The sequence below is a fragment of the Dama dama genome, chromosome 20, assembly GCF_033118175.1.
Source record: "Dama dama isolate Ldn47 chromosome 20, ASM3311817v1, whole genome shotgun sequence".
Lineage (NCBI taxonomy): Eukaryota > Metazoa > Chordata > Mammalia > Artiodactyla > Cervidae > Dama > Dama dama.
Window position 1 is genome coordinate 32956409 of NC_083700.1, and position 144179 is coordinate 33100587.

The 144179-nt window shown below is 39.6% G+C and overlaps 3 protein-coding genes across 14 annotated transcripts; 2 read left to right on the forward strand and 1 right to left on the reverse strand.

Annotated features, from left to right (window-relative positions):
* The first annotated feature begins 5261 nt into the window (after positions 1–5261).
* Positions 5262–25621, forward strand: DENND2D (DENN domain containing 2D). 6 transcript variants are annotated; one of them, XM_061121170.1, is made up of 14 exons: positions 5286–5417; positions 6671–6821; positions 9512–9651; positions 10366–10541; positions 11880–11992; positions 12669–12738; positions 13422–13499; positions 14793–14933; positions 17047–17195; positions 20375–20552; positions 23591–23632; positions 23987–24071; positions 24398–24637; positions 25109–25621. In XM_061121170.1, exons 1-14 carry the CDS (start codon positions 5360–5362, stop codon positions 25183–25185), a joined length of 1698 nt encoding a protein of 565 aa, XP_060977153.1. In that variant the 5' UTR covers positions 5286–5359; the 3' UTR covers positions 25186–25621. The 6 variants fall into 6 exon arrangements, with proteins under 6 accessions (XP_060977158.1, XP_060977156.1, XP_060977153.1 ...); XM_061121173.1 differs by lacking the exon at positions 6671–6821 and having other exon boundaries at positions 5276–5417; XM_061121174.1 differs by lacking the exon at positions 5286–5417 and having other exon boundaries at positions 6714–6838.
* A 2567-nt stretch (positions 25622–28188) lies between these two features.
* On the reverse strand, positions 28189–65799 carry CEPT1 (choline/ethanolamine phosphotransferase 1). Of its 2 annotated transcripts, none has more exons than XM_061121177.1 (9): positions 65688–65799; positions 58757–59166; positions 53684–53831; positions 50889–51030; positions 38021–38105; positions 30953–31084; positions 30316–30474; positions 29695–29820; positions 28189–28979 (listed from the first exon to the last, which is right to left on the reverse strand). In XM_061121177.1, exons 2-9 carry the CDS (start codon positions 59093–59095, stop codon positions 28860–28862), a joined length of 1251 nt encoding a protein of 416 aa, XP_060977160.1. In that variant the 5' UTR covers positions 59096–59166; positions 65688–65799; the 3' UTR covers positions 28189–28859. The 2 variants fall into 2 exon arrangements, with proteins under 2 accessions (XP_060977160.1, XP_060977159.1); XM_061121176.1 differs by lacking the exon at positions 38021–38105 and adding an exon at positions 45731–45815.
* Positions 65800–65819: 20 nt separating this feature from the next.
* On the forward strand, positions 65820–93439 carry DRAM2 (DNA damage regulated autophagy modulator 2). Of its 6 annotated transcripts, none has more exons than XM_061121180.1 (10): positions 65835–65964; positions 66335–66391; positions 66710–66845; positions 74327–74471; positions 78730–78797; positions 80418–80557; positions 89777–89954; positions 90480–90562; positions 91874–91966; positions 92488–93439. In XM_061121180.1, exons 4-10 carry the CDS (start codon positions 74341–74343, stop codon positions 92593–92595), a joined length of 801 nt encoding a protein of 266 aa, XP_060977163.1. In that variant the 5' UTR covers positions 65835–65964; positions 66335–66391; positions 66710–66845; positions 74327–74340; the 3' UTR covers positions 92596–93439. The 6 variants fall into 6 exon arrangements, with proteins under 6 accessions (XP_060977167.1, XP_060977162.1, XP_060977163.1 ...); XM_061121181.1 differs by having other exon boundaries at positions 66799–66845; XM_061121182.1 differs by lacking the exon at positions 66710–66845.
* The last annotated feature ends 50740 nt before the right edge of the window (positions 93440–144179 follow it).

Below are 144179 nucleotides of genomic sequence, written 5' to 3' on the forward strand. Positions count from 1 at the left end.
GTGGGATACCACAGTCTGGATCCACAGTCTGAAGTTAAAATTACCAGAAAACCCCAAAATGTTTTTTTTCTATAAATATATAAATATATTTATTTTTTAATTGAAGGATAATTACTTTACAGAATTTTGTTGTTTTCTGTCAAACCTCAATATGAATCAGCCATAGGTTTACATATATCCCCTCCCTTTTGAACCTCCCTCCCCAAAATGCTTTGAACTGCAGATTATACACATTTGGGTAGTGATAACATCATTTTAGGGTGCCTTAAATAACCATATTTTTAATGCAATTATAGAATGGAAGAAAAAAGTGGAAGTACATTGCATGTAGTAGGACTGGTATTGTTTTGTGAAACTTGTGTTTTTTTGTATATTACCTGTGTGTGTAATTGTGTTGGATGCCATGTAATATACACTTAGAAAGCTCACTGCCTTAATCTGTAAGACGAGTTGTTACCACAGACAGGTACCAAGAAATACAGGTCTGAGGCCGCTCCAGGCTCCTGCCAGCCCAGCTGTACCTGGCTTCCCTCTCCAGCAGATTTCCCCTTGACTAGGATAGACCTCCTTACCTTTCATTGGACCAGAACTGAGTCACCTGCCTGCTATAAATCATTCTCAAGAAAGGAGACTGGGACTGCCATGATCAGATCAATGAGATCTGATCAAAGACTCTTCCAGAAAAAAAAAGAGAGAGAGACTGGGAGTTAGGTAATCTTAGTGTTAGCCCTGAAAGAACTTGAAAGACCAAAAATATTCCAATAAACTTTATGTCTACTTAGATGCAGACACTTTGGGCAGACTATCCACCTTGTCATTCACTCATTTATTCAATCAAGAAATGTCTACTGATTACCTAATGTGTGCCCAGCACTGTGCTAGGCACTGGGGACATGGGGATGAGCAAAAGAGACACGATCTATGTCTCCTGGGGACGACTCTATAAAGGGAGAGAATAATTGAACAACTAATCTCAAAAATACATGTATAGCTATAAATTTTTAAGTGCTTTTAAGAAAACAAAGGAAAGAGGGTGATCTGATGTTATAATAGGAAGGTCTGTCTGATTGAAATAGAGAGAAGGCATCAGGTTTGGTCAAACTTATCCAAATAGAGCAGAGACTGTAGTCCAGGAGAGAGGTTTGAGAACTTTGACTTCAGGATCTCCTTGTGGGAATGTAAAAGGTGGTCTTTGTTTCCAATATTCAGAGATCTTTTGCTAATTCTGGCTATTGTTGATTATTCTAGCAGATGTATGGGTTGTTGTTCAAGTCATTTTTTGCAGGAGATCAGAAGCCAGACTCCAAGGTGGCTTGAAGAACAGAGAAAGAGTTGAGCTTCTGTGCATCTCAAGTTATGAAGAGAAATTGTACAGGACTATGGACAGTGCTGTTCTGTACTGAAGAATCCATTCTTTGGAGATGTATTTTGCTGTGGTTTTGTTCTGATACTTTGTGCCAAAAGATAGGATCACATCCTGTCCTTTGGGGCAGGGGTCCCCTGCTGAATGTGAACACAGAGGCAGGTCTGTGATCAGGGCATTTCCTCTGCAGTCAGGTCTGCTGGTCCCTACAACATGGGGGCAGACCTAGGGGCAGGCAGAGAAGTACCAGGACAAGACCCCTCTGCAAACCCCAAGAGCAGTGATACTTAGTTTTGAAATTCTCTGTTTCGTAAAAATAAACTTTTCTTATCACAAAACCTTCAGCAAAGTCCTAACAAATCTTATTTCCTGATCTCTGTTATCACCTTACTGAATAGGAGATAGGGCCAATGTCCAAACTGGGCAAAATGACACAGGGGAGAGCAGTAGTTGTCTTGAGACAAACACGCCTAACTGAGGAAGGAGAAAGTAACAGTTTGCTTCCCTATTGCAGATTCTGATGACAAGCAACTACCAGAATTCATTTTCAGAATGTGTAAATACTTCTTAACAGTTTCCCAGAAATCCCTGGAAACAGGAGCCTGGTCATAGATGGTACTTCTGCAATTAAAAGAGAGAGTTGAGACTACATGTGCATTAAAGGGATATGTGAAGTTTCTATATTTGGATTACATATCAATTCTTTCTAGTTTTCACAAGCACCCTGCTAAGTGATTCTGTTGTTTTAGGAGAGTGAGGTATCAGTTCGGCTCAGTCTCTCAGTCGTGTCTGACTCTTTGCGACCCCATGGACTGCAGTATGCCAGGCTTCCCTGTCCATCACCAGCTCCCGGAGCTTGCTCAGACTCATTCAGTGATGCCATCTAACCATCTCATCTTGTTGTCCCCTTCTCCTCCTGCCTTCAGTCTTTCCCGGAATCAGGGTCTTTTCCAGTGTGAGTGAGGTGTAGGAAAAGCCTAACCCAAGACTGCAAGTAAGCATCAGCCTGGGGCTAAGTCCACGCACCCAAGTCATTCTGCTGTGGGTTTTCTGCACCCAAGCCACGCTGCCTTCCTGAATAACACTTACCTGTTGGCTTCCTTTCAAGACCTTCAAGAAAAGGCTGGCACATTTTCTTCCACTCCACAGCCAGTCTCTGGGACAATAGGCGGAGGGATAGAGTGGGAGGCAGCAACTACAAGAATGGAGGGGCGGGGGGAGGTGGAATTTTTTCTAGTTGAAACTGAGCCCTCCTTTTTTATCCTTTAACTTTTCACCTCCTCATCTACAAATTGATCAATATCTATGACCATTTCCCACAAATAAAGCTTTTTCCCCATTTAAAGCCAGTCTTCTGCCAAAGCCCCTTCCATCTTCTCAACCCTCTCAGACCTTGTTCCACCTACCACTTCCTTTACTCTACCTCTCCCTGCCAATCCCCGCTTCCGGCCCCTGTTCTGTAAATATGTTCTCATCTTCCCCACTTTATCCCACTTTAAACCCAAATCTCCCTCTAACTCCACTTCCTTACATCCCAATAACTTCTCAATTAATTCTCAATTTGCTTTGTTATTGTTCAGTCGGTAAGTCGTGTCCGACTCTTTGTGACCTCATGGACTGCAGCGCGCCAGGCTGCAGGGTTGTTTACCTTTAGGATTAACTGGTTTGATATTCTTGCAGGTCAAGGGTCAAGAGTACTCTCAACTTGCTTAGGCCTCCATTTATATCATCCAAACATCCTAATGTATACTTTTAAAAAACAACTTTTTAGTTTCACATGCACAGGAAGAAGTACATGTAAGTATATACTGCAAAGAATGACCATATATTGAGCACACCTATGCATCTGCCACCAGGTTAAGAAGTAAGACATTACTAGCACCGCAGAAGCCCTATGACGTTCTCAATTATTACTTCCTCCTTCCTTCCTAACATAGCATCATCCTGACTTCTCATTCCATATATTAGTTTTGCTTGTTTTTAGCTTTACATAAATGGAACTTAAAATATGTCTTCTATTGTGTCTGGCTGTTTTGCTCAACATTATATTTGTATGACGTAGCCATGCTATTGCATACAGTAGTGGTTTATTCATTCTTACTGCTATATTGTACCCCCACTGCAAGAGAATGTTGTGATTCATCCGTGTTACTAATTATGGATGTGTGATGTTATTTCTAGTTCAAGGCTATTTCAAAAAACTTTTGACATGAACATTCTTGTACATAACTTTATGGTGTACTTACACACAAATTTCTTCATCTGTTTTTAAAGGAAGGGAGTAGTTTGGGTAAGACCACCATAAAATAGATTGGGAAAATTGAGGCACAGTTATGTTCAACCAGTTGGAGAAGTTTATCATGAACAACCACTGTACTTACACAGCGAGGCCTAAGACACAAATGCAGCCAAGAGAAGGCACTTGATGAAGACATGTGTCCTTGTCTGTGGGAATTCACAGAGAATAGGGAACAGAAACAGGCTATGTAATTAAGTACAGAATTGCATAGGCCCAGAGAAGAGGCAACTTTTAGAGCCTCCAGGTTAAGGCTAGACAGTTTAATACCAGGGCTCACTCCTGCTCACCCACAGTCTGTGACTTAAAAGTCACCTGGAGGCCTCGCATGTAAGGGATAGGGGTTGTGGGTCTGGGGGTCATTGCTATAGATCCCAGACATATTTCTTGCACAGTGTCCTCTTCCCCCCATCTCCCATACCTTAAACTGGGCTAAAACCTCTGTGAATGGAGAAATTTCAGATGGACTCTGTACTTCCCTATCTTTTCCCTAAAGATCCTGGGAAGCAGAGGGGGACCAGTGCAGACCCCTCTGGGAGCAAGTGGAGCTTATCAAATGCAAATTTTCATTTCTGACAGCACAAGCTTGAAATCTGGGTGTGTATGTTGTTGCTCAGTCGCTCAGTTGTATCCAACTCCTTGCGACCCCATGGACGCCAGGCTTCCCTGTCCCTCACCATCTCCTGGAGCTTGCTCAAATTCATGTCCATTGAGTCCGTGATACTATACAACCATCTCGTCCTCTGTGGTCCCCTTCTCCTCCTGCCTTCCATCTTTCCCAGCATCAGGGGATTTTTGACACACTTTTCTAGGTGTGTATGGAAGCTAATAAAGATGAGCGGCGCGGAGGAGGAGCTGAAAGGCTGTATTGGGATGTGGGATTAGAAGGGGAGTGTGGCTAGCTGCAGCTGTCATCATCACTAGCATCATTTTATTATCACCATCTCTTAAATTTACATCACTGTAGAGTTTACGGAGAGCTTTTCTATTCTTGACTTTCACATCTCTGCCGTGGCAGGGTGGGGATTGCCTTCCTTTGACTGAACTGCCCAAGAACAGGCAGGATGGAGGGCAGAATCCAGGCCCTAAGCCTCTTCTCCAGCCCCTCCTCGGGAGCCCACATGGCTCCGGTCCTTTAATTGAAGTGGAATAGGGAAAAGAGCAACGCAGGGATACGCGCCCCGCGGAGAAGGACAAACAGCGAGAGATCTGCAACTGGACAGAGGCTAAAGCCCTTGCAGGCGGTAGAGGTGAAGGGGTTGGAGAGGTGTGCAGTCGCTGAAAACTCCTTCTGGGGTACGTGCCCCAGCCACCTGGAAGGTGCACCGACGCTCTCGGAGCGGGCACCCCCCGCGCTTGCCGCGGAGGTAGAGGGAGCCTTCGCGGAGACGCGGGGCTGGGAAAGTCACACTTTCCGGGGCGCCCCACGAAGGGTGGGAGCGAGGTGGTGCCGCCCCTCCGGGACGCGCGTCGGTGCCCTCTGTCACCGCACGCCGCCCCGCCCGGGGCCCAGGGAACAGCGGGCCCGCCCAGGTGCGCCGGGGGTTGGGCCGGAGTCCGGAAGGTGCGCCGCCCCGCCCCAGGCCGGTTCCCTCGGCCTCCCCCCGCGGGAAAGTGAAAGTGTCGCGCCGGCGGAGGTCGCGAGTTGGGGGGCGGGGCCGCCACGGACCTGGGAGCGGGCGCCCGGCACCCGAGGGGCCATGGATGGGCTCGGCCGCCGCCTCCGAGCCAGCCTGAGGCTGAAGCGCGGCCGCTGGGGTTAGTGCGGGCCGGGGCGCGTCCGGGCGAGAGCGCGGGGACGGCCGGGGGACCGCGGACCAGGACGGGAGGCGACGGGGGCGGGGGGCCAGGGCAGGGGTTGCAGAGCGTCGCGATCGATCGGGGAGCAGTCTAGGGGGCATTCCAGGGGCTTGGACAGGGGTCAGGCGAGCTAGAGAGAAAGGGCGCAGGTAGAGGTGGAAACGGGCGGATGGGGAAGGAAGGGGTAGGAGGTCAGAGGAGAAGCCACGCCAGCGGGGGTGAAGCGGAGGCTGTCAGCCAAAGGAAACCGCTGTGGGGCCCCGGGGCCACGTGTCCTTCCAGCCAGGAAGCTGGTGGGGCAACCGCAGGGTGCCTGCAGCGCCCTCACGGGAGACCCTGCCTCTGCTCCCAGCCGCCCACCGCCCCGCCCCGTCCCTCCCCACCCCTGGACTCCCCTCGTGGGAGCCGGCGATTCTGCCCCGCGCAGAGCCGCGGGCTACAAAACCGCTCTTACCGGCTACGTCACCCCCGCCCTCCCCCCCACACCCGCACCCAAAGGCGACAAGGAGGCCTGGAGAGTGTGGCCTGGGGCAGAGCCGGGGTAGAGCCGGCTGAGCTGCTTCCATAGAGCCTGGGAACCTGACAAGTTAAACCTCCCTTATCCCTGAGTCCCCTTTAGAGAAGCCAGGATTCCTCCCTTCCAGGGTTGTAGGGATTAAATTAGAAGTCAATATTCGTTTCCTTTCTTCTCAGCTGGAGCGCTGGGTTTTGGAAGGAAGGGAATTCAGAATTCATTTTCTTTTTTTATTCATTCAGCACACTTTTTTTGCTGCTTCCCACTAGCCAGTCCTATGGCTCAGCAGCCACAACTCTTACTCTGTCCAGAGGTCCCACCTTTTGAGAAGCAGGGAACCAATGGAAAAGTAGGGGTCATTCCCAAACAGCCCACCCCTTCTAACATTTGCAGTGCAAAGAGTGAGTGAGATCTCCTTCTATTCCAAGCGCCAGAGCTGGGGAGACCTGGAGGGGGAAACCAGCGCTCCTTCTGCCATTACCCCTGCCCCCACCCCAGCCCTGGCCCGTTGTCCCTGAACGCAGGTTTCCATCATCTGGTCATTCTGCCTGTGCTGAGGCAGAGAGGTCAGAGACCATAGGTGGAGACAGAGCCCTGGGTGTGAGAGGTGGCTGGAGCAGAGGCAGGGTGGGGCTGGCGGCCTCTGTTCTCTGCCGAACGCTGTCTTGGTGTCTCCTTGGTCTCGCTCAATCCTCAGAAGCCTGTGTGAATGGAAGGGCTGAGAGAGACCTGTGTGAATGGCTGCTTCTGCAACCCAGAGGAAACATTCCAGTTGTTTCCAGAACAAGGCTGATAATTGTGGCTGGAGGAGCTTCCTGGACAGTGAGGACCTGTGAGATGCACAGCCGGTATTACCTGTCCTGAGGTCTGGCACGCAGCCTGCAGGAGACTGTGCTCTTTTCATCTTCTGTACTATTCTCCACCTTCCCTGGAGCTTCCCCTCCCTCTTTTGCCCTTTTGGTTCCAAGGCAACTGTGTGGTAGGAGGATGTGCGTGTGTGTGTGTGTGTGTGTGTGTGTGTGTGCGCGTGCGTGCACAGATGCAAGTATAAATCATCCTCTGGGGAGCAGTGGCATGGTCCTGGGTTGAGAGCGGCTGAGCTAGAAGAGGAAGCTTTCAAGACCGAGGGCCCAGAAAGTCTCCTCACCTATATTCCAGCTGGTTCTGGGACTTTTCCTCAGAGGGCTGTGGGAGGGGCATCCTGGTGGAGGAACAAGTGTAACCAGACTTCTGACTTCTCTAGAAAGGGTGGCTCCCTCTTCTACTTAAAATTCAAGATAATGATTCCTTTCCAGGGCACTGGGGATTAAACGAGATTGTTGCTGTTGTTTAGTGAGAAGCCCTTAGATGAGATGACCCATTATAAACCTGTGTTTGATGGACATTTTCTCTTCTGTTGTTAACTCCCTTTGAGAGGGAGAAGGAAGCAATCTTTTTTTCTCTGGATTTTCTTGGTCTGCAGCCCAAAAGTCAGTCTTCTGCTTGAGTTTGTGAGTTTTGCTGTTCTCTTGGCTTTTCCAATAAAGCAGGAAGAAATGGGCTGAAAATGCAACCCAAACAATTTAGGGAAAGAAATCATTTCCTTAGGTTCCAGAATGATCAGTGAAAAGATTTTGCTTCCCAAGGCCTTTTGCAAACAGGAGGCATCCCACATCTGTGAGATGTTTAGTGTGTACTGCATCCAGAAGGTAGGAGCATGAACATGAAACTCTCATAAGTCCCACCCCCAAGAGATTCTGTTGTATTCCCTAAGTAGTCCCTGAATTACTCTGTGCCTCAGTTTCCCCGTCTGATCAGGAGATGCCTGTTCTTCAGATTGGTGGTGAGTATTGTGCAACCTGTCCGTGCAGATTGCAAGTAATGTGTGATGACGGATCTGAGTGTTCCGGGTCACTGTTCTCACCATTGCAGTGACTGTAACATTCTTATTTACTGTGACTGTCGTTCTCCCCAGGCGTCATGGCTGGGCCACTGAACAACGGATTTTACTAGTCCACAGAAGTCAGGTCTGGAGCTATTAAGAGCAAGCAGCTGTCTCCCTTATTTCAGCACCCCACTTTTCTCGCAGAAGGCTGTTGATTCTTTGCAGGAGTGGCAGACACTGGCATCAAACCCTTTTGCTGCCAGGCTTCTCTTAGGGACAGCATCTTGGCAAGTCCTTCTCTCTTACCATGTACATTTACACACTCAAGAGTTTATGTGAGCCCATGTAGTCCATGGGGTCACAAAGAGTCAGACACAACTGAGCGACTTCAATTTCTTTCTTTCTCTGAAGTAGGCACCATTATTATTCCCATTTTGCAGATAAGGAACAGGCACAGAAAGATTCAGTGACTTGTTCAAAATCACACATGGAAGTGGGGAAGCCAAATACAAAGCCATGCACTATGATGCTGACATACTATGGCCTGTGTAACTCTGGTAAAGTTTGTATTTAAGAATAATTTACGGCATCATTTATGAGTTAGTTGAGTTGCAGTTGACTTAATCTTTGTCAATTTCAGTTGTGGAGTTTTTGTTTTGTGTTTTGAGCCAGTCATTTAATATGAGGTCTCAAACATCATGGTAAGGTCTTTAAAAGGCCCATGAAAAAAAAAAAAAAAGAGTTTATGTGAGAATCCCAGGTGATGGATTGCTATTCCGTCTCTTTTCCCCAGCCTCCAGACACAGCATCACTGGAGCCCCAGGGACCAGCTGTTCCGCTTTTAGCTTGTGTAGAACTGTTGACCTGGACCATCTGGGAAAAAAGACTGAGCAGGAGTAGGGGTGGAGTGGACAGTACCCAGATGCTTTCCATTCCACCGAGTGCCCCTCAGGCTGCTGATGCAACCAGTCCCCTCCTGTAGGCCAGGGAGAATGTCCTAAGTCAGTGCTTTCTATCTGGGGGAGGGGTTCTCTGCTGGATCCCTGGCACACGTCCCAGCGAGACAAGTCTGCCTTAGGACATATGGCAGGGGGTGAGAGATGCACCATGGAAGATCCTGCTGCGATATCAGGAACTCTCCAGCCCAGAGATGGACTTTGTTCTCTATTTCCCCACCAGGAGAGGAGATTTTTAGGTTTGTGCTGATATCCAGGAATTGCTCTTGCTTGAACAATTTCTCCACCTAGATAATGGATGAGGTGAAGTCTATTGATGTTAATCAGGGGAGGCCGTGGCAACCTTGCTGCGAGGAGTCTTTGGTCTGTGCTCTTGCTTGCAGTCTTGAAGTCCTAGACATCCCAGAGTGCAGCAGGGGGCAGTGCAGAGGTTAAGAAGTGAAGGATCAGGGATCAGTTATGGAGATTTATGATCCTGGTCCTGGGGCTGATGAGGTCCAGTGCTCACAGTCTGATGTTATCAGGCATTCTTCCTTGTCCGGAGGTTGTACATAAATCCATTGCACAACCTTCAGCCCGGAATTAAAAGCCCTTAGCCCAGTAGCAGCTGGGCTCTGGGGGTGTTTGCCTATGACCTTTTCTCTCACCACACCCTGGGGCTCTTGGGAGGAGCTGAGGTCTGAGCTGCAGTGCCAGGATGCTGCCTCTGTCACTGCAGGCGTTCTGCTGCCTTCCTGGGTCCCGCCGCAGTCTTCTTGCTCAACCGTTGGGTGCACAGGATGGAAACAGCGCTCCCCTATTTGGAAGACAGCGTGTGGCTTGGCTGCATAGAGTCATTGCTGGAGACTGAACCGGCAGGTGGTTTCTCAAGCTTTCTCTAGCTGGTCTGTATTGGAGGAAAGGGGGCACTCCATGCCTGACAGGCCCAAGAAGATGGAAAGACAAGCGGGAGGCGGGATCCTCAGTCGCTTCCGCAAACGACTGCCTCTACACCGAGCAGGTCTGGACTAGATTACCCACTTCCTTTTTTTCCAGGATGGCCCTCTTCAGTGGGGCTGTTTCTTCCCTTGAAATACTTCTTTTTCTTCTTCCTTTTCTATCTCATCCTCCACGCGGTTCTCCCATGTGACCGAGCCGGGAGGTTTCCCCTGTTGGTTTTTAGAGCCGGTCATGCCCTCTGTGGGGGTTGGTGTGGTCACAGCCACGTGGCCCTTGGCCTGTTCTGATTTCTTGAGTCCAGGTTGACTTGGGGGGTGTATTACTTCAGGTAGGCAGGATATCTACTACATGGGACTGCGGGCCTCCCAGGTGGCCTCCCTGGTACATTTTCTTGGCTTCTGAATCAGTGGTTTCTTTCCTTCTCTTGACTCCTGGTGGTTCCAAATGTTGCAGTTGCACAGAAACTGCCCAGTTGGCTCTGAGCCCGTGCTGGGATGTGAGGCACTGGGCCAGCTCCAGGGACCTCGGCGTGGGCCTGGCCGCCTGAAGATGTGGATGTTGCCAGAATCCCACAGCCTCCACTGGGAACCCGGATCAGTGAAATACCCATGGGCCCTGCTGTCTTGATTTCAGGACCTCCCCAGGACAATGTGGGAGAAGTAGTGAAGGAACCAGAAAGAGCCTTGGAGCACTATCTACCCAACTTTGCTGGAGGCCAGCACTTCTTTGAATACCTCCTCGTGGTTTCTCTCAAAAAAAAGCACTCAGGGGAAGATTATGAGCCCACAATCATCTACCAGTTTCCCAAGGTAAGGATTGAAGGAAGGGGCACCAGGGGCCGAGGGTTCAGCTGTTTGAGGGGCAATGGGGAGGGGTGTGCCCTCTCCCTCCCCCACCCACCCTGCCCGGGCTCCGCTGGAGCTGCCCTGAACTCACTGCTCCCATTTCCTTCAGACCCAGCCCTGTTTTCCGTTATCATCCACAGAATCTAGGTCTGGCCTCTTTGTGGGGAACAGACCTAGGTTCCCTAGCCAGGAAACTAGGTTAGTTCTTCTGCCTTTGGGGGGACCTTCTAAGACTTCCCTGGTGGCTCAGACGGTAAAGCATCTGCCTACAATGTGGGAGACCCGGGTTCAATCCCTGGGTCGGGAAGATCTCCTGGAGAAGGAAATGGCAATCCACTCCAGTATTCTTGCCTGGAAAATCCCATGGACGGAGGAACCTGGTAGGCTACAGTCCATGGGGTCACAAAGAGTCAGACACGACTGAGTGGCTTCCCAATTCCATCCTCAGCCACCCTGTTGAGAAGCTTACCTTCTGCCAGAGGTCCTTGCAGGAATCCCCTCCCTGGGATGGGAAAGGGAAGGGCAGGCACACAGCTGATGGCCCCAGCCCAAGCATCAGGCTCCTTCTTGTCTGGTCCTGCTGCGGGTGAAGGGGTGGGGTCAAGGCACCCTTCTCATTAACCCTGACGGTGAGGCAACTGAGCCGGCCGCTTCTCTTCTCAGATGTGGTATCTCTCTGATGTGGTCCTTCCAGGAAGCTGGGCGGTCTCTGGGCCTTTCTGTATTCAGCGTGGTCCTGGCCCCCTTCCTGACCATGAACACCATTAGGGATACTGAAGTCCAACTCAGGTTCATGTAGACTTGGCCCAGGAGTGGCTGTTTCAGCCTTGGGATTGTTCCACCCAGACCCAGAATGCAGTCTGCATGCAGTGATGGGCACAGAGGCAAGCTTTAGGTTGCACACCAGTGGAAAAGCTTATTCTCAGACTGCTTGCTGCTGCTGCTGCTAAGTCGCTTCAGTCATGTCCGACTCTGTGCGACAACATAGATGGCAGCCCACCAGGCTCCCCCGTCCCTGGGATTCTCCAGGCAAGAACACTGGAGTGGGTTGCCATTTCCTTCTCCAATGCATGAAAGTGAGAAGTGAAAGTGAAGTCGCTCAGTCGTGTCCGACTCTTAGCGACCCCATGGACTGCAGCCTACCAGGCTCCTCCTTCCATGGGATTTTCCAGGCAAGAGTACTGGAGTGGGGTGCCATTGCCTTCGCAGACTGCTTAGGAGCCTCCAAAGAAGCTCGCCAGACCCTAAGCCCTCTCCACCTGCTCCTACCTCCACACCCACCTGTCTCTTTTCCTATCGTAGCGAGAGAACTTGCTTCGGGGTCAACAAGAGGAGGAGGAGCGGCTGCTTGGAGCCATCCCCTTGTTCTGCTTCCCAGATGGGAACGAGCGGGCCCCACTGACTGAGTGTCCCAGGTAATAGCTTGGCTCTGGGCAGGGGCCTGAGATTGGAGGAGAAGGGGACAGTGTGAACCATGTGATTCCTGTGCCCCCTCCATCTGGATTTCTCACCAGCTTCCTTCCTGTTGGGGAGGGACTGGAGTTGATTTGTTTTTGAATATCTTGCCTGGGGTCTCTCGAGGCAAGAGATGTTAACTAAACAGGTTAACCAGTCCCTTCTGTCCAGTAGAAGGGTGAGGTTCTCCTTCCTCTCCTAGAAGTGATTGTCACTGTTTTGACTGCCTCTGGCAAAAGATGGACACCAAAGAAGTCCTTTGGTCATGAATGAGATCCTTACATGGCAAAGCCCTTTACACCATGAGTCCTGGAGTGTGACTGCCTGAGCTCAAATTTTGGCTTTACCACTATGAGTTGAGTGACCTTGGATAAGAAATACTCCCTCAGAGTCTCAGTTTCTTCATCTTTAAAGTCAGGTTAGTAATTGAACCTTCCTCAAAGAGTCATTTTGAGAATTAAATGAGATGATGCATTTAGAGTAAGCACTTTACATAAACTGACCGCTGTTATGATTACTCTCAGGATCACTCAGCACCTCCCATGGCCCTCCTCTCCCCGCTCATCCCCCCTGATGTCGACCACCTTCCTGCTTTAGAGCCCAGTGCAAACCAGGCCCTTGTTTGCTCTTCCTCAGGGAGACCTTCTCGTTCGTCCTGACCAACGTGGACGGGAGCAGGAAGATTGGATACTGCAGGCGCCTCTTGGTCTGTGCTGCTCAGAATGCCCCCTCCTCTCTGCATCCTATTCTGCCCCACAGCTGGGTTTGCTCCAGCCTCAGCTGTAAAAGCCAAGGCTCCTTGGCAGAGGCGGTTGCAAAGAGAGAGCACAACCCAGCACCTGCTGCCTTGCTGGTGCCCTGGGCAACCTCACAAGAACGGAGGCACGCAGCCCTCCTCACCCACCGAGGGCACCTTTGCTGCTGGGGTTGGGTCTTTACTCTTCCCAGCTTTCAACCGTTCCCTTCTGTGGGAGGCTTCATTCTAGTCTGCTCTCCACCATCTCTATCTAGGCCTTGTTGCCTTGGCCCCTGGGCCCTCCCAGAGCCTAGCTTGAGATTGGGACCTTGAGGTTCAATCCTTGGGTCTCCCCAAGTCACTTTTATGGCACACCCTCCCTAGCTGTTTCTTGTCTCTACAACACACTTGCTCCCTCCTTGTCAACCCCTGAGGCTGTGGGTGCTAACAGAGGCAGTGCTTGCCCGTGAGCCAACCAGCCCCCTCAAGGCCACGGTCTTTTGGTTTCTGTGACTGCTCTGGCCTTCCCAGCTGCCCGTCCCAGGAGTGGGATCCCCCAGCCCCAGCCCCCAGCCCTGTGTCGCATCAGCCGCAGTCGGGCAGAGGCCCTGGAGAGGCTGCGGCACTGAAGGAGCCTGTCTGTCCCTCCGCAGCCCGCCGGCCGTGGTCCTCGCCTCCCCAGGGTGTACTGCATCATCAGCTGCATTGGCTGCTTCGGCTTGTTCTCCAAGGTAGGGGTGGACCAGGATTCCGCCAGTCCTGTCGGGCCTGTTTGGCCTCCAGCTCTGCCCTGGCTGCCTGCCCTGCCTGGACTCCAGGCGCTCCTCCCCCACAGTCAGGGTCAGGCGAGGCACTCTGGAGACACTCAGGCAGAGAGGGGCTTGGGCTTCACCTGGCTTTAGAGAAAAGTCAGAACTCAAACTAGTAGACTGTCTCCCCTGCAGAGAGTTCACTGCCCTCGAGTCTAGGCAAGGTAAGAAAGCAGCTAAAGTAGAACATGAGAAGAGCTTCAGGTTAGAAATTGGGAGTTGCAGATTCGTCATCTGTCAAATGAATGTAATGATGCCTCATCTTCCTGTCTCATGGGTTGATGTGAGGTGCAGGTTAACATGATGTATGGAGAAGACAGAATGCTAAACAAATATAAAAACAATTATACAACGGGGCTTGGGGGACTCCCTCTGATTCCCTCCAGGATAGAGGGGAAGTTGAGGTCTTCTTGTGCCAGTACACCTGAGCTGGGGTTAGAAAGGAGTCCTTCAGGATGGATGGGGCATGTCTTTTTCTTCTTCTTTGTTGTTGTTTTAGTCGCTAAGTTGTGTCCAACTCTCTTGTAACCCCATGGACTATAGCCCACCAGGCTCCTCTGTCCATGGGATTTTCCAGGCAAGAATACTGAGAGGGTTGTCATTCCTTCTTCAGGGGATCTTCCCGACCCAGAGATCGAACTTGCAGCTTCTGCACTGACAGGTGGATTCTTTACAACTGAGCGACCAGGGAAGCCCATGGGGCATGTGTTGGTGGCCAGGAAAGGGCATCAGTGTGCTCTGCCCCAGACAGACCCCTTGGGGGATGAAGGCAATAAACTCCATCAGCTTTTGCTTGGGCGGATGGTTCATCTGTGTAGGGTTCTGCAGATGGAGGCCGTTCCTGACCCTGGGGAGTCTCCAGTGGAAGTTGGAGGTCAGAGTGGCACCCAAAAGGCCCAGCTTCTAGGCCCCAGCTAGCACAAATGAACATGGTACCATCATGAATGAGGAGTTTACTCTAGGATGACTTCCTGGGGAAGGTAGTTCAGGTTGATGTTAGGAGAAGGGAGGAATATGAATTGGTAGAGAGAGGATGAAAAGAAGAAGGCTAGGAAAAACATCAGGTCGTGTGCAGGAGATAAACAGCAGACTGGTTTTTGCCAAGAGGAAAGAACCCAGTTAAGGATTGGCTGGAGCAACCTTACACATGCAATCTTGGCTGGCAGCCCGGGAGCATTCCTCGAGTCATGTCTCCTGTGGTTCTTTTCCATACAGATCCTGGATGAAGTGGAAAAGAGACATCAGATCTCCATGGCCATCATCTACCCATTCATGCAGGGCCTCCGAGAGGCAACCTTCCCCGCTCCTGGGAAGACTGTCACCCTCAAGAGCTTCATCCCTGACTCAGGCACTGAGGTGGGTGAGCAAAACGGGGGAGACCCTCCCTGGGTGGAGGGGGCGGGTTCCAGCAGCACCTCCCATCACAGTGTGCCCATTTACCAGGTTAACATTACAAGAACCTGAGCTAGACAGGGCCTGGCACTTGGCTAAAATTATTGGCAGAACTTAAAGTCAAACCCCAGTTCTCTGATTTCCTCAAGCTGATGCTCACAAAGACCTAGTTACTGCTCAAGTAACCAAGATCTTTTTTTTTAAATAATAAACTATGTAAGTGGAAGCTCCCAGTACTAGAATGGCCTTTGCCTCCAGTTCCCAAACTGCTGCTCTTCACCATTACCTCCCTTATCTCCCTGTGTCTGTCCTTTATCTCTACCTATGGCTTCCACCTGTCTTTTTTTATCACCCATCCCCACCCCTGAGTCCCCACCCATTCGATACTGGGGATGCTATTGCTTTAAGACATTAAACAGACAAAGCAGCAAATAGAAAATTATTTTAAGAATCCCAGTCTTGACCCCTGGTATTCTGGATATTCTGTGTGTCCGTCTGAACTCTGGCTTTCCCATATCAGAATAAGGGGAGGGGTTAGGCTTCTTCACTTACTCAAAAAATAAGTGTGGAAGGCTTGCTGTGCCCCAAGTTGTACTATTTTCCAGCTCGTTGTTGTTGTTCAGTCATTAAGTCATGTCCAATTCTTTGTGAGCCCATGGATTGCAGCACACCAGACTTCCCTGCCTTCACTATCTCCCTGAGTTTGCTCAAAGTCACATCCATTGAGTTGATGATGCCATCCAACCATCTCATCCTCCGTCACCCACTTCTCCTCCTGCCCTCAATCTTTCCCAGCATCAGGTTCTTTTCCAATGAGTTAGCTCTTCCCATCAGGTGGCCAGAGTGTTGGGAGTTTGAGCTTCATCAGTCCTTCCAATGGATATTCAGGACTGATTTCCTTTAGGATTGACTGGTTTGGTCTCCTTACTGTCCAAGGGATTCTCAAGAATCTTCTCTAACACCACAGTTCAAAAGCATCAATTGTTTGGTGCTCAGCCTTCTTTATGGTCTAACTCTCACATCCATACATGAATACTAGCTTTGACTATACAGACCTTTGTCAGCAAAGCGATGTCTCTGCTTTTTAATATAGTCTTGGTTTGTCATAGCTTTCCTTCCAAGGAGTAAGCGTCTTTTAATTTCATGGATGCAGTCACTGTCCACAGTGATTTTGAAGCCCAAGAAAATAAAGTCTGTCACTGTTTCCTTTTTTTTTGCCCCCTCTATGTGCCATGAAGTAATGGGACCAGATGCCATGATCTCAGTTTTTCAAAAACTGTTGAGTTTTGAGCTAGCTGATTCTGGCTACAAAATGGTAAATAAAACAAATGTGGTCCCTGACCTCATGGAGCTAAAAGTCTAGTGGGGGAGACAGACTTAAATAAATAAACACACAAATAAATAGATCATTGAAAATTATATTGACGGAAGGAAAAGAAAACAGGATGCTACACGAGAAAATGATGAGAAACGTGTGTTGCATTATGTGGCCAAGGAAGGCTTCTAAGATATAAAGGAGGATAAGAATGAAGAGAGAAAATACTGTAGGTCAACTACATTTCAATGAAAAGCTAGTTAACTAATTAAAAAAAAACAAAAGAATGAGGGACTTCCCTGGTGGTCCAGTGGCTAAAACTCCATGCTGCCAATGCAGGGGGCCCAGGTTCATTCCCTGGTCGGGGAACTGGTTTCCACATGCTGCAACTTAAACTCAGTGCAGCCAAATAAATAAATAAAACAAAATAAGTATTTTTTAAAATGAAAGGCAACCTAGGGGAGGGAAGTACCTCAGGCAGGAAAGAAGGAAGGCATGTGGAAGGAACAGAAGGGAGTTGATGTGGGGAAGCAAGGTGGTGGAGGAGGTGAGGGAGGCAGGGTGTTGCGAGCCACACAGAGGTTTACAGCAGCATTACCCTCAGAGCAGAGGGGAACCATGGATGGTTTTTTAGTAGCTGGGAGGTAGGATCAGATATACTCTTTTGGGGAGGATAGGGCAGAGGTAGGTAGAGACCCAGCTTTCTGGGGCTTGTGTGATTTTTCAGTGTGGTAACAGCCTCTCTCTTTGGTTTCCCGACAGTTCATTTCCCTGACGCGTCCCCTGGATTCCCACTTAGAGCACGTGGATTTTAGGTCTCTCATGCGTTGCCTCAGTTTTGAGCAGATCCTTCAGATCTTTGCCTCTGCAGTGCTGGAAAGAAGAATCATCTTCTTGGCAGAAGGTCTCAGGTTAGTCCAGTCACTGAGCAGGTCCCCTGAACTGACTGGCATCCCTGGGTTCCAGGGGGCAGACGGGATGGTTCTCCAAGGAACCCAGGCTCTAGGACCTGTGTGCTCACCTTTCCTCCACACTGTCTTGATCTGCACTAAAGCCTAGAAAATAGCTGCTGTAATAGCTGTTGTAATTCCCTGTTCCTGTCTCCAAACTTGATCGCTGCCTAAGCCTGAAGGAGGTTTGTGATTTAGCTTTGAGAAGGGCATGAGGCATTCTTGTGACAGCCTAGGAGAAAACCAGTTAGGGTGGATGCAGAGAGGATTCTACTCCTGAAAGGCTGAGGGAAGACAGGGCAGGAAGATGTATGTATAATGGTATGGAGGTCAAACCTATTATCCTAGTGGCAAACACACTTCATTTGTCCATTTATTTACTCATTCAACAAATACTTATTGTGTGTCAACTGTTAACCAGACGCCCAGCATCAGGGAGATACAGACAAACAAAAGATGGTCCTAGACCTAAAGGGGATATAGACTTACTCCTGATTGAAAGGAAGCTTAGGTGTTGAAATCAGCAGAACAATTCAAGTTCTTTTCTTCTACCTTTAGCAACATGGTGTTCCTTAGGTAAGTTTCTTAACTTCTTTTATTTTTTTATTTTTTGGATGCATGGGCATGTGGAATCTTTAGTTCCCCGACCAGGGATTGGACCTGTACCCTTTGCGTTGGAAGTGCAGAGTCTTAACCACTGACTCACCAGGGAAGTCCCTAGTTTCTTAACTTTTTGAAGTCATGATCTCCTTACCTGTAATTGGACAGATTGACTGTACCTACCTCATAAGGGCGTAGTAAGGATTAAATGAAGTAATGCACTTTAGGTACCTAGCACCCTGCCAGGCCCATACTGGTAAATGCCAGTTGTTTTTCTTAATAATAATTTCATAGTTGAGTATATCCCTGTATAGTGTATAGTTGAAGCAGAATACTATCATATCTTGGCCTCTGCCTCTTTGAAGCTTCAAGTCTGATTAAGACATGGGGAGATATATGACAGATGGAGACAGGAGAAAAATTTTAAGACAGTAGAAGGTTGACTCATTTATGTCTGGGGATGGAGAAAGCTGCTTATGTTGAGCTGACAATCCTGGTTTTATCTTTTAGGAAAGAAGAAGGAAAGCACTTTAGGGACACAAATGTTAGACCAGAGGGTCAGGTGAATGTCATGGGTTTTAAAGGAAAGGAAATTTGGGGAGGCAGTGGGGTCTGTGTAAAAACCCGTGATAACCAAAAAGGCACCGTGTGTGCGTGCAAAGTTGCTTCAGTCATGTCCAATTCTTTGCAACCCTGTGGACTGTAACCTGCCAGGCTCATCTGCCCGTGGGCTTCTCCAGGCAAGAATACTGGAGTGGGTTGGCAGGCCCTCCTCCGATCTTCACAACCCAGGGATAGAACCCGCATCTCTTGTCTCCTTCATTGGCAGGTGGGTTCTTTACCACTAGCGCCGCCTGGGAAGCCCCAGAAGGCACCAGTTGTGGGCTAATCCTTGTGGGAAATTGTGTAAATATCTTGCTTTAGACATAGCTCTTCCACTCTTGGCCCTGTAGGGCAGGGATCACCAACCCCCAGGCACTGGTCCATGGCCTGGTAGGAACTGGGCCACACAACAGGAGGTGAGCAGCCGAATAAAGCTTCATCTGTATTTACAGCCGCTCCCCACCAACTCCCATTACCACCTGAACTCTGCCTCCTGTCAGAGTAGTGGCGGCATTCGATTCTCATAGGAGCACAGACCCTACTGTGAACTGTGCGTGCAAGGGATCTAGGTTGCATGCTCCTCGTGAGAATTTAATGCCTGATGATCTGAGGTAGAACTGAGGTGGTAATGCTAATGCTGGGGACCTGCTGCAAATACAGATTATCATTAGCACAATAAATGTAATGTGCTTGAATCATCTTGAAACCATCCCACCCCTCCCCCGCAACCCCAGCCCTCGGTCTGTGGAAAAAATGTCTTCCATGAAACTGGTTACTGGTACTAAAAAGTTTGGGGACTGCTGCTGTAGGGAACTGAGACGTTTCTGTTGTGGCTAGAGCTGGGATTCTGGCTTTTGCCCCTTAGGGTCAAAGTGAAGGGGACTCCAGGTGTCAACTGGCCTGGAGACAGGCAAAGGTTGGCAGGACTCACCTCTCAGGCGTTAACTTTCTTCAGGGAAACCCCACCACTCCCCACTTCCTTCCTACACTGAATATTTCAGATCTCTGCTGCTCAGTCAGGAAAGGGACTTCCAGTCAGCTTAAGCCTTGACTAGACTCTCAGAGACTCTATCTTTCTAACTCAGGAAGTGCTAGCTTGATACGAAGAATTGAAACAAGGTTTCCGCATCTGTGTTTTTGTTGGCCTTGGCTTTGGGGCAGTTTGGAGAAATGAAGAGCCACTAAAGCTAGTGTGTTGGAAGGGTAAAAGGGAGGGTGGCGTGAGGGGACTTGGGTCTGAGTTGTGACTTAGGCAATAATTATACAGGGAATGCTTCCTTGGAAAGGGTGGAGGAGTCCTCTCAGGGGGACTTTCCGGGTGGGAATTGCTGGTCAGAGGTTCCTGGAATCCAGGAATTTCCCAAGCAAGCTCAGGCACCAACCTGATAAGTTTAAATAACCACGAGTGGTCAGAGGGAGCCGTGAGAGTTAAGGCCTGGGGATGAGAGATAAGGAGGAAATAGACTTGACCTCTCTGCTACACCCCAGTGTTTCCATGTTTGTCTCCTTAACTACACTGAGTGCTTTAAAAGCAGGGCCAGTCTTTTGCTTCCTGGTACCCACATCCCTAACACAGTGGTGAACATAGAAAAGGGGCTCCATCAATGATCAATGACCTCACAGAGGGAAGACATTTCTTCTTCCTCCTCCTCTCTTTAAAGACACTCCCTCCACCCCCACCCCCACCCCCAGTGGAAAAGAAGAATCACATAGAGGCCCCATACTTGACGAGGGGCGCCTCAGCCTCTTCTGGTTTCCACCCCTCCCCTCCCAGCATCGGGTAGCCACAAGCTCTGAGACCGGCATGGCTCCCAGACTCGCTGAGGCTCCGGCTCAGCCAGCACGAGCCGCTGCAGCCTTGGCGGGCGGTGGGGAGGCGGCGCGGGCCAGGGGCCTGGGGGCCCCTCTGACTCTCACTCTCTGTGCCCTGTCCCCAGCACCCTGTCTCAGTGCATCCACGCTACTGCCGCGCTGCTCTACCCCTTCAGCTGGGCCCACACCTACATCCCCGTGGTTCCCGAGAGCCTGCTGGGAACTGTCTGCTGCCCCACTCCCTTCATGGTTGGAGTCCAAATGCGCTTCCGGCAGGAGGTTTTGGACAGCCCCATGGAAGAGGTACGATGCAGCAAGAAGGGGGCCTGATTTGGAGCCAGGCAGACCTGGATCTGGATCCCACCTCTGCTGCTAATAGCTGTGTGATTTTGTGGCAAGTTGCTTAACCTCTTTAAGCCTCAGCTTCCTCATCTGTAAAACTGGAGTGGCAATGTTTAGACCCTAAGGATCCTAGGGGGAAAAATCAGCATAAAGCACCTAGCCTGGTGCCTGACATATAGCTGATACTCAGTAAGTGCTCCCTTCTCTGAATGATTTCCCTTTGGACTTAAGGGGCAACACATGGCTTATTTGGGCTTCACCCAACTGTACTAGGCCAGCTAGTCCTAGTGAGCAGGCCCTGGGTGTCCCATTTTTCTTCTGAATGGACAAGCACAGCTGGTCTGTACAACACACACCCCACTGGAATTTATTCACATTGCTTGGAAGTGAACGAACAGTCTTTCTGGAAACAATCAGTCTTGAAAATGCAGATATTTTTTTGTAGTAGGGGTCATCCTTCCAATTAGCTCAAAGCTCAGTTGGTTAATGAGGATATGGGTCCAAATCCCCTTTGATTTTGTCAGCCTCCTGTGTCTTGGCAGTGCCCCCAGATACACCAAAGAGCTCAGTGGTGAGAATGGGTGTTAATGACATAAACCTACCTCCAGTGTTGGAAGAATAACTTCTGCTTTGCTTGAGTTGTCAATAGAGACTTTCAAGAGATAGCACATTACTATAATCTCAAGCCAAAAGAGCTACTGAGGTTGGTCTGGCTAACCATCGACTCCCTCTGTGTAGACAGAAAAGGAAGTGGCAGAGCCTTGAAGTAAGCTACTGGAGGCATGCGACCAGCCCTAGTGGGAAGACTTCCTCCATTTACGTAAGAAATAACCAAGGTCCAGAGAACTCAATCCACTTATCGAGGCTGCACAGACAATCCCGGAATCTAGCAGAGATAGAAGCAAAGCACCTCTTCCACAGAGTGCTGCTGGGAAGTAAAGAAGCAGGCTGTTTCCCTTCCTTGCCTCCCCAGCCCGCCCTGCCCTCCTCAGAACTGCTGAGTACACATGCCCTTTGAGCCAACCTCTGCCTTGTGACTAACTGGGACAGAGTATCAGCCCCACGTTTAGTAATACGACTCAATAAATGTCCCAATCCCAGAAGTTATGAAACTTCCTGATGCTGCAGCGCCATCTTCTTGGACGCTGTGATTCCCCCCCCAGTGGCCTGGCGGGGAGACACCCCAAGGCTAGTCAGACTCCAGCTTGTGCTGTCCAAGAGCCCCAGCTGATGAAATGGTCAGGGGGTAGGGATGGGAGAGGGCAGGGAGATAGGTCAGGGAGAGAGATGGGGCATTCCTTGACTCCCAGGTCAGCTCTTTGGAAGGGCTCCTTGGACAGACAGTAATATACTCAAGTACTGGAAAGATTTCTGGGAACAACCTCAGAAAGAAATTCTTCATACATGCTCTTACCTCCCAGCCCACAAAGTGAACAGCCTGCCCTAAATGAAGGCATCTGAGCGTATGTATACAAGTGGTTTCACGCCTGAACTAGTTCAACTTTTCTCCCCTGATGATGGATAATTACAGTGCCTGCTCTGTCTTTTGGCACACATTCCTATTTCTCTCTTCTTTTTATTTGGGAGAGGGTGCATGGAGGGATCACTCACCCTCTTGTCGAGACCAAGGTCACAAACTGAAAAGAGGGACCCAGCAGGCATTTTAAATGGCCAACACAAGCTCTGGGGGATTATGATAAACTGCTGAGCACCTGCCTTGCCTAAAGGAGGCAGCTGTAACTCAGTTCCCTCTGAATGTGGATCAGCGTTAGAGCTCCTGACTTTTCCAGAGAACCCCTGGATCCAAATTCTGTGTGAAATTTTTTAATTTAAATATTGGAAACTAATTCAATGATTTGAAAATTCTCTGAGTCTCAAAGAAACAGGTTTGTAGGTTGGAATCTAACTGGCAGGATGCGTATTGGTCTTCTCCAGTCTAGACTGAAGGCCCCTTAGGCTGTGTTGGAGCTGATACTAGAACTCAGGTCGCCCAAGTTTCGACCCTATGCTTGTCTTACCTGCACCTTACAAACATGTGATTACTGCCTTTCCGTCCCTCCTCCTGTTGAGCCCAGGCTTATTTTCTCCTCTCACTCTTCCCTGCTGAAGGTCCAAAGCTCTTGTGGGAGTTTTAATAATTTTTATTCATATATTTTTGGCTGTGCTGGGTCTTCATTCCTGTGTGGGCTTTTCTCTTACGGTTGTACAGGGCGGGGGGCATGCAGGCTTCAGTAGTTACAACACCTGGGTTCAGTAGTTGTGGCACATGGGCTCAGTTGCTCTGTGGCATGTGGGATCTTCCCTGAATCAGGGATCGAGCCCATGTCTCCTGTGCTGGCAGGCAGATTCTTTATCACTGAGCCACCAGGGAAACCCTGTGGGAGTTTTAAAAATGGAATTCTAGGCAATTGTACATAAAGTTGTTGTAAGCATTAAAAAAAAAAAAATCAAAAGATGCCCATCCCTGTCCTAAAACTCACCAGACAGAAGGGAACTGAAGAACTGTAGGAAGAATGATGCACTACCAAGGACAACACAACCCAGGCTTGGAAACTGGTTCTACTCTTTGCTGGCAGTATCACCTCAGGCAGTTTAACTTCTTTGGGTGTTTCCTCACCTGCGTGACAGGCACAGTAGCTGCCTCTGCAGGAGCATTGGGAGGATTAAATGAGATAAGATGTGCAGAGCACAGTGTGTGCCATGCACGTATGGCTTCACACATAGAAGTTATTACTATGATCAATGCTTTTTTATTAAGGGAGTGACTGGCTTCAATTTACCCATGTTGTGTACCCCATCTTCCTTAGCTCTCTCCCCTATTTTCTGCTTCCTATACCCTCATGCCCTTTTCTCAGGAAAGAGTGGGTGGTGAGAAAGGTGTATCAGACAGGAAATGAGAACTGAAGATGCTGATTTTGTTGTTACTTGGGTTGAAAGGTACAGCCACAGGCAGAAACGGAGAAAGGGAGAGAAAACAAGCTGTCCCGTTTTTATTTCAGGTCCTGCTGGTGAATCTTTGTGAAGGAACCTTCCTAATGTCAGTAAGTGTCTGGGTTCAGATCCCTTGCAGACCCACAACCAACTCAATTACTCTTGGCTCATCAAAGTTACACTACTTTAAAAAACTTGAAGTATGCTAACAAGACTTCATCTCTTTCAAGGAGAGTGTGACTTCACGAGGCAGTCGGTGTTAGTGCTTTTAGAGCAAGAACATAGTCCGAGTACCAGAGGGACAGAGACTTTCTAGTGTTTAGAGTTGAAGCTTCTTTTGTTTCTCTTGTATGTGGCCAATTATTTGGGGGTGGAATGGGGTGTAGAATTCATGCCTCACATTCTCGTTCAACACTTCACACCTGCTCCCTGACTGCTTGACCTCTGACTCTGTCCTCTCCTAGGTTGGTGATGAAAAAGACATCCTACCACCCAAGCTTCAGGATGACATCTTAGAATCTCTTGGTCAGGGCATCAAGGAGTCACGGAGTAAGTCCCAGGTCCCTCTTATTCTGGCTTTCTCCAAAGTTTAAGGGCATGATTCCCAAAAATTCCCTTCTAGAACTAAAAGGGATTCACTCCACAGTCCTGGGCTAGTCCCAGAGGCCTTGATCCTAAAGGGCAAGTATGAGATTTTATTCTTCCTAAGCAATGGTGACCCCATCTCCAGTCTCACATTTTCATCAACCAGTAATTATGAACCCTGCCTCACCCCACCCCTTGCCCAAGAGCTTTCAGCCTGCAATGAAAGCCACTTAGAGGTAAGTTTTCATCTTTCTGCTGCCCCTGAGATGGTCTCTTTATATCCCCTGCAGCTTCTGAACAAATCAATGAGCACGTTTCAAGGCCTTTTGTGCAGTTCTTTGTCAAGACTGTGGGCCACTATGCTTCCTACATCAAGCGGGAGGCGAATGGGCAAGGCCGCTTCCAAGAACGGGCCTTCTATAAGGCTCTGACCTCTAAGGCCAACCGCCGGTTTGTGAAGAAATTTGTGAAGACCCAGCTCTTCTCCCTTTTCATCCAGGAAGCTGAAAAGAGCAAGAACCCTCCTGCAGGTACGCAGTGAGAGCTCCCTATCAGCCCAAGCCCAGATGGTCACTGCCTCCAAGTCAGGTGTGGTCCTAGGAGGGGAGGGAAGAGCACTTCTAAGAGAGGTTCACGAAAACAGCTGTGATCTTATCAAACCGGGTTGGAAAGGAAGATCCCGAAGCCTAAGAAAATGCCTCCAAGGCTGATGTTTTGTAGACGTTGCTCTGTTCATCAGCCAGTAGGAGGACCTTTGCTTTCTGTTTTAGTCTAGAGCTAATTCCTACTAATTATTCTGTTTTAGGCCCCCGTAGGAGCCTAATCGAATACCTAGATCTACAAAGGCCTAGGATGGCATGGAGATCCTGGGGGGAATGTGGGTACAGTGGGGGAGCATGGGCCGCAGACATTGAGAGTATCTCTGACCCTTGTTCTTGAGCTCATCTTAGCCTGCCTGGCCAGGTTAGCTGCCTCTAACAGCTGTATCTCTAACTCCACAGATTATTTCCAAAAGAAAATACTTGAATATGAGGAACAGAAGAAACAGAAGAGACCAAAGGAAAAGACTGTGAAGTAAGAGCCGTGTTGAACACAAGTGACTAGACCTATAGGCCAGTAGTGGACTTTGACCCCTGCCAGCATGGTAGGATGTGAAGCTCTCAGTCAGTAGAATCCACAGCCTTCTTCCGAGTCCTGGTAACCAGGTCTCGCTTCAAGTTGGTGTCTTGAGTTTGGGATTCCTGAAATCAGCTTTCTCGAGACTTTGGAAGGCTCTGACCTCTGTGCCCACAGAGCTGGGCACATAGCTGCCTTTTCTGCAGAGGTGACACAGGGCAAGAGACAGTAGTAGAGGTGGTGTAGAGCCCCAGAAGTTTCTGGAACTGCCCTCTCCCAGGAAGCACTATTACAAAATCCTCCACAGAGAAACAAGCTGTCACCCAAATGCTCAGTTTCTTCACACATAAACAGAGGTCTGTGGACATGTGAGGATAAGAATAAAGATGAAAATCTTCCTGCTGTTTACACGTGTATCTCTGGCTTCCACTATGGAGAGATAACCAGCAAAACAAGGCAAGAGATGTGAGAATAAACTGGACTAGATGTGGAGGATCTGGCAACAGTGCCCAGAACTCTGGTGCTGTGTCTGGAGTAGTAGAATGATGGGCATCAGGAGAGCCTTCTACTAGGAAAGGTGAGGGATACTGGTAAAAACAGCGGCAGTACTGAGGATACAGCAGCGGTTCTTAGTCCAAGTTAGGTGTTCTTTCCAGAACCCTGGGACGAAAGGCTGCTAGCCTTTCATGAAATATTTGAAGTTGAGAGTAACTTGACAGTAGGAATCTCAGCCGAAGAAGCCAGTGAACACTACACTGTTTCCATCAATAGGTCTGTCCGCCCATCACTTCTAGTTTGGAACTTTTTGTTTTAGAAATCCTACTTCCAACTTCATTATTGTGAGAAGCCAGTTCAACTCTTTGGCTAAGGGCAGAGGGATCTCCTCATTGACATTTTTTCTTTCGGAAGAAAAGAGAATCATCATCTTTAAAGTCCAAAGTTTAGTAGTCACCTGGTCCCTCTTCCCTCTGAATCTCTACTGACAGCTTCTGTTTAAATACTGTAAGGGATGGGAAACTTTTAGGAAGCATCCTGTTTTTCAAAAATTCCATCTTTTTAATGTGTGTATGTGCATGTGGCCCTCAGAGGCCCCTGGATTCTGTACAGAGAACACAAATGTTGTTGCAGGATGGAATAGGAGACTGGGGTTACTGAATTGAAGTTAAAGTCAATATAATTTCATTTCAGGGGCACAGACTCCTACTGCAGGTGGCACATGTCCTACTGTGCACATACCACCCCAAACTCGGCTGCTGCTCTTCACAGCTTCCAAGGGTCAGTGCACTTTTTAGGTAGTTCCTAATCCTAGCTGTACCTCAGGACTGGAATCCTGGGGAGCTTATGAAGATATGAGGCTCCATCTTTAACCTTCCAAATCATCATGAAAGATAGGACATGGGAACCCATATTTTTAAAACTTCTTCAGCTGATTCTGACACCTAACCAGGTATATAATATGCTCACAAGAATCAGGACCAACTGAGGTTTACTATAAATATAACTTGATCTCATGTTGATGGTTATCTAGAGCTGAAGGAAGCACACACCAAATACCTAGATGTCTCCCAGATTTCCATTATGCTGAAAAATATTCTAGCACCTCAGTCTATAGCTTTAGCTCACTAAAACCTAGTATAGTGTAGAAGATAATGCTGGACCAGGATTCAGAAGATATGGATTCTAGTCTCCATTTGGAAAAGGAACAACTGTTGTGCCACTGGTATGCCATTTAGCTTCTCCAAACCTCAGTTCCCACTGCAGGCAATTAACATCTGCTGTGTCTATCTCATAAGACAATGATGTAACTCTGCCAAAGTTAATTATCCTTCCTTCTTTTTCCCTTTGTCCTACCTTGTGACATTTGATCTGCCCTAGCATTTTCTTGTATGAACGTCTCTACCCCAGATGCTGGAGAAGTTGATAGCAAGCAAAGATAGTGAAAACTTCCTTTTCCAGCTACATTCTAGCAAATAAATGAATAGTTTCACTACCACTGCTAATCAAGATTACATGGAATTGATGGAATCATTAGAAGTCCAAGAAAGAGTTCTGGTTGCCAGGCAAAGCAGCACAGCTGTTGTGTATCCATGATTATGGAAACAGGGTATAAATAATAATCAATAGTAAGATACCTCATTTTAGTCAATAGTTTAAACCTTTGCTGTTTTTCTGCCTCTTCATTCAAGCAATTGAACTATACACAACAGAAACGGATCTGGTTTATAGTTACTGAGGACACCTGTTTTTTGTTTGAAACTTGTAGCCAGAAAAGGAGAGTGCAAATATTCAATAATTTCTAAGAGAGGCACAAGCCTCTCTTATTTTACACCTGGGGGAAGGGCTTGAGATTCTGAGAGCTACTAACCAGTCAATCCTAAAGGAAACCTGAATTTTCATTGGAAGGACTAATGCTGAAGCTCTAATAGCTTGGCCATATGATGTGAAGAGCTGACTCATTGGAAAAGACCCTGATGCTGGGAAAGACTGAAGGCAGGAGGAGAAGGGGATGACACAGCATGAGATGGTTGGATGGTATCACCAACTCAATGGACGTGAATTTGAGCAAACTTCAGGAGACAGTGAAGGACAGGGAAGCCTGGTGTGCTGCAGTCCAGGGGGTCACAGAGTCAGACACGACTTAGCAGCTGAGGAACAACCACAAAGACCTACTAAACTCCTGTGGGCTTTTAAGATTATGGTTCTCTTTTTACAAAGGGAAAACAAGACTTATAATCTTAAGGGTGACAACTATAACAACAGCAAAAAACCTACCAAGAGGGAAAATGAACATAGCACTCCCATGTTTTAAGTTAAACAGTTTTATACAAAATAGAAAGGTCACAGGACACATGTTGACGACGAGGTAGCTGACTTAATTTCCTTATTTACTAAAGAACAAAAATAAATTTTGCTTTAAAATTTAAAAAGCAACATTAAAACTTAGTTTATGTTTCCACTGAATAAAACTGAGAAAAAAGATTGGCTTTCAGATCATATGTTTATTTAAAAAAATAAAATGGATCGACAAAGTTATCACATTATTATGCATGCTAACAGGATTTCCCAAGCCCATGAGATACCGTATCTTGAGCAATAAAAAAATGACTTCCTCAACAATGTAAAGATAGGAAACTTTTCAATCCAAATTCAAAATCTTTATCAAGTTCCACCTCATAGGCTAGTAGGATATATCTGTGCCACAAGCTGAGCTCCTTAGTAAAGAAAGCTTGAGAAGATACTAAACAAGGATGTCACTAAGAAGATGATGATTTGTTAAAATTATAAAGCAACCAATTTTGGCCTGCAAATATTCTACATTAGAAATCACCACTGGGGATCTGCTCCCCATGATGATTTTACTCTGAATCCAGGATAACTACAAACACATGGTATTTTTTTCTTGCATGCTTTCTTGGGCCAACCCTGCATGACAACACGTACATTTACAGGATGGAACTTGAAATTCCCATTCTCACACAGGGATAGTTAAGGAGTGTTATCAATAACAAAGAATAAAAGTTATACAACATTGATTATTATAAATTATTCTTGTTCTTAACCGCCCCATTCTCCTTAATATGTTTGGATTCTTTCCTGCAGAAAACATGAGCTTCCTATGTAACATCAGTTACATCATTAATGATGATTAGAATGAGCTGTAGAGACCTTGATTCTGAAGACATGTATATGCAGGTGAGATGCAATCTGATTGCAAACACTGACACAGTAGCGAATCAAATCAAAGAAAGAGAAAACCTGGAAAATACAAAAAAAAAAGAGAGATTATTAGATTCTCAGCACCTGCTCAGGCCATCCCTAAAGCCGGAGAGGCTTCTGACTTTCTTCTCTTCTCCTGAAATTCATCTTCAATTCCATGCAATTTAATAACTCAATTTCCCCACAGATCTCCTTTACACCAAGGAGCAACAAACTTAGTGAATATTTTATGCTTTGTGGACCATACTTTGTCACACTGTTCAACTCTGCCTCTGAAGCATAAAAGCAACCACAGACAAGATATAAATGACAGGTTTTAACTATGTTTCAAGAAAACTTTATTTACAAAACATGGCCACTGGCCCACATAGTATAGTCTGCCAGCTACTATTGCCTTATAGTCTGAAATATGGAATTTATGAGCCAGGATGTAGGCAGGACTAATAAGAATACAAAAGAATGACTAAAGACGAAGTCACAAGGAACTCTCATGAAGTCCCACAAATGTTTTCTGGTATTCTAAACCATTATAATTTTTAAAAAAAATTTTGGCCACACCCCATCGCCTGTGGGATCTTAGTTCCCTGATATGGGATAGAACCCAAGCTCCTCATTTTGGAAGGTGGAGTTTTAACCACTGGATGGCTGGGGAAGTCCCTAAATCATTATATGATCTCTCTCTCAGGACTGGCCCACTGAAACAAGAAAACAAGCAGCCTCCAAATCATGAAATAGAACACAGTACCAAACTTACCAGGGCTATCCAAAGTACAATATACTCATCAATAAAGCTGTTAAAATACTGGTCCAGAAACAACAGTGCTGGCCCGATGAAGGCTGTGTCATGCAGATGCATCTCACTTTTGGTCATGTGTGCCACCTATGAATAAAGGAGAGTCAGTGATGTAGGCAGCCGGTTCACTTTATAGCAATTGTGAGCTACACAGTAAGTCAGCATTGTGATCACATATCATCTTTCAAGAACCCGTTAGCAGTATCTGCTGAATGTTCAAAACTAAGATGACAACAAGAGTGGGTTTGAGAGCTATAACACTGAAAGTATGTACCATGACAACAAAATCACCCCCAGAAGAGCTCTTCACAAGGAGCCATAAGTGTACAGAATGAGAATGAAGAATAGAGACAAACTCAATAATCAAATTAAACTGTGGATAGAAGAGTTGCAGAGGTTTTAGGAGCTTCTGTTAATCTCAAATTGTAGCTTCATGTAAGAGTAAAAACAGCTCCTATGTTGATGTCAAGAGATTTTGACTGGAGGAGAGCAAACTCTAGAATTGCTTAAGAAACTATGAAATAAAAACTCTGGCCATAAAACCAAAATAAGAAGAAAGTTAAAAACAAAACTGGTGCTTACCACAAGCTTATTGGTGATTTTGGCAGATACAAAACCAAATGTCAATATATAAAGACAGGGATGCTTTTCGAAAAGCTGAACTGCTGATTTCTTGTAGATCATTGCAGCTAATGTAATTACTGATCCAATATGGAGGAAAGGAGAAAGGACACTTGTTCCCTGTTTAGAGTAAAGAGAAGTGAGGAATTAGTGGTTTTCTATACCGATCAGATACTGTATGGATCTGCTTGATGTAAGCCAGAGCAACTCAAACTTCTAAGAACCTCATGGTGTCTTGACAGCCAGCAATTTTTATAAGTGAACACCAGAACAGCTAGGGAAAAGTAGCAGTGTGGACTGGTAAGGCACAAACTGATTTTACTTAAAGAGGCCAGACGTATTTTACAAAGTAGACTGCACTCTTTAAAAAAGATACATGTTTTTAAAAGTGTGTGTGTGTGAGTATATGTGCATGCACAAAAATATGCAAATATGAGCAAAACGCTAAGTGCAAATTCTCAATTAACAAGTGATTTTTAATTAATTCAAATAAAAATTCAAATAAAAAACAAAGCAATTACAAAACTAAGTACAAGCACAGAGATTACAAAACTCAAGTTTGAGCAGACAATAACCAGAAATCTTAAGAAATACTTACTGCTATCGTTGATCCATTTTTTCCAACACCACCTGTGAAGATTACACGGAAGTAATTTGTACAGGAAAATATGGTCCCTGCTACAGTACAAAGCGCAGGAAAAATTTTCATTTGAATATTCAGCACTGGAATCTTCAATAGGTAGAGAGAGAGAGCAATTAATATATCTATATACACATATACAGATTAAAATAACAAAACACATATTTGATTCATATTCTGATATATTCTCCATTCCTTCTATAGTCTGTAAATACTCAAACTGACGGAAGTTTCCCTAGCCTTTCCATTATAAACAACATAACAAGTCTCAACAAATGAGAGACTACATAAAAATTAATCTTACTCCTAATACAACTTAAGAAAAAAAACGGATTCAACTTTATTAGTCTGTGTCATAGCTAAGTTCACCTAACACATCCCAGAAGTCTGGCAACACTGAATCAGGTTATCTTCTAGCCTTTTTATAAAAGAAGTGAGCTCTGCCTTTTTCTTTGTGCATTTTTTGAACTCTACTGGTAAATCTGTAACTAGTTATTAATTGTTATGAGAAAAGCATAGAGCATAAAGGACCAGAAGTGTGTGCAACAAGATTTAAAAAAATCTCCAAACTTGAGAATGGAAGAGGAAAGAAGGTTCTACTGAAAAGAGGTCCCAATTCCAAACTGTTGGGATATAAGCTGCTAGCAAAAGCAGACAGCAACTAAGAAAGCATTCATATTCAAGAAGCTTCTGATAATCTCAAATTGTAGCTTCACATAAAAGTAAAAACAGCTCCCATATTAATGTCAAGAGGTTCTCATTGCAGGACAGAAAACTCAGGGACAGGAGGAAAAATATATGACACACACCCAAGCAGGTACAGCTCTATAACTGTGTATCCAAAATTTTAACCTACAAGTTTACTTTCCAGAAGAAGTAAGTAATACATTTTTGTAGTATACTGAAAATATGAATCAATTTACCTAAAGTAAGGTGGGGGGGGGGGTGGTGCTGAGGAGATTGAGATCATGTATCTAACCTTGCAAATACAATACCCTCATTTAAAACAAAACATGCTTGTACTAAATCTTAAAAATCATTTAAGATTTCCTTTTTACACTTCTCTTTTTAGCTTTTCTGAGGTCTCTAATTTTGTCCAGTATGGAAGGAAAAGAAAGCAACAGTAAAATGATACATTCTATTAAGAGAAACAAAATGGCTCTAGAAGTAAGATCCGAAAAGGAATGGTTTTCCAACAGCAACCATTCCAAAACAATGGTTTAATAGGCATTGAGTTCTTACAATGAAGACATTTTAATCAGGGCTGTTTATACTTTTCAGGGCTGCCATCTGCCTATATTTTAAAAATCAAATAAAGAAATGTGACATTGCCCATTCTTTTTGTGTATAAAACCCCATGAAGATTGATAGATACAAAATTAAACATTTAGATACTCTGTTTCTTTAAAACACTCAAGGACTCAGTTTATTTACACAACTCTATGACCTCCTGCAAAACTGCAGTCTAAAAAACGGGAAAATCAACTATTCAAATTTCAAGTTGTACTGTGGCAGTGTTTAATTTTCTAAAATGAAATAGGTCAACTTAAAAAATTAAGCCCAGAACTTTATGGAGCATCTTAAATTGTCCCCTTCTTTCTCTAATTGATCTCCAAACCCTTACAGTCCAAATTCAAAGTTTCTTTGCAATAAAGGAGAAAATCAATACCACAGGGCGCTCTGAACTCCAAGAGATTTTTCTTTTTCCCCTCTCATTCAGAAAACTAAAGGTACAATCTAAATCCGATGCACCTCACTGAAATTCAATACTCTGGCTAGTTCCCCTTTCCCTCCAGAGACAAAGGACCTGCCTGGCAAAGGAGGAAACACTACACTCTTTCAGATTTCAAAGGAAGCAAAGCACTAGTCCATCACAGGGGCACGCCTTTATTAGGGCCAGGGTGCTAAATGAGTGCCAGTGACCTAGTGCCACAACTAAATGAGTATTTAAAGTTTGGTGAAAATGGTTTAGGATCGTGGAAATTTCTGCTCTTTGAAAAGAACAAACAGCAACATTAGAAAAGCCAGGCAAAGCAGTAAAAGCCAGGCAAACCTTGGACTACAAACCAAACTACAGACTTGGGGCAAAGAATCATACACATTCTTAAAGCCCTCTTCACTTCTGTCATATATGATAGCTATATACACCAAAACATTCACTCCTGAATGTAGGTTTATGCTTAAATTGATTTTTATATTCTCTAGAACCCTGGATATTGTAGGTGCTCAATATAAACTTGCCAAACAGATTAAGATGTCCTCCCTTTCTCTTACTCGCTATGTAGAACTTTTTTGAGATACTATGCAGACACATCTTGCCCCCTCATTAAGAAGGAAAAAGGAAGTTAGCTACAAGAAAATCTGAGGCAATGTGAAGGAAAAGCTGAAGTCAAAGGAATCCCAAGTACTACCAGGTGATCCCTTAAAAATCAGCCCAACTGAACCACCTATAAAAAGTACTAAAAGAGTTGTCACTTTCACCTCACTCAAGATCAAGGAGGGTGGACACATTCTGTCTTTCTCAATCTTTCTCCTTCTGTCCTCATCTTCCTGGAATGTATTCAAGGTGATCAAAGTGCATCTGCTTTATAGACACTGACAGAAAGCTGTATTAAAAACACCTTCATCTCAGGTGTGTCCTCAGACACTACTCAGAATGTCCTCAGTCTTTGTGGCTGGAAAGAATACAAACTCACTTGGGTCACAGTGTCTGCTCTATAGCTAGGGTGAAATCCTCAAGTTGTTGCTTAGTCTGGTTGTTGTTAAGTTGTGTCTGACTCTGTGACTGCACAGACTGTGGCCCACCAGGCTCCTCTGTCCATGGGATTCTCCAGGCAAGAATAGTGGAGTGGGTTGCCATTTTCTTCTCCAAAGAGTCTTCCCGACCCAGGGATCTAACCCCTGACACCTGCTTGGCAGGCAAATTCTTTACCACCGAGCCACCTGGGAAGCCCAAAATCCTTTGGACTCATGCCATAAATAATATAACCAAATAGTACCAATCTAATGTAATTCATTTCCCAGAGATGAAAAAAATCTTAAAACTCTCAGGTTTACAAATTAAAACAGACATAGGTTTTGGTTGAATCGCTTGGATTAAAGCAAAATTTCAGCTGCTAATAAAATACTCTTACACACTTCGTAAATTTCAGCAGAAAGTATAATTTTGAGATTAGATACTTTCTTCCAAAGAATGTGGATATGTCTGTTTGTAAATTATGACCAACCTAGACAGCATTTTAAAAAGCAGAGAAATTACTTTGCCAACAAAGGTCCATCTAGTCAAAGCTATGGTTTTTCCAGTAGTCATGTATGGCTGTGAGAGTTGGACTATAAAGAAAGCTGAGCACCAAAGAATTGATGCTTTTGAAGTGTGGTGTTGGAGAAGACTCTTGGGAGTCCCTTGGACTGAAAAAGAGATCCAACCAGTCCATCCTAAAGGAGATCGGTCCTGAGTGTTCATTGGAGGGACTGATATTGAAGCTGAAACTCTAATATTTGGCCACCTGATGCAAAGAGCTGACTCATTTGAAAAGACCCTGATGCTGGGAAAGATTGAAGGCAGGAGGAGAAGGGGATGACAGAGGACGAGATGGTTGGATGGCATAACTGACTCAATGGAGATGAGTTTGAGTAAACTCCGGGAGTTGATGATGGACAGGGAGGCCTGGCGTGCTGCAGTCCATGGGGTTGCAAAGAGTCAGACACAACTGAGCGACCGAACTGAATGTCTGATTTACTTACGTATAAAGGCACTCCTGAAGTCTTTCAGTTTAAGAGTAAGATACCTAATGAATTCTACCTAATGATTTCTGAAACTTCACCTGTAATATGTTTGTGTGTACACTCAGTCATGTCCGACTCTTTGTGACCCCATGGACTGTGGACCCCCAGACTCCTCTGTCCATGGCAATTTTCCAGGCAAGGATACTGAAGTGTGTTGCCATTTCCTCCTCTGGGGGAATCTTCCTGACCCAGGGATTGAACATCTATCTCTTGTGTTTCCTGCATTGGTAGGTGGATTCTTTACCAACTGTGCCACCTGGGAAGCTCTTTTCCTGTAAAGCCCCTCACCTGTAATAACACCCACCATTTGCCTTAACTGGATTCTAGAAGGTGTCTCCTGGTTTAACACACTTTTATTTAACACACATCAACTGCTACTTAAAGAATCGAATGTCAGTGAAAGTAACCAGCAGGGGCTTTTATGTGGATCCTTCCAAAGTAATATTCCTTTTTTCAAGAGTGATATATATATGATAGAAGATAGATCCAAGACATCCCAAAAGGATATATTCTTTTGGAGAAGCAATACATACAAATGATGTCTTGTTTCTTGCAATGTATAAACTATAGTAACTTTTGTGCATGAGAATAATTTCTTTTCTTAAAACATGGGAGAAAAGAAACAAACCACACACACAAAAATCCTAACCAAGCTAAGCAAACAAAACCTACTACAACCTCTGATAAAACAAACAAACAAAATCTCTTTGAAGGAAAAAAAAAAAGCAAAAAGTGGGTGCTCAATAAGCAGTAGATGGAAATCACTTACCTTTGTAAAACAGCTGATCTTCTAAAATCAGCTTTAAGGAGACATTTGCACTGTTTTTATTTGTTTTCACCATAAAGCTGCTTTCTTAAATATCAATAAAAGTCTTTAAATGAGGATTTGGAAGGCAATTTCCATTTTACGTCCTCAGGCTCAAAAGAGACAAAAAATTCATTCCTGGGCCCTAAATAAATATCTCCTCTCCATTTTGGCACACAAATAAATCAGAGCACTGGAAGTACAGTCTTTCCTGAAATAAGACAATGCATTTCAAAACACCTTATTCAGCCATGAGCTCATGGGGTCATGTATAAAGAAAAAAAGAAACAGAGTGGATGAAGTCAATTATGGGAATCTGCACTGAAAACTGCTCAAAGAATACAAATATTTCTCTAAGCCTCTGTATATCACCAGAGAGGGCAAGTCCTTTCCTTTTAGTTTAATGATGGTAACAGTAGAACCAATGATACTAATAATAAGACACAGGTCTGGGAATCTGTTTCCTTACTGCAACCTAACCTCGCTAATACTGCAATTCAATTGTTGGGTCTGGGACCTCCAGTTCAGACTTGGGTCTGAGAGTTCCTCAGGTTACTTCTTTAAACATAAAAAAGAATGATTGTATATATCTTGTCAATAAAGACAGGACAAAAAAAAAAAAAAAAGACAGGACAAAATATTTGATCCTTTTAAAGAAAAATAATTTCTGTTATGCACACGTACAGATTCTGTGTATAAATCCTAAAAAAGGGAACATGTTTACTTGAAGCAAATTTACTGCCAGGTATCACCTAAAAATTAAGGATATGTGTACAGCCTGCGTGAACACACAAATGCACTGACAACAATGCTTTCTGTACTTCCATGCTGATATGGATAATTAGGTATACATACCTGATGTTGACTTGTTTCTAGACGATTAAGCCAGAAATTCTATTTTTTGCTATTGATATGTTGAAACACTACAGGTAATTTATATGTGTATAAGAGATGCAAAGTAATTTTGGAGGGGGAGATATTTTGGTATAAAACACAAAGCCTATGAAAAAAATAATATAGTCAAGAAATAAAACAAAATTGAGAGACAAGCTTTAGGCTTTATAAAATAGTTTCAGGAGAAGACTACTTTTTCTTTCCTTCTTCTATAGCCAAATTGTTTAAAACTATTACCTATTTAATAGTTTTATAGCTACTTATAACTTTTTAACTATTTAGCCTACAAGAGAGCAAAAGTAATAATATTACAGTGAAATCTAAGATCTACAGAGAGATACATATATATAGGACATGTTTATATATCTATAGATCTTGGATTTCACTAGAGACAGTACTGGCATTTGAGACTAATGTGTAAAAAAGATGTGATTTTGAATGATACTATGCATGAACGGTTTCAGAATTTTCCTGGTTGACTAACGATTATTTTTATTCCTTCATTTCCCTCTTCACAAGGCTATCCTGTCACCAAGAGGCATTATGCAATTTCTGGTAATAAATACTTAAGGAAGAATGTTAATTATACTTCCTTGAGTATCAAATTCACCATCATTAAATGAGTTAGGTAATGGGAAAATTGTGCTCAGTAAATTTCCCTTATACTTAAATATTAATCTGACTTTTAAGAACTGTGTTTGTTTAGGATTAGGAAAAATTCCAATTGTAAGAGCAGCCACAACTTCTCTTGAGGGCTTAACATTTGATGGAGACTGTTCCTGAGTGCTTTACACATACTCATTTAATCCACAAAATAACCTTATCAGACAGGTACTATTATTGTCCTCATTTTACAAGAGGAGAAAACTAAGCCACGGAGAGTTGAATTACAGATCAAGTTCACTCAGTAGGCAGTGAAGCCAGTACCAAACTCAGGCAGTCTGGTTCCTCAGCCTGTGTTCTTGACCCCCCTGTATTATATATATTATATTCTCTCTCCAGAAGTTTGTGGGAAAGAACTTGTATTTGTTGGGGATGACTATATTTCAGGTCAGGTTGAAAATCAGGGTCTCGGCTTGTTGAAACAATCCTATAGCATTGATTTCAATAAGCATTTATTCTGTTCTGGGGTCAGAATTGATTTACTACCAAAATTCATTATTCAGCTTTAAGCATATAATGGAGAAACTAGTAGACTCATGTAGTTCAGCAAGAGAATAAAAGATCTGACTTAAGTCTTTTCATTGGTTAACTTGATATACTACCTGCTGTTCCCTCACTTATACAATGGGATAACAAATAATAATTCTGAAAGCCTTTAAAAATACCCTTGAAAGGGACCTACTGAACCACATAACTCCAAACAGTAAAATTCACTATGCCCTAAGGAGAAGTTTGTATCCTAATGTTGCTGTGACTTTTTGTTTCCGGAGAGAACAAAATAATTTGACATATCACCTTTTAAATGGATTATACTGCATTAGAAAAACACAAGCAAAAGACAACATGCATGACGTGGGATACACAATGTGAAGAGTTACCATAGATTGCCAAAAAGGTGGTCCTCCAATCACTGCCAGCAAATGCATGATTATTATGAAGATTTGCACTTCAGTCACATCAATTCTGATTAGGTACAAAAAGCCAAAAAAGCAGAATTACTCAAAACAATTTCAAGTTAATTACTTGCAAGCTTAGCAGCATTCCTCTATCATGCACAATAGAAAAAAAATCTCAAATATTGAGGAAAGGGGAAAAGGAGGTGTCAAAAATTTGTTATGAGCAAAATCAAATAAAATCCAGAGCGTTTTCATTTAATTTAATGAATTTCACAGAGCAATAAAAACCCCTCCTTTCTAAAGAAAATTTCTGAAGTTGGGTTGAAACTATAGCTTAACCTTTCTCACCAAAAAAAAAAAAAAAGAAAAAAAAAGTGTGTATATTAAATTCTGAATGTCAAGCAGAGGACTACACTGTACTGGTATACAAGATCTTGAAATAAGTGCTTTGTAGTATCAAATGGAAGAAATGGTGAGCTTTTCCTAAAGTAACATAAATCACAGATGCAAAACTTACTGCCCTTTATATTCATTTAATGCCTTCCATGGTATGGGTGTGGAAAAAAAATTCACCCAATTCTCAAATTCTTATGCTTATTATGTCAATTACTCTAAGACATCTGGAAAGAAGATACTGAAAGCAGTCAAGAATTAGCTTTGAGGTTGTTGGAAATGATCTTTACAGTCAAGAAGAGACAAACCTGGGACAAAAACAGGGCAGTGGAAATGAGAAGCCTGAGAGTCTGAAAAAAGAATACGGGCAAAAAGACTGAGAAGTAAAGCATAAACTGGTGTTCCTTTCCCTCCATAAACTAGCACTTTATATAATCTTGAGACTGTCCTTCTCAGATTATTGGGTCCAAATGCCTTTCAGTTTTGATGATTTACCCTGCAGTGTGCTCACACAAAATGTCTGTACAAGGTTATTTATTACAGCATTATTTATGGTAGCAAAGCTTTAAAAATATCCCTCTATGAGGGAATAGTTATAGAAAGTATGGTATTGTACTTCCATACAATGGACTATTGGGTAGTTTTTTTTAAAAAAGAGTGTGGCAGCTCTCTATCTGGTGATATGGAAAAATATCAGTTATATTAGGTGAAAAAAAAAGTTGCAGAAAAGTATATGCTACTTTTTGTGTAAAAAAAAAAGAAGAAAAATAATATCTCATTTTAATTTTTGCCAATAATTACATAACAAATTTCTGGAAGGATACATTACAAACTAAGATCAGTAGGTACCTATTGGAGAGGGCAGTGTGAGAACTGGACAGCCGGGAAATGAGGATAAGAGACTACTCACTGCATCCCTTTTTTATAATGTTAGTTTTTAAACAAAGTGAATAATTTATCTACTAAGATAAACTAAAAAAAAAAAAATCAGTCTAAGAAAAGTGGACAGCAACAACAGCAAGGGGGTTCAAATTCTAGAGCAAAACAGAGTCCCCATTTCTAAAATTGATACTTCAAGCAGACAATCTACAATGTGAGCTTAAGAAATGTGAGTTTTATGCTCATAATAAACAACTAGACTGAAGCCAGTCTCTCACAACTGAAGAAACTGATCTTTGATGGCTCAATAATGCTTTTTAAACAGAAGCGTATTAAGCTGCAAACACACAGTGATGTAGTTACCTTGATACACACATTTACTGGAAAGAAAAATGGACTGAATTAGGCTAAAAAGAATCTGTAGAGCTGACCTGGTGAGTGATGTTGCCAATAAGGGGAATTACACTCAGTAGCAGACTCAGGAGACTAAGCAGGTGTCAAAGATGATCGACTCTGTCTTGGGTGGAGGAGGGTAGACATCTTACAACATTTTGCTGGATATATGAAGTAGCCTTCTGGGAGGGGAAGGGCCAGAAGTATAGAATTACAAAATAAAAATGGAGGGAACCTCATGCAATTAATCTATGTACCTTGGATGAATGTAAGAGATTAGGAAACATGAATGATTTATACAAAGCCCCAAACTGGGATTTCTAGGGAAATTTTTATGGATTTTATAGCCTGTTTGGAAACTTTGGAAGACAGAATTTTGTAAACCATTCAGATAATATCACTGAATTTAGATCAACAATGCCTTAATGTTAGGAAGGAGAGTCAAGGAAAACTTACTTACCAGTTGGTAATCAGTTAAGAATATTTTTTCCCATGTGTTTATATGATTTAGAGGAATACTCTGTACTCCCTCCTACTGTCAATCATGAGAACTGCCTATTACCAATCCTGGATGTGTGGCTCTAATCATTCTAATGATTATCAGTCTAATCACTGACTTTTAATGAAAAAGGGTGCAGTGTGAGGCTATCCCCAAAGACAGAAAAAGCAAGCTAAGAGGGACACAGGGCAGAAACAACAGTGAACAAGAATTAATAATTCTGTTTAGAAGAGAATTGGTTACCTGACAGTCCATTTTTTCATCCTCCACTAAGAAGTCTCTCAGTATGGGCTGAATTTACTGTGACACGTATTAGGAGGGGGCTCATCTTACGTTTTTTTGGCTATACAGGAAAGACACAATTATCTAGAGGGAAAATTCTATATAAAGGCAGGAATTCAGCATTTCTATAGCCACTTGCTTATTATTTTTTCTTCAAAATAACAACATGGGTGATAATATTTCCAAGTGCTAGAACTATTTCTCTAAAACAAAAGGAAAGAAAAAAAATCAATCTCCATAACTACAGCAAAAAATAAACCCTTCAGAGTACAAGGGCTATGGGGTAGAAAACCACCTAAAACACCACAGTGATTTTTTTTAAAAGACATGGGAAAACAAATCTCATTATCTGTAGGATTAGAGTTCTACAGCCTGAGAGTTTCAGAGGGGGGGGAACTAGAGGATAATAAATACAATTTTCTATAACCAAGATATTTAAATATCTTGACTGGTATCGCTTAATAATTTCTTACTTCTACTTTATTTTAGAATAGGTTTTGTCAAAGAACAAAAGAAAACTCCCCAAATGCTGTGGATAAATCTATTAGTGCTCTGGTCAGAACACAAAAAATTACTACAACAAGCCAACATCAAACAATATCCTGGTGGTTGTCACAGAAGAAAGATGGGAAAAAAGCAAACTAGTTGTGGAGACAGCGCTCTCATTTTTCTGACTGGCAGGCTGCAAGTGTGGAGTCCTGAGTCAAAATAACCTTAGAGACTCACAGCAAAGCCCTTGGTCCATTACTCCTTACAGCATCCTAGTGATCTACTGATTAAGAGGTAAAGATATCAGGGTATCCTAAATAAATATGAGTAATTTAAACTTCTGAACAGGAAATAGAAATTTTCTAGTTGGAGTGATGATCTTAGGGAGCCTTCATCACCAGAGAAAGGCAGCTTAGAAAGATCCCTGATCAGGACAATTATTACATGAGAAGTATAGCTTTTAGAAGTGGTTAAGGGGTATAACAACTCCGAATCATTTAAGTTACCTAATTGTAAAGAAAATTTCTATTCTGAATGTTTCATTTTATGCATTTGGTTTGAATTCCAACGAGACTCAGCATTAACTGAGGGATGTGAAGGGATTTAACTGACATTCTGTGAACATCGATAAGCATGTTCATCATCATTTTCTAGAACTTTTAATATCAGAAATAAGACAATTTAATCTAGTTTTTTCCTACATATAACATACGTATTACAAAGATGTACTTGCAGTTAATTTGGAAATTAATTTTTCTGTTAAACTACATATATGTAAATATGATTTTGTTTTAACTGGGTTGGCCACTAGCTTGGTTAACAGAGAAAGTGCACTAGGGTTAAATTCACAATGTCATAAAAATTCTGATTTGTACAATCTGACTTGTCAGTTGTTATTTTAAAAGAAGTATTCTTCTTAGAAGTCACTGAAGCGGGCTGGAGTCCTAGTTAAGGATTAGATTGTTATTAATTACAGACTTGCAATTATTTGTAAATGAATCTGATGCTCTAGGGAACTTATACATAAGCAGAATTGGATGGCATCATCGACACGATAGACATGAGTTTGAGCAAACTTCGGGAGATGGTGAAGGACAGGGAAGCCTGGTGTGCTGGAGTCCATGGGGTTGCAAAGAGTCAGATTTGACTTAGTGGCTATATTGGTATTGGTAGACTGAAGACTGACCTAGAAATTCAACATACTGCCTTCCAATATTTTACTTTCTACCCTTGATGAGGGGCAAACTGGGCATGACAAACTTAATGTTAAAAACATTAACCATATAGCTAAGAGACAACTAAGTATTTTAAAGTCAAGTTTTGTTCTTTGGCCCATTTTTTGATTGGGTCATTTATTTTTCTGGAATTGAGCTGCAGGAGTTGCTTGTATATTTTTGAGATTAATCCTTTGTCTGTTGCTTCATTTGCTATTATTTTCTCCCAATCTGAGGGCTGTCTTTTCACCTTGCTTATAGTTTCCTTTGTTGTGCAAAAGCTTTTAAGTTTCATTAGGTCCCATTTGTTTATTTTTGCTTTTATTTCCAATATTCTGGGAGGTGGGTCATAGAGGATCCTGCTGTGATTCATGTCGGAGAGTGTTTTGCCTATGTTCTCCTCTAGGAGCCCATCAGCAGATGAATGGATAAGGAAGCTGTGGTAATTATACACCACGGAATATTACTCAGCCGTTAAAAAGAATTCATTTGAATCAGTTCTAATGAGATGGGTGAAACTGGAGCCCATTATACAGAGTGAAGTAAGCCAGAAAGATAAAGAACATTACAGCATACTAACACATATATATGGAATTTAGAAAGATGGTAATGATAACCCTATATGCAAAACAGAAAAAGAGACACAGATGTACAGAACAGACTTTTGGACTCTGTGGGAGAAGGTGAGGGTGGGATGTTTCGAGAGAACAGCATCGAAACATGTATATCATCTATAGTGAAACAGATCACCAGCCCAGGTTGGATGCATGAGACAAGTGCTTGGGACTGGTGCACTGGGAAGACCCAGAGGAATCAGGTGGAGAGGGAGGTGGGAGGGGGATTGGGATGGGGAATACATGTAACTCCATGGCTGATTCATGTCAATGTATGACAAAACCCACTTCAATATTGTAAAGTAATTAGCCTCCAACTAATAAAAATAAATGGAAAAAAAAAAAAGTCAAGTTTTATATATAAAGCCCAAGCCTCTATTTTTGAGATAAGTTGAAATATTTAAAACAGTACTATCTTACCACATGAATGACTATAGGGATCTTTAGAGTATCTGAGAAAACTAAAACAAAACAACCCATTCAGTGACTCTGAATAAGAGGAAAATAGGCAAAGGCTAGAACAGAACAAGTCCTCTAAGAGGAACGAAAGTTTAGGTCTCAAATTTAAGGGGCAGCCTATCCTTATCACCTTTGGAAATAGAAAAATTAGAAGAGAGGACTCTCATCTCATTTAGTAATAATCTCAGAGTTAAATAAAGAGGTCATGGACATATTCTTCCTCTCAAAATAGCAGTATCAATTTTGGAAGAAATCTGGAAATTAGTGGGAGTTATTAACACAGGTCTTATAACAAAAATGAACACTTACTATATATGATAAGCACTGTAGTCAGCATATAGCATGTTTTTACTTTTTTAACCTTCACAACTATCCTAGGAGGAAGGAAATATTACCACTATTTATCAATGAGGAAATCTGGTCAGATACGGTAAGTGACTTTTCCAAGGTTATAGAATGGTAATGGTGGAAGAGTCTTCAAAGAAATTAATGTTGTTCCTCCACAGTGCTGAAACTCTTCTAATTTTCAGTCTACTAATCATCTGGGACAAACATTTGACATATGCTTTTAACTTGCTATCATTAAGATGTCTGTATGTTTCAGCATGACCTTTCTCACATTCTAACACAATTTTCCCTAAAATGGCAGAATACAACAGGCAACAGCTAACACAAGTTTATATACTAATAAGTTGAAATAAGTTGGAAATAAATTAGAAAGAACTGTTTCTGAAGCTTAGAACTTCCTCTGAACTTTGTAAAGAGAAAAGAAAGTACATCTGACAATTTCATTTCTATGATCAAATCAGTTAAAGCAACACACATTAAAAGCAAATGAAAATCTATGCAAGTTAGCAATTCATAAAAGTGAAGACAATATATCTGGAGGAAAAAAATGTATTTCTAAAACATTATTCATGATGTTAAAATTAAAATGCATTAGTTTTAGAAACATTTTAATAGGAAGCACTCTATAAACAGAAGGTACTTTGTTATAGACAGACAAGGTGAAGGTAAAAGAGTCAATATCCAGACTGTTAGTTAAGAACACTAGCGGAAAAAACCTTTGGTGAGTTTAACGTTAATAAATGAGCTATCAAAAATTATAAATCTAGACAACTGCAGTGAGCATAAAGCTTCAGGTCTTTGGAGAAAGTACTAGAAACAGGTTAAAGGTGAAGGAGTGCTAAAGAATGACACATCCTGAACTATGCACATTATTCTACTCTGGGAGGGAATCTCACAAAAAACTATGCCAATACATTGTAATTCAACTGAAAATGGCTTCAGTTTCACTTGTAAAACATGCCTATAGTACTTCTTAATATATTCCATATTTCAAGTTAATTTGAAAAAATGGTGTAGGATATCCCTCACTATTAGTTTGTCCCCACAGCCACCACTATCACCACTGAATAAATGGCTTTTCAATGCTGCAAGATACTTTTCAGAAAGCACTCTGCTATCAAGAGACCCACTATTTCTATCATACTACTGAAACGTTTTTGGATATGGGGACTCAATGCACAAAACCTAATGCAGCCTTCTAGCCTTGTATTGCTAGAATAATCTATAATATGAACAGTTCCCCAATACTATTTTTTTCCCAATACTATTTAAACTGTAAAAATTGTTTTGAAAAACTGTTTTTCTTGTAAATAAAACCTTTCAGACTAAAGTGTAAAGAATTCTGAAAAATTTCACTGGGAAACCATTTCCTAATAAGTTTTTTTGAACTTTTAAAAGTCATAAGGCCAAAATTATAATTCTCATATGAAGGGGGGAAAAGATATTACTTACTGTGTTAGCATTAAGGAAATAATATTTACCAAAACAAAATAGAACAAAGAAGGTATTCAAAGAACGACCGATAGTAACATGAAAAGCTAAGAATACTTAGTTTTTAAAGCACAACTAAGAGAGGAAAACAGTAAGCAAAACAAATAGAAGTGACAATAGCTTCTAGCATTATTTTTTTTAAACCAAGATCATTTAATAGAAGCAGAAGAACTAGTACCAGGTATCTTAAAGAATATTAAGAAAATAAACAATCTTTCCTATATAATTATAAAGAAGCTTCTCAAATTATCTAAGGAAAACTCTGCTTGGCTTATTTTTTTCAAAATATAAATACCAAAAAGTTCCGTTAAATGGTGGAAAGGTGTTTGTTTCAAAAATATTACATAGATCAAAAATAATATAAGGTACATCAGGTAAATGGGAGAGAACTGTTTTTAGTATCAAATCACCAGAAATATTAATTTAAAAAAATTTTGTTTAATAGGGTGGATTTTTATTGCCCTATTATACATTAAAATTATTTGTTTTCTAATGACCTGTTTGTCTGTGAAATACCACCAGGAAGACTTTTGAATTTTTGTTTTTTAATTACTCTGTGCATGACAAAGGTGCCGTCTTTATTGAGTTCACGCCATTGTTCATTGGACAGCATGAATATTCTAGCAGTTACCGTGAAGTTCCAGAACCAAGGTCCCAGGGTTCCTGTGAGAAGCTGGCATATTATAATTATGATCTGGGACTCTGTAACATCGAATCTATGCATAAGGAAACAAACATTTCAAAATAACTTTACTCAGAACTTTTGCTAAAGAGCCCTACGAAAACAAGGGAGCAAAAACAGATTTAAAATGTAGCATTCTCCGACATCTAAAGATTCAATGATACAATTTATACAGCACTATTATCATCCTTATGCATACAGGTATTCTTACCCAAATCAAAATAGTATAGAAGTTTAAAAATCAAAACTAATACACTGAACAAATGGCCTACAAACAGGCAGATGGAAACAATGGAAGTAAAAACACAGAGTCAATGCTCAATTACCTAGGAATGTTGAATACTGCTGCCAAAACAATCACTGTCTGTGACGTAGGTCCCGTCAGTGCCAGAATCTACCCAGGCTTCCCAGTGGATAAAAATACTTCCCAGGAGCCCCAGTGGACAGTCATCTATGTGTCTGAAAAACCACTAATCATCTGACACCCCTTTACTTCTCCATACCTCATCCTGCTCCTGCCTTTGCAAGCTCAGTAAAATTATCATATGGATGTAGAAAGGGCAAGTAGGAGAGTGAACGTGTGACTTCTTTTGATATGGTCAGAGCAAAAATCAAATTGGCCATTTCTCTATCCTGCTTCCCTGATAATCTCTAATCATCTTCTTCTTCCTCTCTCTTCCCTTAATTCCTCATAATCATTATATCTCTCTACTGTATAGGATTACTTTATTAGTCATAAAAGTCATTAAAACATCCAATATAATCACTAAAGAAGTTTTGGAACACATGGTGACAGAAAAAGAGACTTCAAATAAAAACTACACAACAAAAATTAAGAACTGAGGAATGAGAATGACAAAGAAGTCTATGAGTTTACCTGATGATTTGAGAGTCCAAACTACAGTCTAGGTTTTACATTAATATAAATAGCTATTTTAGTATATTGCCTATAATAATTTGCTAAAATTTAAATAGGCAAGTCCAACTGAATTAATTATTACTGAGGGGGGAAAAAAATAGGAACTACAAACTAAAAGGAAAATCTTTGATACTAAATAATTCATGTGATAAATCTTAAACATTTAAAGACAGGTAGATCCTATACAGGCATTTGGAAATTTCCTCCTTCTTTTATTTTTTATTGAAGTATATAGTTGATTTACAATGTTTTGTTAGTTTCTACTCTATAGCAAAGTGATTCAGTTATATAAGATATAACATTATATATATAAAATATATGTTATATATATAATACACATATTCTTTTTTATATTCTTTTCTATTATGGTTTATTACAGGGTATTGAATATAGTTCCCTGTGCTATACAGTAGGATCTTCTTGTTTACCTATTTTATATATAGGAAATTTCCTAATTCTTAATCCACAGAAAAGTAGATTATGTATTAACAGACAGCAATTTTTAATTACTTGGGAGGTAGGAGGTCTCTGAGTACTTATTCTTTAGAGGTTATTTGGATAAGAAGATGAACTTGATTTGTCAAACTATCAGTAAATACATAGCCTATTAACTTTTTTCAATTAACTACAGAAAAGAAAACGTCATAAGTTATTTATTTACACAGGAATAAATGTTGGTGGCCAGGTTTTTGGTTAATGTAAATGTGAAACCCTAGACGTATGAACTGAAAAATGCCATAAACTGAAATAATATCTGTAAAAGTAATAGACTCACAGAAGGAATCTTAGATATCAAAACTCTTACAAGTTGGGAAATGAGGCCCATGAAAGTCATGGGCCTTGCCCAAGCTGATACGCAGATAATATGAAGATAACTACTGAGGAAAGTCACTGGCATGAGTTCAATCTATTACAATTTCTTTCTTTTATTCTCTTCTGAAAAGATAACTTGAGTATTTTTTCCCCTGAAATAGTAATTTAAGGGTTTTACCTTTTACAATGTGTAAGAATTTTTAAGGCCTTCATTTTACATAAATATAGTTTTATTAAAGATTGTTTAGGATTTCTAAGCATTTAATTTATAAAAATGACTCTATACATACAAGTTATATATTTAAAAGTATCTAGATATAGAGGGCTTAGGCTTTAAGAAATAGGAATTCTCTCATTTAATATAATCCATGAACAATTAAAAGACTATTTTACAAATGCTTACCCATGAGCTTCAATTCATAATTTTTCTTTTCCCCCTAACCTATGCTTCTATGAAGTTCTAACATCTAAGACCATATCCCTCCCTCAGTTTTTCATATCCAGGGCTAGGAAAAGTTCCAAAGGTATAAACTGGGTCAAGAAGGGTCCCAATTAACAGTACTTATCTCCATCAGATCTCTACTTGCTTAGTCCAGAAGCACTGTCAGGGCAGAGGTCTGTCTAGATGTGAAAGGTGTTGATACTCTCTGTGCAAGGCAGCTTTTAGCAAATCAGATTTCAGTGATCAGAGCGAAGATATAGCTCATAATTGTATTCACTTCTATTCCCCACAGTATGGCCTCATTTTGAGTCTTGGCAGCATCTAGCATTATTCTCCTTTGAAATTCATCCCTCTTCTGGCTTTTCATTCTGGTATGCCTCCTCCTACTATGGCTGTTCAATAATTTTCACAGGCTTCTTTCTAGGCTTGCTCTCTACATTTTCTGCTATCCTCAATCTGTTTAGATGTCTAAAATCCCTCACATACATGTTCTAGAGAAAACTATTTTTTCAAATAGGTTCCTCTCCCTCACATACATGTTCTAGAGAAAACTATTCCTTCAAATAGGTCCCTTTTCCCATCTTTCATTCAGCCACCCTAGAAGGGGAAATGGGACTCATTCCAATCTCTGCTCTCTCATTCATTCTCCATATCCAAATACAGACTATGGCCTATAGTTTCTACCTGTTAAGTTTCTCTCCAACATATCCCTTTCTTGCCTTTTTTTTTTTAAGATTTTTTGATGTGGATCATTTTTAAAGTCTCTATTGAATTTGTAATGATACCGCTTCTGTTTCGTGTTTCGGTCCTTTGGACACAAGGCATGTGGTATGTTAGCTCCCTGACCAGGGGTTGAACCCACATTCCCTGCACTGCAAGGCAAAGCACCAACCACTGGATGGTCAGAGAAGTTCCCCCTTTCTCTACAATAGCACTGTGACTGTGCTAATTCAGATTTCACCATTCCTCATATTTAAGTATGTTAATGCCTCCTAAAGGATCTAACTTCTGTCACAGCCCACTCCAATTCACCCTCCAAACTGCTGCCAGACTGATCTTTTTCTCATTTCCTGCAAAGGTTCTCCGTTGACTGAGGATGAAAAACCCTCAGTTCTTGGCAGAACACAGAAGGCCCGTGATTTTCTGGATCTTCTCCAGCCTTATCTCCTACCACACCCCTACAGGCATCTTATGATTTAACAATATAGCTTGCAATTCTCCAAGTACGTATTTCATCAAAGGAATATACCACATGGGAAATTTCAAGACTGGCAAAAAGAAAGCAGTCATAGCAAATCACTCCTAAAAATACCGTCTATTTAACTCTTCCCCTGCTCCATGGTTCATTTTCTTTCCTTTCTTCACTTCCCACACCATAAGACTGGTGCTGCTTTATTTGAATGGGAAAGAAAATAAATTAGGGCTAAATGATAAATAAGCTTTCAAAATAAGGGTTTGAAAGTTAACCCTAACATAATAACCAATGAAACATAAACTATGTGAAATCCAAGTACTACAAATTCTGCTATTTTTGAAAACAATAACATTACTAACAATTAAAACTGAATTAGGGAAAATTAAGTGATCTTAGAAGTCCTTTATATTTTGTGGTTTTTACCTAATGTAGATAAAGACCATGAAAACATTACTGAGATTACAATGAAACTATGAAAATACTGAAAAAAAAAATCTGTACACAATATTTTTGATTACTGCTTTTTTTAATAAGTATCTGATGTCTTCTATATTTTCTGAGCATAGATCATTTTATAAACTGCTGATGAATGCACAGAACGCAGTTTTCAATTAGAAACTCATGGCCACTATTATCACTTAAGCTGTGCCTTAAACACATTCTCTAAATCCCTCTATTTTTAAGTCATTCCAAGACATGTCTTTTAGTTAACATTCAGATTATTATTAATTATTCATTTACTGTCATAAGAACACCTTAAATCCTATTTAAATAAGGTTAGCAAAAATCACCTGAAGAGAACTTGTAGGGGACAGCTAAATTTCTATGCCTTCTGGCTTTTTCAAGGACTAGAAAACTAAGTTTATCAGTGACCTAAAATTTTAAAATCCATTAATGATTTGTCTTAATGAAAGACTTGGTTAAGATGGTCTCCTATCACTTCACATCAGAGATTTTTATTATGATATTCCATGAAGTTTTCAGAGTCTTTTCTCATTTTTTTTTTCATCTAACCTACACCAGGAAAAAAATAAAAGATTAACTAGAGTAGTGTAAATCAGATTTGTGATACTTAATTAAACACCAATTGGTGAATTCCATCCTTAACCTTTTCAAGACTGGCTTACTCATTAACATTTACACACACACACACACACAAAATATTTACAGAAAAGTGCTAATCATTAAGGAGGAACTATTCATTTTGGAGTTCAAAGAAAGTTCCTATTTCATTTTTTAAATTCTTAAGCATTTTGTTGGCAGTAATAATCTATATGGTGTGCTCATATCCATTAATGTATCAAGAGCTTAGATATTTATAGATTCATAAATAAAAACAATGTGAAGAGAGTAAAATCTAATTCAGCTATGATATTTAAAGAGTTGCTCTTAGCTTTCATAAACTATCTTTTCTTTCCTGAAAATACAAGTTTATAGGTCAAAATAAAATGCAGTATTAAGATGAATTAACAGTGGGGAAAAAGAAAAATGAATTTGAGGGAAATACAGTGGGATATGAGTGAAGGGGCTACTATTTTTCATATTACTTTAAAAATATTGGTTGGGGGTTTCTAATATTTCCTGTTAAACAGTGTGACAGAAGGACACATGATAAAATGATGACAGTTTCTTTTATTTACTAAACTAGTGATCTGATCAACTTCAACACTTAAATATCTATAAGCAACATTCTTTGTATCTGAGAGAGAAAAAACACACACCATTAAGTGTTACTTACATTCCAAATCGCAATGTTCCAGAAACGTATGTTTGCCAGTGTGCACAATAGAACATGAATGTCCCAGCAAAACAACAAAAAAACATCCAATCAGGGTTTGTCCCCAGTTGCACTGTAATACAAGTTCCAAGAACCACAAAAACTGAAAAAGAAAGATTACAATGAAAACTAAACAATCTGATTAACAAACATTAACTAAGCTGGTAATGATTTTAGAAGAGGCAAAAAGAAAACATGCTATGAATGTTTAATCTTTTTTCAGTCATCTACGCAAATAGGAAAGCAGGCTACAGTCTTTTATATTAACATTTACCCTGTAACTTCAATCTGTTCTTTCACTATACCACTAGGTGAAAACAAACTTCTTGAAAGCAACTAAAATACTTCGGCTTTTTTTTGGAGTACATGTGTATCTCGCTTTATTTCACTTAACAGGTACTGTGCTTCCAGATATTGCATTTTTTTCCCAGTTAAAGGTTTGTGGCAGCCTTGCATTGCATGTCTATAAGTGCCACTTTCTTTTCAACAGTTTTAGCTTACTTAGTATCTCTGTGTCACATTTTAGTAATTGTTAAAATACTTCCAATTTTTTTCCATTATTACATTTGTCATGATTTCTGATCAGTAACCTTTGATGTTACTTCTGCAAAAAAGATTACAACTTGCTGAAGGCTCAGATGGTAGCATTTTTTTTATCAATAAAGTATTTTTTAATTAAATAGTATACATTTTTCAGACATAATGCTATTGCACAGTTAACAGACTAAAGCGCAGTGCAAAAATAACTTTTACATACACTAGGAAATCAAAAAAACTTGCTTCGCTTTATTGCAATATTCACTTTATTGCAGTGGTCTGAAACTAAATCCGCAATACATCTGAGGTATGTCTATATTCCCTCAACTCAATGATAGAGTACTAGTGAGCAGTGAAAAACTACAAGGCAGAAAGTCAAAAAGAAAGAAAAACAAAGGCCTAGATAATTCACTGGCTAGATAATCCACTGGCTTCAGATAGCAATCTTTTTTATTTAGCAGATTTCACTATGGGTAATATACATTAAAAACAAAAAAGGACTGCCTATAAAAGTTTCGAACTCAAACTACAATGCAAAAATGACTATCACTTAGGAAAAAAAACAGAACACCTATCATTCTGCTGTTACCAAATTAAATTATAATAGTTTTTCAAGATGCCCAACTAGCATCTTCAGTAGAAGCTTTTTCTTGAGTCTTAAGAGTTACATGAAATTATCTGTTCCTTCTCCTTTGCTAAGCAAGCTGCTATCAGGATACAACAAAACAATGATTTTAACATACACTTACATTTGTGAATCTGAGTTCACAAAGTAAAACCATCAAGGGTTTTTGTTTGCCTCTTTAAAAATATTTTAAACGCTGTGCCAAATGACAAGAAACCAACTGAAGAACTAAAAAAAATAAGTGTGTTGGGAGGAATATGTGGCAAGGTGGGGAGTCAGGGGGAGCAGAGTTCTTAAAAGGAAGACTAGTTAGAAACTGTCATTTCATTTCTAAATCTCTTTTTTCCCTCTAAAGAAGTACTAAATTATTATTCTTTAAACGGTACAAATAAAGACATACCACATATAATCTAATTAGAGTAATTCATCTTTTGCTAGCACCTTTTAATGTGTTTTTTCCTAGTCTTTTCATCGAAGCCCACTATCACAGCTACAGTCCAAGTCTATAATGAAATTTTAAATGTCTGTATAATATCCATTTAAATAAAAAGACTATCTTATAAAACTGATCAACATTTACCTACCAGTACAAAATTAATAGCTAATATAACCTGGAGTAGAATCAGAATTCAGAAATATCTTTAGAGTCGAAATAATGGCTGAATTTACTAAGTGTTCATAAGAGATGTCTAGAACAGGCAAATTCACAGAGACAGTAAGTTAGTGGTTACCAGGGCCTGGGGGAAGTAGGGAATGCAGAATCACCACTAGCAAATGATTCCCTTTCGGAGTGGAAAGGAAAAAACTGACATCTGACAAAATGTTTTGGAATTAGAGGGTTTCTCTGGTAGCTCAGCTGGTAAAGAATCCACCTGAAATGCAGGCGACCCCGGTTCAATTCCTGGGTCGGGAAGATCGCCTGGAGAAGAGACAGGCTACCCACTCCAGTATTCTTGGGCTTCCCTGGTGGCTCAGCTGGTAAAGAATCTGCCTGCAATGTGGGAGACCTGGGTTTGACCCCTGGGTTGGGAAGATCCCCTGGAGAAGGGAAAAGCTACCCACTCCAGTATTGTGACCTGGAGAATTCCATGGACTGTATAGTCCATGGGGTTGCAAAGAGTCAGACACGATTAAGCGACTTTTTGGTTGCATAATTTTGTGACTACACTAAAAGTCACTAAATTGTATACTTTAAAAGGATGAATTTTATAGTAAGTGAATTATATCTTAATAAAAACTTTAAAAAGGCAAAAATACAAAGACTATGAATTTCTTAGTCTCCCATTACTGAACTCTCATCTATAAATTATGAGATTTTTTTCATGATAACAATTATGCCCTAAGAATTTAAAAACAGGTGCCAAAACAATAATATTTAGGGTTAAAAATAACTTAGGTAGAAATTCCTAGATTTCCTGATATCAAATAATGAACAAGTATTAACCAGTTTTATATTTTTGACAACATTAAAACTTAATATAAAATCACTTCTTCTGATAACTACTATAATATCACAAGCCTCTTATTTATCTTATCATTGTTTTCATATTCCTTTTAACACTGTTAATCATTAACATTAAAAAATCAATAATACCTGTCGATAGTGAATCACACCCATGATCAAAAAGTTCTCCCAAAGGAGAACTACTATTAGTTCTTCTTGCCTGTTTCCCATCAATAGCATCCAAAGACTGGTAAATGAAAAGGCCGCATGCACAAGCAATATACGCCCACAGAGGTGCCTGTGAAATAAAATTTAAAAAACAAGAGTAACAAGACATATTAATATTATGTTTGGCTAATATATTTTTACTTGCAGATATTCTTCATTCTCCAGAGAAGTTGGAAGCTATGGGAGAGAAGATCCAGGTGCTACATAATGAAAAACTTTTCAAAACAATCAGAATTATGAGAATTAAATTCCCTGTTTTGCAGGGATACTCAAGCAGATGCTGGGTAAACTACTTCACAGGGGTAATACAGAAATGCCATGGGAGATTAGATTAGGTAACTTGTGTGAGATTCCTCCTAACATTTAGACTCTAAGAATCAATTAATGAATAGTTAGTAAGGTTTATCCTAAGTTGTGTTTTTGAAGATGTTTATAGGTATTACACAAAAAGAAAATTTCTATGTTAAACTCAGTTGGAAAACACTGGATTAAACAACATTAAACCAATTTTTCTACTGCAGGACTGCTTCCAGCTCTTAAGATTGCTAACGCATATTGGGCATGTTCAAGGAGGATACAACATGCTGCCATTTCCCAAATGTATTTGAGCGTGTGACTTATTTTTTTCACTGTTTCATGAAGCAACACTAGGGAAATAATGATCTACTTACTAGACAGAGTGCTTACATTACTTTTCAAATACTTACTATGGTCACATTTTCAATTAAAAAATTTTCTTTTGTCAGACAGAAATTAAACCACTAATACTGAATTTAAATGTGACACATTAAAAAAAGAGAGCTTCTATTTGGTCTGTTCTCTGTAGGAAAGTAAGAGTTTTTTGCATCATCTTTTCCAATTTTCCTATGCCTAGGCCATGAAAACAATTTTATAACCACAAGATATTTTCTCAGATATTGGTTTTCAAGTTAACTGTACTAAATGTTCAGAGCTGCAAATTAAAACTATTCAGAGCTGCAAAAAATATTCAGTATATTCTGCACTACAAAGAGCTATCTCCCTGAGAGAGATCTATTTGTGTGTGTGTGTGTGCTCAGTCATGTCCAACTCTTGCAACCCAATGGACTATAGCTTACCAGGCTCCTCTGTCCATGGGAATTTCCAGGTAAGAATACTGGAGTGAGTTGCCAATTCCTTCTTCAGGGGATCTTCCTAACACAAGCTTCAAACCCATATCTCCTGCATTGACAGGCAGATTCTTTACCACTGAGCTACCTGGGAAGCCCAGAGACCTATTTAGACTCAGTTATTAAAGGTAAAGATCTTCTCTTAAATGGTTTTTTCTTTTTTGGAGTCTCATAATTTTAAAAACGCTGAGGCTGCTAAAAAGATCATCGTATACACCTCTCCCAAGCTCGAGTTACAAACCTGGAAAAGAATACCTGTGATTTTGTAACCAAGTTTACATGGCAGCACACTGGACTAAGTGGTTAATCTTTTTTTTTTAACGTATTTGTTTTTTAAAATTTTTATTACTAATTTTTGGTTGTGCTGGGCCTTCACTGCTGTACACAGCTTGCTCTGGTTGTGGAGAGCAGCCGTGTTGCACGGGCTCCTCACTGCAGTCTTCTATTTCAGAGCACAGGCAGCAGGCATGCAGGCTTCAGCAGCTGCAGCACGTGCATGGAGGAGCCGGGGCTTACTGGCTCCGGAGTGCATGCTTCAGGAGCTGCTGCACGCAGGCCCAGTGCGTGCAGCCCACGGGCTCTCGAGAGTGGGCTCAGCAGCTGTGGCGCACGGGCCTAGTCGCTCCAAGGCATGCAGAATCTTCCCAGACCAGGGATCAAATCCATGTCCCCTGCATGGGCAGGCAGATTATTATCCACTGCGCCACCAGCAAAGTCCACTAAGCGATTACTCTTATGTGACTAAGAACCTTCCCTTCTAGACTTGGGTTTACTGCTTCTTACTCCTAGAGGAAGCCAGGAATTCTCTAGAGCTGCACTGTCTTATACAATGGCCATTAGCCAGCCATCTGTGACTATTTTAGTTTAAATTCATTAAAATAAACCAAAAATTCAGTTCCTCAGTTGCTAGGTACATTTCAAATGTTCAATAGCCATAAGTATCTATGGCCTCCATATCAGATCACACAGATACAGAACACTATCATCATCACAGAAAATTCTATTGAACACTACTGCTTTACAGAACTAGAAAAACAAGGAATTTCTTGGGGAGGGGGGCAGTTTAGGATTTTAAGGGGAAATGTGTTACTCTGGAACAGAATCGGATACAACTTAGTGACTAAATAACCACCACCCAGAAAAGAGCAAGATGGTAATTACATATATAAGAGAGAGAAGCAAAGCCTTCTTATCTTTGGACTTTTCTTTTTTCTTGTGAATACGTAGAACACTTTAATATTTATCTATTTCTTCTTTGTTTCCATTATTTCACAACTCGCAGAGGTATTTTAAGAAGAAAGCCTTCTCATTCAGGAGCAGGTATGGTCTCAGCTGGGTTAAGAGTCTGATACACTGAATGTATAAGTCAGGAAACTATTATGTCATAATCTACCTTAATTTCTCCCAGCAACATTCTGAAATTAGTGTAGTTCCTATTTTGGAAGTTCCCCAAAGATTTAACTAATGCTAGGGTTACTCTAATAATTCCAAATCACTTAAGAAAAGAGGCTGAGGAAAAGTATTACAGGGAACGTGGTGCCTGGTACAGTCTAGGTGTTCAAAAAATGACTATTCGTGGCCAAGCTAATCTTGAACTTGCTCTCATTCCCTGATCTTTCTCCTGGAACTAGTTTAGGACTTAGAAGGTTTCAACTGGAACCAACCCAATTCCCTGTTGTATCTCTAAGGATGTGTGAGATCTGGACCAGACTCCTCTGGAAGGAGATGTCAAAGCCTCAAGTGATCCACAGGAAAAACAGCTCCAAGGAAATGTGATAAAGAATCCCAATACATATTTAAACAACTGCTTATTTTTTATTTCCAGATTGACGTAAAGCAAGATACTTAAGAAAATGATGGGAAACCAGAAATATATCCATATAATCTGTATGAATTGTATCTATATAGTAAAAGAGGAATTAAAGGTAATCAAGGGTGAGGGGAAAATAAGCATCTGGAAAAAGACAAAAAAATGTTTTATATGTAACTGTGACCCTCAATACGGAGAAGGCAATGGCACCCCACTCCAGTACTCTTGCCTGGAAAATCCCATGGAAGGAGGAGCCTGGTAGGCTGCAGTCCATGGGGTCGCTAGGAGTCGCACACGACTGAGCGACTTCACTTTCACTTTTCACTTTCACACATTGGAGAAGGAAATGGCAACCCACTCCAGTATTCTTGCCTGGAGAATCCCAGGGACGGGGGAGCCTGGTGGGCTGCCGTCTATGGGGTCGCACAGAGTCGGACACGACTGAAGCGACTTAGCAGCAGCAGCAGCAGCAGCAGTGACCCTCAATAACTATTTACGTTACGAGCTATATGTGGAAACGAATTAACGAATACAGAAAGGGATAATGGATTAAATGGTGATAATTTTACCTCAAAAAACAAATCATCTGAAAAAGACTACATTGAAAAAATTACTTCAAGTTTAAAACAAGACAAGGAGCGCTGTAGCCACTATGATTCACACAGTCACTTTCAACAGCTTTACTTGAGGATCACCTCCTATCTTCTTGGCTTATCTGTATTGACCATTCTGGCACAGCAAATGTTTTGATTCTCTTTCATCTACCTAACTACCTTGGTTAACTTTTTGACAAGGACATTGTGAAGCCAAATAAACTTCAATTTACCCACTGAGTTTCAGTTTTGGTTTTAAGTAGTGAGCAGAAAGAAGGTAAAAGTGAAAGAGCAGCAGAGACATTTATCTTTGAGAATGTCCAGCAATACCATATTTCCTTTTTTTAACAATAGCCACAGCAGGATACAGAGCAGGAAATACATTATACCGTTTCTTTCTTCTATTTTCTCTTGCTGTGTTAAAATAACAGAACAATAGAGATACACCTGGGGTTATCAGCCACATATGTTTACAGGAAGAGAAAAGGGATATTCAACAACTCTCACTGGAAATCAAGACAACACTTTGATATGACTAATTTATAGCTGTGCCATCTTCCTACCAGAGACTTTGCTCTCTGATCATTTTAAACCTTGCTAAGACTTTATTTAAAAGCAGAGACATTACTTTGCCAACAAAAGTCCGTCTAGTCAAGGCTATGGTTTTTCCAGTAGTCATGTATGGATGTGAGAGTTGGATGGTGAAGAAAGCTGAGCACTGAAGAATTGATGCTTTTGAACTGTGGTGCTGGAGAAGACTCTTGAGAGTCCCTTGGACTGCAAGAAGATCCAACCAGTCCATCCTAAAGGAGATCAGTCCTGGGTGTTCACTGGAAGGACTGATGCTGAAGCTGAAACTCCAATACTTTGTCCACCTCATGCGAAGAGTTGACTCATTGGAAAAGACCCTGATGCTGGGAAGGATTGGGGGCATGAGGAGAAGGGGATGACAGAGGATGAGATGGCTGGATGGCATCACTGACTTGATGGACATGGGTTTGAGTAGACTCTGGGAGTTGGTAATAGACAGGGAGGCCTGGCGTGCTGCGATTCATGGGGTCGCAGAAAGTTGGACACAACTGAGTGACTGACTGAACTGAAGACTTTATTAGCCATAATAAAGGGGGATAAAATTCTTTTTGTAAAGCACTGAGATTTACTGATTTTAAAGGACTACTTTACAGGTTAATCTCAACTAACATTAATTTATCTAATGGCATCAGAGTCCACACTTTGCTTCTGGTGTCTCATAAGCATAGTGTATGTAAAGTAGGTTGCAGTTATGAGAGCTATTTATAGTAATATACGACAGGATATTTTAAAACAGCTGACAAATGGCTGTCACATTATCTTACCTTTAGCTAAAATGACCTAAAAATCCCAATTATAGTGTTTCCGGCATGCAATAAATGTTTATATCTGTTATAAAAGAAATTCCTCTTACCTGCTCTGTAGCTGTAGGGCAGTAGAAGACTAATAAAACAGTTGTACAGATGTTTATTGACAATCCAATGATCGTGATGAGATTTGGAGCGATCCAGGAGGGAACTCTTCCAACGAGCCATTCCCAGTACCCCTGCATCAAAGGCTCAAGCAAGGACCGTCCGGCACTCTGATACCTGTGTTCTTCTAGCCGCTTAAGTTGATGTCTTGACAATGGTGGTGTAGGTAACTGGAACAACTTATTTAATACACACCCGGGAGTAGTCATATGCCCGAAGCCCAAAGGGGACTCCGGGTGAGAATCTCCACATCGTTTCCTTGTTGACCGATGCCCACTCATGGATCTTGGCTTTCTTTTATTTGAGGAGAATACTTTATTTTGTTTTATAGTTTTTGGTGGACGGTCTTTCCCTGGGGATAGGAAAAAAAGATATATTTGTCAGCCACTATTTATATCAATGTCAGTAAATTAAAAAAAATCAAACTGGCAATAAAATAATACATATTGAACAAGGATCAGAAAAACAGGGATCTGCTATTAGTTCTAATTCTTACTGGTGTAAAGCCAAAAGAAGTCATATAACCTCATCTTTATGTGAAAAATATTAAGAATTTTAATAATGTGCTTCCTGTTACCTTATAGCTTACCTGACTTCAAAGCTCATGATTTTTTTTTTTCAATTTCACACTGCTATCGTAGTATAAACTGGAAAAAAACCTAATAATGATCTGATAATTTCACATATGAGCAAACTGAGGTCCAAGGCACACTCAAAGACAACTAGTAAACCAGTCTTAATAGTGGAGAAATGACTTACATAGAATGGGCCTTAAACTAGATTTTTATTTAATGTGAATAGCTAATACTTATTGAGCACTTACTATGTACTAAACACTTTAAGCAAGTTTTATATATTAACTCATTTACTCTTCACAACCACCATAGATGCTAAATACTATTAATTACTCCAGTTTTTACAGAAAATTAAACTAAGGCACAGAGAGGTTAATTAACTTGTTCAAGTTCACACAGCTGTTAAGTGAGGTTCATATAAACAGGGTTTCTGTTTAAATAAAACATAGAACTTTTTAGAGGAAAGGGATATAGATAATATTCCATGAGGGAATAAAAAACAATGAAAAAAATTAACTTTAAGAGGACTGTATTTATGTGTTAGCAGAGTGAACTGATAAACTGAGGTAGTAAAAAAACAATTATAAGTGCATTAAGTGGTGACTGTTTATGTTGTTGTTCAGTCACACAGTCATCTCTGACTCTTCGCAACCCCAAGTACTACAGCAGGCCAGGCCTCCCTGGCCCTCGTAAGGTTTTCTATAAACCTTAAATTTAAACCCATGAAGTACTTCTACCTGACTTAGAAAGGATCAGAAATAATATACTTACCATAAGTTATTAACCAATGTAAGGAAACAATGACAAGCTGATAACATATAAAAATTAGTATGGTGACACTAAAGGTTTGAAGTGGTGAGGGCCTACAGTAGGGTGGTAAAAATGGAAATATGAAGACAGTCAAATCTGTAAGTAATTTCTACTTAGAAGGAGGAATCAAGAGGAAATACTTAGGAATTAGATATGAGGGACAGAAAAGCAGAAGAAAAAAGATATCAGTCAGAGACTACTGGTACTGTGGTCAAAAAGGAGAGTTTAGAAGGAAAATCAGTTATTTTGGCTTTTGGGAGGTATGAGATGAGAGGGGATCTCGCAATGAAAGGAAAGACATACATGCAACTTTTATATAGAGATGTTTTAGACAAAAATCAAATGACTGGAGTTTAGGTGAGATATCAAAATTTCAATTTTTTAACTTGGAAGCTAACGCCTAGTTGAAGATTGGAAAGCAGAAAATTTCTTAAAAGTATTAAGTATGAAGAGAAAAAGAAACTCATGGTTAGTGAGCAGAAAGAAAAACCATGAAACGATTAAAAAAGGAAAAAAAAAATCTTAACAGAACTAAAAGGGTAGTGACATTTGACCGACAAAGATGTACTTTGATCTGGCAAAAAGCTATCCAGAACACAGTACGAAATTCCCAGAAATGCTGCACTATGGGAATACAGAATGTGATACAGGGTCTAGGACAACTCAGCAATGTACCTAGTATCAAAATATGCCCACGACTTCTCTCTATTCCCATAAATAAATCCCAAAATTCCAATGTCACTAATGACCTAAAGTGGCATCCCAAACCTCAGTTCATCCTGTATCTCAATAATCGGTTTAAAGAATAGTTACTGTAGTTACTAACTGACTTACATTTTCAGAAATCACGAAAGAATCACTGGTAGCCCAGTTTAACTAACTCAAGTGCTCTGAAATAAAAATAATAATTTCAAGCCAAGGCAAACCAAAGCTAATTTCCTACTATTTCAAAGAATTCTTTCACACATTCAATTGTATCATAAAGAAACTGATTAAACTGTTTAAAGTAATATTTACATAATGTCAAACATCTGGTTACAAAATCATTTTAGATGATGAAATGACAGACTGATGACCACCAAAATACCGTACTACCAAGCAGCCAAATTTTCAGAAGTCAAACTGAATGATGTATTTTCATATTTGGTGAGCTATAATCAATCAGTTCTTACAGATTTCCACTTAAATGGGAATGAAAAGTTTGGCCAACTCAATTTATATTTTATTTTTGTCGTGTCCCATTCTCCCATGGTTAAAAAAAAAAGTGACATATTGAGGATGCTGGCCTGATTTTGGCACTAAACAGCTACAAGTTTCTGATCCTAATGGTTTTAAGTTTGAGCATTTGGCAGGACTATATGATAAACTGGATACTTTTCCTTTTAGGTCTTTTCCCCTTCTGACCTAGATTTTTGTCCTTCTAGTTCTCTTTTAAGAAAAATCTACATTTTGATCAACCTTCCTAGACTTAGTTATTATATAATACAAACATGTAAAAAGGACATTTCAATTTGGCAACACTATCTCTGGGAAGGTTACTAGCAAGAAGATTGCAAATAAATTCAGATACATGTTGCCCTTCGCTTTCCACACACAGGTAGCCACAGAGGTTGCTGACACTGCCACAGATCTATCTCTACTCTTCCTTCCTCCCGTCACACCTGAGACCAGGAGGCAACTGCCAGGAAAACCACCTCAGGAAAAAAAGAGGAGTTTCTGAACTTCAGCAAGTGAAAAGCAAGCATATCAAGGGAGCAAGACAGTGAAGGTTACTACAACACAAGAGGAGACTCCATGGAGAGAAAGGGGAAAGGATCTGAGATAGGAGTATGGAGAGAAGGTACAAACATTACAAAAATTATTTTAGCTACCTGATATTTTTATCTAGAGTCAAGCCTATGACCAAAAGGTTGAAGAGAAAATGTCATTTTCTACCCACACTACAAGGAACTAAAAAATTAATGCAAGAAATTAAAACTAGTGCTGGTTAGCTTAGAAACCCAGACACCAGTGGTTAAGTTTTTATGAGAAAATGAATTTCAAGTTTCAAATGCATTCAGCCAATATCTGAGTGCAGTAAACAAGACAGACATAATCCCAGTTCCCAAGTCCAATGGAAAAAATAAGTCAAAGAAGGTAGATAAGCAAATGACATTACACACTTACACACTGTGATGGGCAATATGAAGAAAACAAGATATGGAGCCAGAATATAGTTGAAGAGGAACACTGTAGATAAGGTGGTTGAAGACCATGAAAAAGAAGCATTTATACCTGGTGGCTCAGACAGTAAAGCGTCTGTCTGCAATGCAGGAGGCCCAGGTTTGATCCCTGGGTTGGGAAGATCCCCTGGAGAAGGAAATGGCAGCCCACTCCAGTACTCTGGCCTGGAAAAGCCCAGGGACTGAGGAGCCTGGTAGGCTACAGCCCATGGGATCGCAAAGAGTAGGACACCACTGAGCAACTTCACTTTCACTTCACATAGTAACTTCAGAGGAAAAGGAGAGAGCCATTCCAAGAGCAAGAGGAAGAACAGTCCAAGAAAGAAAAACAGACCTGAGGCAAAATCCAGCTTATCTTTCTTATTCACATCTCTGGGATCACTATGGCTGGACAGTAGTAAACCATATGAAAGAGTGAGATAAAGGAGACTATGAAAAGCTCAACAATGCAGAGGTTTATAGATTGTGGCAAGGAGTTAATATTTTATTCTGATCTTATAGAAAGCCATCAATTAACCTATAAAGAAATCTGTAATTTTGCAGCACAGCCAATTTATTAACTAAGGAAGTGTTTTAACAAATTATAACAATAAAAGTGAGTATTTTAAATGTTTTAAAATCCTCATTACCTGGAATTCAGATTACAATAATACTGATCACTGTCCTACGTCACCTCTCCACTTGTAATCAACAAACTCCCCTCCTCTGCTATAAGTTGGCTTGAACGTGATACTTCTTCCATAGCACTTACCACATTTTGAAGTTTTTTTGTTAATTGTTGGTGTTTTTTTTTTTTTGGTCTTTTCCCCACACTGATATGTAAGACACAGGAGTGCAGGAGCCATGCATGTCTTAACATTCTTTCCCCAAAATCTTATACCATACCTAACACTAGGTGGGTGATCAGTACTTATTTGTGGGACAATGAACAAATGTGATTCATCTAGTTATTTAATAGCACCGGATTGTTCTATATCTTTGAGGAAACAGAAAGACTGAAATATGCCATCCATGCCCTCAAGCTCAAAGTGGTGGTGGGGAGCCTTGTAAATAGCTAAGCTATGGCATACTGGGAACAAACTGCCGTGGGAGTTCAAGGGAGGGGGCACATATGGTCTAACAAAATCCTCCTTTGCACAGACATGTATTTATGTAAAAAGTCCAATGAAGGTACAAAAATAAAATCATAGACATTTAATGAGTATCTTTACTAAAATTATACACAATTTGTAGACCTTAAGTCTGTGATGCGAAACATCTGTGCTTGTAGCCGCTAAAGATAATAACATGCTGTCTACAATATTCCAGTGTTCAGCACTGGTGAAAATCTGACAAGGATCACACTAAAAAAGGAATCTCCAACCGCTCAGCAGAGCATAAGGTAAGCTTACACAATATCCAACCTATAGTGTGAAATTCCAATATTCCCATCCCCCCTGTGTCTAAGGGTGCCAAGTTTTGAGCTGCACTGATTCAGCAGCATGTTTACAATCCTTTCAAAGGAATTGGTGACTACACAGCTCTTTCCACTTCTATAGCACGACTAAAGGAAAATACTAATGGTGAACAATATCTGGGAGGCAGAGCAGCGAACTATAAAAAATCAAGCTTAAAAAAACTAATAGGATCACAGGATTACCTTCAGCATTATTTAACAAGTGATACACAGAACAAGTTACCAAAAACAAAAGCCTTTTCAGAAGACTTGGAAGCTGAAACAGTACTGTGTAACACAATTTAGATCTACTGCTTTGCTGAAGTGAAATCTTGCATTCCTTAAAAAAAAAAAAAAAAAAGGAAACAACTTCTTCCAGAAACAAACAAACAAGCAAAAAAAGCCAAAGCTTAACATTTGGTGGATTATTTTCCTATACCCTTAAAAGAGACAGCATAGCATGACCCTCAAAAAGAATGTCACCAGTACTTTTAGCCTAAACAAGTCTACTGCTGCCTAGAAGACACACTGACTATGCAGTAATATCTAACGGGGGTTATAAAACAAGTTTATATTTAAATATCAAACATATAATAGTGTTTATAATATAAATTTTGAGAGATTGTGTATGGGAGAGGAAGAAGAATGCATTTATGAAACCATAGTTGTAAATATTCAGTAATAATCTAACAGCTGGACAACAAATGAAGGTACCTCTGTCAGAACAGGTTAATACAAGAGGCAGATTTATCTGGCTTTTTTCCAAAATGCAAGGGTTGTAAAGACAAGTTGCACGAGGGGCTTCCAAATAGTTTTTGCTCAGCACAAAACGAATATGCAGCAAAATGCCTTGAGAACTTCAATATCTGGAATTTTATATGAAAGCCAATGGTTCTTAAGTTCTTATGCTCTAAATGCTCTCAATTCAACACCTCCACTGAACACATGCCTAGTAGTACGAGAGTAGAAACAGAATCTTTATTCCTTGTTCACACACACGACACTAACGTTTGTTTAAAGATAATTATGAACTTGCCTATTACCGTTAACACGGATTCATCAATGAACTAAGAGACTTAAAGCAAAATCACATATATATATTAATACGAATGATGCAAAATGCCATAAATGACACAAAAACGCCAATCACCAAACTGGAGTAAAAACAAGTTAAACACAGCAAAATGTAAAGATCCCATTCATCTAGTGTTCTAGGGACACCGGCAAAGACTAGCAAACCCTTCCGTCCTTCCAAGAATACTTCTGAAATAAACCCTAGGTGGCAACCTTAGAGACCGTCAGTATACTCTGAGATTTCTAGAAAAGTTGCTGACCAAGAAGTGTGGCCCCAGCTACGAATCACCAGCATCGTATTCCAAACGGAAGGCAAATTCGGCACAGGATTCAACACGGTTTGTGGACTTGGCAACACCTGAGCAGGAGGGTGTGGACCTGATAGGCAAGGTCGGTTCCGCGCAGGCAGCGCCTCCAGCTCTCGGCCCGCCCAGCCCGGGCCGGGCCGCCGAGGTTTTCTCCAGCCTGACACCCAGCACAGTAGACCGCGAGCTCTCGGGCTGGCAATGCGCCACCTCAATCTCTCCATCCGGGGTCAGAGGAGCAGTAGCCCCTCGCCCTCCCCACAAGCCCGCGCGCGAGGCTACCCTGCGCGAGGAAGAAACTGCGTTCGCCTCGCGCGAGTCCATACAGAGATATATTCCAATGCCCCACCCCAGAACTTGCAGCCCTCTCTCCGCCTCTTTTGAGAATCGTGGCCCCCGACCCATTCTTTACACTCTGGCCGTTTCCCCAAGACCGAGCATCGCAGCCTTACCACGGCCCGCAGAAGCACACCGCTAGAATTAAGACCTGCGACTCCAGCCTACTGGGTGACTCTGATCCGCGGCAGCACGTTCACGACACTTTCGCGATTGCCGTAAAGGGATATAGTGTCGGAGCAGGCGGCGGCGCGAGCGCGCACCTCCGGGTGGTGAGCGCGCCCCGGGACGGGCTTGGGTGCTCGGGAGCGCGCTTCGGGGCCCTGCCCCATCTCCGTTCAGCCGGCCGCCTCCGGACCCGGCGGTCCGTACTGGCAGGGTCGTCTGAGCGAGGTAGGCCAAGAAAGGGATGAGGGCCCACCCCAGGCCCAGCTAAGGAGGGGTGTATCGGAGAATGGGTTCGGGCGGGTCGGAGACGGGGATGCTGCCGGGAGCCCCACAGCCCCGTGGCGGGCGTGCGAGGCGTCCAGCTTCCAGGGACCACAATGTGCGACTTGCGGGAGAGGGACCAGGTGGCAGTCGGAGCGCGGACGGACTGCTGGGGGTCCGAGTGGGGAGGAGGGGTCTTGAGTGGGTGCAGGCTGGGTTCAAGTCTCCGCGCCTCACCTTTCTGTGTGAGTTCTTGGTCTTTCCCCCTCCCCCGCACCCCTCCACGCCTCGCTTGCCCCAAGCCTCCGCCTCCCACGTCTTTTCTCTGCCCCAGGCACGGGTTAATCGAGCTCTTCGTCCCAGTTCTTTGCGCCTCCGGAAGAAGGCAGCGGTGGGTGTAAATAATTCCTTGGTTTTATTTGTTTTAAGTGGTTATCGTTGCCCCAGTGGAACTGTTGCCCCAGTCCCACAAAATCTATGGTTGAGTACACCTTCCCTTTGTCACTCCCGGGCTTGGATTCCTTGGAGGGGTGGGGTAGGGGAGGAAGGTTATTGTGGTGACTTGTGTTTACCCGAAGCTCAAGTCTGCCCTGGGGTGAGCAGAGTAGTGTGTGTGTGTGTTGTGTGTTTGTGTGTCTGTTAGTCGCTCAGTCGTGTCCCACTCTCTGGCACTCCCGGACCGGGGCTCGCCAGGCTCCTCTCTCTATAGACTTCTTCAGGCAAGAATACGTGTAGCCCTTCCCTTCTCCAGGGGATCTCCCCCACCCAAGGATCGAACCCGGGTCTCATGCATTGCAGGCAGATTCTTTACCGTCTGAGCCACCAGGAAAGTCCGGGATAGAAAGGTAAATGTTGTAGTCCTTTGTATCCTCACAACTGTGCTTACATTAGGATACATTTGTAAAACTCCGCATTTTTCCATTTCTCCCAAATTTAAGTGTATAAACCAATACTAAAATACAGCTCTAATTTTCCATGCACCATCAGATTCTCCCTCGACTTCTCTCCCTGTAATGTTTGATCCGACTTATAAAAGTGTTACTTAATTTTCTAGATTATTTAATTTTTAATCATTACTAGAATAGTATGTTTGTTAGAAGGCCAAATTAGAGTTTAGAAAAATAACCATTTACTATTTTGCTTTGCTTTGGGCATGATTCTGCGTACCTGTGGCTTTCTTTCTTCACTTGGAATATCCAGAATTTACTTTTTTATTGTCCCTGAGCAGTCACCACTTAAAGGAGACAGCATAAAGAATTCATCTTTTTACCTGTGGCATTTAAATATTGCGGAATTTAAAACTTGTAGCTGCAGTTCTGATTCAGGGATCTTCAAGGAAAGCAGAGATAAGATAGGTGAGAAATGCAAGAACATTTTGTTAAATGTCATTGCTGTGTGAAGGCTATTCCTGCATATTTTCAGGAATCTTGAAAGGTTTCTTAAATTATTAAGCATTAAAATTCCAATTTTGCTTGGTTGGCAGTGCTTCCAGCTTTCCAGTGTGATAATACATAGGCAACAGTAGTCTTCCTCACCTTGGTGCACTTAAATTTCTCAGTGGTCCTTTGCAAACTGGTAAACCATTTGCTCAATAACCTCAGATATGCAGATAAGACTAGCCTAATGACAGAAAGCCAAGAGGAACTAAAGAGCCTCGTGATGAAGGTAAAAGAGGACTGTGAAAAAGCTGGTTTCAAACTCAACATTCAAAAAACTAACATCATGGCATCTGGTCCCATCACTTCATGGCAAAGAGATGGGGAAAAAATGGAAACAATGAAAGATTTCATTTTCTTGGGTTCCAAAATCACTGTGGATGGTGACTGCAGCCATGAAATTAAAAGATGCTTGCTCCTTGGAAGAAAAGCTATGACAAACTTAGAGTATTAAAAGTCAGAGACATCACTTTGCCAACAAAGGTCAGTGTAGTCAAAGCTATGGTTTTTCCAGTAGTCCTGTACAGATGTGGGAGTTGAACAGTAAAGAAGGCTGAGTGCCAAAGAATTGATGCTTTCAAGCTGTGGTGCTGGAGAAGACTCTTGAGAGTCTTTTGGTCTCTCAAACCAAGCAGTCCTAAAGGAAATCAAACCTGAGTGTTCGTTGGAAAGACTGATGCTGAAGCTGAAGCTCTCATATTTTGGCCAGCTGATGTGAAGAGCCGACTCATTGGAAAAGACCGTGATGCTGGGAAAGATTGAGGGCAGGAGAAGAGGGTAACAGAGGATGGGATGGTTGGATGGCATCACCAACTCAGTGAACATGAGTTGAGCAAACTTCAGGAGATAGTGAAGGACAGGGAAGCCTGGCATGCTGCAGTCCATGGGGTCCCAAACAGTTGGATACGACTGAGCAGCTGAACAACAACCATTTGCTGCTGCTTTTCCTCTAAATTGTCAATTTAGATAACTAGAACCCTCAAAACCTCAGGAGATAGGAATCTAAGATGATTCAGATGTACTAGGAATTAAGAATTGTCATTCCTCATCCCTGTGGCTAATTGTGGTTGTACAGAGTTAATAAATCACCCATCATTATCATGGGGCTTCACAGGTGGCTCAGTGGTGAAGAATCCGCCTGCCATTGCAGGGAACCCTGGAGATACAGGTTCCATCCCTGGGTCAGAAAGATCTCCTGGAGGAGGAAATGGCAGCCTACTCCAGTATTCTTGCCTGGAAAGTCCCATGGACAGAGGAGCCAGCGGTCTACTGTCCATAGGGTCACAAAGAGTTGGACATGACTTAGTGATTGAGCACGAGCATCATGATTATTTGTATGTTTACTTTGTACTACTCTAAGGAATAGCTACTTTACAAGTCAGAATACTGAAACTCAGAGAAGCTAAGTAACTTGCCTGAAATTGTACAGCTGGGATCTGATAAAGCTGAGATTTGCACTTATGTAAATCTGATCTTACGACTGTGTTCTTCCCATTGCATCTCAGGGACTAGTCAATGCTTTATTTGGCTTAATAATAAGCTATCATTTTTTCCTCATTGTTTTTCCTTCTGTGGGAGGGAAGTCAGTGTTCTTCATTTAATTTTATCCTTTTTGAGATCAGTGAAAGGTGTCTAATGTGAGAAAGAATGAGAAAATTGATATCCCAGATTTAAAATATTATTTAATTCTATATATTATTATAAAATGCACACATATCAGCTCTTTAAAGAAAAAATTAATAGCATAGTGCTCTACCCTTGAGCAATATTGGTGCATTGACTTGAAATTTTACATGTTTTAAAGACACGTGGGTTGAAACAGCCTCTATTTTGTTTATATGTGAGTTTCAGGACTTACAAAAAGGTGCAGGTTTGGGCATATTTGACTGGTATTTTGTGAACTTTTATCTTTTACATTCTAAAAGAGGAAGAAACATTTACTGACCACCCATGAGAGCTTCTTTACATGTATTATCTCATTTACTTCTTGAATAAACCTCTCTGAAGCAGGCATTCTTTTAGAGCATTGAACAGTTAATACTAAAAGGTACCAGTATCAGTAAGTATTTAGGTTCTTCACTTGTGCTGTCAGTGTAATCCCTGTAATAGTGATCCAGCGCTGTCCAATAGAACTTTTTCATGATAATGGAAATGTTCCATATTTTCACCATCCTGTATGGTAGCTACAGCTGTGGCTTCTGAGCACTTGAAACGCATCTAGTACAACTGAGGAACTGAAAGTTTTAATTTAAATAGTCACATGTGGCTTTGTTGTTGTTATTCGGTCTCTAAGTTATTCCATTCTTTGTGACCCCATGGACTGCAGCAAGCCAGGCTCCTCTGTCCTCCACTGTCTCCCCGAGTTTGTTCATTGAGTCTGTGACGCTGTCTAACCATCTCATCCTTTGCCGCCCCCTTCTCCTTTTGTCTTCAGTCTTCCCCAGCATCAGGAACTTTTCCAGTGAGTCAGCTCTTCACCTGTGGCTGGTGCTAACTGTATTGGACAGTACAGCCTTTGCCAATAATATTATTGTCATTTTTCAAAGGAGAAACTGGTTCAGAGAAATTAGTGAAGCTTGCCCAAGTTCACACAATTTTATTTGATGAAGTTTTTGAGCAGAAATGTATTTTAGGAAAGTTAATTTGGCAGTGCATGTAGAATGGATGGAGGGGAAGGAAAAACACAGGCCAAGAGAACTGAGAATCTTATTTGAGTGTTTACAGTGGTAACTAGGAATAAGAATGGTTGCAAATGACCAAGAGCTGCATCTTGTCACAAGAATATTGTACTGCATATCACTAGGCTGGGAAAAGGGCAAAATTTGAAGTGTGATTTCTACTGAATGTAAATTGCTTTTGCACCATCGTAAAGATGAACTACTGTAAGTTGGGGATCGCTTGTACTGTTAACTGAAATAGAAAAATTGTTGGGGTTTATGAGGATTTGGTTTGGGCTATTGAGTAATTTTTATGGGCAAGTGCCTATTCTGTGCTTGAGTAGAGAAGTAGAATTCCTCATCAAGGATTTTATCCACTTCAGACACCCTCCCCAGTTTTTATACTGTCAAAGAAAATGAGCTGTAAGAGATATGCAAGTCAGATGTTCTCAGAAGAAGGAATGTTTATTTCGAGATCCAAATGGATTAGGAAGGTTGTGTGGATATGGTATCTCAGCCCGATTTTGAAGAATAGGAAGGATTTGGACATGCACAAACAATTAAAGGAAGAGGTCATGTGGGAATTCTCTGGTGGCCCAGTAATTAAGAGTACCAGGCTTTCAGTGCCATGGCATGGGTTCAGTCCCTGGTCCAAGAACTGAGATCCCGCAAGCTGCGTGGCCAGGCCGAAAAAGTAAAATAAAGCAGGCTTTCCCATTCTCCCTGGAGAAAGACAGTGCTTTCCCCAACTTTGAACAAAATGAATCATCTATCTCCACCACTCCTATTCTCTTCTCTGACTTTATCCCATACTCTAGAACTTGCCTGGGACCACAGCCTCCAACATAATTGAGATTAACACGGCCCTTGGGATTCTTGGAGAAGGAAATAGCAACCCACTCCAGTACTATTGCCTAGAAAATCCCATGGATGGAGGAGCTTGGTGCAGGCTACTGTCCATGGGGTCGCAAAGAGTCGGGCACTACTGAGCGATTTCCCTTCACTGGGATTCTGGGAGTTTTTTTTTTTTTTTTTTTATTTAAGAAGAGGTCATGCTACTAGCAATAGGGTGGACAAAATCTTTTGAAAATCCCTTTTGCCAAAACACCCAAATGCTGAATAAATGCCTTGTAAATGTATAGCGGTCCTCGGAGGAAAGAAGGGGAAATTCCCAGGGCTAAAAAGTTGAAGAGAGTTGACACCAAGGTAGTAAACTAATAGTGTGTCTTTTGAGGGGGCTTTGAAATAAAGTACAATTATGGATAAATGATAGGCTACCCCTGTTACCACCCAAGTTAGAGAGCGAGAATTCATAACCCTTTGACCTCCCGGATGTATAACTTTCAGAGACACCATTCATGTTATATAGTTTGTGTAGGTGATGCCTATGTGTCAGGGGATGATTTTTTCCTAAAAAATAAAGTGTAAATATTCCCATTTGAAATTGTACAACTCGTGGACTTGGAGAACCACCTCTCCCCTCAAATCAGCCAGGACCCTCAAAAATCTACACATTCAATGAAAGGTGGGCTAGGAAAAAATATCTCCTTCCTGGCAAAGAGGGATCACAAATTTGTTCCTTTTCAAGCCCCACAGCTCCAGGTGGGGGAATAAAGATACCACATAAGAACTTAAAACTATAGGGCCTGTCATCACTCAGATTCAAAGTTTAAATTTACTTGTATACATGGTCTGAAAAACTTGGAAGCCAAGAAATTAAAGTCAACCCAGGTTCATAATGTACCAGAGTACCTGGAAAAAATACAGACCCTTTCTGGAATGATTCACCCTTAATATAAACCTTTTAGAATACTCCCATTAAGATCATCTAAACAGGAGCTCATAGTCAAAAATTGAAGAAAAAAAAAAAAAGTGTGCAAAGGTTGTCAGAACCAACAAAATTCGAAACTAAACTCCTAAAGATTTTAAATTCCAGTTTTAAGAAGTTACTCAAAATTTATAGAAATTAAGAATTATTGTCCAGAAACATGCTGGGGAATGTCCTATAGGAACTTCGCAAGGAATTGGCATCAGGTGAAGAAGGACTGGGAGTGAACCCTGAGAGATGGGAAACAATGGCTCCAACTTACTGCCTAGGGAGAGTTCCCAAGCAAGGCACCCAATGTGCAATTGTTAGTTGCTCAGTCATGTCTGACTCTGCGACCCCATGGATTGTAGCCTACCAGGCTCCTCTGTCCATGGAATTTCTTCAGGCAAGGATACTGGAGTGGATTGCCATTTCCTTCTCCCAGGGATCTTTCTGAACCAGGGATCGAACCTGGGTCTCCTGCATTGCAGGAAGGTTCTTTACCATCTGAGCCACCAGGGAAGCCCCAGGGAACTAGCATAATTAACTAAATAGAAGAGTAAAATTGATGGAATGTTAAGGGATGACATGAAGAAAGAACAGAGAAGAGGAGATTATGATGATTCAGACAGGAAATTACTCAAATTGAGTGTACACTGGTGACTCGAGGGATAAAGGAAAAGAAACTTATTTAGCAAGGTTTAGATGTACATATTTAGTAGCAAGTCAGATGATCAGAGTTAAAGAGAAATACAAGTCAAAAATGGCTGAGGTTTCATTATTTGGAAGATCAGTCTGAGATGAGGAAGCTGAGCACTTTGGAGGATCGTGGAGATAAGAGTGTAAGTTTTTACAGAGTTCATGGGGAATACTGAATTGCAGTCTCACACTATGAGAAGATACTCCTCCAAATATGAAATTATTTTCACATGTGTAATAGTAATTTCTTATAATTTGAAAGTATTTCTATATTTTTAAAAATTAAATGCATGAAGATACATTAATATTTTCTAATTCACATTATTGACACCTTATTACTTACCAACATCCTCAGTCTGGAATTTAAGGGAGAAAGTGGTGGTGTGTGGTATGTGTGTAGATAGGCCCTCTAAAGTTTAGTGAGAAAGATAAAACCAAACAAGCAGTGTCCTTGTCGAGAAAGTAAGGGTGCCATCAGAAATAAAGCAGGAATACTCAGATGAAGCTAGAAGAGTTGAGACTTGAAATGTATAGCAATTAACGTGTGGTAGTGGAGGAGGAGGTGTGACACTATTTGTAGCCAGACAAAACAAAGGTTCAAAGATGTTCAAGAGGGCATGACACACTTGGCAGCCTGAAAGAGATTTGCATCATGATTGGTATTAGAATGGAAAGGCCATGACACCCCACTCCAGTACTCTTGCCTGGAAAATCCCATGGGTGGAGGAGCCTGGTAGGCTGCGGTCCACGGGGTCACTAGGAGTCGGACACGACTGAGCGACTTCACTTTCACTTCTCACTTTCACACATTGGAGAAGGAAATGGCAACCCACTCCAGTGTTCTTGACTGGAGAATCCCAGGGACGGCGGAGCCTGGTGGGCTGCCATCTATGAGATCACACAGAGTCGGACACGACTGAAGTGATTTAGAAGTAGAAGCCCGAGTTTGAATACTGTCTCTACTGCAGCCCTATGACCTTGGGCAGTTCTCTTAACCTCTGTGATTCTGTTCTGAGGAATAAAGGAGATCATATGTTTAAGGTACTTAGTAGGCTTGCTGACACAGTAAACACCGTTTTTGTTTTGATGGTGAAGATGATGATAGCTAGAGCAGGGAACTGGGAGCAGACAGAGAAATGGCCAGAGAGGAATGTATTGAATAGATAGAGATAAGACAAGACCATAGGCCATGTTAAGAAGGAAAGAAAACTTGTAAAGGCATCTTTACAAGGGGAGGCACTGAAAGGTTCTCTGGAGGAGAGTAAAGTGGTCAGATTGGTATTTTAGAATTAGAATGCTTTTTAAAAAATATTTATAGTAGAGTCTGGGTTGGTTGTGGTCCAGACTAAGGGAGGACCATTTAGAAGGTTATAATAATAATCTGGTCAGGAAATGATGGTGGTTTAGGTAGAGTAGTAGCAGTGAAGATGGAGAGAAGCGGTAGATTTGAGGAAACCCAAGAGGTGAAATTAATAGTCCTTGGTAATTGATTATGTGTGGAAAGATGGGGTAGAGAGATAGTGTCTGGATGCAGAAAGTGGGTGATTCCTGGTTCCATTTACTGCGAAACTGAAGGAGAGTAGGTGTCAGTAGATGGTGTGGGAATTGATCAGAAGTGAAACAGCTGAGGATGAAAGTATAATTTTGTGGGATGGGGGCGCTGAAGTAGAATAGATGAAATACTCGTGAATAATCTCACCTAATTTTTTTTTTTTTTCCTGCCTCAGGAGACCTGTTTGAGATGTGGTGGTTTCAGCAAGGCCTCAGTTTCCTTCCTTCAGCCCTTGTAATTTGGACGGCGGCTGCTTTCATATTTTCATATATCACTGCTATAACACTTCACCATGTTGACCCTGTTTTGCCTTATATCAGGTCAGTGAAATGTATTCTTTTGTGGAGAATGGTATGTATCATTCATGTTTTAATATTGAACTCAACATTTAATTTTAACATTTTGAAATTCAAATTTTATGTTTGATATTACAAAAATAAAATCAGAAAAAGGAAGTTGTATTTGCTTCTTTCTGTGTGATAGAGAAATATGGAGACAGATGGTTAAGGTTCAGTTAGTGAATTGTGACACCTCAATGCCTGTTTTCCAAATAAGTATTCAAGGTTTCAGGAGATAGAGTTGGAATTATTTTCCCCTTACAATTCAAAAATACTAGAACAACAATAATAAGAATCTGCCTACAATGCGGGGGACTTGGGTTCGATCCCTGGGTCAGGAAGATCCCCTGGAGAAGGGCATGGCAACCCACTCCAGTACTCTTGCCTGGAGAATTCCATGGACAGAGGAGCCTGGCGGGCTACGGTCCCATGGGGTCTCAAAGAGTCGGACACGACTGAGTGACTAACAGTTTCACTTAATGGTAATGGCAAACATCAGTTGATTTGCTTACTGCGTACAAGGTGATGTTCTAAGCATTCTTCTTAAATAGGTCTTAAATAATTGAATGTTTACACCCACCCTTTGAGTTAGGAACTATTACCCCCATTTGACAGAGGAAGAAATGAGGTCCAAGGAGGTTGTTTGTTCAAGGGCATATGACTCAGTAATTGATGGAACCAAGATTCAGTTTGACCAGGCAAGCCATTTGATTCTAGAGACTATGATCTTACACTTTATGACATGTTGCCTAGACTTTTCTGACACACTAAGTATCTAAATTTGTTGATAATGTTTTTGAAATATCAAAACTACTTGTGATTTAAGTATGGGTACTTGATTACATGTGCTGTGTCCATAATCTTTTTTTCCCAGTTATAAAGGCAATATGTGCTTATTATAACACATTTTAAACAGTACTAGAGTGATTCAGTTCAGTTCAGTTGCTCAGTTGTGTCCGACTCTTTGCGACCCCATGAATCGCAGTACACCAGGCCTCCCTGTCCATCACCAACTCCCAGAGTTTACTCAAACTCATGTCCATCGAGTTGGTGATGCCATCCAGCCATCTCATTCTCTGTCGTCCCCTTCTCCTCCTGCCCCCAGTCCCTCCCAGCATCAGGGACTAGAGTGATTATAAAAGTGAAATTCAAAGTCTTTTCCAGTCTCCCTCTAGTTTCTGCCCCTCCAGAAATGATTAACCACTTGGTTGATTTCCCCCCAGTTTGGTTGGTTGTCATAGTTGTTTCATTTATTTGTTTGTTTTCCCTCTGAAAAATAACCTTTCCAACACAGAAGATAGAGCACTTCTGAAAGGTGATAAACTTAAAGGCTAAATTTATCTGTTGAAGAGATCAGGGCAATGCCATTTCATTTATTGTTTCCACAATGGTATGGTGTAGCACACAGGTCACCAACAGATTGAGTCTACTTTAAGAAGATTTATAAAATCCAAAAATATTGTAGAATTTAAGTTTCCAGTTGTAGGAATCATTTTGATAAGTCACCACTGTTCACCTCTCTGATCAAAGGACCTGTAGCTTAAAGAGCCAGTTCATTCTCTAGTAACACCAAGAGAGCATACATATTCGTGAGTGTCTTTCATCATTTTTATTTCCCCTTAGAGAATTTGCTTTCATTTCAAAGAGCTCTTTATAATTTGAGGCCGTTGAGTTCTTTATCAGAGTTTCAGTTCTCTGATGGTACTGCATGTGATTTTCTGATAGAACACTAGACACTTCCTTGTCTGTCTCTGTCCTTCTGCCTTTTAATTTTTTTTGCTAATGAACTTAGTATTATTATCTGGAGAATTTCCTCCCACATTTTAATGTATGTAAACTCAGTGGTACTTATTTTTACTTCTCCTAGGCTCATTGTCTTCATCTGAAAAGATAGAGTTAGATTAGATACTCTGTGAAGTTCCTTTCAGCTCATAGACCCTACCCGAAAGACTTCATTGTTACAGTCCCCCTACGACATAACCAAATATAAATTTCACTTCAGAGATAATTCACAGTTCAGAGACAACTCTGCAAGTGTGCTTCAGGTGTTCTCTTGGTTCAAGTTATGAATGTGTAGGTGGGGTGCATGAGACTAACCACTGGGCTATAAGAAGAAATTGTTAGAACATCTATGTATTTTATATTTCAAAATATTTAAACTTTTATTTGGGAATTCCCTGGTAGTCCAGTGGTCAGAACTCCTCACTTCACTACCAAGGGCCTGGGTTTGATCCCTGGTTGGGGAACTGAAATCCCACAAACCATGCTACGTGGCCAAAAAAAGAAAAGAACTTGTATTTAATGTATGCATAATAATATAAATAACATATAATAATGATCAGATAATTTTTTTTTAATGGTATGTAATGACCACTGGGTTGAAATGCAATGCTGATGAGATGATGGGCTTGGCTGTTTTTATTTGTAGGCCAGTTTGTCATTCTGATCCAGAGCACACTTAGCCAGCCATCCTGGAAGTGCATGCTGTTATTTACTTGAAAGTGAAAGTGTTAGTAACTCAGTGGTGTCTGACTCTGTGCAACCCCATGGACTGTAGCCTGCCAGGCTCCTCTGTCCATAGAATACTCCAGGCAAGAATACTGGAGTGGTTTGCTATGCCCTTCTCCAAGGGATCTTCCTGACCCAGGGATTGAACCCATGTCTCCTGCATTGCAGGCAGATTCCTTACCATCTGAGCCACCTGGGAAGCCCCATAATTTATTTACTTATGGGTAATCTAAAACAGGAGCATCATTTGGAATACCACAGTTAAAATTATGGATTTTTTTTTTTCTAATTTATTTTTATTTTTTGGCAATAACCATGCAGCATGTGGGATCTTAGTTCCACGACCAGGGATCAAACCCATGCCCCCTGCCTTGGAAGCACAGAGTTTTAACCATTGGCCCACCAGGGAAGTTCCATGGATTTTTTTCTGATTATGAGAATAATACATATGCATTTATTCTTGAAAATTTGAAAGGTAGAAGCAAAGACAATCCCTGCTCCCTGAAGATGATCAAAGAGTAACAAAATCATTTGTGTCTTAAGAGACACAAATGTAGAGTGGGAAGGAGCAATCCTTAGAATCCGTATTTGATACTTTACTTTCCTAAACCTGATCCAAATATTCACGAGATATTATTGATAATCTGTATTTGATACTTTACTTTCCTAAACCTGATCCAAATATTCATGAGATATTATTGATTCCTTAGCGGATATGACTTTCCTCTTTTTTTAAATTATGTTTATCGAGGTTGAGATCCTTCTTATCTCTTTCCTATATTACTTCAATTTGAGGATAAAGACTTTGTCTTTTTAATCTTTTCAGTAGTTTGAGGAAAGGGGAAGGAACTAACATTCACAGAGTGTCTTCTGTGTGCCTGCAGCTATGCTAGATACTTTGCATGCATGACCACAGTTTCATTTCCTTATGTTGACCTGGTGAGTCTGGGAAGGAATTGATAGCCCCATTTTTTAGATGGAGGACAACTGTGGGTATACATAGAACATACTCAAGGTTCCCCAGTTAGTAAATGGAGGGCCGTTAATCAGGATCTATGCATTTCACCCTCACTGAAAAACAGGCATGTAAACAGACACATTGCAATACAGTGTGATCTGTGATTTTAATAGAGGTCTGGAGTGGAAGCTGTGTGAGTCAGCTAGGATGTAGAGAGGAGAGAACTCAAAACTGGCCTTGAGTGGAGTCTCCAGAAGGGCAAAGGCAAGGCTTTGTCTCTTTTATTTCCACAGTGTTTTTGTCCCTAAAATGCTGTCTGACAATCCCGTTAGATGCTTGATAAATATTTTTAAAAAGTAATCAAGAAACAATTAGGTGTTAATTATAGGCAGAGAACAACAGATGGCCAAGGAGTCTGAAAGGATCTTTGGTGTTTAGGGAATATTCAGGTGTGACAGATAAACATGGTGCCTGACTGATGTAAGTTGGTAATGCAGCCTCAACATGACAAGGATAGCTATTTTATCCATTTATAGTGAATTCTATTATGTGAAAAAGAAATAACCTTAAGTGATAAGTGAAAAAAGTGAACATCAAATGTTGAGTGCTGAAATTGTCATGTTCTCATTATAAAATTAAGGGTTGAGTCATGGAATTTATAAAACGGTAAAGGATTTGAAATAACCTCTTTTGTTTCTTATCCATTAGAAGAAATACACATGTATATCTAAGTCTAATATGAGAAATCCTCATACCTATTTTTTTTTCTTCTAGTGACACTGGTACAGTAGCTCCAGAAAAATGCTTGTTTGGGGCAATGTTAAATATCGCCGCAGTTTTATGTAAGTAGTAAGAATGATTTTGGGAATCAAAATTTATAGCTGAATTGCCCTTTTATTCTTCAGTACTATTGAGTTATTTGTTTTACTTGCTAGTTACATTGAAGGAGAGTTATCACTAAATTATTGATGACAGATATGTTTCTTTTAAAGTAAAAACAATGTCTAGAAATGCTAAATTATGGAAATAAATCTTTTAAAAGTATCTATAGAGCTATTTGACTACTCATGCACATAGAAGCTGTAAAGTATAACCAAATATTCCTTGAGTCTTAAGGCGATTCTTAAGCAACCAGTAGAGGACAAGGAGCTATCAACACACTGACCACAACTAACCTCAACAAAATTCCTTTAAGATAAACAATTGAGAAGTTTGAGAATAGCTGTGAAACTCTGTTTTATTTTTGAGCAATATTCTAATGCCAAAGAAATGGAGTTCTACTATGCTATTTTACATTTCTTTCTCTTTTTTTTTTTTTTGAGCTAATTTTTTATTAATGGTTTACTAAAATAATGCTTTTTCCACCAATTGTGATTGCTTTAAATATTTGCATTTTTCCATATCATGTTTATTATTTGCTCAGGGCAATCACTTAAGTTAAATTATTTCAGTGTACAGAAGTTCATCTTATAACTAAAGCTTTCAGAAATATGTCTCTACAAAAGTATATCTCTGTTATGTTTCCTACACTTTCAGTTCTTTGGCAATATTTTTTCAGTGGAAGGTTTAATTTGACCCTTGACCGGTTAGGACAGTCAAGTGGGGTTTTGTTTTTTTTTTTCCTGTGTTACTGACCGCTGTATCTGATTGAGCCAAGTTGTAGCAGTTTGAATTGAAATGAGAGTGAGGCAAATAATCCTTTGGTGTTTTTTGCCTATGTCTATCCTATCCATATTCTTCAAACTAATTACTTTAGACTTTAATGCTAATCATATGTAATAGTTTGTGTGAAGTCGCTTTAGTTATATCTGACTCTTTGGGACCCCATGGACTGTAGCCTGCCAGGCTTCTCTTTCCATGGGATTCTCCAGGCAAGAATATTGGCGTGGTTGCCATCCCCTCCTCCAGAGGGTCTTCCTGACACAGGGATCCACGTCTCTTATATCTCCTGCATTGGCAGGTGTGTTGTTTACCATTAGCACCACCTGGGAAGCCCCCAGTTTGTGCTTTATATAACATTTATTACTAGAGATTTTCAGAAAACATCAAACTCATCTCTTAAATTTTTCCAAAATATTTTTAACATGAGGCCCACAGGAAGCAAAGAACTTGGCTCAGTCACACAGACATAATAGTAGTTTTACAGTACAATCTTAAAAGTTCTGTAGAAACTACAGCTGGTTTTTTGCTTGTTTTGTTTTTTCTTCTCTCAGATTATCTTTAAAAGGAAACTATGTTTCTTGAGACTTCCCTGGTGGTCTAGTGGTTAAGACTGAGCTTCCAATGCAGGGGACATGGGATTGATCCCTGGTCAGGGAACTAAGATCCCACATGCAGGGAGGTCAAGGGGTGGAGTGGTGGTGGTGGGGGGACTCCATGTTTTTAGATACCACTGACTTTTGTGAGCTCTTTATTCCTTAGTTATTTATTACTTTTTTGTTTTTCCAATTGTCTTTTCCCAGGCATTGCGACCATTTATGTTCGTTATAAGCAAGTTCATGCTCTGAATCCTGAAGAGAATCGAATCATCAGATTAAACAAGGCTGGCCTTGTACTTGGATTACTGAGTTGTTTAGGACTTTCTCTTGTGGCAAATTTCCAGGTTTGTGTTTTAACTCAGCATAAGTATTTTCCTGAAGTCGCAAAAAGTCAGACACGACTGAGCGACTGAACTGAACTGGACATAAAAATACGTGCTAAAAAAGAAAACCTAAAGATCAAGTTACATAATCCAAATAGATATTAGAGTAATGCTTGCTGCTATAACAAAGTCCAAAATTTTAGTGCCTTAACACAATCGAAGTTTATTTTTTACATAGATGCATCACATGCTGGTATTTTTGGTTGGTAGATGGCTTACCTTCCACAGTGATTTAAGGTCCACACACTGCCCATCTTTGGGCCTTGCAAATCCTTAAGACTCTTTTGACTTCTGCATCTAGCAGCCTGAAAGAAAGAGAACATGAAAAATTCACACCTGCTTCTTAAAAACTTTGACCTGGCAGTAACTCACATCGTTCTACTCACATTCCATTTTGCTAGATACAAGAAAGGCTGGGAAGTAAAATCTTGCTGGGCAGCAGTTCCCAGGGCAACTCTATACTATGGAAGGGATACAGAAATTGGTGTGGACAGCTAGTTAGCTGTCTACCACAAATACAGTCCTGCCTTCTGTAGTCGGTTTGTATAGCTCAGTGTTTAAACATGGGTTTGGTGGTTTTTAGTATTTGGATAGTGATTCTTTGCTCCAGTTGTCCTGTGATCAATTTAACAATATCTCTCATCACTGTATAGTAAAAATGGATTGCAAAGTGACCTTCACATTTAACATACTACTTCTATTAGTATCTGATACTTTTTTATAGAACCCAGTGAATTCCAGTGGGAGTTCCTAATAGCACCCATGCAAAACTGCCTTTCTCCCTTAATCTCATTCAGCCATTAAAACAGTTTATATTTGTATACATTCTTAATTTTCAGCTTCCATTCTAATTCATGTTCATCACAAGGGTCTCATTGACCTTGTAACTTTCAAATTACTTTTTCTCTTGATAATATGTATTTTCATGCACCTTTGGACCTGTTAAATGAATGTGCTCTACACCTTTTACTAATGGCTTCATTGCCTGTTTATAAGCAAACCCTGTAGCATTACTCACATAGCAAACAGTTCTCCTTCCTTCCTTTCTAATGTAAACTTTCACTGCTTATTTAAAATGGTGAGTTAATTCCTCTTTCTCTTCTCCCCACTTCTCTCTTGCAGAGACAAACTCTAGTTAATTCATATAGGAATAATTGTACACAAACCAGGTCTACAAAGGAGTTATAGGTGCAGAGCTTAAATTGGAAGAGAGGCAAGCACCTTATTTTAAAGTAGGGACTTGTTGATTTTATCTCTTAAATATTTCTTGAAATCATCTGCGTCTCCATTTTTTTTTCCGACTGTCTCTACCATCTCCTTCTCAACCAGTTTAGATTTCAGCACCCCTCCTCTGGATTACTGCCATAGCCTCCCTAATAGTTCTTCTGCATTCAGTGTTATATCCCTTTAATTTGATGCTGCAGCCAAAGTAATCTTTTAGAAATATCTGTACACCTCATTCCTGTTTCCTTGTACCTGTGCTTTAAGCTCACGGGTCCAAGGTCACTTGAAAAGAGAAAATCAAGAGAGGAAAAAAATAATTTGTTAAACTGCCAAGCTGCTTAATTAATCAAAAGGTCCTGTGTGATCTGACTGCTGTCTACCTGTATAGCCTCATGCTGCATCATTGCCCCTCCTTATATTATACATAGCAGGGGTCTTTCTGTGTTCCTTAAATAAGACAGGGTTACTTAACTCTGATTCATACACTGTTTCTGCTGTTGCACATGCTACAAACCAAGCCTAAATAGATGTAGGCAGACTTTATTTCTTGAGGGCAGTCTTTTTTGTCAGTAGATTTCCTCTTGTAAATTTCAGATTTTCTTTCTTTGTGTTCTCTAACCCTCTGGAAACTAATTCTTTGCAGCACTTCTGGTAGTATAATCTTTTATTTATGTTTTTTAAATTTACTTTTATTTTTTAAGTTGGTATATTTCTCCATTAAGTATAGCTCAGTGGTTTCATTCACCATTGTATACCCAGCACCTAACATAGTACTTAGCACAGACATGCTTTCATACTAAGTATTAATATTTAGTAACTTATTGAGAGGGGTTAAGGGAACTAAGCAGGATGGATAAAAAAATTCCCTGTGACTGCTGTGATTGTCTGCATTTAAAGAGACCTAATAATTGCAATATGGCCTTTGACAACTCTTAACTTAAAAAAGTACATTATTTAATTTCTTTGAAAACAAGTGTGTATAAAAGCATCCAGCAAGGGAATTCCCTAGTGGTCTGGTGGTTAGGGCTCTGTGCTCTCACTGCCAAAGTTTTTGTATGTGTGTGCTCCATCACTCAATCGTGTCCAGCTCTCTGCGGTCCCAGGGACTGTAGCCATCCAGGCTCCTCTGTCCATGAAATTTTCTAGGCAAGAATACTGGAGTGAGTTGCCATTTTCTGCTCCAGGGGATCTTCCCAACCAGAGATTGAACCCACATCTCTTGCGTCTCCTGCATTGGCAGACAGATTCTCTTTCAGAGGGCTTGAGTTCATTTCCTGGTTGTAGAACTAAGATCCTGCAAGTGTACAGCCAAACAAACAAAAAAAAAAAAAATGCAGCAAACCAAATATGTGTCCTCAGTGTTTAGGAATTTTTCCCATCCTAGTGTGTTGACTGAAATAAAAATATACCATGTGAGAGATGTGAGTTACAGTTTTATTTGGGGACTTATGAGGGCTTCCCTTGTGGCTCAGCTGGTAAGGAATCTGCCTATAATGCAAGAGACCTGGGTTCAATCCCTGGGTTGGGAATATCCGCTGGAGAAGGGAAAGGCTACCGACTCCAGTGTTTTGGCCTGGAGAATTCCACGGAGTATACGGTCCATGGGATCGCAAAGAGTTGGACATGACTGAGCGACTTTGACTTTCACTGAGGACGATAGCCTGGAAGCATTCTCTGAGATAGCTATAGGAAACTGCTCCAGAGAAGTTAAGGGGACTCCCATCAGCATATATGTGACGCTGGAGAAAGAGTACATTCCGTCAAACACACGTCTCATAGAAAGTTGCTGCTAGTCATAAGGCAGGACTATCTAAGTAAGTGCTTTTCTAAGTATGAGAGGATATAAGAATTTGGGTTCATAAAATTATCTCTTGAAAATTATCTTTGAAGGCCTGTTCTGCCAGTTTCTCCCAGCTCACAGAGGGCCTCATTCATGGGCTCTGCCCTGAGCTCTGTTCAGAGTGTGTTGAAGATCAGTGATTACCAGGGCTAATCCCTATAGGGCCAGACGGTGAGTGACATTCTTTAGTTGACCCTAGAAAAATTTATCCTCAAGGAAACTTGGAAGGGATAACCAGGCAGGAATCTATATTGATTTTCTAGAGCTGTCATAACAAAATACCATAAGCTGGGTATTAAAAAATAAGAGAAATTTATTCTCTCAGAGTTCAGGAGGCCAGAAACCTGAAATCAAGGTGTTAATAGGGTTGGTTCCCTTTTGGGGGCTCAGAGGGAGAATCTATTCCATGCCTCTCTCTCAGCTTTTAGTAATTCTTGGCATTTCTTGGCTTGTGGTGGCATAACTGTAATTTATGCCTCTGTTGTCACATGGCATTCTCCCTTCCTAGAAAATTTATCTTCAAGGAGACTTTGGAAGGAATGTCATTCAGTTCAGTCGCTCAGTCGTGTCCGACTCTTTGCGACCCCATGGACTGCAGCACGCCAGACCTCCTTGTCCATCACCAACTCCTGGAGTTTATCCAAACTCATGTCCATTGAGTTGGTGATGCCATCCAACCATCTCATCCTCTGTCATCTCCTTCCCCTCCTGCCTTCAATCTTTCCCAGCATCAAGGTCTTTTCAAATGAGTCAGCTCTTCACATCAGGTGGCCAGAGTGTTAGAGTTTCAGCTTCAACATCAGTCCTTCCAATGAACAGTCAGGACTGATCTCCTTTAGGATGGACTGGTTGGATCTCCTTGCAGTCCAAGGGACTCTTAAGAGTCTTCTACAACACCACAGTTCAAAAGTATCAATTCTTTGGCGCTCAGCTTTCTTTGTAGTCCAACTCTAACATCCATACATGACTAGTTTTTAAGTTTCATTAAAACTTTTAGGTGAAGATTACAGGGTATTCAATACATGGTTTATAATTTCTGTGGCAAACATTTGCCCCTGACCACACATATACCTCTATAATTTCTCTTGTCTTTGTCAAGGAGTATATTTTTGTCTATGCTAAATGATATATATTTTTTTTCTTTTTTTTTAAAGATTTATTTATTTATTGGCCGTGTCGGGTCTTTGTTGTTGTGTGAGGGCTTTCTCTACTTGCAGTGATCGAGGGCTGCTGTTTAGTTGCAGTGCACAGGCTTCTCATTGCAGTGGCTTCTCTCATTGTGGAGCACGGGCGATAGGGTGCGTGTAGGCTAAGCAGTTGTGGCCCACAGAATCAGTTGCTCCATGGCATGTGGGGTCTTCCTGGGCCAGGGGTTGAACCAGTATCCCTTGCATTGCAAGCAGATTCTTAACCACTGGAGCACCAGGGAAGTCCTAAATGATATATTTTTAAAGAAGATAAAATTGTGACTTTTGTGGTACATGTGTCAAAGATTGCATTTAATTTATTAATTAATGAGAGGAATAGTGGATACTGCAAACCACTTAAAAAAGAAGTCAAACTACCACACAATTATAAGTCAGAAAAGGAATGCTCAAATGAATTTACAAATAGATTCTAAACTAACAAAACTGGTCAAAAAAAAAAAAAAAAACAAAAAAAACTGGTCATTATTCACAAAGTGAAAGTCAGTTGCATTCAGTAGGACACAGTATGCCTTTCTATTCACATTGATTACTTGTGTTACTATGCATTTTCAATAAGTTAACTTTTATATCTATACATAATGTCTATCATACAAGTTCTCTCTTCAAAATAGCCTAATCAAAGCCAAGTACAATTAACATTTCTATAGAATCATTCCCACAGGCGCTAGCATACTATTGAAAGGGTATCTGTTGCCCATTTCAAGATCTTTTGCTGTTTCCCTAGTCTCTAAATGACAAAATTAAATGGATTAAGCCAAAGTACTGTCAGTTAAAACCAGCTTTATACACCTCCATTCTGATTATAAACATAGTGGTGAATGCTGTCCATTCTTTTTCTTTTAACTATGGGATTTTGTTGATGGAACTGTGTGCTGATCACATGTGGGCATTGATCAGACTATATCTGTATTTAGCTTCATCAATATGTGAATGAAAAATGTTGCCTGCCACGTCAGTAAACAAAGGATATCGCAGTCATCAAGCCACTACCGCTGTCCCCAGCAGTGAGCCTTGAGAAAACTCAGGATGGAGACAAATGGGCTCCCAGCTGCCAAGCCTGCAGCCACTGCAGCCACCGCCCAGCAGTGCACCCTGAGGGGACTCAGGATGGGGACTGGACACTGGACCTAGATAGCTAAGGTGCTTATCAAAGGAATGATTTCAGTGAGCCCAGGCTCTTGCATCTTTCCATATATAGAAAAGCACAAACTAAGTTGAGATATCTGGTTTTCTTTAATTAATAGTAGTCATCTTTGTTGCAGAACTCCTTACCTCTTCAGGACAGTTTCTTAGAGCTATCTGAGAGGCTGCCTCCTGGTCTTGAAGTCTTCAGAAAGTCTTCCAAATGAAATATAACTCTGAAGGTGGCTCAGACGGTAGAGAATCTGCCTGCAGTGCAGGAGACCTGGGTTTGATCCCTGGGTTGGGAAGATACCCTGGAGGAGAGTATGGTACTCCAGTATTCTTTCCTGGAGAATCCCCGTGGACAAGGAGCCTTGTGGGCTACAGTCCACGGGCTCACAAAGAGTTGAACATGACTGAACAACTAAACACAGCACACACTCAACTTTTATCTTATGCATGTTTTTCAGTCAGCAAATATATTTGAGAATATTTTTAAGGAGAAAAATCCTGCTTTTATCCCTAAGTCAATTTCATTTTTGTAGCCTTTATTGATATACAGTGGTAAATTCACATGAACCAAGAAGATACTATCATTTTGTATTGTTTTATGGGTGCTGAATTTTTTTTTTTCTTTGTGACACAAGGTGATAGTAACAATGATTTTTTTCCCTTCCCAGTGCTCATAACTTACTGCCAGTTAAAACATCCCAAACCTTATCAAAGTAGCACTTTCTCCAAAGGAATCCAAATAACTTGTTATCTTTATTTCTCTATACTTGAGACTTCTTACACCTTCAGCTAAAAAAAGTAGACTGTATGTGAATTAGCATAGTTGATTGTGGAAGGACAGAACCAACCCCTCACCTACTCTCTCTTCTGTTACCTTAGTCATACCCTCTTTTTTCTTTTAATTTAGATTTTACTTTTTAACTTGTAATGTAATTGGTTTACAATGCTGTGTTAGTTTCTGCTGTACAGTGAAGTGAATTAGCTATGAAAGTGTAGTCACTCAGTCATGTCCCACTCTTTGTGACCCCATGGACTGTATGTAGTCCACCAGACGCCTCTGTCCATGGAATTCTCCAGGCAGGAATATGGGAGTGGGTGGCCATTCCCTTCTCCAGGACATCTTCCCAACTCGGGGAATCAAATGCAGGTCTCCCACATTGCTGTAAGTTCTTCACCATCTAAGCCACCAGGGATCATATCCCCTCTCTCTTGGACCTCGCTCCCCTCTCCTTCCCCCGCCACCCTGCATCCCTCGCATGTAGGTCATCACAGCACCAAGCTGAGCTCCCGGGGCTACACAGCAGGTTCCCATTAACTGTCTGTATTACACATGCTAGTGTATATATGTCAGTCCCATTTTGTCTCAGTGTGTCCTACCTTCCTCTTGCCCATTGTGTCTACATGTCCATTCAAGATTCCGCATATATGTGTTAATATACGATATTTATTTTTCTCTTTCTGACTTACTTCACTCGATATGACAGACTCTCGTTCCAACTATGTCTCTATAAATGACCCTATTTTCATTCCTTTTAATGGCTGAGTAATATTCCATTGTGTATTTGTGTCACCTTTTATTCATTCATCTGTCAGTGGACATTTAGGTTGTTCCTATGTCCTGGCTATTGAAAATAGTGCTGCAGTGAACACCGGGGAGTCATACCCTCATACTACGTGCTGTGTAATATCTTGTCAACCAAATGACTCAGACAGCGTCAGTTTAGAAAACTGTATTAGGTTGCTACAAAAGTAATTGTGGTTTTGCATTGTTGAACTTTGCTGTTTGATATTGGAATACATTCTTAAGTAAATGTGATTATGTTATACACTGTTTTAATGCACATTTCTCACTTTTTTTTTTTTTTGCTAATGACTTAGTACTTGCTGTTTATTTTATATTTATTTTAGACTAGGGAAATGATGTTAGACAAAGCAAATTTGAACAATTTTCTTATTCAAGTTCAAAATGGGTCGTAAAGCAGTGGAGACAACTTGCAACATCAGCGCATTTCACCCAGGAACTGCTAAGGAACATACATTGCAATGGTGGATCAAGAAATTTTGCAAAGGAGACGAGAGCCTTGAAGATGGGGAGCACCATGACTGGCTGTTGGAAGTTGACAACAACCAATTGAGAGGATTATTGAAGCTGATCCTCTTACAACAACACGAGAAATTGCCAAAGAACTCAATGTCAACCATTCTATTGTCGTTCAGCATTTGAAGCAAATTGGAAAAATGAAAAAACTCAATAAGTAGGTGTCTCATGAGCTGACTGCAAAAAAAAAAAAAAATCATCATTTTGAAGTGTTGTCTTCTCTTATTCTATGTAACAGCAAACCATTTCTCAATTGGATTGTGATGTGCGATGAAAAGTAGATTTCATACAGCAGTGGGCAACGACCAGCTCAGTAGCTGGACTGAAAGGAAGCTCCAAAGCACTTCCCAAAGCCAAACTTGGTCATGGTCACTGTTTGGTGGTCTGCTTGCTGCCTGTCTGATCCTCTACAGCTTTCTGAATCTCAGCAAAACCATTACATCTGAGAAGTATGTTCAGCAAATAGATGAGATGCACGGAAAACTGCAATGCCTGCAGCTGGCATTGGTCAACAGATAGGGCCCAGTTCTTCTCCACTATAGCATCCAACTGCACATTGCACAACCAACACTTCAAGAGTTGAACAAATTGAGCCATGAGGTTTTGCCTCATCCGCCATATTCACCTGACCTCTCGCCAACTGACTACAACTTCTTCAAGCATCTTGACAACTTTTTGCAGGGAAAATGCTTCCACAACTAGCAGGAGGCAGAAAATGCTTTCCAAGAGTTCATTGAATCTCAAGGCAAGGATTTTTATGCTACAGGTGTAAACAAACTTATTTCTCATTGGCAAAAATGTGTCATTGTGATGGTTCTTATTTTGATTAATAAAGATGTTTGAGCCTAGTTGCAGTGATTTAAAATTCACAGTCCAAAACCACAATTACTTTTTCATCAACTAATACTTCAACCAAAGGCTTTGATAATAGAATTTTTTTGGAGCTACTGTCATCACTTTTAAACAGGGGCATAGATAGTAAAAAGTAAAATGTAGATGGATATTAATGAGAGTAAGGCAAAGGAAAACAATAAATTCAAAAGCAAAGAGTAAGGTAACAGAGAAAAAATTTGCAATTTATGCTAATCCCTTATTGTGTAATTTATCAAAACAAGTCAAACTAGAAACAAGAGTGTTTTAATTTCTTGAACCTTTAAATTGTATTTAGATTTTATTTAAATTTAAGTTGATACTCCTTGCCTCCTGCATTCCCAACCATCTTAGTTCTCTTTACTTTATTCTACTCTTTTTCTGTAACCCATATCACTATTTAACATATATTGAATTATTTCTAAAGTTTATTTTTTATTGTTTGTGTTCCTTCACTTGAATGTAAGCTTTGAGGGCCAAATTTTTATCTGATTTGTTTACTCATATATCTGAATGCTTAGAACAGTAGCTTGACACATAAGAGGCACCCAAATAAGCATGATTAAATGAGTAATTACTCTCATGTTTTCACTAGTGGCATATGAAGTAATTTGGATGACTGTAATTTTCAGGTTTATGCTGAGTACTGAGAGAAAATTATCTCAGGAAATAATCTGTAGACTCTGCATAGCTTTCCAACTCAGTGAATGTCCTATTGAATTTGCTGGACTTGTGTTTTTAAATATTGTGTTTGTGATGCTTTTGGAGTTTCTTTTATTGACTTATTTCTTCCTTTTACCTCTCAGAAAACCACCTTTTTTGCTGTACATGTGTGTGGAGCTGTGCTCACATTTGGTGTGGGCTCATTATATATGTTTGTTCAGACTATCCTTTCCTACCAAATGCAGCCCAAAATTCATGGCAAACAAGTCTTCTGGATCAGACTGTCATTGGTTATCTGGTGTGGAGTAAGTGCATTTAGCAGTATCCTTTGCTGTAAAATGTGACTACCCTTGAAAGGGAATTGAACAACAAAGTTTAAGTGAAAATTGTTGACATATTGTAAACAGGCCTTTTGTGGGTGAGCTTCTTGGTTTACTAAGTCCTAAATTAATTTGAATCATGAAATTCAGATTTTTACTTGGGACATGGTAATTGAGTGAAAAGCAAGGATAATGTCTAGCCTAATCATACTCACTTCAAAGACAGGAAAGATGAGTTGATGCCCTCCTTATGAACAACTGTGTAGCAAAAGCTTATGATAGAACTAAGAATTTATTGAGCAAAGAGAGACTGACTCTGCAAAGCATTTCATAATAATCTGGGCACATTTAAAATTTTACTAATGCCATGTAATATGAAGTCTTTAAGAAAATGGTGTTGGGCCTTGGAAACAAATATATTTGTGATCCTTTTAGATCTTTGAAGATATTTGTTTTTAATTTTGAATTTAACTTAAACTTACAGGTCTTCCTTGAGGTTCTTCCTTGACTTATTTCTTTTTAATAGTGCTGACTTGCTCATCACTTTTGTACAATGGCAGTTTTGGTGCTGATATAGTACAGAAACTCCATTGGAACCCTGAGGACAAAGTAAGAACTGAGAGGCTATAAAACTTGGTTTTATGTTAAGGATGACTGTTTTGATTGATTTTGATATATTTTTCATTTCACTACTAACAATGAAACTTTTTCAGTAGAATAATCAGTAATGTATTATTATTTTCTATAAATGATAGAGTTTGTGTCAAACCCATCTATATGCTTCTGTCTCTTTGTGATCTGTGAATGTTTTTATGACCTAAAGAGAACTGTGATGGCAGAGTTTTCTCAGAAATTGATCCCTCTAAATATGGATATAATATGCAGTATATTCGACTGACCTAGAAAAGGGAATGGCAACCCACTCCCAGTATTCTTGCTTGGAGAATTCCATGGACAGAAGGCTAAAGTTCACGGGGTCGCACAGGATGGGACACAGCTTAGTGACTGAGCATGCACACATACTCATCCAAAATCTATTATTTAATAGAATACTTGTTTTCAAGTTAAAAAAATTACTTCTATTTTTTGTTATCTGGAAGTTTGTTATTATGGACTCTGCATTTGTATTCCAATATAGTGGATATCTGAATGGAGATAGTATCTTTGATCCTGAGAAAAAGGGAGGTGGGGCATATACTTGAGTGGGTAATACAATGAGTTTATCTATTTTCACAAACCACTCAGGTGGCATTTTATTTTAAATTAAATATAGGAATCAGCCCTAGAAAGGACATGATTGTGAAAATGATTAAATGAAATAATTTACTAGATACTCCTAATCAGAATCCATATTTTAATGCTCAAAATGTAGTATCAAGTTTGTCATGAGCATTTTTTGCATGTGTGCATGTTCAGTTGCTCAGTCATATCCAACTTTTTGGGACTCTGTCGACTGTAGCCTGCCAGGCTTCTCTGTCCATGGAATTTTCCAGGCAAGAATACTGGAGTGGGTTGCCATTCCCTTCTCCAGGGGATCTTCCTGCCCCAGGGATCGAACCTGCATCTCCCTCATTGCAAGTGGATTCTTGACCACCGAGCCACCTATTAACCTGAGCATTGTTTACTTAAACTTTTTTAGTGGCATTTAATGTCTCATGACTTTGGAAAAGGCAGTGACTTCTTGGTTGTAGAGTTACGTTCTCCTGTTCTTAGTTATTTGAATGAAAATTTTACTTGCTATAAATGAAAATGTGATAGGTCATTTAGGATGTCTCTAATTCTTTAATTCTAGAGATATGTTAAATAAATCAGGGGTTGATATTTCAGAATACTGATTGGTTTATAAATGTTACAGGTTTTTTATTTGAGGTAATATGAGTGAAATTTCACAGAACTGTTTTTTTGTTGTTGTCACTTAAGGGTTATGTGCTTCACATGATTACTACGGCAGCAGAATGGTCTATGTCACTTTCCTTCTTTGGTTTTTTCCTGACTTATATTCGTGATTTTCAGGTAAGAAAATATAGAATTAGATACATGCTGTCAGACTTCCTTTGATGGAATAAGAAACTTTCTATAGGCAACTCTCTCACCTTTTCAAAAATAAACCTCTTAAGCAGTGAGCCCAAAGAGGAGCTTTTAACATGATTTGTTTCTGTGCTTTGAGAAATAGTGTTCTGTTTGCAAGGTTAAGCCTTGAAAATAGGGTTGTAAAACAGTCAAATTTGCAGATATTCTCTCAGAGAGTTTTTATCAACTCAGGCTACATTTATATAGGCTATCCTCAACATTTAGTTTTATTGATTCTTCATAAAACCTGAGAAAACCAAGGAACTTCTGAGGAAAGAAACTTATTTTTCCCAATTCTGTTGGTACTACACATGATACTTTTGGCAGTACAACAGCCATCTCTCTCTTGTTCCTTATTAGAATTGGTTTACATTCCTGATCCCAAGATATTCCCAGAGTATATTGAATATGTGATCTGTCTTTAAGGAGCAAACTTCTATATGTAATTTTCTTTTCTGTTCCAGAAAATTTCTTTACGGGTCGAAGCCACTTTACATGGATTAACTCTTTATGACACTGCTCCTTGCCCTGTTAACAATGAACGAACATGGCTACTTTCCAGAGATGTATGATGAAACGACAAAATATACCTTTGGTGATTATGATTCTCAGGGATTGGGGAGATATTCATGAAAGTTACTTATTCTGCTCTGAAATTTTCAACCATTTAATCAAGGCTGACAGTGACATGAAAGAATCCTGATAATCAAGAGACATGAATTAAGACATTTGATGTTATTTTAAAGGATGTCTTCAAGAGGATCATGTAAAAACATTTATGCCTATACTTTTTTAGCCCAGAAAGTAAAACCAAAGGACTACAAAATTGTATATTTTTTTCTACTTTTTCTTTTCTTTTTTTTTTCAAAGAGAAACAACCAGATGTGCACCAAGCAGTCTGCAAAATCCAACTTTTCACATTTTTAAAACTATTAACATTCATGTTTTGTTTGGATCACTTATGTAAGAGAAATGTTTCAGGACCCCAAATAATCGCAATGCTCAACAGCTCCTTTAGAATTGGGTTCTGAAGTAACAGTTTTACATTTCATATAGTCTTTATAAAATTTATTTCTTCTGGAATCCAACTTTAAAGGGAAGTAGACCTGAATTCACATGAGCACTTTAATTGCCTAAGCTTTGCACAGGATAGTCTGTGAATATTGATTTGATTCCTGCCACAAGGCCAGATACTATGCTAAATGGTCTGTCACACATGCTTGCTCGCACTTGTTTCGTGAAGCTTAGTCTTGGATGTGAAATTTTAATTACTAATGAATGAGAAAAATAGCTGTAGGTAAATGTACTCCAGTTGCATTTTGTATAAAACAGTGGTTAATGTTCCTACACAAGGCTGAGAAGTTTGTGAATAACAGCAAGTATAATTATATAAAATAAAAGTCACCTCAAACTGCACTCAAGAATTTCTTAAGATTTCATTTATAGCAAATTATAATTATTTGAAAAAGAAACCTTGAACAGATGTTGGACATTGTTTAATGGGATGTGATCTTTGTAGAACCCCAATTCTAAAGGATAGAAACAGCAATCCAGAAAAACTAGGTGCAGAATAATTATGATACATGCACCCACCAAAATAATTTTCTTTCTTTCTGGACATGCAAGTAATTGGAGCACTTCTACTTGAATCCTTATCTGTGCAGATAAAGAATGGTTTACAGATCCCAGGTAAAATTCAGAAGAAGAAAACACTCATTTGGAAGGTGCCCAGTGATCAACTGATTTGCAAAAGAACCTCTGAAGAAGATTAACAAGGTTTTCCTTTTTAGAAGAAGTGGGTCCATAGCCAGAATAAAAGATGGTAAGGAAAAGTTTAAAGTGTAAGAGGGAGCAATTAAGGGAAGATGGTTATATGGTAGAACCATAGATCTCAATTATGAAAAGGTTGCTGGTTATAAAAAGGTAAATGTTTCTGAAGACTCCTGGACTTAAAAGATAGACAATGGAATACAATACTGTTTAGCTATATAAAACAACAGTGAACATGGGAAACATTTCAGTAAACACTGATTGAAATCTGACATCACTAGAAAAAAATTTTCAGTACAAACCATAAAACATCTTTTTCATGCCTCTGAAAATCATGATTTTCATCATGTGCAACCACATCTGTGAAACAGTATCTAATCCTGACTCCTGTTCCTCAAGGAAGCTATAATCCAAGTTGTGAAGGACCATAATATGGTAAGAAGGAAACAGATAAAATCAAAGTTCATAAAATTATAGTTTATTTGGGGGGGAAGATGGCACAGGGAAGAATATGGCCTTGTGCTTCCATATTAGAACTTAGAGATGTATTAACAACTTTAAATTATTTTAAAAACAAAAAATATTACTTGAATAGTATTTTAATTTCATTATTTAACTTTTACCCTTAGAAATAACATGGGCTTAAAATATGAATAAGTTTAAAAAGAGATTATAAATAGAAATTTTTGAATGTGCCTTCATCCCTTATCTTAAGCCTGAAGTAATGGAAGCTAACCATACCTTCCCTCAAAGTGTGCCTTGCCAGCACTGTCAGATAGTACTATTAATAGCTTGGATGAATGGGTAAGGTAGTTCAATTTAATTAATTTTGTTTTGAATGTAGACTTTTAAGAATAGGAGGTTAAGCTGACAAAATCAACAAATGCTATTTCCTGTGTTCTTAAGACATGGCAAGACAACATTTCCCTTTTAGTTAAGTATAGGCAGAAGAATGAATTTTAGTCATGAAATGTAAATGAAATGGACGTGTCTCCTATTTCAGCATTATGATTTTGAAAAACAAGAATGCTGTTTCCCATTTTTTTCTCCTTACATCAGTTGTTTATTGATAAGAACAGGGTTTTAGGAGATGGCAGACTAACATGTAGGAGCCTTAACTAGTTCTCTTTTCATCAGATTTTAGAATACCAACCTAGAGATCTAATATAATATAAGAACTCTTTTTAATTATCCTACTTACCAAGATTATCTTTTTCTAGAATAGTGTCATACTGTACTCAGTGGATTTATGAAAGAGAAAGACAACTTTTCTTGAGCAGTGTTCTGTACAGACTTGCCATGAAATGAAGTTGACTAAATGTTGGATTACTGTCCCTAATATTGTCTTTTTTTCAACCAGCCAGAGTGCTGGTTTTTAAAACATGTATTTATTAGAAAGGTAAGAATGTAGAATAGATCCAAGACAAAGGAACAGTCTTTCTGAGGCATTATTGGTCTTAGCAATGTAAACAGTTGTATCCTCCACAAGGCATGGTGATTTGAAATACAGTTTACCTGAGAGTTCACCTACTCAGAAGGTTCAGACAGACTATAAAGAGAATGCCTCAGAAATTCTAAAATATACAGTTGGAATGTAGGGCAGAGAGAAATTCCCCATGTTTGGATAACTGGCAGCTCAAATGAAAAGCACAGAGATTCCAGTAGAGTCAAGTGAATCAAACTAGCAGTAACAAAGCTCATCTCTACCTCAACTATAAATCATATAACTAACCTTCATTCTATATACTTGACAAAATAGGCATTCCCCTTTTGGGAGGCAACTGCCATTTTGAATACCTACTGTTCTTTTATAGAATATATACAGTATATAATCAGAAGTTATAAAATCATGCAAAGGCAGAGAAAAATTTGATACAGACAGGAAATTGTCAATAGAAGCAAACTCAGAGATTGCTCAGATGTTGTAGTTATCAGGGAGATAACTATGAGAAAAGTGCTGAAGGAGCTAGTAAAAAGAGTAGAAAACATGCATGAAAAGGGATTTCAGCAGAGAAATGTTCATTTTGAAAAGCAAAATAATTCTAGAATATGATATGACTGTGCAGAGGAAAGGATTGGTAAACTGAAAGATAGGGCAGTTGAAAGTATAAAAGCTGAAAACCAAAGAATAAAGCAAAAATAAAAAGAATTGAATCAGTATTGAAGGCAAAATAAAATGATCTTATAATTGGGTTTCAGAAGAAGATAAAAATGGTACTGAAGAAATGTTTGAAAGGTATTGACTGAGGACATTTGCAAAGTTAATGAAAACTAACAGAAAATCACCAAAATCAAAAGTGAGACTTCGGAAATTATAAAATTGATAAACACCTAAGCTGATTGATACACTGTATTGAATGGTATTCCCCGCAAAGTCATGTCCATCCAGAACTTGAGAATATGACCTTATTTGGAAATAGGATATTTCAGATGTAATAAGTTATGATGAAATTGACAAGGTGATTGTAAAATTTGGAAGTTCACAACATCTAAAATAGTCAAAACAATCTTGAAAAGATTGTATGTCTTAGGCTGTCTGGTTTCAAAATGTATTATAATGTTAAACAATGTAGTTATTGACATAAAGATAGACCAATACACCAGTGAAATGGGATAGCATCCTAAAATAGACCATACATACATAGTATATTTTCAGACAGAGTCCCAGAAAATGTAATGAGAAAAAAGTCTTCAACAACTGATGCTCTTTCACCAGAATATCCAAGTGGAAAAGTGAGCTGCAACATTTTTCTTGGTCCTGTACAAACATATCAAGGTTTATCTCAGGCCTGCAAGAAAGAACCCAAACTGTATAGCTTCTAGATGATAATTTAGGAAACTATCTTTGTGACATCAGGGGAGGCAAAGCTTTCTTAGCAACACAGAAGAAAATTATATGAAGGATTTTTTCAAAATTTAAGATTTCTATTTATCAAAAGATACCCCCTGGGGACTTCCCTGGTGGTCAAGTGGTTAAGAACCTGCCTTCCAATGCAGAGGATGAGAGTTCAGTTCTGGGTCAGGGAACTAAGATCACACATGCTGCAGGGCAACTTAGCCCATGCATCACAGTCACTAAGCCCAGGCACCTAAACTAGAGAGTCCACATGCCAGGAACTACAGACCCCAAGCATTCTGGAGCCCACACACCACAGCAGAGCCCACCCACTACAACAAAAGATCCCACATATTGCAATGAAGACCAGATACAGCCAAAAATAAATACTTTTAAAAGATACCACTTAGAATCTGAAGAGGCAAACCACAAATTGGGTGAACATATTCACAATATTTACAATTTACAAAGAACTTGTATGCAGAATATATAAAGAACATAAAAAGTGCATGTTCAATTTTTTGTAAATGTGCAAAGGACAGAAAGATACTTCATGAAATAAAGGACATGCATACACAAGAAAAGGATGCACACATCAGAGTAATGGAAATAAATGTCATAACTGCTACAGACCCACTAGTATGGTTACAATAAAAAAGACTGACAACACCATATCTTGGTAAGACTATGAGAAACTGGACCTCTTGTCTTGCTGGTAAACCAACTCGGGGAATGCTTTGGTAGTTTCTTTTAAAGTTCAACTTAAATCTACTTAGTGACCCTGAAAAATCCTTTCATAGGAATTTACTTAAATGAAAACATGTTCACAAGAAAAGTAACAAGGATCTTCCCACCAATCAATAATTAAAGAGTGACAATAATGACTTAATGACCATCAGTAAGAAGATGGATAAATAAGTTGAGGTGTATTTATGCAATGGCATACTGCTTGGCAGTAAAAAGAGACAAGCTACAGATATGTACAATGACATGTATGAATCACAAAAGTATTGTATGGAGAAAAACTACACACGGATACAAATATGTATAATTCTATGTATTTGAAGCAAAATAGCAGGTGAAATTATGGTAAATAGAAGTCAGAAAGTGATCCTTACGGGAAAAATTTACTAGAAAGAGGTTTAGGAGATTGTTATAGATTGTGTCCCTCCAAAATTCCTGTTTTTAACTTTGAAGTCCTAGGACCTGATAATCAGACTATGTGGAGAATGTCTTTAAATAGATAATTAAAATAAGGTCATTAGGGTGTGCCTAATCCAATATGACTAGCATTTTTATAAGAAGGAATTAGAACAAAGACATATACAGAGGAAAGGCCATAGAATGGCACAGGGGGAATATGGCCATCCACAAGCCAAAGAGAGAGGTCTTAGGAGAAACCAACCCTACCAACACCTTGGTCTCACACTGCTAGTGTCCACGACTATGAAAAAATAAATTTGTTGAAGCTGTCTAGTCTCTGATATTTTGTTATGGCAATCCTAGTAAACTAAATTTACTGGGGATGATGCAAACATTCTCCATCTTGAAGTAGATGGTATGATAAGTGTATGCAGTTATCAGTTCATCATACTGAAATATTTCAAGTAAGAAAAGATAAAAGAAGAAAATAGAAGAATAGAACAAATAAGACAATTAGTTGATGCTGTGGGGAGAAATTAGTAAAATGTGTAAAATTTTAGCTTAACCTTTTTAAAAATATTAAAATGTACAAAATGAGAACTGTTCAGGAAAAGTAATTGAAAAAGCAGAAATTTTAAGTAATGAGAATACTTTGCATGAGTTTATAGAAATAAATTTGACATTTTCAAAAGTTCTCAAGAATATATAATTTATCAAAATTGATTTAATGTGAAATAGAAATTTTAAAGCAACCAATTTCCATAGAACAGAGAATGTATAAATTGGTAGGAACATAAAATAACTAAAATTTTGTGTGAGGTATACGTCTATATTATTTTGCCAATACTTTCACAACAAAATACCATGGATTAAGTGGCTTGAATACCAAATTTATTTTCTTGACAATTCTGGAGTCTGGAATTTCATGGTCAAAGTGTCAGCAGGCTTGATTTCTTCTGAGTCCTCTGCTTAACTTCTAGTTAGTTAGTTGCCTTCTTGCTATTGAAAGGTTGTTGCTGAACGATAAGACACCGGGATTCTTGGCCTCCGGAGGAGATGAATTCAATCCGGGGCCAGAGACGAGGCTGGATCACTCAGAGCTTTTGTGTAATAAAGTCTTATTAAACTGGCCTTCCTGCCTGTTACCCTCTCACTATGTCTTCACCCATAGTCTCTGTGCATTTCATAACGTGTGGGAGGTGGTGACCAAAACCATGCCCAAGAGAAAGAAATGCAAGAAGGCAAATTGATTGTCTGAAGAGGCCTTAGAAATAGCTGAGAAAAGAAGAGAAGCAAAACATAAAGGAGAAAGGGAAAGATATACCCAACTGAGTGCAGAGCTCCGAAGAATAGCAAGGAGAGAAAAGAAAGCCTTCTTAAGTGAACAACGAAATAGAAGAGAACAATAGAATGGCAAAGACTAGAGGTCTCTTCACAAAATTAGAGATACCAAGGGAATATTTCATGCAAAGATGGGCACAATAAAACAGAAATGGTAAGGTCATAATAGAAGCAGAAGAGATTAAGAGGTGGCAAGAATACACAGAACTGTGCAAAAAATGTCTTAATAACCCAGGTAACCACAATGGTGTGATCACTCACCTAGAGCCAGACATCCTGGAAAGCAAAGTCAAGTGGGCCTTAGGAAGCATTATGATGAGCAAAGCTATTGGAGGTGACAGAATTCCAGCTGAGCTGTTTCAAATCCTAAAAGATGATGTTGTGAAAATGCTGCACTCAACATGCCAGCAAATTTGGAAAACTCAGCAGTGGCCACAGGACTGGAAAAGGTCAGTTTACATTCCAATTCCAAAGGCAATGCCAAAGAATGTTCAAACTACGACACAACTGTTGTAGGAAGGGGGACCCCCTTCCAGGGCCCGAAGTTGGGCTCTTGTCTAACACTCGGAAAAGAATTGTCTGAGGAGACACGTGCTGACAAAGCAAGAGATTTTATTGGAAAGGCACCCGGGTGGAGAGCAGTAGGTAAGGGAACCCAGGAGAACTGCTCTGCCGCGTGGCCCGCAGTCTTGGGTTTTATGGTGATGGGATTAGTTTCCGGGTGGTCTTTGGCCAATCATTCTAATTCAGAGTCTTTCCTGGTGGCACACGCATCGCTCAGCCAAGATGGATGCTAGCAAGAGGGATTCTGGGAAGTGGACGGACAGGTAGTGTCTCCTCTTGATCTTTCCCGAACTCTTCCAGCTGGTGGTGGCTTATTAGTTCCGTATTCCTTATCAGGATCTCCTGCCATAAAACAACTCATGCAAATGGTTACTATGGTGCCTGGCCAGGGTGGGCGGTTTCAATCAGTGTGCTTCCCCTAACACAAATGTGCTTATTTTACATGCTAGCAAGGTAATGCATAAAATCCTTTAAGCTAGGCTTCGACAGTATGTGAACCAAGAACTTCCAGATGTACAAGCTGGATTTAGAAAAGGCAGGGGAGCCAGAGATCAAATTACCAACATTTGTTGGATTATAGAAAAAGCAAAAGAATTCCAGAACAACATCTACTTCTGCTTCAATGGCTACACTGAAGCCTTTGACTGTGTGGTTCACAACAAAGTGGGAAATTCTTCAAGAGATGGAAATACCAGACCACCTTACCTGCCTCCTGAGAAACATGTATGCAGGTCAAGAAGCAACAGTTAAAACTGGACATGTGACAATGAACTGATTCAAAACTGGGAAAGATGTACAAGGCTGTATATTGTCAGTCTGCTTATTTAACTTCTATGTAGAGTACATCATGCTAAATGCCAGCCAGTATGTCACAAGCTGGAATCAACAATTCTAAGAGAAATAACAACCACCCCAGATATGCAGATGACAACACACTAATGGCAGAAAGAGAAGAGGAACTGAAGAGCCCCTTGATGAAAGTGAAAGAGAAGAGTGAAAAAGCTGGCTTAAAACTCAACATTCAAAAATCTAAGATCATGGTATCTGGTCCCATCACTTCATGGCAAATACATGGGGAAAAAATGGAAGCAGTGACAGACTTAATTTTCTTGGGCTCCAAAATAACTGTGGGTGGTGACTGCAGCCGTGTAATTAAAAGATGCTTACTCTTTGAAAGGAAAACTATGACAAACCTAGCAGCGACATCACTTTGCTGACAAAGGTCCGTATAGTCATAGCTATGGTTTTTCCAGTAGTCATGTGTGGATGTGAGAATTGGACCATAAAGAAGACTGAGTGCCAAAGAATTGATGTTTTCGAATTGTGCTGCTGGAGAAGACCCTTGAGAGTCTCTTGGACAGCAAGGCGATCAAACCAGTCAATCTTAAAGGAAATTAACCCTGAAAATTCATTGGAAGGACTGATGCTGAAGCTGAAGCTCCAATAATTTGGCCACCTTTTGCAAAGATTCTTTTCATCCGAAAAGACCCTGATGTTGGAAAAGCTTGAGGGTATGAGAAGAAGGGGATGACAGAGGATTAGATGGTTAGATGGCATCAGTGACTCAATGGACATGAGTTTGACCAAACTGTGGCAAATAGTGAAGGACGGGGATGCCTGGTGTGCTGCAGTACATGGGATTGCAAAGAGTCAGACACAACTGGTGTTTAGTCACTAAGCCATGTCTGACTCATGGCAACCGCATGCCAGGCTCCCCTGTCCATGGGATTCTCCAGGCAAGAATACAGGAGTGGGTTGCCATTTCCTTCTCCAAGACACAATTGAGTGACTGAATAACAACAACAGTCATGTTTTGTGGAACACGGGACTAGGATTTCATACGAAGTTTGCCTGCTAAGTTACTTCAGTCATGTATGATTCTTTGCGACCCTGTGGACTGTAGCCCACCAGGCTTCTCTGTCCCTGGGCTTCACCAGGCAACAATACTGGAGTGGGTTGCCATTTCCTTCTCCAGGGGATCTTTCCAACCCAGGAATCAAATCTGTGTCTCATGTCTCCTGCCCTGGCAGGTGAGTTCTTTACCACTGTCGTCACTTGGGAAGCTCATATGAAGTTTGAGGATACACAGTCCAGCTCATAACACTCCACTTTCTAGGCCTCTGAAGTTCACGTTCTCATATGCAAAATACATGTGTTCATATCACAACATCCAAACATCTTAACCATTCCATCATCAACTCTAAATCTCAAATCTTATCTAAATGCCATCTAAATCAGATTCAGTTCAGTTCAGTTCAGTCGCTAAGTTGTGTCCGACTCTTTGTGACCCCATGAATCACAGCAGGCCAGGCCTCCCTGTCCATCTCCAACTCCCAGAGTATACTCAAACTCATGTCCATCGAGTCAGTGATGCCATCCAGCCATCTCATCCTCTGTCATCCCCTTCTCCTCCTACCCCCAATCCCTCCCAGCATCAGGGTCTTTTCCAATGAGTCAACTCTTCGCATGAGGTGGCCAAAGTATTGGAGCTTCAGCTGCAGCATCAGTCCTTCCAATGAGCACCGAGGACTGATCTCCTTTAGGATGGACTGGTTGGATCTTCTTGCAGTTCAAGGGACTCTCAAGAGTCTTCTCCAACACCACAGCATCAATTCAAAAAGTACCAATTTTTTGGCACTCAGCTTTCTTTACAGTCCTTCTCTCACATCCATACATGACCACTAGAAAAACCATAGCCTTGACTAGACGGACCTTTGTTGGCAAAGTAATGTCTCTGCTTTTTAATATGCTATCTAGGTTGGTCATCACTTTCCATCCAAGGAGTAAGCATCTTTTAATTTCATGGCTGCAATCACCATCTGCAGTGATTTTGGAGCCCAAAAAAATAAAGTCTGACACTGTTTCCCCATCTATTTCCCATGAGGTGATGGGACCAGATGCCGTGATCTTAGTTTTCTTAATGTTGATCTTTAAGCCAATCTTTTCACTCTCCTCTTTCACTTTCATCAAGAAGCCTTTTAGTTCCTCTTCACTTTCTGCCATAAAGGTGGTGTCATCTGCATATCTGAGGTTATTGATATTTCTCCTGGCAATTTTGATTTCAGCTTGTGCTTCTTCCAGCCCAGCATTTCTCATGATATACTCTGCATATAAGTTAAATAAGCAGGGTGACAATAGACAGCCTTGACATACTCCTTTTCCTATTTGGAACCAGTCTGTTGTTCCATGTCCAGTTCTCACTGTTGCTTCCTGACCTGCATATGGGTTTCTCAAGAGGCAGGTCAGGTGGTCTGGTATTCCCATCTCTTTCAGAATTTTCCAGTTTATAGTGATCCACACAGTCACAGGCTTTGGCATAGTCAATAAAACAGAAATAGATGTTTTCTCTGGAACTCTCTTGCTTTTTTGATGATCCACAGGTTGTTGGCAATTTGACCTCTGGTTCCTCTGCCTTTTCTAAAACCAGCTTGAATATCTGGAAGTTCACGGTTCACATATTGCTGAAGCCTGGCTTGGAGAATTTTGAGCATTACTTTACTAACGTGTGAGATGAGTGCAATTGTGCCGTAGTTTGAGCATTCTTTGGCATTGCCTTTCTTTGGGACTGGAACGAAAACTGACTTTTTCCAGTCCTGTGGCCACTGCTGAGTTTTCCAAATTTGCTGGCATATTGCATGCAGCACTTTCACAGCATCAGCTTTTAGGATTTGAAACAGCTCAACTGGAATTCCATCACCTCCACTAGCTTTGTTCGTAGTGATGCTTCCTAAGGCCCACTTGACTTCACATTCCAGGATATCTGGCTCTAGGTGAGTAAGCACACCATCGTGATTATCTGGGTCGTGAAGATCTTTTTTGTACTGTTCTTCTGTGTATTCTTGCCACCTCTTCTTAATATCTTCTGCTTCTGTTAGGTCCATACCATTTCTGTCCTTTATCGAACCCATCTTTGCATGAAATTTTCCCTTGGTATCTCTAATTTTCTTGAAGAGATCTCTAGTTTTTCCCATTCTATTGTTTTCCTCTATTTCTTTGCATTGATCGCTGAGGAAGGCTTTCTTTTCTCTCCTGGCTATTCTTTGGAACTCTATGTCCAAGTGGGAACATATTTCCTTTTCTCCTTTGCTTTTCACTTCTCTTCTTTTTACAGCTATTTGTAAGTCCTCCTCAGACAACCATTTTCCTTTTTGCATTTCTTTTTCATGGGGATGGTCTTGATCCCCATCTCCTGTACAATGTCACAAACCTCCGTCCATAGTTCATCAGGCACTCTATCAGATCTAGTCCCTTAAATCTATTTCTCACTTCCACTGTATAATTATAAGGGATTTGATTTAGGTCATACCTGAATGGTCTAGTGGTTTTCTCTACTTCACTTTAATTCTGAATTTGGCAATAAGGAATTTATGATCTGAGCCACAGTTCAGTTCCCAGTCTTGTTTTTGCTGACTTTATAGAGCTTCTCCATCTTTGGCTGCAAAGAATATAATCAATCTGATTTCAGTGTTGGCCATCTGGTGATGTCCATTTGTAGTGTCTTCTCTTGTGTTGTTGGAAGAGGGTGTAGCAAGAGTCAAAGTCTAATTCACTCTGAATCAAAGTTTTTATCCAACTGTCAGCCTGTGAAATCAGATAAGATCTGCTTCCAAAATGCAATGGTGGAACAGACATAGGATAGACATTTCTATTCTAAAAAGGAGAAATCAGAAGACAGGAGTCATTGCTTCCAAACGAGATGAAAACCTAGCACGTAACATTCCATTAGATTTTTTTTTTTTTTAAGGCTGGAGAATAATTCTGTTTGGCTCAGTGCTCTGTCTTCCAAACCCACTGGGGAGGTTGTCCAGCCTGACGCCAAGATGTCAGCCTTCTTACAACCCTGGCAGCAATCTGGCCTGCTGAAACCATTCAGGTGGCTATGCCATTTGGAATCATAGAAGAAACAATCTTGGCACCTGGACCTGTGCCCTATGATACAACAGTGACAGTGTCAGGCAGCCCTTACTGATCTCTGAATTATCTTCAAAGTCATTCTTCCATTTTCTTGAAGCATAAATCATGTTCACAGATATACAACTCTGCCATCCAATTCTGTCATATCCCAGAACAGAAGTCTGATCGCCTGCTTTCATTTTGTCTCATCTCTGTCTCCCCTTAGTCCAAGCTAGCAGTAATGAGTATAATCCATCTCTATTCCTGACTTGTGCTGAGACAGCTAATTACTTCCATGAATAATACTGGTGCTCTTAGTCCATTTTGGCTGCTATAAAAATACCATAAATACTTCTCACAATTTTGGAGGCTAGGGCATCCAAAATAAAAGTACCAGCATTTTTGATATCTGGTAAGGACCTCTTTGGGCTTTCCGGGTGGCACTAGTGGTGAAGAACTTGCCTGCTAATGCAGGAGGCTATGCGAGATATGGGTGTGATCCCTGGGTTGGGAAGATTCCCTGGAGAAGGGTATGGCAACTCACTGCAGTATTCTTGCCTGGAGAATCCCATAGACAGAGGAGACTTACGGGCTACAATCCATAGGGTTGCAAAGAGTCAGACATGACTGAAGTAACTTAGCACATATGCATGCAAGGACCCTTTTCCTGATTAATAATTGTCTTTTTGCTGTGTCCTCACATGGCTTCCCTGGTAGCTCAGACAGTAAAGAATCTGCCCGCAATACAGAAGACCAGAGTTCGAACCCTGTGTGGGGAAGATCCCCTATAGCAAGATTTCCTATAGCATAGGAAATGGCAACCCACTCCATTGTTGCCTTGAGAATCCTATGGACAGAGGTGTCTGGTGGGCTACAGTCCGTGGAGTTGCAAAGAGTCAGACACGACTGAGCAACTGACACTTTCACATGGCAGAAAAATGAATGGGGGCTCTCTGGGGTGTCTTTTTTAGGACATCAACCCCATTATGAAGGCTCCATCCTTATCATCTGATCACCTCCTAAAGGCTGTATCTCTAAATATCATGGGAGGTCAACATATGAATTGGAATGACACAAACAGTCTGTAGCATACATGTAGCCTCTTTATCAAATAATTGTTCAGCCATACTCTTAATGTTCTCTCAAAGCATGTTTGGTTTTTTGTTTTTGCTTTTTTAAATTATGGATGAGCTGAGACTATTCAAAATTATCAAGTCCTGGCTACTTTCTGCTTATCAAGTCCTGGCTGCTTATCAACTTCATCTTCACTTTATCTCTTTCCTCATATTTTACCATAAGCCATAAGGAGGAACTAGCCCACTTCAACACTTTGAGTAGAAATCTCAGTTAAATATCCAAGTTCATCACTTACTCAGGGAACTCTACACAATACTCTGTAATGGCCTAAAAAAGGTGTGCATATATTTATATGTATGACTGATTCACTTTGCTGTACAACTGAAACTAACAATATTGTAAATCAACTAAAATCCAATTAAAATTTTTTGAAAAGAAATGGACAAATTCATAGAAACACAAAATCTACCAAGACTAAACTGTGAAGAAATAAGAAATCTGAATAGACCTACAAATATTAAGTAGATTGAATCAGTAATCAAAAATCTCCCAACAAAGAAAAAGCCTACACCTGATGGTTTGCTTTACTCGTGAATTCTACCAAACACTTAAAGAAGAACTAACAGCAAGTCTCAGATTTATTTTAAAAAATTGAATAGAAGAGTACACTTCCTAACTTATTCTGTGCCCCCATTCCTCTTATAACCAAGACAAACTCTATAAGAAAACTAGACCAGTATTTATTGTGAACACTGACACAAAGATCCTCAACAAAATACCAAGAAGCAGGATTTAAAGGATTTAAAGGATTAGACATCGTAAGTAGAATTTACTCCTGGAAAGCAAGGATGGTTCAACGTATGAAAATTGATCAGTGTAACATACCATGTCAATAGGCTGAAAGGGAAAAATCCCACATGAACGTCTCATTTGATGCAAGGAAAGAACTTGACAAAATTCCACACCCTTTCATGATAAAACCTCTTAAAAAACTAGGAGTAGAAGGAAGTTGTGTGTGTGCTTGCTAAGTTGCTTTAGTCATTTCCAACTCTTTGTGACCCCCCAGGCACCTCTGTCCATGGGGATTCTTCAGGCAAAAATATTGGAGTGGGTTGCCATGCCCTTCTCCAGAGGATCTTCCCAACCCAGGGATCGAACCTGAGTCTCTTATGTCTCCTGCATTTGTAGGTGGGCTCTTTACCACTAGCACCACCTGGGAAGCCCAGAAGGAAGCTACCTTAACAAAGCAAAAGCCATCTATGAAAAATTCACTGTGAAACTTATTCTCATTGGTGAAAGAAGAGAAGCATTTCCTCTAAGATCAGGCCCAAGGCAAAGATGCCCTCTTAACATATCTATTCAAGACAGTACTGGCAGTTCTAGCCAGATTAATTAGGCAAATTAAAAGACAAACAAAAAAAGTAAGAGATATCCAAATTGGAAAGAAGAAAGTAAAATCATGGCTTTGCATATTACATGATTTAATGTATATGTAAATAACCCTAAACATTCCACAGAAACTCAGAACTAATAAATTAATTCAGCGAAGGAACAGGATGCTAAGCAACACCCAAAAGCCAGTTGTATTTCTTTATACTAACAATGAACAATCTGAAAAGGATATTATAAAAGCAGTTTGAAATTGAATTTAAAAATACTTAGTAATTAATTCGAAAATATAGTACACAGGATGGGACATATGGAAACTCTGTACTATCTGCTCAATTTTTCTGTAAACCTGAAATTGTTCTAAAAATTAAGGTTTACTAATAAAAAATTTAGAGAACAAAAAATTACATAGTAATTAACATAGCAAGAAAAGATGAAAGACTTGTACACTGAAAACTACAAAATATTGCTGAAAAAATTAAAGGAAATGTCAATAAATGGAAACACATCCTACATTGATAGAATGGAAGACTTACTACTTTGAATTGTTGATACTACTGAAAGTGATCTACAGATTCAATGTAATCCCTACCATAATGCTAATGACTTTGTTGTTGTTGTTGTTGTTGTTGTTTTCGCAGAAATAGAAAAACAAAAATAAAAATTATATGACATCTCAAGGGACCCTGAAAAGCCAAAACAATCATGAAAAATAAAAAAGTCAGAGTTTCCAAAACTTATTACAAAGGAGCAGTAATCCAAAAGTGTTGTGTTGGCATAAGGACAGACTTATATAGACTGATAGAGTAGAAGAGAGAGCCCAGAAATAAATCCTTATATATATGGTCAAATGATTTTTGACAAGGTGCTAAGACCATTCGATGGGTAAAGGCCAGTCTTTTCAGTGAATGGTTCTGGGAAAACTGGGTATCCCTATGTAAAAGAAAAAAGTTAGACCCTTAACAATATATCCAAAAATTATAAAGTATCAGGAACCTAAATGTAAGACCTAAAGTATAAAATTCTTAGAAGAAAATAGGACAAAACCTTTAAAGCATTGGTTTTAGTAATGGTTTCCAGAATGTGATAGCAAAGGCACAGATATCAAAAGAAAAAACTAGACAAGTTGCACTTCTTAAAAAAATTAATTATTTAAAAAAAGTGATACATTAGAAGACATTGCCAATGGAGTAAAAAGGCAACCCACATAGTATCAGGAAACACTTGGAAGTCATATATCTGATAAGGGGTTAATATCCAAGATATATAGAAAACTCCTAAAAATAGCAAAAGCCCAATTTTCCATTCAAAAATTAGAAAAGGAATGAACAACCATTTCTAAAAAGAAGATATATGGTATATTCAATAAACCATGAGAAAGTGCTCAACAACACTAACCTCTTGTTGTTGTTCAGTTGCTAAGTCATGAATGAATCGGTGTGACCCCATGGTCTGCAGCAAGCCAGGCGCCTCTGTCCTTCCCTATCTCCCAGAGTTTACTCAAATTCATGTCTTTTGAGTTGGGCTTCCCTGGTGACTCAGACAATAAAGAATCTGCCTGCAATGTGGGAGACCCAGGTTTGATCTCTGGGTCAGGAAGATCACCTGGAGAAGGGAACAGCTACGCAATCCAGTATTCTTGTCTGGAGAATTCCATAGACAGAGGAGCCTGACAGCTACATCTAGGACAAATTACAGTATTTCTCTTTCTCTATTTCATTAAGCATAATACCCTCCAGATCCATCCATGTTCTTGCAAATGGCAGAATTTTCCTCCTTTTTGTGGTTGAATAATATTCTGTTACATATATATAAACACATCTTCTTTAGACGTGTATCTGTTGCACACTTAGGTTGCTTCCATATTTTGTAAATAATGCTGTTATGAATATGGGGGTGCATGTATCTTTTCAAATTACTGTTTTCATCTTTTTTCAGATAAATACCCCAGAGTGGAATTGCTGGGTCATATAATGTTTTTATGTTTAGTATCTTGAGGACATAAAGTATGCTTTATGTTTAGTATCTTGAGGAACTTCTGTGCTATTTTTCATAGTGGTTACACCAACTTACATTTCCACTAACAGTGTAAAAAGTTTTCCATATTCTCCATATTCTCACCAACGTTTGTTATTTGTTGCCATAATGATTATAGCCATTCTGACAAATGTGAGGTGATACCTCTTTGTTGTTTTGATTCACATTTCTTTGATGAGTAGTAATGTCAGGCATGTTTTCATGTGCCTGTTGGCTATCTGTATGTCTTCTTTGGAAATTGTCTACTCAACTCTTTGCCCAGTTTTTTTTTTTTTTTTTAATATGATTGATTGTTTCTTGAGTTATATGATCTAAACAATATAGTTTGGATATTAACCCCTTACTGTTCATATCACTTGAAATATATTCTCCCTTTGTGTAAGTTGTCTTTTTGTTTTATTGATGGTTATTTTTGTTGTTGTTGTGAAAAGCTTTCAATTTTAATTAAGTCTCATTTTTGTTGTTGTTGTTTTTTCTTTTGCCTTAGGAGCCAGATCCCACAATAATATATTGCTGCAGTTTATTTCAAATGGTATTCTTCCTGTGTTTTTTTTTCCTAAGAACTTTGTGATTTCTATTCTTGTATTTAGGTCTTTAATCCATTTTGAGTTTACTTTTGTATATGGTATAAGAAAATGTTCTAATTTTTTTCTTTTACATGTTAGTGTCCACTTTCCCCAGAACCACTTATTAAAGAGACTGTCTTTTCTCCATTGTATATTCTTGCCACTTTTGTCCTATATTAATTGCTAATAACTGAATGGGTTTATTTCTGAGGTCTCTATTCTGCTTCATTGATCTATCTGTCTTTTTTTATGTGTACCATTACCATGCTGTTTTAATTACTGTAGCTTTGTAGTATAGTCTGAAGTCTGGGATGGTGATACCTCCAGCTTTGTTTTTTTTCTCAAGATTTCTTTGGCAGACTGAGGTCTTTCATGGTTCTGTATAAATTTTAGAATTATTCTAGTTCTGTGAGAAATTTCATGGGTATTTTGACCAAATTTGCATTAAATCAATAGATCACTTTGAGTAGTATCATCATTTTAACAATCTTAATTCTTCCAATCCAAGAGCATGGAATATTGTTCTACTTTTTTGTATCATTTTCAAATTCCTTCATCATTGTTTTATAGTTTTCAGAATATAAGTCTTTCACCTCCTTGGTTAAATATGTTCCTAGGCATTTTATTCTTTTTGATGAGATTTAAATGGCTTGTTTTCTTGCTTTCTCCTTCTTTAGGTTTATTATTAATGTATAGAAAAACAACAGATTTCTGTATATTACTCTTGTATCCTGAAACTTTACTGAATTCATTTATTTGTTCTAATAGTTTTTTGGTGGAGACTTTAGGGTTTTCTATATATAATACCATATTATCTGCAAACAGTGACAATTTTCCTTCCTTTCTGCCAATTTAGATACTTTTTATTCTTTTTCTTGTCTGAATGCTGTGGCTAGGACTTCCAAGACTATGTTGAATAGAAGTGGGAAGAGTGGGCATCCTTGTCTTGCCCCTGACTTTAGAGGAAGTTTCCCAGCTTTTCACTACTGAATATGATGTAATCTTTGGTTTTGTCATAATTGGCCTGTATTATGTTGCGATATATTCCCTCTATACAAACTTTGATGAGAGTTTTTATTATAAATGGACGTTGAATTTTCTGTTGTTTCTTTTGATACCTGTGCCTTTGGTATCATATGCCAAAAATCATTGCCAAAGTCAATGCCATGAAGTTTTTCTAGTGTTTTCTTCTAAGAATTCTATGGTTTAAGTCTCTCATTTAGATCACTCATGGATCTGAGTTAATTTTTATATATGGTGACAGGTAAGGGTCTGACTTCATTTGTTTGCATTGTGGATACTCAGTGTCTCAGTACTATTTGTTGAAAATACTTTCTTTCCTTGATTGAATGGTCTTGGTATCCTTGTTAAAAATCACTTGACTATTTTTATGCTGGTCTATTTATGGACTCTTTTTTTCTATGAGTCTGTATTTCCTTGTGCCAGTGCAACTCTCTTTTCATTATTGTAAATTTGTAGTAAGTTTTGAATTCAGGTAATGTGAGTAGTTCAACGTTCTTACTTTTCAGGGTTCATTTAGCTGTTTGTGGTTCCTTGAGATTTCATATGAATTTTCGGATGAGTTTCTTGATTTCTGGAAAAAAAATGTCATTGGAGTTTTGATAGTGACTACTTTGAGTCAGTAGATCATTTTGGACAGTGTTGACATTTTAATAATAGTAAGTCTTCCAATTCTTGAACATAAGATATGTTTCTATCATTGATGTTTCCTTTAATTTCTTTCAGCATTATTTTGTAGTTTTCACTGTACAAGTTTTTCATCTCCTTGGCTAATTATTCCTAAGTATTTTATTAAATTAATGTCATTTCAAATGAAATGGTTTTGCAATTTTCAGATTGTTCATTGTTACTGAATAGAAATGCAACTTATTTTTGTGTGTGGGTTTGTATTCTGCTTCTTTGCTGAATTAATTTATCACTTCTAAGGGTTTTTTGGGGGGTATCTTTAGGATTTTTTATTTTCTATATATTAGGTTATAATGTGTGCAAAGATAATTTTAATTTTTCCTTTCCAGTATAGATACTTTAAATTTATTTATTTATTTACTGCTCTGGCTAGAACATCCAGTATGGTGTTGAATAGAAGTGGCAAAAGTGGGTATCCTTGATTTGTTTCAATCTTAGGTGAAAAGATTTTAGTGTTTCAACATTTAGTATATTTTTTGTGAGTTTATTGTTTATGGCTTTTATTATGTTAAGGTAGTTTACTTATATTCCTAGTTTGTTGAGTGTTTCAGTATGAATGTGTGTGTTCAATTCTGTCAGATTATTTTTTGCATCAATGAGGTGATCATGCTTTTCCCCCTCATTCTGTTAATGTATTGTGTTACATTCATTGATATTTGTGTGTTGAACCATCCTTATGTCCTAGGCATAAGCTTAATTTTCTTGTGCCATGTAATCTTTTAAATATGTAGCTGAATTTGGTTTGTGAGTATTTTGTTAAGAATTGTTGCATCAGTGTTTACAGTGGCCATTGGTGAGTAGTTTTCTGATAGTGCTTTTCTCTGGCTTTAGTATCAGTGTAATGACGGAGAAGGGGAGGACAGAGGATGAGGTGGCTGGATGGCATCACCAACTCAATGGGCATGAGTTTGAGTAAACTCCGGGAGTTGGTGATGGACAGAGAGGCCTGGCGTGCTGCGATTCATGGGGTCTCAAAGAGTCGGACATGACTGAGCGACTGAACTGAACTGAACTGAACTGAATGAAGATCTTGTAAAATTAGAGAATATTCTCACCAAATTTTTGGAATCACTGTGATTATTGTTAAGTCCTTAAATGTTCGTTGGATATCACCTGTGGAGCCATCAAGCCTAGGATTTTTCTTGGTAAGGAGATTTTTGATTACTGACTTAATCTCCTAACTAGTTTTCAATATGCTTAAATTTGCTATTTCTTCATGACTTAGTTTGGGTAGATTTTATGCTTTTAGAAATTTGGACATTTCATTTAGGTTATCATGTTTATTGCCATGTGATTGCCAATAATCTTCTATTATGATTCTTTTTATTTCTGGAGAATCAGTAATAACATCCCCAATTTCATTTCTGACTTTAGTAATTTGAATTTTTTTTTTCAGTCCATCTACCTAAACATTTGTCCTTTCTTTGTTGTTGTTGTAATTTTCAAAGAACCAATTTGGGTTTTGTTTATTATCTCTTATTTTTCTATTCTCTCTTATGTTTATCTCTGACCTAATCTTTATTATTTCTTATATTTCTGCAGCTTTGTCTCATTTGTTCTTCTTTTTCTAGTTCCTTAAATTGTGATGTTAGGTTGTTGTTTTGAGATATTTGTCACTAGTATAATTATTTATGGCTATAAAATTTCCCCTTAGGACTGCTTTTATTATGTCACACAAATTTGGGTAACTTGTGTTTTGTTTTCATTCATATCTAATTCTTTCTAATTACTCTTGTGATTATATCTTTGACCCATCTTTTTTAGAAGAGTGTGTTGTTAAATTACCACAAATTCCTGAATCAATAGAAACAATTTATGGCCTAACATTTGGTCTATACTTGGTTGAAATGTACCATATACTTGAGAATATATATTCCATTGTTATTGCATCATATGTGTTGTACATGTCTCTTAGATCTACCTGGTTTGTTGTATTGCTCAAGTCCTCTGTTTTGTTTTTTAATTTATCTTCTATCTGGATTTTCTAATATACATGAGATGTTGAAATTTCTAAGTATTATTTTACAACTGTCTATTTTCCATTCAGTTCTGCCTTTTTGCTTCAGATATTTTGATAGTCTGTTATTAGATGTGTAAATGCTTATAATTGTCTATTTTACTGATGTATTGAAACTTTTACTATTATATAATATACTTCTTTATCTCAGGTTACCTCTTTTAATTTGAATTCTATTTGTCTGATATTAATATATCCACCACAACTCCTTTGCTTACTATTTACATGGGATATCCTTTTCTGTCCTTTTGCTTTTAACCTATTTATGTATTTTTAAAATCTATCCACCAATCTCTGTTTTTTGATTGGAAAGCTTGTTCATTTATACCTAAATTAATTAGGTACAAATTAAAATTAAGGATGTACTTACTTCTGTCATTTTCCTATTTGTTTTCTATAGTCCTTGTGGCTCTTTTATCCCTTATTTCCTGCACTACTCTTCAGTTTCAGTGATTAGTTGATTTTTTTATAGTGAAATTGCTAAATTCTTTTATAATATCCTCTTATGTATATTCTTTGGTTATTGTCTTTGTAATTACCATGGGGAGTACATTTAACATCCTAAAGTTATCACATCTTAATTTGAATTTATACCAGTTTAATTTCAATAACACAAAAACTCTGCTTCTTTAACAGCTTTGTCCCCACGTCTTTTGGTTAGTGTCAGAAAATTACAACTTTATACACTGTGTAGCCAAAACAAAAGAGTTTTTAAATCCAGCAGTCCCTTTAACTATGTAGAAAAGAAAATGTGGAGTTACAATCCAAATTTATGATAAAGCTAGCTTTTAAGCAATGATTTTTAATTAACTTCTTGATCATGTTTAACATAAAAAGTGGAGTTATATACTGTGGTTACAATAATACCAATATTTATTTATTTAATTTATCTTTCTTTTTTACTTTTGGCTATGCTGGATCCTTGTGGCACACAGGCTTTCTCTAGATGCAGAGTGTGAGGGTTTCTCTCCAAGTGCAGCATGTGCACTTCTCTTGCTGTGCACACGGTGTCTCTTTGAAGTGCACAAGTTTCTCTAGTTGCAGTACACAGGCTTGGTTGCTCCACATCATCTTAGTTCCCCAACTTGTGGCATCTTAGTTCCTCAACCAGGGATCAAACCCACATCCCCTGAACTGGAAGATAGATTCTTAACCACTAGACCAACAGGGAAGTCCCAATACTGTTTTTTATAATTGCCTATGTATTTAGCTTTACTGAAATCTTTCTTTCTTAATATGGCTTTGAGTTATTGTCTATTTCCTTTTGTTTCAGCCTTCAGGATTCTCTATAGTATTTCTCAGGGCAATTCTAATTGAGCTTGTTCAACTTTTTTTTATCTGGGAATTTATTAATTTCTTCTTTACTTTTGAAAGAGTTTTACCAGATCTAGAATTCTTGTTTGGCAGGAATTTTTTTTTTCTTTTAGTCCTTTAGATATACCAGGCTATAGTCTCCAAAGTTTTGTTCAGAAATCTGCTGCAGTCTTATTGAAGATCTCTTACATGTAAAGAGTTGCATTTCCTAAGTTCTGTATGTCTTTGGCTTTTGACAGTTTGATTTATTATTTTGTCTCAGTGTCAATCTCTTTGAGTTGATCCCTCTTTTCTCTTCTGGGACTCCCATAATACATATGTTGGTCTTCTTGGTGGTGGTGTACTGGTTCCTTTGGTTTTCTTCACTTTTTTCAGTCTCTCTCTCTTTTTTTTAATGCGCCTCCTCATACATGATAATTCCCATTGTTTTATCTTCAAGTTCACCTTTCTTCTAACTAATTCAATTGACCTTCAGGTTCCACTGTGATTTTTTTTTTTAATTTTGTTATTTTACTTTTCAACTTTTGCATTTGTTTTTAATTTCTGCTTAAGATTTTTTTCTCTATTGATACTTTATTTTCCTCTTACATTGTTTCTTGACTTTCTTCACATCTTCTTTTGGTTCTTTTAACATTTGTATGATAATTGTTTTTAAATCTTTATCTAGTAGGTACACCATGAGATCTTTTTCAGGGACAGTTTCTGTTTTCATTTTTACTTTGAATTTTCCTGCTTCTTTGTATGACTGATGATTTTCTTGTTGAAAAGCAGACATTTAAATCTAAAAATATGGTAACTCTGGAAACCAAAATTTTGCTCTCCCCCACAGTTTTTTAGCTTTTGTTTTTATTGTTTTAGTCTGTCTCTGTGTTGCAAAGTTAAGGTCTTCTCTGAGCCTGTGCCTTCCTTTGGACATACATCGTGACTTTCTAATTTCCTCACATATATGGTTGCTTTTAATGTTTTTAATGTCTGCCAAAATGGGAAAATAGAAAAAGAAAGGGATAGGAATAGCCTGACCTTTAATTCCCCTCTAGTTCAATTCAGCCAGAAGAAGAAGGGTTTACAACAATAGAGGGAGTTGCAACAATTATGACTACAAACTTTTCCTTCAGATTTCTGTGATTAGAAGCAGCAATCAGTGATCAGAGCACAGATGCCCAACGTTTGGAGGACACGTTTCTTTTTGCTGGCCTTGGTTCCTACAAGCTTTGTGCAAGTTCCTCCAGGAACACTTTCACAGCTGCCTTTCACTGGCTGATGGTTGAGTGATGGATAAATTCAGCTGTGTTATAAATGAAATTAATATTAACTGCAGTTTTTCATCCATGACTTCTGTTGGAAATTGAGTCTTCAACAGACTTCAGAGTACCAATATAGTTAAAACTATAGTGAAACAGAGTTCTAGTATATTTAAAACTATAGTTAAACAGAGTACCAATATAGTTATAGTCACAAAGAGTTGGACACGACTGAGCGACTTCACTCACTCACTCATAGTTGAACCAGATACATTCTGCCAAGCAGTTGGCTAGGTGGAGACACAGTTTTCTGGTTCTCTGCTCTGCCGTCTTCTTAGAAGACTCTGTATTTCCCTCATGGCGAAGAATAATTTTTCAGGATACAGAATACTCTACTCATTTCTTGCTTGTAAGGTTTCTGAGGAAAAGTAAGTTGTGGTTTTTTCTGTGTTTTCTTTCAAGCTTTTTTTTTTTCTTTATCTGTTTCTACACTTTGAACATGAGATGCCTGCCTGTAGGGTTTTGGGTTTAGTTGGGTATTAATTCTGGTTTGTGTTTTCTAATTTTGCTGGACTTATGATGTGCTGCCTAACATTAATTTGGGGAAATTGTCTTGTATTATTGCTCCTAATATTTTTTCTTTTCTCTTCTTTATTTTCCTTCTGGTACCCTTATCATGTGTACCTTTCAGTTTTTGTGGTTTTCCCAAAGTTCTTGGACATTCTGTTATTTTCCTCAGTGGTTTTTGTTTTTGGTTTTTGTTTTTTTGTTCTGTTTTGCTTTGTTTTTGCCTTTTTAGTTTTTGGAAGTTTCTATTGATACAGTCTAAATATCAGATATTCTTACTTTGGCCATATTTCATCTACTAAGGAACCTATCAAAGTTATTTTAAATTACCATTTCAGTAATCTTGATCTCTGGCATTTCTCATTGGTTATTTCTTTGTACATCACTTTCTATGCTTATGTTACCCATGTGTTCTTACCTATTGTAAATTGTCCTGCTAGAGTTCCTAATGTCATTGTTTCTTTAAATTCTTGGTCTAATTATTCCAATATTTGTGCCATATCTAAGTCTGGTTTGATAATCTGTTGCTTCACCTATTTTTTCTTCTTTTAGAATGTTTTGTAACATTTGTCCAAGAAATGGACATAGTAGGTAAAAGAAACCCGAAATAAAGTTTCTATAGCCCTATGATTAGATCTCAGTCTTTTAGTGAGCCTGTGCCAATAAGCTGTGAACTTTACAAGTGCATCTTAGTTGTTCCACCATTTAACAGGATGGTAGGACAAGATTTCTAGAGCAGGCTGGAGTTTCGTATTTCTCTTCCCCCATACTGGTTTGTGTATTAACCAGGGTTCTTCAGATAAACAGAACCAATTGGAGATACACACACATTTACATATAGTGAATTATTATTAGGAATTGGCTCATAAGATATGATTATGGAGGCTGAGAAGTCACACAATCGTCCATCTGCATGCTGTATATTTGGGAAATCCAGTGGTGTTTCCAGTAATAGTCCAAAGACCTGAGAAATAGGAACACAAATGGTATAAGTTAAACTCCTAAGGCAGCAAGAAGCTGATATCCCCACTCTTTCAGTCAGGCTGAAATAGACCAATTTCTTCCTTTCTCCATATTTTTGTTTTTTTCACCTCAAAGAATTAGATGGTGCCCGTTTACACTGAGGATGGTAATCTGCTTTATTCTGTCTACTTATTTAAATGCTACTCTCAACCAGAAACACCCTCATAGAAAATTTTTTTAAAAAGTTATATCTCAGCATCCTGGAATGTAGTCAAATTGATGCATGAACTTAATCATCACAGTTAGGCTCTGACAAAACCCTGGTAAGTTAGGTTCTGGTGGAATAGAGGACATTTCTCTTGAGGACAGACCATCTTAAGAAGAACAGAATTCTCTAGCATATTTCAAAATGCTTACTTTCCCCCAACTCCTGCTGGAAACACAGGGGAATTTTCTCTAATATTCAGAATGTGAACCTGGTATAGCTCCTGGAGTTAAAATTCTCAAAAGTGTGGGAGGTAAACCTATGACTGCCCTCGACTGAGAGGACTTTTAACTCTCAGACTTGTCCACACTAAGTATCGAGCAATTCATCAAAGTTGAGGTTTTACTATTCCAATGCTGTCGGACTTCCCTCATAGCTCAGTTGGTAAAGAATCCACCTGAAATTCAGGAGACCCCAGTTCAACTCATGGGCTGGGAAGATCCACCAGAGAAGGGATAGACTACCCACGCCAGGATCCTTGGGCTTCCCTGGTGGCTCAGATGGTAAAGAATCTGCCTGCAATGCGGGAGACCCGGGTTCAATCCCTGAGTTGGGAAGATCCCATGGAAAAGGGAAAGGTTACCCACTTGAGTATTCTGGCCTGGAGAATTCCATGGACTTTATAGTTCACAGTCAAATTTGGCCTTGGAGTACAAAACAAAGCAGGGCAAAGGCTAACAGAGTTTTGCCAAGAGAACACACAGGTCATAGCAAACACCTTCATCCAACAACACAGGAGAAGACTACACAGGGACAGCACCAGATGGTCGACACCAAAATCAGATTGATTATATTCTTTACAGCCAAAGATGGAGACGCTCTATACAGTCAGCAAAAACAAGACTGGGAGCTGACCGTGGCTCAGATCATGAACTCCTTATTGCAAAATTCAGACTGAAATTGAACAAAGCAGGGAAAACCACCAGACCAGTCAGGTATGACCTAAATCAAATCCCTAATGATTATACAGTTGAAGTATCAAATAGATTCAAGGGATTAGATCTGATAGAGTGCCCAAAGAACTATGGACAGAGGTTCGTGACACTGTACAGGAGGCAGTAATCCAGACCATCCCTAAGAAAAAAAGAAATACAAAAAGGCAAAATGGTTGTCTGAGGAGGCTGTACAAACAGCTGAGAAAAGAAGTGAAAGCCAAAGGAGAAAAGGAAAGATATTCCCATCTGAATGCAGAGTTCCAAAAGAATAGCAAGGAGAAATAAGAAAGCCTTCCTCAGTGATCAATGCAAAGAAATGGAGGAAAATAATAGAGTGGGAAAGACTAGAGATTTTTTCAAGAAAATTAGAGATAGCAAGGGAACATTTCATGCAAAGATAGGAACAATATAGGACAGAAATGGTATGGACCTAACATAAGCAGAAGATATTAAGAAGAGGTGGCAAAAATACACAGAAGAACTATACAAAAAAAGATCTTCATGATCCAGATAATCACGATGATGTGATGGCTTGCCTAGAGGCAGACATCCTGAAATGCAAAGTCACATGGGCCTTAGGAAGCATCACTATGAACAAAGCTAGTGGAGGAGATGGAATTCCAGTTGAGCTATTTCAAATCCTAAAAGATGATGCTTTAAAAGTGCTGCATGCAATATGCCAGCAAATTTGGAAAACTCAGCAGTGGCCACAAGACTGGAAAAGGTTAGTTTTCATTCCAATCCCAGAGAAAGGCAATGCCAAAGAATGTTTAAACTCCTGCACAGTTGCACTCATCTCACACGCTGGTAAAGTAATGCTCAAAATTCTCCAAGCCAGGCTTTAACAGTACATGAAGCATGAACTTCCAGACTTTCAAGTTGATTTAGAAAAAGCAGAGGAACCAGTGATCAAATTGCCAGCATCTGTTGGATCATTGGAAAAGCAAGAAAGTTCCAGAAAAAATGTCTGTTGTTGTTTTTTTTTTTTTTTGGTTCCAAAATCACTGAAGATGATGACTGCAGCCATGAAATTAAAATTTAGACACTTGATCCTTGAAAAAAAAAAGCTATGATGAGCCTAGACAGCATATTAAAAAGCAGAGACATTACTTTGCCAACAAAGGTCCATCTAGTCAAAGCTATGGTTTTTCCAGTAGTCATGTATGTATGTGAGAGTTGGACTAAAGAAAGCTGAGCACCACAGAATTGATGCTTTTGAAATGTGGTGTTGCAGAAGACTCTTGAGAGTTCTTTGGACTGCAAGAAGATCCAACCAGTCAATCCTAAAGGAAATGAGTCCTGAATATTCATTGGAAGGACTGATAGTGAAGGTGAAACTCCAATATTTTGTCCACCTGATGCAAAGAACTGACTCATTGGAAAAGATCCTGATGATTGGGAAGATTGAAGGCAGGAGGAGAAGAGGACGACAGAGGATGAGATGGTTGGATAGCATCACCGACTTATGGAAATGAGTTTGAGCAGGCTCTGGAAGTTGGTGATGGACAGAGAAGCCTGGTGTCCATGGGGCCACAAAGAGCCAGATATAACTGAGTGACTGAACTGATTCCAGTGCTAGTTCCCATAGTGACTTCTACTCATGGATTTCTGGTCTAGTAAACTGTGATTCTCTTTATCTGTGTGTCTATCTCTCAGTTTTGGAAGTGGTGGTTTTCCCTCTGACCCACTTCTCTGATGACTCTAAGGAAAGTTGTTTAATTTTAGTTTCAGTTTTTTTGCTTATTTAAGTGGAATAAAGCCTTCCAGTCACCATATAAACCTGACTGAAATTTAACTGACTTTTAAATTCTAGCTATTCTTCTGAATGTATGTGGTCTCTCATTTTTTTATTGTAGTTTAGATTTGCATTTCCCTTGTGATTATTAATGTCAAATATCTCCTCATGTGCACATTGGCCATAAGTATATCTTTCGTATGAGAGTCGCCTGTTCAAATTATTTTTCCATTAACAACATTCTGTTGTCTTTTTATTACTGAGCTGGAAAAGTATTTGGTATGCTAAGTCATTTCAGTTGTGTCCAACTCTTTGCAACCACATGGGCTGTAGCCCGCCAGGCCCTTCTGTCCATGGGCTTCTCCAGGCAAAAATACTGGAATGGATTTCCATGCCCTTCTCTGGAAAGAGTACTTAATATGCTCTAAATAGAAATTTACTCTGAGATATATGATTTGCAAATATTTCCTTCATTTTATAAATTGTCTTTTTTACTTCCTTGATGATATTCTTTTATATAGAAAGTTTTTCATTTTAATGAAGCCCAATTTATCTTATTTTGTTGGTGTTGATTGTGCTTTTGCTGGCATATGTAAGAATCCTTCACCAATTCCAAGGTATCAAAGGCTTATTCCTATATTTTCCACTAAGAGGTTTATAGTTTTTACTCTTACATTTAGGTGTTTGCCCATTTTGAGTTAATATTTGTGTATGATATTAGGAAATAATTCCACTTTATTCTTTTGCATGTGGCTATCCAGTTGCCTACTGCAATTTATTTACAAAAGCATTATTTCCCCCAATGAATGATCTTGGTATCTTTATTAAAAATCTCTTGTCTTTAGATGTATGGGGTTATTTCAAGACTCTCACTTCAGTTACATTTTAATCTAGATATGTCCTTGTTCTACTACAACATTGTCTTGATTACTGTTGCTTTTTAGTAAGTTCTGAAATGAGCAAAAGCAAATTCTCCTGTTTTATTCTTCTTTTTCAGGTTTGTTTCAACTATCCTTGGCCTGAAATTCCTTATGAATTTTAGAATTGGCTTATCAGTTAGTAAAAAGAACTCAGCTGCAATTCTATAGAAATTATGATGCATCTGCCAATCTGTCTGAGGGGCCTTTCCAGCTTTAAAATATTGCCTCAATCCATGAAAATGGGAATGTTTTTTCATTTATTTAGTTTTTAAATTCTTTGGACAATATTTTGAAGTTTTCAGAGTCTAAGTTTTGTACTTCTTTTGTTAAATATGTTCCAAGTATTATATTCATCTTGATGAAATGTTCTCTTAATTTTATTTTCAGATTGATTATTACAAGTGTTTAGAAGTCCAGTTGAAGAGAGATCAAAACCAAGATGCAAATAGAAGGGCTTTGGTCTCACTTCCTCTCATAAGCACACAGAACCACTATCAACTGCTGTACCATCATCAACAAAAATAATCAGTTCAGTTAAGTTCAGTCGCTCAGTCGTGTCTGACTCTTTGCGACCCCATGAATCACAGCACGCCAGGTCTCCCTGTCCATCACAAACTCCCAGAGTTTACTCAAACTCATGCCCATGGAGTTGGTGATGCCATCCAGCCATCTCATCCTCTGTCTTTTTCAACCCTGTCTCATCAGGGTCTTTTCCAACGAGTCAACTCTTCGCATGAGGTGGCCAAAGTATTGGAGCTTCAGCTGCAGCATCAGTCCTTCCAATGAACACCCAGGACTTATCTCCTTCAGGATGGACTGGTTGGATCTCATTGCAGTCCAAGGGACTCTCAAGAGTCTTCTCCAACACCATAGGTCAAAAGCATCAATTTTTCGGTGCTCAGCTTTCTTCACAGTCCAACTCTCACATCCATACATGATCACTGGAAAAACCAGAGCCTTGAACAGATGGACCTTTGTTGGCAAGGTAATGTCTCTGCTTTTTAATGTGCTATCTTGGTTGGTCATCACTTTCCTTCCAAGGAGTAAGCGTCTTTTAATTTCATGGCTGCAGTCACCATCTGCAGTGATTTTGGAGCCCCCCAAAATAAAGTCTGACACTGTTTCCACTGTCTGCCCATGTATTTCCCATGAGGTGATGGGACCAAATGTCATGATCTTAGTTTTCTGAATGTTAAGCTTTAAGTCAACTTTTTCATCTCCTCTTTCACTTTCATCAAGAGGTTTTTTAGTTCCTCTTCACTTTCTGCCATAAGTGTTATCTGCATATCTGAGGTTATTGATATTTCTCCCGGCAATCTTGATTCCAGCTTTTGCTTCTTCCAGCCCAGCGTTTCTCATGATGTACTCTGCATATAAGTTAAATAAGCAGGGTGACGATATACAACCTTGACGTATTCGTCTTCCTATTTGGAACCAGTCTATTGTTCCATGCCCAGTTCTAACTGTTGCTACCTGACCTGCATACAGGTTTCTCAACAGGCAGGTCAGGTGGTCTGGTATTCCATCTCCTTCAGAATTTTCCACAGTTTATTGTGATCAACACAGTCAAAGACTTTGGCGTAGTCAATAAAGCAGAAATAGATGTTTTTCTGGAACTCTCTTGCTTTTTCGATGATCCAGCGGATATTGGCAATTTGATCACTGGTTCCTCTGCCTTTTCTAAATCCAGCTTGAAAATCTGCAAATTCTCGGTTTACATATTGCTGAAGCCTGGCTTGGAGAGTTTTGAACATTACCTTTCTAGCGTGTGAGATGAGTGCAATTGTGCGGTAGTTTGAGCATTCTTTGGGATTGCCTTTCTTAGGGATTGGAATGAAAACGGACCTTTTCCAGTCCTGTGGCCACTGCTGAGTTCTCCAAATTTGCTGGCATATTGAGTGCAGCACTTTCACAGCATCATCTTTCAGGATTTGAAATAGCTCAAGTGGGATTCCATCACATCCACTAGCTTTGTTCATAGTGATGCTTTCTAAGGACCACTTGACTTCACATTCCAGGGTGTCTGGCTCTAGGTGAGTGATCTCACCAGTGTGATTATCTGGGTCTTGAAGATCTTTTTTGTACAGTCCTTCTGTGTATTCTTGCCACCTCTTCTTAATATCTTCTGCTTCTGTTAGGTCCATACCATTTCTGTCCTTTATTGATCCCATTTTTGCATGAAATTTTCTCTTGGTATCTCTAATTTTATTGAAGAGATCTCCAGTCTTTCCCATTCTGTTGTTTTCCTCTATTTCTTTGCACTGATTACTGAGGAAGGCTTTCTTATCTCTCCTGGCTATTCTTTGGAACTCTGCATTCAAATGGGAATATCTTTCCTTTTCTACTTTGCTTTTCACTTCTCTTCATTTCACAGCTATTTGTAAGGCCTCCTCAGACAATCATTTTGCCTTTTTGCATTTCTTTTTCTTGGGGATGGTCTTGATCCCCGTCTCCTGTACAATGTCACGAACCTCCGTCCATAGTTCATCAGGCTCTCTGACTACCAGATCTAGTCCCTTAAATCTATTTCTCACTTCCACTGTATAATCATAAGGGATTTGATTCAGGTCATACCTGAATGGTCTAGTGGTTTTCCCTACTTTCTTCAGTTTAAGTCTGAATTTGGCATTAAGGAGTTCATGACCTGAGCCACAGTCAGCTCCTGGTCTTGTTTTTGCTGACTGTATAGAGCTTCTCCATCTTTGGCTGCAAAGAATATAATCAATCTGATTTAGATGTTGACCATCTGATGATGTCAATGTGTAGAGTCTTCTCTTGTGTTGTTGAAAGAGGGTGTTTGCTATGACAGTGCGTTCTCTTAGCAAAACTCTATTAACCTTTGCCCTGTTTCATTCCGTACTCCAAGGCCAAATTTGCCTGTTACTCCAGGTGTTTCTTGACTGCCTACTTTTGCATTCCAGTCCCCTATAATGATAAGAACATCTTTTTTGGGTGTTAGTTCTAAAAGGTCTTGTAGGTCTTCATAGAACCGTTCAACCTCAGCTTCTTTAGCATTACTGGTTGGGGCATAGGCTTGGATTACCGTGATATTGATGGTTTGCCTTGGAAACGAACAGAGATCATTCTGTCGTTTTTGAGATTGCATCCAACTACTGCATTTTGTACTCTTTTGTTGACTATGATGGCTACTCCATTTCTTCTAAGGGATTCCTGCCCACAGTAGTAGATATAATGGTCATCTGAGTTAAATTCACCCATTCCAGTCCATTTTAGTTCCATGATTCCTAGAATGTCGACATTCACTCTTGCCATCTCCTGTTTGACCACTTCCAGTTTGCCTTGATTCATGGACCTAACATTCCAGGTTCCTATGAAATATTGCTCTTTACAGCATCAGACCTTGCTTCTATCACCAGTCCCATCCACAAATGGGTATTGTTTTTGCTTTGTCTCCATCCCTTCATTCTTTCTGGAGTTATTTCTCCACTGATCTCCAGTAGCATATTAGGTGCCTACCGACCTGGGGAGTTCCTCTTTCACTAGCCTATCATTTTGCCTTCTCATACTGTTCATGGGGTTCTCAAGGCAAGAATACTGAAGTGGTTTGCCATTCCCTTCTCCAGTGGACCATATTCTGTCAGACCTCTCCACCATGACCCAACCATCTTGGGTGGCCCCACATGGCATGGCTTAGTTTCATTGAGTTAGACAAGACTGTGGTCCTGTGATCAGATTGGCTAGTTTTCTGTGATTATGGTTTCAGTGTTCTGCCCTCTGATGCCCTCTCGCAACACCTACCATCTTACTTGGGTTTCTCTTACCTTGGCCGTGGGGTATCTCTTCACGGCTGTTCCAGCAAAGCGCCACCCCTGCTCCTTATCTTGAACCTGCCAAAAAATATATTCTGCCTCCTAGAGTATAAAGAATAACCACAATATGGTAGGAGGGACACATTCGTGATACAGTCAAGATATATTCCCTGTGTGGCTGATCTACAAACTGGAGAATAATTAAATCATGAAAGTTCTCCCTTAGGAGTAAGAGTTCTGAGCCCCATCAGACATCTCAGCCTCAGAGTCTGACATCAGGGGAAGAAGTCTCCAAGAATTTGGTTTTGAAGGCCAATAGGGCTTGACTGGAAGAGCTCCATCTGACTGTGGGGGCAGTGGAGGAAGCATAAACTTCACTCTTGGAGGACACACACAAGGTCTCACATGTACCAGGACTCAGGGCAATGGCAGTGACTTCATAGGAGCCTGGGTCAAATCTACAAGCTGGTCTTGGAGAGTTTCCTGGGGATGTATCGTATGGCTGTGGCTCGCCCTTACAGCATGGAAACTGATGGTGGAGATTTCAAGTAGTCAGCTACTTGAACTCTTGTGGAGACAAACATCTTGCTTTCATTAGCACCAACACCTGGTCCTATCCAAAAACCTGCAGGCTCCAATAGTTGGATGCCTCAGGCCAAACAATCAACAGACTGGGAACACAGCCCCACCTATCAGCAGACATCCTAAGGGATTTCCCTGGTCGTTGATTTGTTAACACCCCACATTTCACTGCACAGGACACAGTTTCAGTCCCTGGTTGAGGAAATAAAACCCTGCATGCTTTATGGCACAGCCAAAAAAAAAAAAAAAAAAAAAAAATTCCTGAGCTCACGCACACCTCCAAACACACACCTTAACATAGCCTTGCCCAACTGGGCCAAGACCCAGCTCTACCAACTAGTGGATAGGCACCAGCTCTTCCAAATAGGAGGCCTGCACAAGCCTCTAGACAAGCCTCATCCACCAGGAGGGCAGACACTATTAGCAGGAAAACTGCAACATAGTAACCTGAAGAACCAAATCCACAAACACAGCAATTAGACAAAATGAGAGTGTGGAAGAATATGGACAGATGAAGAAACAAGATAAAATCCCAGAAGAACAACTAAGTGAAGTGGAGCTAGGCAATCTACCAGGGAAAGATTTCAGAGTCAGAATCATAACAATGATCCAAGATCTTGGAAAAAGAATGTGTGCACAGTGCAAGAAGTTGCAAGGAATTTTAACCAAAAATTAGAAAATATGAAGAATAACCAAGCAGAGTTGAAGAATAAAATAACTAAAATGAAAACTACACTGGAAGGAATCAATAGTGGAATAAATGAGGCAAAAAAAAAAGATAAGTAAACTGAAAGGCAGAATGGGGAAATCACTGCCATGGAACAGAAGAAAGAAAAAAGAATGAAGATATGAGAGTTTAAGAGACCTCTGGGCCAAGTTTAAATGCAAAAACATTTGAATTATAGAGGTCCCAGAAGGAAGAGCAAGAAAGTATTTGAAGAAATAAGAGCTAAAAACTTCCCTAACATGGGAAAGGAAGCAGTAAGCCAAGTCCAGAAAGCGTAGAGTACCAGGCAAAATTAACCCAAGGAATAACATACCAAGACACATATTAATCAAATTGACAAAAATTAAAGACAGAGAGAAAGTATTAAAAGCAACAAAGGAAAGGCAACAAATAACATGCAAGGGAATACCCATAAAGTTATCAGCTGATTTTTCAGCAAAAGCTATACAGGTAAGAAGGGAGTGGCATGATATATTTAAAGTTATGAAAGCAAGACATCTATGACCAAGAATACTCTATTCAGCACGGTTCTCACTTATATTTTACAGAAAGATAAGAATTTTTACAGATAAGCAAAAGCTAAACGAATTCAGCACCACCAAACAAAGGTAAAGGAACTTCTCTAGGTAGAAAAGAAAGTCACAACTAGAAACAAGAAGGCTGTTAAATGACAAAGGAAAACATGCAGTAAAGTTAGGAGATCATCCACACACAAATATGATATCAACTAGCAAGCATGACAGGTGGAGAGTACAAATGCAGGATATTTGAAAAAACACATTCAAAACTAAGAGATCATCAACTTTAAACAATCATGTATTTATTTAGACTGCTATATCAAAACCTCATATTAACTTCAAACCAAAACTCTATAATAGATGTATACACAATAAAGGAAAAGGAATCCAAATATAACACTGAAAATATTTATTAAATCAGAAGAGGGAACAAAGAAAAAAGACTTTCTAAAACAAATCCAAAGCAATGAACAAAATGACGGTAGGACTGTACATATTGAGAATTCATTATGTAAATGGATTAAATGCTTCAACTAAAAGACATATTCTGGCTAAATGTATACAAAAACAAAACAGCTAATAAATAAAAATACATGGGACAGAATCAATAGTAGAATAAATGAGGCAGAAAAACAGATAAGTAAACTGAAAGGCAGAATGGGGGAATCACTGCCATGGAACAGAAGAAAGCTGTTTACAAAACACTCATTTCAGACCTAGAGACATATACAGGTTGAAAGTGAAGAACTGGAAAAAGATATTCTATCCAAATGAAAATCAAATCTGGAGTACAATACTCATATCAGACAAAATAGACTTTAAAGACTGTTGCAAGAGACAAAGAACACTACATAATGATCAAGGAATCAATCCAAGAAGAAAATATAACCATTGTAAATACATATACAACCAACACAGGAGTACCTCAATATATAAGGGAAATACTAACAAATAAAAAATGAAAAATTGGCAGTAACTGAATAATAGTGGGGGACTTTAACACCTCATTTACATCAGTCAACAGATCAAGACAAAATAAATAAGGAAATATGGCTTTAAATATCACATCAGTCCAGATGGACTTAATTGATACCTACAGAGTGTTCCATCTAAAAGCAGCAGAATACACATTCTTCTCAAGTGCAAATGGAACATTCTCTAGGATAGATCACATGCTTGACCACAAAGCAAGACTTGGTAAATTTAAGAAAATTGAAATACCACATAAGCATTTGTCTGACCACAGCACTATGAGATTAGAAGTCAAATATAAGGGGAAAAAATCTCAAAAACACAAATATGGGAAGCTAAAACAAGAAATGAAAGACTAAATTTGAAAAATACCTAGTTACAGATGAAAACAAAAACACAGCAATCAAAGCCTATTGGGATGCAGCAAAAATAGCTCTAGGAGGGAATTTTATAATAATACAAACTTACCTCAGGAACTGAGAAAACTCTCGAATAAACAACCTAAACATACACCTAAAGCAAATAAAGAAGAACAAGCAAAACCCAAAGTCAGTAAAAGGAAAGAAATCATAAAGATCAGAGCAGAAATAAATGAAATAGATGACAAAAATAATAGAAAATATTAATAAAACTAAAAGCCAGTTCTTTGAAAACTTAAGCAAAATTGATAAACCTTTAGCCAGACTCATCAAGAAAAATGAGAGAGCACAAATCAGCAAAATTAGAAAGAAAAAAAGGAGAAGTTAAAGTAGACACCACAGAAATACAAGGGATCATAATAGAATAATACAAGCAACTATATGCTGATAAAAGACAGAGGAAATGGACAGATTCTTAGAAAAGGTACAAGCTCCCAAGACTGAACCACGAAGCAAGAGAAAATATGAACACACCAATCATAAGTACTGAAATCAAAACTGTGATATTAAAACTCCCAACAAACAGAAGTCTATAACCACATGGCTTCACAGGCAAATCCTGTCAAGCATTTAGAGAAGAGTTAACATCCATCCTTCTGAAACGCTTCCACAAAATCACAGAGGATGGACCATCACCCTGATACCAGAAACAGATAAAGATAGCACAAAAAAGAAAATTGTAGGTCATATCACTGGTGAACATAGACACAAAAACCCTCAACAAAATACTAGCAAACTGATTCCAACAAACTTTAAAAGAATTATATCTCATGATCAAGTGGGATTTAGCTCAAGGATGCAAGGATTTTTCTATCTCCACAAATCAATCAATATGATACATCACATTAACACAACTGAAGGGTGAAAATCATGATCATCTCATTAGATGCAGAAAAAGTTTTTGAGAAATCACAACACCTATTTATGATAAAAAAAAATTCCAGAAAATGGGAATAAGAGGGAACACACCTCAATATAATAAAGGCCATACATGAAAACACAGCTAACTTCATACTCAGTGATGAAAGTTGAAAGCATTTCCCTTAAGATCATTAACAATATAAGAATATCCACTCTTGCCGATTTAATTCAACATAGTTTTGGAAGTCCTAGCCATGACAATCAGGGAAGACAAAGAAAAGGAATCCAAATTGGAAATGAAGTAATATTGTCAGTGTTTGCAGATGATATAACTCTATACATAGAAAATCCTAGAGACACCAATAGAAAATTAATACAGCTCTTCAATGAAATCAGTAAAGTAGTTGGATACAAAATTAATATATAGAAACCTGTTACATTTCTAAACACTAGCAATGAATGATCAGAAAGGAAAGTTAAGGAAATTATCCCATTACCAGATCATCAAAAAACAAAAACAAAAACCTAGGAGTAAACCTACCTGAGGAAACAAAAGACTTGTATTCCAAAAACCAATGAAAGACATAAAACAATTACACAAGGAGATGTAAAGAAATACCATGTTCTTGGATTGGAAGAATCAATATTGTTAAAATGACTATACTACCCAAAGTAATCTACAGATTCAATGCAATCCTTGCCAAATTACCAACAGCATTTTTCAAAGAACTGAAAAAAACAATTTTTTTTTTAAGTTACAGGGAAACGCCACAGAATCCAAATAGCCAAACCAATATTAAGAAAGAAAACAGCTGGAGGAATCAGTTTCCTGTCTTCAGTTCAGTTCAGTTCAGTTCAGTTCAGTCGCTCAGTCGTGTCCGACTCTTTGCGACCCCATGAATAGCATGCCAGGCCTCCCTGTCCACCACCAACTCCTGGAGTCTACCCAAACCCATGTCCATCGAGTCGGTGATGCCATCCAACCATCTGACCCTTTGTTGTCTGCTTCTCCTTCTGCTCTCAATTTTTCCCAGCATCAGGGTTTTTTCAAATGAGGTGGCCAAAGTATTGGAGTTTCAGCTTCCACATCAGTCCTTCCAATGAACACCCAGAACTGTTCTCCTTTAGGATGGACTGGGTGGATCTCCTCACTGTCCAAGAGACTCTCAAGAGTATTTTCCAACACCACACGTCAAAAGCACCAATTCTTCAGCGCTCAGCCTTCTTTATAGTCCGACTCTCACATCCATACATGACCACTGGAAAAAGCATAGCCTTGACTAGACGGACCTTTGTTGACAAAGTAATGTCTCTGCTCTTTAATATGCTGTCTAGATTGATCATAACTTCCCTTCCAAGGAGTAGTATCTTTTAATTTCATGGCTACAATCACCATCTGCAGTGATTTTGGAGCCCAGAAAAATAGTCAGCCACTGTTTCCACTGTTTCCCCATATATTTCCCATCAAGTGATGGGACCAGATGCCATGATCTTAGTTTTCTGAATGTTGAGCTTAAAGCCAACTTTTTAACTCTCCTCTTTCACTTTCATCAAGAGAATCTTCAGTCCTTTTTCACTTTCTGCCATTAGGGTAGTGTCATCTGCATATCTGAGGTTATTGATATTTCTTGCAGCAATTTTGATTCTAGCTTGTGCTTCCTTCAGCCCAGCGTTTCTCATGATGCACTCTGCATATAAGTTAAATAAGCAGGGTGACAATATACAACCTTGACGTACTCCTTTTCCTATTTGGAAACAGTCTGTTGTTCCATGTCCAGTTCTAACTGTTGCTACCTGACCTGCATACAGGTTTCTCAGGAGGCACATCAGGTGGTCTGGTATTCCCATCTCTTTCAGAATTTTCCACAGTTTGTTGTGATTCACACAGTCAAAAGCTTTGGCATAGTCAATAAAGCAGAAATAGATGTTTTTCTGGAACTCTCTTGCTTTTTCGATGATCCAGCAGATGTTGGCAATTTGATCTCTGGTTCCTCTGCCTTTTCTAAAACCAGCTTGAATATCTGGAAGTTCACAGTTCACATATTGCTGAAGCCTGGCTCGGAGAGTTTTGAGCCTTACTAGCATTTGAGATGAGTGCAATTGTGCGGTAGTTTGAGCATTCTTTGGGATTGGAATGAAAACTGACCTTTTCCAGTCCTGTGGCCACTGCTGAGTTTTCCAAATTTGCTGGCATATTGCATGCAGCACTTTCACAGTGTCATCTTTCAGGATTTGAAATGGCTCAACTGGAATTCCATCTCTACACTACCTTTGTTTGTAGTGATGCTTCCTAAGGCCCACTTGACTTCACATTCCAGGGTGTCTGGCTCTAGGTGAGTGATCTCACCAGTGTGATTATCTGGGTCTTGAAGATCTTTTTTATACAGTCCTTCTGTGTATTCTTGCCACCTCTTCTTAATATCTTCTGCTTCTGTTAGGTCCATACCATTTCTGTCCTTTATCAAACCCACCTTGGCATGAAATTTTCCCTTGGTATCTCTAATTTTCTTGAAGAGATCTCTGGTCTTTCCCATTCTGTTGTTTCCCTCTATTTCTTTGCATTGATCGCTGAGGAAGGCTTCCTTATCTCTCCTGGCTATTCTTTGGAACTCTGAATTCAGATGGGAATATCTTTCCTTTTCTCCTTTGCTTTTTGCTTCCCTTCTTTTCACAGCTATTTGTAAGACCTCCTCAGACAGCCATTTGCTTTTTTGCATTTCTTTTTCTTGGGGATGGTCTTGATTCCTGTCTTCTGTACAATGTCATGAACCTCCATCCATAGTTCATCAGGCTTTTTGTCTATCAGATCTCGTCCCTTAAATCTATTTCTCACTTCCATTGTATAGTCATAAGGGATTTGATTTAGGTCATACCTGAATGGTCTACTGGTTTTCTCCACTTTCTTCAATTTCAGTCCTGTCTTCAGGCTGTCCTACAAAGTTGAAGTTATCAAAACAGTGTGATACTGGCACAAAACCAGAAATATACATCAGTGGAACAGGAGCGAAAGCCCAGAAATAAACCCACACATGTGTAGTTACTTAATCTACAACAAAAGAGGCAAAACCATACAATATAAAAAAGATAGTCTCTTCAATAAGTGGTACTGGACAAATGAAACAGTTACATGTAAAATAATGAGATTAGAACATTTTCAAACACCACACACAAAAATCAACTCAAAATGGATTAAAGACCTAAGTGTAAGACAGGAGACTGTAAAACTTCTAGAGGAGAACATACGCAGGACACTCTTTCACAGAAATTGCAGCAACATCTTTCTTGGATCTGTCTCCTCCTAGAGAGATGGAAACAAAATAAAAACTTTTAACATAAGGGAACAATAGACAGTGAAAAACAACCTGCAGAATAGGAGAAAATATTTTCAAGCAGTGTAACTGACAGAAGATTAATCTTCCAAACATACAAAGAGCTCATACAACTCGATATTGAAAGGCAACCAATCCAAACATGGGCTTTAGCTCTAAATAGCCATTTTTTCAAAGATATACAGATGGCCAAGAGGCAAATGAATGGATGCTCAACATCACTAATTATTACAGAACTGCAAATCAAACTACAATGAAGTATCACCTCACACTTGTCAGAATGGCCATCATTAAAAAGTCTACAAGCAGTAACTGTTGGAGAGGGTGTGGAGAAAAGGGAACACTCCTACACTGTTGGTGAGAATGTAAATTGGTGTAGCCACTATGGAAAGCATTATGGTGGTTCATAGACACTAAAAATAGAGCTACCGTATGATCCTGCAATCCCATTTGTGGGCATACATCCAGAGAAAACCACAATTTGAAAAGATACATGTACCAAAAATGTTAGTAACAGCACTATTTATGATAGCCAAGACACAGATGGAAACTAAATGTCCGTGTGTGCTCAGTTGCTTAGTCGTGTCCAACGCTTTGTGACCACATGGACTGTAGCCCGCCATACTCCTCTCTCCATGGGGTTTTCTAGGAAAGAACACTGGAGCAGGTCGCCATTTCCTACTCCAGGGACCTTCTCAATCCAGGGATCAAACCCATGGCTCTTGCATCTCCTGCATTGGCAGGCAAATTCTTTACCAGTGGCTATAGCAATTTACATTTCCACCAACAGGTTATAAGCTATATATAGATACTCTTAAATATTGGCTATATTCCTCATGCTGTTCAATATATCCTTGTAGCTTAATGCATATTAGTTTGCAGCTCTTAATTCTCTACCCCATCTTGCACCTCCCCTTTCTCTCTCCCCTCTGGTAACCACTAATTTTTACCCTATATTTATGAATCTGCTTCTTTTTTTTTTTGTTATATTTACTAGTTCATTGTATTTCTTAGATTCCACATATAAATGATACTATACAGGGTTTGCCTTTCTCTTTCTTAATACCCTCCAAATCCATCCATGTTGCTACAAAATTCATTTCTTTTTATGGCTGAGTAGTGTTTCACTGTAAATATATACCATGTCTTCTTTATCCATTCATCTTTTGTTGAAAACTTAAGTTGCTTTCATATATTGACAATTGTAAATAATACTGCCATGAACTTTGGGATGTATGTGTCTTTTGGGATTAGTGTTTTTGATTTTGGGGATATATACCCAGAAATGAAACTTCTAGATCAAATGGTAGTTATATTTTTACTTTTTTGAGAATCCGCCATACTGTTTTCCACAGTGGCTACATAAATTTACATTCCCCCCAACAGTGTATGAAGGTTTCCTTTTCTCCACATTCTTGGCAACATTTGTTATTTGTTTTCTTGCTGTTCACCATTCTCACAGATGTGAAGTGATATCTCATTGTGGATTTGATTTGCATTTTTCTGATGATTAGTGATGTTAAGCATCTTTTCATGTGCCTGTTGGCCATCTGCATGTCTTCTTGGAAAAATGTCAATTCATGACTTCTGTCTAATTTTTAAAGTTATTGTTTTTTAAAATATCGAATTGTATGAGATGTCTATATATTTTGGGTATTTGCTCTTAATTGCAAATCATTTGTAAATATTTTCCATTCAGTAGGTGTTTTTCATTTTGTTGATGGTTTCCTTTGCTTTGTAAAAGCTTTTAAATTTAGATCCCATTTGTTAATTTTTGTCTTCTTTACTTTGCTTTAGGAGACAGATCCCCTGCAAGTGTTGCTACAATTAATGTTAAAGAGCCTTCTGCCTATATTTTTTTCTAGGAGTTTTGTGGTTGCCAGTCTTACATATGGGTCTTTAAACCATTTCAAGTTTACTTTTGTATATGGTGTTAGAGAGTGTTCTAATTTTATTCTTTAACATGCAGCTGTCCAGTGTTCTCAGCACCACTTATTGAATAGGATGTCTTTTCTCCATTATGTAGTCTTGCCTCCTCTGTTGTAGACTAATTGCCCGTTCAGATCAGTTCAGTTGCTCAGTCGTGTCCGACTCTTTGCGACACCACGGACTGCAGCATGCCAGGCCTCCCTGTCCATTGCCAACTCCCGGAGTTTACCCAAACACATGTCCATTGAGTTGGTGATGCCATCCAACCATCTTATCCTCTATCGTCCCCTTCTCCTCCAGCGTTGAATTTTTCCCAGCATCAGGGTCTTTACAAATGAGTCAGTTCTTTGCATCAGGTGGCCAAATTATTGGAATTTCAGCTTCAGCATCAGTCCTTGCAATGAATATTCAGGACTGATTTCCTTTAGGATGGACTGGTTGGATCTCCTTGCAGTCCAAGGGACTCTCAAGAATCTTATCCAACACCATAGTTCAAAAGCATCTATTCTTTGGCACTCAGCTTTCTTTATAGTCCAACTCTCACATACATACATGGCTACCAGAAAAACCATAGCTTTGACTAGACGGACATTTGTCAGCAAAGTAATGTCTCTGCTTTTTAATATGCTATCTAGGTTGGTCATAACTTTTCTTCCAAGGAGTAATCATTTTTTAATTTCATGGCTGCAGTCACCATCTGCAGTGATTTTGGAGCTCCCCCCTCCCCAGAAAAAAAAAATTTGGTCGCTGTTTCCACTGTTTCCCCATCTATTTGCCATGAAGTGATGGGACCAGATGCCATGATCTTAGTTTTCTGAATGTTGAGCTTTAAGCCAACCTTTTCACTCTTCTCTTTCACTTTCATCAAGAGGCTCTTTATTTCTTTACTTTCTGCCATAAGGGTGGTATCATCTGCAAATCTGACGTTATTGATATTTCTCCTGGCAATCTTGATTCCGGCTTGTGTTTCATCCAGCCCAGCATTTTTCATGATGTACTTTGCATATAAGTTAAATAAGCAGGTGATAATACACAGCCTTGACATACTCTTTTTCCCATTTGGATCCAGTCTATTGTTCCATGTCCAGTTCTAACTGTTGCTTCCTGACCTGCATACAGATTTCTCAAGAGGTAGATCAGGTGGTCTGGTACTCCCATCTCTTGAAGAATTTTCCATAGTTTGTTGTGAGCCACACAGTCAAAGGCTTTGGCATAGTCAGAACAAAAGAAATAGATGTTTCTCTGGAATGCTCTTGCTTTTGTGATGATCCAACTGATGTTGCCATTTTGATCTCTAGTTCCTCTGCCTTTTCTAAATCCATCTTGAACATCTGGAAGTTCATGGTTGATATACTGTTGAAGCCTGGCTTGGAGAATTTTGAGCATTACTTTACCAGCGTGTGAGACGAGTGCAATTGTGCAGGAGTTTGAACATTCTTTGGCATTGCCTTTCTCTGGGATTGGAATGAAAGCTGACCTTTTCCAGTCCTGTGGCCACTGCTGAGTTTTCCAAATTTGCTGGCATATTGAGTGCAGCACTTTCACAGCGTCATCTTTTAGGATTTGAAATAGCTCAACTGGAATCCATCACCTACACTAGCTTTGTTCACAGTGATGTTTCCTAAGGCCTATGTGACTTTGCTTTCCAGGATTTCTGGCTCGAGGTGTGTGATCACACCATTGTGATTATCTGGCTTGTGAAGGTCTTTTTTGTACAGTTCTTCCGTGTATTTTTGCCACCTCTTCTTAATATCTTCTGCTTCTGTTAGATCCATACCCTTTCTGTCTTTTATTCCCATCTTTGCATGAAACGTTCCCTTGGTATATCTAATTTTCTTGAAGAGATCTCTAGTCTCTCCCATTCTATTGTTTTCCTCTGTTTCTTTGCACTGATCACTGAGAAAGCCTTTGTTATCTCTCCTTGCTATTCTTTGGAACTGCATCAAATGGGTATATCTTTTCTTTTCTCCTTTGCTTTTCGCTGCTCTCTTTTTCACAGCTGTTTGCTAGGCCTCCACAGACAGCCAATTTGCTTTTTCACATTTGTTTTTCTTGGGGGTGGTCTTGATCCTTGTCTCCTATACAATGTCACGAACCTCCTTCCAATATTTTTCAAGCACTCTGTCTATCAGATCTAATCCCTTGAATCTATTTCTCACTTCCACTGTATAATTGCAAGGGATTTGATTTAGGTCATACCTGAATGGTCTAGTGGTTTTCCCTACTTTCTTCCATTTAAGTCTAAATTTTTCAATAAGGATTTCATGATCTGAAGCACAGTCAGCTCCCGGTCTTGTTTTTGCTGACTCTATAGAACTCCTCCATCTTTGGCTGCAAAGAATGTAATCAATCTGATTTCAGTATTGACCATCTGGTGATGTCCATGTGTAGAGTCTTCTCTTGTGTTGTTGGAAGAGGGTGTTTGTTATGACCAGTGCATTCTCTTGGCAAAACTATTAGCTTTTGCCCTGCTTCATTTTGTACTCCAAGGTCAAATTTGCCTGTTACTCCAGGTGTTTCTTGACTTCCTATTGTTGCATTCCAGTCCCCTATAATGAAAAGGACTTCCTTTTTGGGTGTTAGTTTTAGAAAGTTCTGTAGATCTTTATAGAACCATTCAACTTCTGCTTCTTCAGCATTACTGGTTGGGACATAGACTTGTAATATTGAATGGCTTGTCTTGGAAATGAACAGAGATCATTCTGTCATTTTTCAGATTGCATCCAAGTACTGCATTTCGGACTCTTTTGTTGGCTATGATGGCCACTCCATTTCTTCTAAGGGGTCCTTGCCCACAGTAGTAGGTATAATGGTCATCTGAGTTAAATTCACCCATAGTACATATGTTTATTTCTGGGCTTTCTTTTCTGCTCCATCAATTTGTATTTCTGATTTGTGCCACTACCATAGCATTTTGATTATTGTAACTTTGTAATATAATCTGAAGTCAGGGAGCATGATACTTTGAGTATGGCATTTTCACCCCCTTAATATTGCTTTGGCTATTTGGGTGCTTCTGTGTTTCCATACAAAATTTTTAATTATTTGTTTGCTTCTGTGAAAAATTCCATATGTATTTGTGTATGGATTGTACTGAATCTGTGGTTTGCCTTAGGTAGTAATATTATTATTAACTTTATTTTGGCTGCATCAGGCAACTTACAGATCTCAGTCCCCAACTGAGAATTGAACTTGAGCCACAGCAGTGAGAGCACTGAATTCTAACACTATACCACCAGGGAACTCCCTACTATGGTTATTTTAAAAATATTGATTCTTCCATCCATTAATATGGTGTATCTTTTCATTAGTTTGTCATCTTTGATTTCTTTTATTAGTATCTTATATTTTTCCAAGTATAGATCCTTCACCTCCTTATGTATGTTTACTTGTAGATATTTTCTTCTTTTTCATGTAAATGAAATTGTTTCCTTAATTTCTTTTCTGATGGTTTCTTGTTAGTGTACAGAGATTAAACAGATTTCTAAAGATTATTTCGGTGTCCTGTAACTTATTCAAATTCCAATAATAGTTTTTTGGTGACATCTATAATATCTTTCTATCTATAAGTCTTTTCTATCTAATATATCATGTTGTCTATAAACAAGACAGTCTTATTTCTTCCTTTTCAGCTTGGATTTCTTTTATTTCTTTTTGTTTGATTGCTATGGCTATGACTTGGAACACTGTGTTGAATAAATGTGGCAATAGTGGGCATCCTTGTCTTGTTTTTGACATTAACTTCACCACTGTGGATGATTCTAGCTGTGAGTTTTCATTAAATCAGTTTCATATATTGAGTTATATCCACTCTGTATCAACTTTGATGAAAGGGTTTTTTTCTGTTTGTTTTTTATAATGAATGAATGTTGATTTTTTAAAATTAATTTATTTTAATTGGAGGCTTATTGTTTTACAATATTGTGGTGGTTTTTGCCATACATTGGCATGGATCAGCCAGGTGTATATGTGTCCCCCCATACTGAATCCCCCCTTCCACCTCTCACCCACCCCATCTCTCTCAGTTGTCCCAGAGAACTGGCTTTGAATGCCCTGCTTCATGCATTGAACTTACACTGGTCATCTGTTTTACATATAGTAAGATACATGTTTCAACAGTATTCTCTCAAATTTTCCCACCCTCGCCTTCTCCCACCTAGTCCAAAAGAATGTTCTTTACATCTGTGTCTCTTTTGCTGTCTTGCATATAGGACCATCATTACCATCTTTCTAAATTCCATACATATGCATTAATATACTGTATTGGTGTGTCTCTCTTTGTGACTTACTTCAGAATGTATGGGGGCTTCCCTTGTGGCTCAGCAGGTAAAAAAACCACCTGCAATGCAGGAGACCTGGATTCAACCCCTGGGTTGGGAATATACACTGGGGAAGGAAAGGCTACACATTCGAGTATTCTGGTATAGAGAATTCCACAGACTGTATAGTCCATGGGGTCGCAAAGAGTTGGACACGACTGAGCACTTTTCACTTTTCACTTCACTTCACTTCACTCACTTGGCTCCAGTTTTATCCATCTCATTAAAGCTGACTCAAATGCATTCTTTTTATAGCTTAGTAATATTCCATTGTATTAACATACCATAACTTCCTTATCCATTCATCTGTCAATGGACATCTAGGTTGCTTCCATATTCTAGCTATTGTAAACAGTGCTACAATGAACATTGGGGTATATCTGTCTCTTTCAGTTCTGGTTTCTTCAGTGTGTATGCCCAGCAGTGAGATTGCTGGGTCTTATGGCAGTTCAATTTCCGTTTTTTTCAAAGGGATCTCTACATTGTTCTCCATAGTGGCTATACTAGTTTGCATTCCCACCAACAGTGTAAGAGGTTTCCCTTTTCTCCACACCCTTTCCAGCATTTATTGTTTGTAGACTTTTTAATAGCAGCCATTCTGACTGGCATGAGATGGTAAATCGTTGTGGTTTTGATTCACATTTCTCTAATAATGAGTGATGTTGAGCATCTTTTTATGTGTTTGTTAGCCATCTGGATGTCTTCTTTGGAGAAATGTCTGTTTAGTTATTTGGCCCACTTTTTGATTCAGTCATTTATTGTTCTGGTATTGAGGTGCATGAACTGTTTGTATATTTTGGAGATTAATTCTATGTCAGTTGTTCCATTTGCTACTATTTTATCTATTCTGAAGCCTGCCTTTTCACCTTGCTTATAGTTTCCTTCATTGTACAAAAGCTTTTAAGTTTAATTAGGTCCTGCTTGTTTATATTTGTTTTTATTTCCATTACTCTGGGAGATGGGTCATAGATGTTGCTGTGATTTATGTCAGAGAGTGTTATACCTATGTTGTCCTTTAAGAGTTTTCTACTTTCTGGAAACTTACATTTATATCTTTAACCCATTTTGAGTTTATTTTTGTATATTTTGTTAGAAAGTGTTCTAGTCTCATCCTTTTACAGTCAGTTGACCAGTTCTCCCAGCACCAGTTGTTAAAGAGATTGTCCTTTTCCACTGTATACTTTTGCCTCCTTTGTCAAAGATAAGGTGTCCATAGGTTCATGGATTTTTCTCTGGGGTTTCTATTTTGTTCCATTGATCTATATTTCTGTCTTTGTGCCAGTACCATACTGTCTTGATGACTTTAGCTTTGTGGTATAGTCTGAAGTTAGGAAGGTTGATTCCTCCAGTTCCATTATACTTTCTCAAGATTTCTTTGGCTATTTGAGGTTTTTGTTTGTTTGTTTGTTTGTTTCCATACAACTTGTGATATTATTTTTTCTAGTTCTGTGAAAAATACTGTTGGTAGCTTGATGGGATTGGGTTGAATCTATAGATTACTTTGGGTCGTATACTCATTTTCATTATATTGATTCTTCCAGTCCACAAACATGGTATGTTTCTCCATCTATTTGTGTCATCATTGATTTCTTTCATCAGTATTTTATAGTTTTCCATATATAGCTCTTTTGTTTCTTTAGGTAAATTTATTCCTAAGTATTTTATTCTTTTTCTCCATTTCTTTTTATTAATTGGAGACTAATTACTTTACAATATTGTAGTAGTATTTTATTCTTTTCATTGCAATGGTGAATGAGATTGTCTCCTTAACTTCTCTTTCTGTTTTCTCATTGTTAGTGTATAGGAATGCAAGGAATTTCTGTGTATTAATTTTGTTATATCCTGCAACTTTACTATATACATTGATTAGCTGTACTGATTTTCTGGTGGTGTCTTTAGGGTTTTCTATGTAGAGGACCATATCATCTGCAAACAATGAGAGGTTTACTTTTTCTTTTCCAATCTGGATTCCCTTTATTTCTTTTTCTTTTCTGATTTCTGTGGCTAGGACTTCCAAAACTATGTTGAATAGTGGTGGTGAGAGTGGGCACTCATTTTAGAGGAAATGCTTTTAAAAAAAATAGAGGAAATGCTTTTAATTTTTTGTCATTGAGGATAATGTTTTATGTGGGCCTGTTGTATATGGCTTTTTTATGTTGAGGTGTGTTCCTTAGATGCCTGCTTTATGGAGAGTTTTGATCATAAATGGGTGTTGAATTTTGTCAAAAGCTTTCTCTGCCTCTATTGAAATAATCATATGGTTTTTATTTTTTAATTTGTTAATATGATGTATCACATTGATTGATTTGCAAATATTGAAGAATCCTTGCATCCGTGGGTTAAAGTCCACTTGCTCATGATGTATGATCTTTTTAATATGTTGTTGGACTCTGTTTGCTAGAATTTTGTTGAGGATTTTTGAGTCTATGTTCATCAGTGATGTTGGCCTGTAGTTTTCTTTTTTGGTGGCATCTTTGTCTGGTTTTGGTGTCAGGGTGGTGGTGGCCTCATAGAGTGAGTTTGGGAATTTACCTTCCTCTGCAATTTTCTGGAAGAGTTTGTGTAGCATAGGTGTTAGCTCTTCTCTAAATTTTTGGTAGAATTCACCTGTGAAGCCATCTAGTCTTGGGCTTTTGTTTGTTGAAGAATTTTATTACAGTTTTGATTTATATGTTTGCAATGGGTCTGTTAAGATTTTCTATTTTTTCTCGGTTCAGTTTTGGAAGGTTATACTTTTCTAAGAATTCATCCATTTCTTCCACATTGTCCATTTTATTGGCATATAATTGCTCATAGTAACCTCTTATGATCTTTTGTATTTCTGTGTTGTCTGTTGTGATTTCTCCATTTTCATTTCTAATTTGATTAGTTTGATACTTCAACTTTTTTTTTTTTTTTTTGATGAGTCTGGCTAATGGTTTGTTTATTTATCTTCTCAAAGAACCAGCTTTTAGTTTTGTTGATTTTTGCTACAGTCTCCTTAGTTTCTTTTTCATTTGTTTCTGCTCAGATTTTTATTATTTCTTTCCTTCTATTAACTTTTGGGTTCTTCTTCTTTCTCTAGATGCTTTAGGCATAAAGTTAGGTTGTTTATTTGATGTTTCTCTTGTTTCTTGAGCTAGGCTTGTATTGCTATGAACCTCCCTCTTAACACTGCTTTTACTGAATCCCATAGGTTTTGGGTTTTCATATTTTCATTTTCATTTGTTTCCATGCATATTTTGATTTCCTTTTTTATTTCTCCTGTGATCTGTTGGTTTTTCAGTAGCTTATTGTTTACTCTTTATATGTTTGTATTTTTAATAGTTATTTTATCCTGGAGTTGACATCTAATCTTACCACATTGTGATCAGAATAGATGCTTGAAATGATTTCAATTTTTAAAAAATTTACCATTGCTAAATTTATGGCCCAGGATGTGATCTATCCTGGAGAATGTTTCATGTGCACTTGCGAAAAAAGGGGAATTCCATTGTTTTGGGGTGAATTACCCTATAGATACGAATTAGGTCTAACTGGTACATTGTATCATTTAGAGCTTGTGTTTCCTTGCTAGTTTTCTATTTGGTTGATCTATCCATAGCTGTGAGTGGGGTATTAAAGTCCCCCACTATTATTGTGTTACTGTTAACTTTCTCTTTCATACTTGTTAGCATTTGCCTTACATATTGAGTTGCTCCTATGTTGGATGCATATATATTTATAGTTGCTATATCTTCTTTTTGGACTGATCTTTTGATTATGTAGTATTCTTCTTTGTCTCTTATCACGGTCTTTATTTCCAAGCCTATTTTATCTAATATGACTATTGCTAATCCTGCTTTCTTTTGGTCTCTATTTGCATGAAATATCTTTTTCCAGCCCTTCAATTTCAGTCTGTATGTGTCCCTGAGTTTGAGGTGGGTTTCTTGTAGACAGTATATATAGTGGTCTTGTTTTGGTATCCATTTGGCCAGCCTTTGTCTTTTAGTTGGAGCATTTAACCCATTTACATTTAAGGTAATTATTGATAAGGCTTAAATGGTAAAGCATCTGCCTACAATGTGGGAGGCCTGGGTTCAATCCCTGGGTCGGGAAGATCTCCTGCAGAAGGAAATGGCAACCCACTCCATTATTCTTGCCTGGAAAATCCCATGGACGGAGGAGCCTGGTAGGCTACAGTCCACGGGGTTGCAAAGAGTCGGACATGATTGAGAGACTTCACTCACTCACTCATGGTCCCATTACCATTTAATTTGTTGTTTGGGGTTCATTTTTATAAACCTTGTCTGTGTTTCCTCTCTAGAGACGATCCTTTAGCATTTGTTAAAGAGCTGGTTTGGTTGTGCTGAATTCTCTCAGCTTTTGCTTGTCTGTAAAGCTTTTGATTTCTCCTTTGAATCTCAGTGAGATCCTTGCTGGGTAGAGAAATCTTGGTTGTAGGTTTTTCTTTTTCATCACTTTAAGTATACCTGTCATTCCCTTCTGGCCTACATAGTTTCTATTGAAAGATTAGCTTTTATCCTTATGGGGATCCCCTTGTGTGCTATTTGTTGCTTTTCCATTGCTGCTTTTAATATTTTTTCTTTGTGTTTGATCTTTGTTAGTTTGATTAATATGTGTCTTGGGGTGTTCTGCCTTAGGTTTATTCTGTTCGGGACTCTCTGGGTTTCTTAGACATGGATGACTATTTCCTTCCCCATTTTAGGGAAGTTTTCGACTATTAACTCCTCAAGTATATTCTCATGTCCTTTCTTTTTGTCCTCTTCTTCTGGGACACCTATAATTAGAATGTTGGGGCGTTTAACATTGTCCCAATGGTCTCTGAGATTGTTCTCACTTCTTTTAAGTCTTTTTTCTTTTTTCCACTCTGCTTTATTTATTTCCACCATTCTATCTTCCTCTACTCTTATCCTCTTTTCTTCCTCAATTATTCTATTGTTGGTTCCCTCCAGAGTGCTTTTCATCTGAGTTATTGTGTTGTTCATTATTTTTTTTTATTTTTTTTTTAAATCTTTTTTTTTTATTAGTTGGAGGCCAATCACTTCACAACATTTCAGTGGGCTTTGTCATGCATTGATATGAATCAGCCATGGATTTACACGTATTCCCCATCCAGATCCCCGCTCCCACCTCCCTCTCCACCCGATTCCCCCGAGTCCTCCCAGTGCACCAGGCTGGAGCACTTGTCTCATGCATCCCACCTGGGCTGGTGACCTGTTTCACCATAGATAGTATACATGCTGTTCTTTTGAAATATCCCACCCTCACATTCTCCCACAGAGTTCAAAAGTCTGTTCTGTATTTCTGTGTCTCTTTTTCTGTTTTGCATATAGGGTTATCGTTACCATCTTTCTAAATTCCATATATATGTGTTAGTATGCTGTAATGTTCTTTATCTTTCTGGCTTACTTCACTCTGTATAAGGGGCTCCAGCTTCATCCATCTCATTAGGACTGGTTCAAATGAAT

What these genes read in the sequence shown, in the direction of transcription:
- DENND2D (XM_061121170.1), top strand. Translation starts at nt 5,360, where the DNA reads ATGGATGGGCTCGGCCGCCGCCTCCGAGCCAGCCTGAGGCTGAAGCGC. An exon ending in ACCTGTGAGATGCACAGCCG is followed by an intron (nt 6,822 to 9,511) that starts GTATTACCTGTC and finishes CTGTCACTGCAG; the next exon opens with GCGTTCTGCTGCCTTCCTGG. An exon ending in TGGACAGCCCCATGGAAGAG is followed by an intron (nt 20,553 to 23,590) that starts GTACGATGCAGC and finishes TTTTTATTTCAG; the next exon opens with GTCCTGCTGGTGAATCTTTG.
- CEPT1 (XM_061121177.1), bottom strand. Translation starts at nt 59,095, where the DNA reads ATGAGTGGGCATCGGTCAACAAGGAAACGATGTGGAGATTCTCACCCG. An exon ending in GTGTGATTCACTATCGACAG is followed by an intron (nt 51,031 to 53,683) that starts GTATTATTGATT and finishes TTTCTTTTTCAG; the next exon opens with TTTTTGTGGTTCTTGGAACT. An exon ending in GGAACATTGCGATTTGGAAT is followed by an intron (nt 38,106 to 50,888) that starts GTAAGTAACACT and finishes GTACCTAATCAG; the next exon opens with AATTGATGTGACTGAAGTGC.
- DRAM2 (XM_061121179.1), top strand. Translation starts at nt 74,341, where the DNA reads ATGTGGTGGTTTCAGCAAGGCCTCAGTTTCCTTCCTTCAGCCCTTGTA. An exon ending in CCTGTTTTGCCTTATATCAG is followed by an intron (nt 74,472 to 78,729) that starts GTCAGTGAAATG and finishes TTTTTCTTCTAG; the next exon opens with TGACACTGGTACAGTAGCTC. An exon ending in TGGAGTAAGTGCATTTAGCA is followed by an intron (nt 89,955 to 90,479) that starts GTATCCTTTGCT and finishes TCTTTTTAATAG; the next exon opens with TGCTGACTTGCTCATCACTT.